Raw genomic sequence first — 134,497 nt, 5'->3', positions numbered from 1 at the left:
GAGACTTATTTTATCCACTCTCCCAAGTTATCGATAAAATCCTCATTTTTAGTGCAAATTGCAAAGAAAATCCATTTTCATTTCACATTTGGTGCTAAGCATTATGCTAGACACAAGTGAATAAAACAGGGCCCCGCTGTCAAGAAATTTAGTATGAAAAGCTAGTAAATATTGGCAGTTAATTTTTTCTGTGTCAGGCACTGTGACTAATGCTTTTTGCCCTCTTCATCTCCATAAGCATGCTTCCCAAAGCCACTCCAAATAAACCAAAAATCTAAGTGAAAGTGAATGTGCTTAGTTTTGCAAACATAGTTTCAGGACAAGTCCTGTAGCCTCATTTCCAGCTAGACTGCCATTATTAAGCCTAACAAGTATAGCGGCCCTGGGGCCACAGATGCATAGCATTATCCTGGTTTTCAGGTGAGAAACTAGATGCAAGTAATTTGCCCAGGTCTCACAACTAGTCACTGACAGAACTAGGATTCGAACCCAGCTTTGTATGATTCCAAAGCCCAAATGTTTAACATTGTAATTACACAAATTAGGAAGGAGCATGATGAAAGCCGTCAATTCTATTTGAGAAGGCCACGTCAGGCTTCATAAAGACACTCTGTAGAGAGGTGTTGAGGAATGAAGTTATTTGTCCAGACTAAAACATCACTTAAACTTCACAACAATTTTTACTTTCAAAGTGAAATGACAGTCTGAGCAAATTTTTACTTTCTTGCTTTTCAGAGGAGTTTGGATTTCCACAGTCTTCCACTATAGCATATTTAGCTTGGGCACCTGTGGCCAGGGCTGGCTTCTTGGACATCCAACTAGTGCAGTCACATAAGGCTGGCCCTTAGAGGTAGGATCCACACCCAATGTGGGGTTCAAACTCACAACCCTGAGATCGAGAGTCACATGTTCCACTGACTGAGCCAGCCAGGTGCCCCATTAAGAACCCATGCTTTCCTACAATTATATCTGTACTTGTGCATGTGGGTGTCTGCACACGTGCCTTCTGGTGTGTATGACCATGTGTGTACATAAGTGTACAGCCACCTGCATCTATCTGTGTGAATATGGGGAATGTGTACCACATGTGTGCCCAGAGCTGTGTGCTACGGAGAATGCTGGAGACTAACTCCTCTTTCTCTTCAGTTCTCTGTTCCAATGATAACCATTCACTTTCAGCAGGGCCCAAGTTAAAACCAGCTCTAGATCCAACTGTTCTGCTCTGACCTGGACCTCAATCTTGGGGCCAGCATCTCCCATTGCTTCCACATATCACGACTGAAGTGCCCAGAAGTTTCTGGGCCTACCACACAGCCCAGTCTCCCTCCTCTCCATCATGTAGCCTGTCTCCTTCCTGATGGGCCCTCCCAAGCCCTCTATCCCACCTCACAGTGCTCCCTGAGAGCAGCCAAGGCAGCCATGAGAGCAAGGACCCATGGTCCCCATGTCAGGATGGCATCTCCATGACGGAGGGGCCTAAAGCCATTGTGGGCAGACCTCCCCTGAGCCTGTCTGAAGAGCCAGACCTTAGTGCATTCAGGCTGCCCCTGGGCAGGGATGCCACCCCTGCTCTTCTGCAGGATGTGCCCTGTCCCGTCACCCTGACGTTAGACTCGCCCCTGTGTGCCCAGCAAAGGCCTTTCTGCAGAAAAAAATGAAAATAAACAAACAAATGAAAAAACAAAACATCTTTTCTTTAAGGAGCAGTAAGGGAATAAAGATGGAGAATAAACTAACATCTGTTTCCATCTTGCTCTTAAGGTTCTCCAGCTATGAGCATATTTTTACTTAATCTTTAGGGTGTGGGTCAGATCTCCTTGGGAGAGTCTCTCTCAGCTGATTGAAAAATTCCTGTCATGCTGAGGTCAAATAATTCTCCATCTATTAATAAACACAGATGGAAGCCCTTAGACCTTGAAATAGTTTAATTTACACACAATACTTTAAAGTCACTCTTTTCTCCTAATACTGCCCTAAGCTTTCTCGGAGAATTATAAATAGGAACAAATCTTAGCTCCCATGAAAACAAGTGCCAGACCAAAGGCAGTGCTTCCCACAGACAAGTGAAACTGACAGCATGTTCCAAAATGGAGAGAAAACGGTTTCCTTTGGTAAATAGTTAAGCCTAGCCACATTTGCATTTCCTCCTCTTGGAGTCACTTGAAGCAGCCTATTTGTGTGTGTTATTCACCTTTATCTGGTGCCAGGCATGTAGTAGGAACTCTACCAATATTTGCACCTGCGTGAGTGAAATATTATCAGATGAAAAGCATCCCGGGCAGCAATTGATTACTAAGTGGAGGAAGCAAGAGTTTGAACTTTGGCATCCAGATTAGAACCTCCACTTTTAAATCACTTAGATACTAGGCCAAATTTAAACTAGGGTCTGAATTTAAAATCAATAAATAATGTATGTATGTGTGTATATATATATATATAATATATATGTATATATATGATATGTTACATATGATGTATTACATGTAATGCGTTATACATGTAATATATGATATACATGTGACATGTAATATACATACGATTATATATGTTATATATGATATATTACATGTAGTATACTATATTAACATATGTTACATATATCATATGTAATATATATATATTCAAAGACTAAGATGCACATGTCATTTAATGACCACTTGCCAAATTTCAACTTTAGCAAATAGTCTGGATCTGAAGACTTACCCTCTTCTTTCACGGGAAAAAGAAAATTCTTTAGCCTCTTGCTGTAGCCAGGGCTCTTTCAACCTTCTTCTGAGGATGGTGAGTAATGGACCTGGATTAAGAAGCATTTGGGGGCACCTGGGTGGCTCAGGCGGTTGGGCGTCTGACTTTGACTCAGGTCATGATCTCGTAGTCTGTGAGTTCAAGCCCCACATCAGGCTCTGCGCTGACAGCTCAGAGCCTGGAGTCTGCTTTGGATTCTGTCTCCATCTCTCTCTGCCCCTCCCCTGCTCTGTGTCTCTCTCTCAAAAATAAAATCATAAAAAAAAATTTTTTTAAAGAAGGAAGCATTTGCATTGTTCTCTGGGGGTACCTGGGTGGCTCTGTTGGTTAAGCGTCCGACTTCGGCTCAGGTCATGATTTCATAGTTTGTGAGTTCGAGCCCCACATCAGACTCTGTGCTGACAGCTCAGAGCCTGGAGCCTGCTTTGGATTCTGTGTCTCCCTCTCTCTCTGCCCCTCCCTGGCTTGCACTCTGTCTCTCTCTCTCTCATAAATGAATAAACATTAAAAAAAAGAAGTTTTTTTAATATTTGGATTGTTCTCAATCTTGTGGTACTACAATATGACAGCCTGCTAGGCAGACTCAGAATTGTAAACAAAGACTTTTCTGGTAATTTTTTCCCCTATAAAACATCCAACTTAAGATGGTCACATGTTAGGGGTTCTTGATGAGCCTACTCTATGATCTATATTCTATCTTCTTCAAAACACAAGTTAATGGCCTGATTCGTTTTTCATTAAATAAAGATTTACTGATGGTTCACTGTGACTTGTCTCCCAGACTCTCCCAATAAGACCAGAAGTTCTCTAGAGTAGAGATAGACTCCTTTATAACTAGCTAATAACCATTAATCGGATGCCACAATATTAAGTGAGCCCTCAGTGAAGATAGGAAACAGAGATTCTCATCCATTACTGGTGGGGCGGGGAGGATGGGGTAATTGATGGGGCAAGAGGGAGGGCAACTTTGCAATATCTATCAAAAACTGTATCAATAATTTCACTTCTGAAAGATCCTACAGATACACTCATACATGTGTGAAATGCCATGTATCCAAGCCTACTCACTGTAGCAACTTTAAAACAACAGAAGTTTGGAAAAGTCTAATATTCATCAGTAGGGATTGTTTGAATAAATTATGGTACAGCCATAGAGCGGGATACTATGCAACTGTAATAAAGAATGAGAAAATTTTTAGGTAGAGGCTGTGAAGTTTAGTGGTTAAAAAGCGAATATTCTGGAGTTAGGCTGCTTGGGTTCAAGTCCTGGCTCCAACAATTATTATGTGTGTGACTTTTAACTAGCCATTTATCTTCTTAGTCTCAATTTTCTCACCTATAAAATGAGAGCTACTGGGGGCACCTGGCTGGCTAATCAGAAGAGCATGCAATTCTTGACCTCTGGGTCAGAAGTTTGAGCCCCATGTTGGGTTTAGAGATGACTAAGTAAACAAACAAACAAACTTTTAAAAATATTTAAAATGAGGGTTATGAGGATTCTAATGGCATCTACTTCATAGGATTGTTGTGAGGATTAAATAAGTTAATGAATATAAAGTGTTTAGAATGTTGGTACACAAGGTGTGATGGACACAGCACAGTCAGTGATTAAAGCGGGATGCACAACAGCAGGCAGAGTAGGCTACCATTTGTGTAAAACAGAGTGGAAATAAAGACTAGGATACATAGATCCTTATATTTTCATAGAACACCTTTGGATAGATACAAAGGGAAATATGACACTAGTTGCTTTTAGAGGGGGAACTAGGTGTTTGGAAGAAAGATAGAAAGAAAAGTTTCACTGTACTTTCTTTTATACCTCTGGATTTTAAACTATCAGAATTATTACCTGGCTCAACAACAAATTAATTTAAAATCACACACGCACAGAAACAGTTATCTCCCATAGACTTTTTTAAATTGAGATGAAAGTCAGATAACATAAAATTAGCCATTTTATTTTGTTATGTTTATTTATTTTGAGAGAGAGAGCAAGCACAAGCAGGGGAGGGGCAGGGAGAGAAACACAGAATCCGAAGCAGGCTCCAGGCTCTGACCTGAGCTGAAGTCGGATGCTTAACTGACTGAGCCACCCAGGCGCCCCAAAATTAGCTATTTTAAAGTGAACAATAGGGGCGCCTGCGTGGCTCAGTTGGTTGGGCATCTGACTTCAGCTCAGGTCATGGTCAGAGTTCAAGCCCTGAGTTGGGCTCTGTGCTGACAGCTCAGAGCGTGGAGCCTGCTTCGGATTCTGTGTCTCCCTCTCTGCTCCTTCCCCTCTCGTGCATGCTCTGTCTCTCAAAAATGAATAAACGTTAAAAAAAATTATAAATAAATAAATAATAAATAAATAAATAAATAAATAAACAAACAAATAAATAAAGTGAACAATTAAAATACATACGTTGGATTTTAACTTAAAAGCAAGAGACTTGGGGCACTTGGGTAGCTCAGTCGGTTAAGCATCCGACTCTTGATTTCAGTTCACGTCACAATCTCCCGGTTCGTGAGATTGAGCCCCAAGTAGGGCTCTGCACTGACAGCGAGCCTGATTGGGATTCTCTCTGTCTCTCCCTCTTTCTCTCTGTCTGTCTGTCCGTCTCTCTCTATCTTTCTGCCCCTTCCCCAGGTGCACGCACATACCCTATCTCTCTCAAAATAAATAAATAAACTTACAAAAAATAAAAGCAAGAGCTTTTTATAAGGCATTGCCATTTTCTGTCTCCATGGTAGTTCCCAAATCGATCCATCCATCATGGTCTGACCTCAATGTTACCACCTCTTTGACATCTTCCTTGGAGACTGTCGGAACCAGGGTAGAGCTCTTCTGAATCCCTAAACAACCAGGATCTGTATGCTGTATTGGTCCATGAACTTGCATATGTCTTGGAATCCCTGCAAAAGGGCCTCACCTTTGTCTTCTTTCCTACAGCTATGCCTGGAGCTTCTCACGGTCATAGGAGACCCTCCTGTGCTTCTAGATAGTTCCTAAAGCACTATCCTTGGTGCTTTGAAGAGATTATCAGATTGATGGAAAGCCTTCAGAACCTGCTGGAGTCACTGACATTCCTGAACCCTGGAAGCCTCTGGGACAAGGAAACTGTGCCCTCTACAGGACTATCTAAAAAGTGGTGAATGGAAGGTACAGATTTCCCCCACTATCCAAAAGTTTGTGTTACACTACTCCGCCTTTACGAAAGACCCACATTAGTACCTGTTTTTGCAAACGAAAATAAAAAAATAACCAAAGACAATTTTTTTCTTTTACAGATGGTAATTGCTTCTTTGCTTATGCCATTTAGGCTTAGAATAGGTTTCATAGACAAAACAGATAACACATGGGACAGGAGGGGTTGGGGGAAGAGGAGAGAAACAAACCACAAGAGACTCTTAAAGGTGGAGAACACAGTGAGGGTTGCTAGAGGGAGGTGTGTGGGGATGGGCTAGATGGGTGAAGGGTATTAAGGAGGACACTCATTATGATGAGCACTGGGTATCGTATGTAAGTGACAAATCACTGAATTTTACTCCTTTTTTTAATGTTTATTTTGAGGGCAGGGGAGAGAATGAGAGAGAGAGAGAGAGAGAGAGAGAGAGAGAGAGAGAGAATTCCAAGCAGACTCCTCAATGCCAGCACAGAGCTCTGGAATTTATAAACCATGAGATCATGACCTGAGCTGAAATCAAGGGTGTGACACTTAATTGACTAAGCCACCGAGGCTTCCCTGAATTCTACTCCTGAAACCAATGTTGCACTGTATGTTAACTAAGTAGAATTTAAATTTTAAAAATTATAATAAAAAAAGAATAGGCTTCATAGGAATGCTTCACTTCCTGTATTCTCAGCACGGGCTGGGGAATCTCCTCAGCTCCGCAGGCGATCAAGAAAGATGATAAAGGAGGAGGAGGCTGGGCCCATTCCTTCTCTGTCCTCTGGGCACACAAACGTCCTCTGGCGCCCTCTGTGCACACAGGCACAGGCAGCCTGCTGGAGAAAGCCTGCTTGAGTCAGCAGCTAGGCCACCCCCTTCGTTTTGAGGAGGGGGGGGGTGGGGATGTCACAAGGCGGACAGAAGTAAAATGACTGGCCAGAGATCACGCTGATCAGGGCCACCCTGAGACTTATTTCTGTAACACAATCTTCTTTCCGAACGTGAGTTCTAGGCCAGAGAGAGGGGTCTAATGCAGGCAACTAATTCTGGTTACTTCTGAGCTTTATCTTTGTCACTTCAAGTCTTCTAAGCCATTCACAATCCATTTCCCAGCTCCCTTCTCCTACTCTCTGGGTTGAATTAAAGGCTGTAAGGTACACAAAGCCCCAGCCAGGCCTGGGGTGGGGCAGGGGCAGGGGCCAGGACAGGTTGTTGGCCTCCCTGCCTCTGTCCCATTGCTGGTGCTGCGTGTTCCTGGGCAGGGAAGCTGCTGGGTTCAGAGGGTGCAGACTCGGCCTGCGATCTCTCCGTCCTGCCCCTGTGCAGCTGGCTGACATGGCGTGTCCCCGTTTCCTCTGTGAGGCACTCAGCCTTCTTTCCTAATTACTTTCTATGTCTCACTTGAGGGCCACTGAATACTGTGGATCATTTCCAAAGCCGTTGGGAGACACAGAAGCGTCAAGAGGCTTTGCAAGGTCTCCAGCACCTGGAAAGGCCACCACAGTTTCAACCATGCTCTGCCTGGAGGCAGGGGAGGAGAGACTGTCAGCAGGGCCACCACATACTCCAAGTCCCCTCTGGGGGTGCCAGGCTCAGGCTCGTACCCCCAGGCTCCCTCTTCCCCTCTCTCAGCTTTCCTAAGTGATGGAGTAACTGGGGAGCAGGGTTAGTGCACAGACACCACCTGCTTCTCACTCTGCTCTTTCTCTCCCAGGTTAGCTCTCTGCCCAGCTCAGAGCCCCAGGTAGGGGCGGGGGGCACAGGCATGGGGGGGGGGGGGGGCAGGAGGAAGCAGCAGGCAGAAAAAAACTGCTATTTTGGTTGGCTTTCCTTTTCAGATTTCTCTTGACTCGTCCCAGGATGATAGAAGTCAAGATCTGGCATCTGATTCAGAGATGATCTCCAGGAGAGGAATGAGAAAAGTTTGTTGATGTCTCAAATTATTATTATTTTAAAACATTTTTAATGTTTATTTATTTTTGAAAGAGAGAGACAGAGTGGTGGGGGGGGGGAGGGGCAGAGAGAGAAGGAGATATAGAATGAAGCAGGCTCCAGACTCTGAGCTGTTAGCACAGAGCCTGATTCGGGGCTGGAGCCCACGGAATGTGAGATCATGACCTAAGCTGACGTCGGACGCTTAACTGACCGAGTCACCCAGGTTCCCCGATATCTCAAATTATTAAAATTGACACAACTTCATGCTTCACATGTCATACAATCATGTGGAGAATGTGTATCACAAAATAAAAATAATGTATTATTCCTCCAAATTTTAATTGAAATCAAAACGTTATGTTCATTTGTTAAATTTTTTTTTTAAGAGAGAGAGAGAGAGAGCATGAGCAGGGGAGAAGGACAGATGGAGACAGAATATCAAGCAGGCTTGACATTCAGCATGGAGCCCGACACAGGGCTCGGCCCCACAATCCCGAACCCCACAATCCGGGGATCATGAACTGAGCCAACATCAAGAGAGGGGCGCTCAACCGACTGAGCCACTAGGGCACCCCAAAGCACCACGTTTAGATCTTAGAAGTCCTGGTACTCCAGAGGTGGTTGGGAAAAATTGAGGGACCTGACACCCAGGGTGTTTAGTCTCTAATTTGCAGGAAGACGGCACTGAAAGAATCTTCTCTTCCTTTCCAGTTTTGTTCAGGGCTGCACCTGGTTTGAAACTGGAAGAAGTGGGGTTGGGCACCTCTTCTCCATGGAGGAGGGCCACCGGTTTTTGCAGCCTAATCATCTTAGACGGCAGAAGGAAGCTGTTGGTGTCACAGGGGCCAGGAGAACCTTTTCAAATACAAACGGGCTGCCCCTCCCTCCCTGCCGGGGTATGTGATCTTTGTTGAAAGTGCAGTCAAGCCTGTTTTGAGCTTGGCTGACCCATTCCTACTCACTGAAAACCTGAAAGGCTCATTGTTCAGGTGGTTGTAAAAGAACACAGAGGTTGTGAAAGGCCCACTGTTTTATATCTGAAATAGTTATCTGTACCAAAGTGAAAATGTAATCAAAATTGTTTTTTAAATATCCTTTTTTGTCCAAAGGCAAAAAAAAAAAAAAAAAAGAGAGAGAATGCAAGGGATAGAAATGACTGCAAAGAAACATCTCAATATTTTTTACAGTCATTTTTCTGCTTGAGCACTGTTAATGGGTGGCCATTTCCCCATTTCCCTATTTCCCTGCAGGACACTGGGGTCTATTCACCATTCATTCACCTGGTCTCTGGAACAGAGTCTCGGGGCAGCCAAGCAAAGCACCAGGCAAGACAATTTCAGCCTTTGCAAATATCTTACACAGGTTTAAGAAATCCAAAAAGAAATTCTGTGGCTCAGCTGAAACTGGGGGCCCAGAGAGGTGGTGGGGGGAGGAGGGGGGAATCAGTGCGTTCTCCCACATCATGTGAGACAACATCAGCTGAAGAGAAAATACTAAGAGAAACTTAATCTGAAACCACACAAGATTAGAGAAATAAGCGATTCATTTTTTTCCTTTTATTTCTTTATTTCCTTTTTAAGTAACCTCTACACCCAGCTTGGGGCTCAGACGCACAACCCCAAGATCAAGAATCACAGGCTCCCCTGATTGAGCCAGCCAGGCACACCCCTTCCCCCGCCAAACCCTCACACCGATCCAGATTCATCTTTATTTTTCCTTTTTAATTTTTTAAGTTTATTTATTTATTTTGAGACAGACAGTGACAGCGTGAGTAGGGGAAGGGCAGAGAGAGAGAGGGAGGGAGGGAGAGAGAGAATCCCAAGCAGGCGCCACACCATCAGCACACAGCCCCATGCGGGGCTCAAATTCACCAAACCGTGAGATCATGACCTGAGCCCCAGAGTCAGACGCTTAACCAACTGAGTCACCCAGGCGCCCCTGGATTCATTTTAGAAGGCTTCTCTACTCTACTTTTTTCCTGGGCTCCTTGTGTGCCAGGGCCACACCCTCCCCATCCCCAAAGGAAAGGCTCTGTAAGAAAAGGAGCACCCACATTGGCCTATAAGGCTGACCTCAGAGGGGACAGGATGTGTGTGCACCAAGGGCAGAGGCAAGAGCTGGGGATTTGCCCTGGCATCACACTGCTGGTTCCAGTACAGGCAGTGGTGGGAGATGGCACTGGAAGGACAGGCTGGAGCTGTAGTTTAGGGGGCCCTGTATGCTAGGCTAAGGATTTTGTAATTTATCCTTAGGTATGTGGAGCTAGTGAAAACTTTTTACACCATTTTTTTTCTTTTTAAAGAATGATGTGGTAATTAAGAATTATCAGGTGATCACTTATTATTATGTAATAAAATTTATTATATAAACATAGAAACAAGAAAATCTCATAATCAGGTAGAAATAAAAGTCCCAAACTGAACAAACCATAATCATACTACACAAGAGGTAACCACTGTAAAGATTTGGAGAAAGAACGGTCTTTATATACGCTTATCTATTAAAATAAAAAGGGATAATACTTTGCACATGGCTTTGTGATCTGATTTTTTTCATTAAACATTATAAAGTAAATTTATTCGTGTATTATTATTATTATGCATAGTTCTTTTCTTTTCTTTTTTTTTTTAAGTTCATTTGAGAGAGAGAGAGGGAGCTCGAGAAGGGGAGGGCCAGAGGGAGGAGACAGAGAATCCCAAGCAGGCTCTGCACTGTCAGCACAGAGTCTGACACAGGGCTTGATCCCACAAACTATGAGACCACGACCTGAGTCAAAATCAAGACTTGGTTAACCGACCGAGCCATCCAGGCACCCCTGCATAGTTATTTTCAACTTTTTTCCTGAACTAAGATTCCTGAGGGAGCTAACACCAAGTCATGAGTAACAGGTTGAACAAGCAGTGATTTTTGAGGGGCACTCCTCTTTAGAATCTTTGGTCTATGATACCATTTAGATGTTGAGCTGTATTTCAATAAAATACTCGTGGACATTTTAATTGTTTTTAATCTTACACATTTGCTAAGAATGTTTCAGTCAATATATTTGAACTCACAGTTTGTAAACTTACTAATTAGATTTAATTTTTTAAGATAAATTCTTTGAAGTTCAGCTGTTTATTTGCATTAAAAAAAAAAGAGAGACAATTTAGATGTCAACTGAATGAGTGACCCTTGCCTTTGCCTTTGCAATTTTTGGTATTACTAGCTCAGACATTAATACTTTCAATCTTTATAATCTTTGTAAATCTGGCTGACAAAAAGTCTATGACCTTTTAAAAATAATTTGCATGTGTTTTCTTAGTAGTAAGGTTGAAATTTTGTTTTCATATGGTTATCAGCCATTTGTATCTTTTTTTGAGAATTGTCCACTCATGTATATTGTTCATTTACACTTTCAAACAAAGTATTCCATGTTCATTGTCAAATCATCTGCATCTCTTAAAAAAGTCATTGAGGATCTTGTAACCCAGAGATAACCAGTGCTAATAGTTTTGAGTTAGAACTTTTTCTATGATGTGTATACATATGTAGATGCTTGTACGGCAATAGTGGACTCTTACACAGATACTTGTTTTACATGTATTATTTGTGAACATCTCGGTATGCCAGTGAGTACATAGCTACAACATTATATGCAATGGTTCACTACATGTATGTTCCATTTGTTTAATTCTTGACCATTTAGGTAACAAATCTTTATGCCTGTGTCCAATTCTTTTCTTAGTGGAATCAGATACAAATGATTTGAATATCTTTATTAATACCAACTGTTATATTATGGTGTAATGGCTTCCCCAGTTATTTGACTTTATTTTTATTATTTTTTTAAACATTTTTAAAGTTTTATTTATTTTTGAAAGAGAATGCACATAAGCTGAGGAGGGATAGAGAGAGAGGGAGACACAGAATCCAAAGCAGGCTCCAGGCTCTGAGCTGTCAGCACAGAGCCCGATGTGGGGCTCAAACCCACGAACCGTAAGATCATGGCATGAGCCAAAGTCGGACACTCAACTGACTGAGCCACCCAGGTGCCCCTTGACTTTAAATTTTATTCTGGGATATGGTAGTTTCATACTTTCAGTAGTAAAATTTGTATGTTGATTGATTTTCATTTATTGAGTCCACTTTACATTCCTAAGATAAACTCCACTTGGTTGTAGTATATTATTCTTCACATATATTGCTGGATATGATTTGATAAATCTCTCATTAAGGGTTCTTCAATCTAATTTCATCAGGTACATTGGTCTGAACTTTTTTTTTTTAAATGCATTTTTTTTTATTTTGTTTTTTCAACGTTTTTTATTTATTTTTGGGACAGAGAGAGACAGAGCATGAACGGGGGAGGGGTAGAGAGAGAGGGAGACACAGAATCGGAAACAGGCTCCAGGCTCCGAGCCATCAGCCCAGAGCCCGACGCGGGGCTCGAACTCACGGACCGCGAGATCGTGACCTGGCTGAAGTCGGACGCTTAACCGACTGTGCCACCCAGGCGCCCCGGTCTGAACTTTTTTTTAAAGTAAGTTCTACACCCAATGTGGGGCTTGAACTCATAACCCTGAGATCCAGAGTCACGTGCTCTACCAACTGAGCCAGCCAGCCAGTCCTGAGCTTTCTTTGAACTGTGTTTATTTGGTTTTGATATCATGGTAATGTTGGCCTCATAAAATAAGTTGAGGTTGGGCACCAGAAAAAATCGTGAAGTTATTCATAGATAACTTTATGGGGTCACTTACCCTAGCTTCTCCCTCTCCCCAATCTGCCCAGTATGTTCTAGTTACCCAGGACTCCCCCTTTCAATCCTCTGGCCAGGAAAAGTCCCAGCTGGGTCTTTAGTTACTGCTGCCTGCCACACACTTCCATGGCTCTATTCAAATTCATGGCTAAGCAGTGATTTTACCTCTGGAAGGGGGAAATGTGGTCAACTGTTAAGTTTGATGGTATGTCAGTTCTTGTCTTCTCCAATCTGCCTGCCATTAGTTGTTTCAGAGTCCTCAAACTGCTGTTTTATGTATTTTAGCCACATTTTATAATTACATTCAGAGGGACAGACAGGATGAGGGTGCTTACTTCATTTTACTGCGAACTGGCACTCATAAATTGGTTTCAAGGGGCACCTGGGTGGCTCAATCAGTTGAGTATCCATCTTTGGCTCAGGTCATCATTTCACAGTTCATGAGGTTCGTGAGTTCAAGCCCTGAATTGAGCTCACTGTTATCAGTGCAGAGCCCACTTCAGATTCTCTGTCCCCTGGTCTCTCTGCCCCTTCCCCACTTCCTTTCTCTCTCAAAAATAAACATTAAAAATATCTAAATGTGGTTTCAATTAATAATTTAGGTGTAGCTGCCTTTCCACTTTACTGTAGACTAAGCCCTCTCCTTTTCATCTCCTTTGTTGTACACTAAATTTCATAAAAAAAAAAAAATTAGAAACTCATATAATTTTTTCTAAAATTTTCATTCAGTTTTGAGAGACAGAGAGAGACAGAGTGTGAACAGGGGAGGAGCAGAGAGAAAGGGAGACACAGAATCTGAACGAGGCTCCAAGCTGTCAGCTCAGAACCCGACACGGGGCTCGAACTCATGAACGGTGAGATCATGACCTGAGCTGAAGTTGGATGCTCAACCAACTGAGCCACCCAGGTGCCCCTAAAAACTCATACAATTAAGAATTTTGTCATCTAGAAAATCTTATTTTCCTTTGAGCCCATCTTTGCTCCTCATCAACTCCCACTGATTCTTCTACCTCTTTCATTAAGTCCAACCAAAGAGCAGACAGGAGGACAGACCGGCTGCTCCAACATTACCATGAGATTTCTGGGAGATTTTGGTCTCTGCTTTGAAATAAAGGATTCCCTGAATATGTAGTTTGCTTAAATTTTAGGTCTCCTTCCTGACATTTCTCTTGAAACAATCAATGAAGGAAGTGCATTGAGTGTTTATGACAGTCCTTGAGATTTTATTTATTTTTAATAAGTAATCTCTACACCCAACATGGGGCTTGAACTCACAACCCTGAGATCAAGTTACATGTTCCACCGATTGAGCCAACCAGGCGCCCCTATGACTGTCCTTTATACTAAGTGTGAGGGACATCAAGTATCCTAGTGTTTAAGAAGAGAAACATGTGATCACAGAATTGAAGAATTTGGGAACTGAAAGTAATTTTTGAGATTATGCCTCAATTTAAGAGATGTGTTTGCACACTAAATTTAGGAGTCCATAGGTAAAATGACTGGGGTCTCTAATGTCATAAAATCAAATGCACACAAGGCCAGCCTGGTAGACAAAATAGGGAATGGTAGAGGCTGTGATAAACTTTCCAGAGAAGATGGTCTTAAATTTGTCCACCAGAGGGAATAGCCATTCCTCTCAGCTTCAGTTAATTGTTACCACAGAGGAACACATGCCCTCTGTCATCAGATCTTCCATTTTTTCAAGAGAAGTCAAATTGGGATTTCCTGTGAAATTTTTCTTTTCTAAGTTTATTTATTTATTTTGAGAGAGAGAGAGAAAGAGCACCAGCAGGGGAGGGGCAGAGAGAGAGAGGGAAAGAATCACAAGCAGGCTCTGTACTGCCAGCACAGAGTCAGAGGTGGGGCTTGAACTCAAGAATTGTGAGATCATGACCTAAGCTGAAATCCAGTCAGATGCTTAACTGACTGAGCCACCCAAGTGCCCCTGTGAAATTGTTCTTTAACATTGGCTGTTTAAAAAAAATTTTGGGGGGGCGCCTGGGTGGCTCAGTCGGTTAAGCATCCGACTTTGGCTCAGGTCATGATCTCATGGTCCGTGAGTTCGAGCCCCACATCGGGCTCTGTGCTGACAGCTCAGAGCCTGGAGCCCGTTTCGGATTCTGTGTCTCCCTCTCTCTCTGCCCCTCCCCTGTTCATGCTCTGTCTCTGTCTCAAAAATAAATAAACGTTAAAAAAAAAATTAAAAAAAATTTTTTTTAGGCTGCTTTCCCTCTCCCACAATACCTCGTGGTCTTCCTTTCCAACCCGGGCCTGGCAGGATGGCTCCTGCCAAGAAGGGTGGCGAGAAGAAGGACCGTTCTGCCATCAACGAGGTAGTGACCAGAGAATACACCATCAACATTCACAAGCGCATCCATGGAGTGGGTTTCAAGAAGCGTGCCCCTCGGGCACTCAAACAGATCCGGAAATTTGCTATGCAGGAGATGGGAACCCCAGATGTGCACATTGACACCAGGCTCAACAAAGCTGTCTGGGCCAAAGGAATAAGGAATGTTCCGTACTGTATCCGTGTGCGGTTGTCCAGAAAAAGTAACGAGGATGAGGATTCACCAAACAAGCTCTATACGTTGGTTACCTATGTACCTGTCGCCACTTTCAAAAATCTACAGACTGTTAATGTGGATGAGAATTGCTGATTGTCAAATAAAGGTATAAAACTGCAGAAAAAAAAATTAATGTTTATTTTTGAGACAGACAGAGGCAGAGAATGAGCAGGGGAGGGGCAGAGAGAGAGGAAGACACAGAATCCGAAGCAGGATCCAGGCTCTGAGCTGTCAGCACAGAACCTGATGCGGGGCTCAAACCCACAAACTGTGCGATCATGACCTGAGCTGAAGTCGGACACTCAACCTACTGAACCACGCAGGCGCCCCTTGGCTGTTTTTAACAGTTTGGGCCAAATAAGATATAGCTATATCCTGGATATAGTACGTAAGATATGACTTCTGGCTCAGGTAAAGGTTAAAATGCAGAGCAATGGAGATGGCATTCCCTTTTCCTATTATTACTTAACCACTGACCTTTGAAAAAGAAGTAGTGTTGTGAATTCTTCAGAATCTGAAGACTGGAAAAGGGCTGATGGGTAGGCCTTTGGAGTAGAACAAAATTTGGGATACTTAAAATCCATGTCTTAAGCATTAAAATTGTACAGAAAGAGGCTTAGCTGCAGGATACATCTATGGGAAGTACATGGCATAAAGGTTAAATGCTCAGGCTTTGAAGTCAAAGAACTCTCCAAATATGTAGCTTTCTGATGATCTGACCCAATTCAAGAAACTCTATCATTCAAGTGACCTTTTATTACAGAAACAGCAAGTTACTTAATCTCAAATCCTCGTTTACTCGTGTGTAGCAAATACAATGTTGTGAGGATGAATACATACTGTTCAGTACATTGATGTAGAGTTGCTTGAAGGTATCTTGAGTAGCAGTGACATAATCAGATGCTTTAGGAGGAATAATCTGGGGGCTGTAGGCTGAATAGACTGGAGTTTGGAAAAAGGCAGGATTTGGAAATAATTTTAACAAAGGGGGTTATCTAAATCCTGAAAGGTGGATGAGATCATCAATAGCATGTACACATGCAGAAGATGTTGATGACAGAACCATGGAAAGTGCCACCTAGAAGCAGCAGCACAAAAGGAATGTTCGGAGAGGTAGGAGGAAATAAAACCAACGAACCAGGAATTTCAATGCCATGGAAAACAAGGGAAAATTTAACAAGGTATAGAGCAAAACAAGCCTCCACTTTGCCGAAATCTTATTCATGCCTGCATTTTGGCTGCCATGAAATAATTATCAACTTTGAGACAATGGCTATTTGAATTCTATTCAAATGATCTTTACTAGGCACATGGACTAACAGTATAAAGGCATACCTCATTTTATTGTACTTTGCTTTATTTCTGCCCTTCACAGATATTGAGGCTTTTTTTATTTTTTTATTTTTTTTTTTAATTTTTTTTTTTTCAACGTTTATTTTATTTTTGGGACAGAGACAGAGCATGAACGGGCGAGGGGCAGAGAGAGAGGGAGACACAGAATCGGAAACAGGCTCCAGGCTCTGAGCCATCAGCCCAGAGCCTGACACGGGGCTCGAACTCACGGACCGCGAGATCGTGACCTGGCTGAAGTCGGACGCTTAACCGACTGCGCCACCCAGGCGCCCCAAGGCTTTTTTTATTTTTAAAGATTTTTTTTTTTTTTTAGGGGTGCTTGGATGGCTTCGTCGGTTAAGCGTCTGATTCTTGACTTCAGCTCAGGTCCTGATCTCACGGTTCATGAGCCAGAGCCCACATTGGGCTCTGTGCTGACAGTGCAGAGTGTGCTTGGGATTCTCTCTCCCTCTCTGCCCCTCCCCTACTCATGTGCTCCCTTGTGCATGCTCTCTCTCAAAATAAATAAATTTGTAATTTTTTTAATGTTTATTTTTGACAGAGAGTGCGAGTACACACGAGCAGGGGAGGGGCAGGGAGAGAGGGGGACAGAGGATCCAAAGTGGGCTCTGCACCGACAGCATAGAGCCTGAGGTGAGGCTCAAAACATGAACCATGAGATCATGTCTTGAGCTGAGGTCCTACACTTAACTGAGAGCCAGACAGGTGCCCTGATACTGTGTGGTTTTTGTTTTTTTACAAATTGATGGTTTGTGGCAACTGTGCATCAAGCAAGTCTCTCAGTGCCATTTTTCTCATAGCACTTGCTCACATAGTGTCTCTGTGTCACATTTGCTAATTCTCAAAATATTTCAAACTTTTTCATTATTATTATAATTGTTATGGTGATCTGTCATCAGTGATTATGACTCACTGAAAGCATGGATGATGGTTAGCATTTTGCTTTAAAAATTGTTTTCTTAAAATTTTAATTTTTTTATTTTTTAGAGTTAAGGTATGTACATTTTTTTTTTTAAAGTTTATGTATTTATTTTGAAAGAGTACACATGCTCACCTCTCTCTCGACGCCAGGCTGGAACTCACAAACCGTGAGATGATGACCTCAGCCGAAATCAAGAGTCAGACGCTTAAATGACTCAACTGAGCCGCCCAAATGCCCCTGTACAATGTTTACTAAAGACATAATGGTATTGCACACTTAATAGATGAACATAACTTCTATCTATATATAGGAAAACCAAAAAATTCATTTGACTCACTTTATTGTGACATTTACTATGTTATGGTGGTCTGGAACTGAACCTCCAAGTATCTGAGGTATTCCTGGTAACAGCATCTTAAACTTTGAAAAGATCTGGTTAGCTTATATACTTTCATACTTAATGCCAGAACCTTTAACCAAAATGTTAAGCAGGTGGTTATATTTGAACACAGGCACCAACTTCTTTCCAGTGACATTCATCTATTTTATTGTTGCAGTTAACATTTTCAAAAACTATGCTTTCTATAGATATTCATATTTGAAGACACTTCTAATCCTTTCTCTCCCCCACATCTCTTGTCCCTCCTGTGCTGTGGTTCTAACTGTAGAGTTTAGTTTCAAATTTTCACTACCTTGGTCACTCCAAGTTATCACTCAACAACAAATGCTCAGACAGGCACCTGGCTGGCTCAGACAGTAGAGCAAATGACTCTTGATCTCAAGGTTGTGAGTTCAAGCCCCACATTGGGCTAAAGCTCAGTTAACAACAACAACATCAACAAGAAGCAGCCAGAACTGAACATCAAACTGAACATTGGTGTGAACCAATGCTAAGGATATGTTTCTCTCTCTTTGGATATCAGATAAGGGACACAGGGAGTTCCTTCCAGGTTAGAAGTTCCAATGCTATCTCACCAAAATTAGCTGTTATTGGTAATGTTGGTTTGAACTTCCCTCCAAACCCCTACCTTAAGCATTAACATTTTAAGATTTTTATTTTTTTTGAGAGAAGAGGGCAGAGGGAGAGAGAGAATCTCAAGCAGACTTCATGCTCAGTGTGGAGCCCAACACCGGGCTTGATCTCATGACTGTGAGATGAGATCATAACCTGAGCCAATGTATCAAGAGTCAAATACTTACCGGACTGAGCCATCCAGTCATATATATTGCCATATATGTGTGGCTGATAAAAAAAAAAAAAAATACTTAGAATACAAAATTTAAGATACAGTTTTGTAGGGATGCCTCAATGGCTTAGGCAGTAGAGCATGTGACTCTTGATCTCAGGGTTATGAGTTTAAGCCCCATGCTGGGCACAGAACTTATTTAAACAAATGTATACACAAAAACACACAAAATAGCTTTTGAACTCTAGAGTAAATGATGGTCACTGTTATAATGCACATTTATTCAAGAATGACCAATGTACCACTCAATCAGAACCACCTATACTTAAAGAAAAAAAATTCTAATTTGAATGATCTTATAGTGCTTGATAAAAATGCAATTTCCCTATGTGTACTGATATGGAATAATCTCTAGGACTCAGATATTTAAAGGAAAGGAAGGCAGGTGCAGAATAAGCCCAGTATGCAGCCATTTGTAAAAAAGCAAAGAGGTGTACACGTTCATGCCACATGCACAGACCATGTGTGGAAGGACATACAATGGATAACACTGACTGCCTCTGGGAAGGGGCAACACAAGAGGCAGACCTTTTAAGCCATATACTCCTTTACACCTTTAAAATTTTAAACGTGTGTGTAAACCATCCATTCAAGTAAATACCTACAAGAAAGCCATCTTAAAATGTACAGCCTTGGGGTGCCTGGTGGCTCAGTTGGTTAAGTGTCAGATTCTTGACCAGCTCAGGTCATGATCTCACAGTTCCTAGGTTTGAGCCCTACATTGGGTCTGCGCTGAGCAAGAAAACATGGAGCTTGCGTGGAATTCTCTCTTGGAGACAGGGGAGAGGGGAGAGGGGAGAGGGAGAGGGGGAGAGGGGGAGGGGGAGGGGGGAGGGGGAGAGGGGGAGAGGAGAGGGAGAGAGGAGAGGGAGAGGAGAGGGAGAGGGAGAGGGAGAGAGGGAGAGAGGGAGAGAGGGAGAGAGGGGAGAGGGGAGAGGGGAGAGGGGAGAGAGGGGAGAGAGGGGAGAGAGGGGAGAGAGGGGAGAGAGGGGAGAGAGGGGAGAGAGGGGAGAGAGGGGAGAGAGGGGAGAGAGGGGAGAGAGGGGAGAGAGGGGAGAGAGGGGAGAGAGGGGAGAGAGGGGAGAGAGGGGAGAGAGGGGAGAGAGGGGAGAGAGGGGAGAGAGGGGAGAGAGGGGAGAGAGGGGAGAGAGGGGAGAGAGGGGAGAGAGGGGAGAGAGGGGAGAGAGGGGAGAGAGGGGAGAGAGGGGAGAGAGGGGAGAGAGGGGAGAGAGGGGAGAGAGGGGAGAGAGGGGAGAGAGGGGAGAGAGGGGAGAGAGGGGAGAGAGGGGAGAGAGGGGAGAGAGGGGAGAGAGGGGAGAGAGGGGAGAGAGGGGAGAGAGGGGAGAGAGGGGAGAGAGGGGAGAGAGGGGAGAGAGGGGAGAGAGGGGAGAGAGGGGAGAGAGGGGAGAGAGGGGAGAGAGGGGAGAGAGGGGAGAGAGGGGAGAGAGGGGAGAGAGGGGAGAGAGGGGAGAGAGGGGAGAGAGGGGAGAGAGGGGAGAGAGGGGAGAGAGGGGAGAGAGGGGAGAGAGGGGAGAGAGGGGAGAGAGGGGAGAGAGGGGAGAGAGGGGAGAGAGGGGAGAGAGGGGAGAGAGGGGAGAGAGGGGAGAGAGGGGAGAGAGGGGAGAGGGGAGAGGGGAGAGGGGAGAGGGGAGAGGGGAGAGGGGAGAGAGGAGAGAGGAGAGAGGAGAGAGGAGAGAGGAGAGAGGAGAGAGGAGAGAGGAGAGGGAGAGGGAGAGGGAGAGGGAGAGGGGAGAGGGAGAGGGAGAGGGGAGAGGAGGAGAGAGGAGAGGAGAGAGAAGAGAGGAGAGGAGGAGAGAGGAGAGGAGAGAGGAGAGGAGAGAGGAGAGGAGAGAGGAGAGGAGAGGAGAGGAGAGAGAAGAGAAGGGAGAGGAGAGAGAAGAGCACATTCCTAATTAGGCTTATTCTGGCCCTCCTCAATCTTTTTAGAATGTTCTCCAGACAACTCTCATGGAGTAGTCAAATTTGAGACCAATGCTATGAACATTATCTTTCTAGGACACTATAAAATTTGCCCTTTATTGGGAAAAATCTTTATTCATGTTTTTGTTAACAAGCAGGAAAAAATTACTTAAAATACTCTTGACACCAGAGATCTGGGGGTGCCTGGGTGTCTCAGTTGGTTGAGCATCTGACTTTGGCTCAGGTCATGATCTCACCATTCAGGAGTTTGAGCCCTGCATCAGGCTCTGTGCTGACAGCTTGGAGCCTGGAGCTTGCTTCAGATTCTGTTTTTCCCTCTCTCCTGGTCCCTCCCCCAATCGCTCTCTTTCTCTCAAAAAATGAATAAACATTGAAAAAAAACAATAAAAACTAGAGATCTTTTGCTATGCTGTTCATGCAGTTCTGCATTTTCAATTCTAACTTATCCAAAGAAACAGAAGAAATAGTAGTGGTGAAGAAAAAGAAAATTCTAATTTGGAGTGTATCATTTAAATGGAGGTAGGTGAGAGGAATCAATTTGTTTTATTATGGTCATCATTAAATTACTGTAACAAAGTAACAGGGAAAGCCAGCCTGAGATGCAGAGAATAACTAATAATTAGTTACCAAAACAACTGATTCCAGAATGTATTATCAGGGTGATAACCAATGCCTCTTTTAACTAAAGTTTATAGTTTTCTTTAAAAAACTGTCAAAGCAGAAGATATTAACAAATCCAAGTTATTTCACACAAGATGGTTAATGTGGGTCTAGCCACAACTATGAAACTATTACATCATGCAAAAAATAAGTAGTACTGAAACATTTATTTTCATAAAAAATTTAAACGGCGCTAACTATAGCTCCTACTGAAACCTGACTCAATTTCAATCCTGTCACATAAGTGGATCTGTGATCTTTTGTTAGTTAGCCACTCTGGGCTTCAGTGTTCTCACCTGAAAAATAAGAAATACAGCACTGTCACTTATTCTTATCGTTATGATAGGTTAAAACGGGAAATGACCAAGCATGGTATGTTGTGTCATTAGTGCGTGACAAAATGTCAGTTCTTGCCTTCTCTCTCAAGAGAACTGTGAAAAACAAAATTCCAAAATTTTACTGGGCAACTAATTATTCAAAAGAGCAAAAGGAGACCCAGAAACATTAAAAAAAAAAAAAAAAGGCTTGCCAATGTTACACAGTATATGTGACAAAATTGGTAAAAAAGCCCAAGTTTCTTGTTCTAGTTCTCTGGTAGTCGTCTCCTACGGTTTCCTGGTTCTCTAAGGGTCCAGGGAAAGATTCTGACCAAATTAAGAAGTTAAGCCAATAGACTACTGAATTATAAATTCTTCTGAAATTATGTGTTCAGGTAGCATAACAAGATGTAAGTACCCAAAAAACTTGAATATGGTTTTACTGAAGTATAAGTCATTTCAAAGCAAAAGTAGTTTATGAGTCAATTCTAACATATAATACATTTAAGTCATTATATGAATTTAAGTTTTTATTTGTGTATTTCACTGTAGTGCTGTGACAACAAAATGACATCTGTGTACCAGAGCATACATACATCAACAGTAAGATGTAACTTCTCATTACACCACTGCTAGAATATTTAGCTTTTTGTAGGACACATAAGCATGTAAGATGGCCACACCAAATAATTTTCTGGTTTTTCTCCTTAGATAACCTTAATTTTTTATCAGTAATACTTTATCAACCTCACTGTTAAGAGAACTGTAAATTATGTGGGTGATGGGCAGGGGGAGGAATCATTCAACTGTGTTACACTGTAATAGTTTGCTAGAGTAATCTCACACACACCAATAAGGAACTGTCATCATAATTAAGGGCTAGTTACTGTTGTTAGTTGCACAATGATAAAGTTCTTTTGAAAATATTGGTTAGCCCACTTATATATGAAAAATGCCCTTTCCACTTATGCAGAAGAAAAAAATATTCAGAAAGTTATTTTTGGCCTTGCTATGTCAAAAAGTCAACTGTACAAAGATCTACGTGTCAAACCTAAAATTATAATTTTAAAAGTCTATTAAAAACAAAAATGTCATGCATTTTTATTATCAATTATGCAGAGGCTTTAAAACTGTTGCAAGACCATATAGTATATATTAGCTTTTATACTGCTAATGCACAACTAACAGCAAACTTGATTAGATTAACAGAAATCTGTCTTAATTACACCTTTATATATCACACTAGGGACAAATGCCACAAGATCTGCAGAAACATTCAGTTCTGAGCACTTAAATGGCAGGATAACTTTTTGTGTTGAAATCCGTCACATACAGAATAAAACAAAAAGAAAAAATTCTGCAGTTCCACGTTACAAAAAAACGTACTGCTGTAAAATATTAAGAAGGGCAAAGGATATCATCTATAACACAAAGTAACATCTAGTGTCAAAGAGCAAACAAAACTAAATAAAAATATCAAAATACACATAGCAACTGAAGCACAAATACTGCATTAAATACAGTAAAGATTTAATAAGACTAGTTAATAAAAGACACAAAAATAGGGGGAGCTAGGGCAACCAGTAAATAAAACCAAAATAATGGGGAAAAAATCTGAACCACTGTTTTTCCCCTAGTTGGAGCACAATTTTTTTTTTGGGTGTCTTTCCATTCAATATAATACCTAACACTGTACATTAAGATATTAATGTCACAGAAAAACTTGGTTCTTCCATGAAATTCTTTAAATTCTTGATAAACTTTTCAAAGTAGACATTATTATGAATGAAAAACAACCAACAAATGGGCACCTGTTGTTTTTAACACTGCAGATTTACAGAAACTTTTTAAAAGTTATCATAATCTTTTTTGTCTTTTTTCCCCTCAGCTTCAAATCCATCGACTCCATCGCTATCCCTTCTTCGTTTCCTGTTGTTGTGGATGTTAAAACGTTGGCTCATTTGGGGTAATGGATCCATGCCTAGAACTTTGTGTATCTGGCGGAATGCAAGGAGTCTCAATGCAAACTGCAACAAAAAGAGCCAAAATTCAGAGTTAATTTTAAAGACAAAAATATTCATTCTTAACTAGGTTTAGGTCTCCATGTAACAATATAAAAAAGCATATTTGGTGAAATAACTTCAATAATATTAGTTTCACAACTGAAATACTGTGAAATACTGTTCTTGTTTTATATGTTCAGACTTTTCTGTATACATGCTATTTTGCTTTTTAAAACCTAAATTAAAAAATAAATCTTAAAAAAAATTCAGTATTATGTTCATTTGAAAAAATCTTGAGGGGCACCTGGGTAGCTCAGTCAGGTGAGCACCTAACTTCAGCTTAGTTCATGACCTCAGGGTTTATGAGTTCAAACCCCATGTCAGGCTCTGGGCTGACACCTCGAGGCCTGGAACCTGCTTCAGATTCTGTGTCTCTCTCCCTCTCTGCCTCTCCCCTGATTGTGCCCTGTCTGTCTCTCTGTCTCTCAAAAATAAACAAACATTAAAAAAATTTTTTAAAGCCTTGAAACAATATACAGCAAAACACAGTGTCTCTCACTCATGCAGTAAATCCCTGTTTGGTTTATAGTCATGTATTTTCCCATTTTTTCTGTGGATGACCATGTGTATAGGCTGCACATATATACATATACACACTTCCTCAAGTTTACAAAAAGGCCATTTCTTTAACTTGTTACTTCATGAACTAAAAATAAAAATTTCATTACATGGTTATGTACGCACAGGCATACATATGTTAGGCATCAATGTCACAAGATTTCACAAAACATAATCTATTCCTCAAATTTCTGGGAATAAGCTAATTCAAGAAGATGTAATCATCTGATTATATGGCAAATTTTACTATACGGTTATAACCTTCAATGTAACTGTTTAGACTACTTCTTTAAAATGTTTACTTATTTTTGAGGTTGGGGAGGGAGAGAAGGAGGGAGACAGAGGATCTGAAGATGGCTCTGTGCTGACAGCAGAGAGTTTGATGCAGGGCTCAAACTCACAAACTATGAGATCATGACCTGAACTGAAGTCAGACACTTAACTGACGGTAAGCCACCCAGGCGTCTTTAGACTATTTTTTTTAATTTTACATTTATTTATTTATTTTTGAGAGAGACGGAGACAGAGAGAGAGAGAGAGAGAGAGAGAGAGAGAGAGAGAGAGAGAGAGAGAACGAACACACATGAATAGGGAAGGGGCAGAGAGAGAGGGAGACAGAGAATCTCAAGCAGATTCTGCGCTGTCAGTGCAGAACCTGATGACTTGGACCTTAAACTCACTACCGTGAGATCATGAGCTGAGCTGAAACCAAGAGTGGGAAGCTTAACTGACGGAGTCACCCAGGCACCCCAGACTATTTTTTTGAGATATAATTAACATATCCTAAGAATCACCCTTCTAAAATGTACAGTGTTTTTTAGTATACTTAACAAAGTTGTTCAACCATAACCACTGATTTCAGAACATTTTCACAAACTCCCCCCCCCCCCCCCCGCAAAACTATGACTCAATGGCAGTCATTCCTCAACCCCTTCACCCTTAGGTAGTGACAACCACTAATCCGCTTTTCTATGATTTGCAGACTGTGGACATTTCATATAAATGGACTCCTACATTATATAGCTTTGTGTCTGACTTCTTTCACTTAATAAGGTTTTTAAGGTTAATCCATGTTATAGCATGTATCAGTACTTCATTCCTTTAAATGACTAAATAATATTCCACTGTACAGAATATATACTGTATTTGTTTATTCATTTACCAGTTGATGGGCATTTGGGATGTCTCCACTTTTTAGCTATTATGCATAATGTTGCTACGAACATTCCTGTACAAGTTTTTGTGTGGACATGTTTTCAGTTGTCTTGGGAATATACCTCGGAGTCTGTTTTCCAAATGGCTGCTATTGAGAATATTTTTAATACCTGTTGATTTTCTTCAGCTGAGATACAGTTGTTGGTTATAGTCATCTGTGTGAGAATTTACTATTCTAAAACTTTCCCCAATTATACAATTTCAGTTCCTTAGAACTTTGTGCCACATTATATTGGCTTTTGAAATCCTAAAAGTCCCCAAATCATCTGTGTTCATAAGGACTTGATAAGGTATTCTATTTAGTTTGTAATTCTGGATTTTCACCAGTAGTGGGTGCTTCTCTATCTCCTTTAAGCTATAAGGCAACTTTCTGAAGCCAGAACTAGGAATATTTACCATAACAGAATACAAATTCTCTGAGAGAGACTTATGAAAGATAAACAGAGTAATTTTTTTCTGTATTAACAGAAAATATCCAAGATACCTGGTATACAATAATGAATATTAATACATTTCTACCATAGGGCGCCCAGGTGGCTCAGTCGATTAAGAGTCTGACTCTTGGTTTTGGCTCCAGTCATGGTTCTTGAGTTTGAGCCCTGCATCAGGCTCTGTGCTGTCAGTGTGGAGCCTGCTTGGATTGATTCTCTCTCTCCCTCAATCACTCTGTCCCTCCCCTGCTCACGTGCACAACTGTGCACGCTCTCTTTCAAAAAATAAACTTTAGGGGCGCCTGGGTGGCTCAGTCAGTTAAGTGTCGGACTCTTGGTTCTGGCTCAGGTCATGATCTCACGGTTCGTGAGTTCGAGCCCTGTGTCGGGCTCTGTGCCAACATCTCAGAGCCTGGAGCCTGCATCAGATTCTGTGTCTCCCTCTCTCTCTGCTCCTTCCCCACTCATGCTCTGTCTCTCTCTGTCTCTCAAAAATAAACAAACATTAAAAAAAAAAAAAGATATTAAACTGTGCCATCACTGTAAGACTCCCTTTCTTGTAACAATCCCTACCCCCATCCCAAACTCCTAGGAAACACTACTCTGTTCTCCATCTCTGTATTTATGTTACTTTATGAATGTTACAGAAATGGAATAATGCAATTAACTCCTTCACTATTAACAAGGACATCTGTCACTACCTCCTAAAGTCAGACCACTTTCTTCGAAGTCACGTTTAAACAAAAAAAGTGCCTTTCAAAAGTGAATTCTATTCGTTTTCGAATGCCCTGTTCCCAACCGTAAATTTCATTTCCCTTAGAATTTGTAAGTAATTCCTTCTTTAAGTACCAAGGAAGAAAGAAAGCCACTTAGGGTAACCATCTTCATCCCAAAAAAATTAAACCCAGAGAAATAAAAACAAAACTTGTCTAATACACACGAATTAGTAATCGTATAAAGTCTGTAAGATAATCATAAGGTTCTATTACTACCAATTACCCCTTAATATACTTTTGACACAATTTAATCTTAACATCTTTCAAATTCTAAATTACCCTTGCCAGAAGAGACCACAAATCAAGAACTTAAGCGCAACAACTTAATATCTTAGAGTGAAGTATTTCTGTTCATAGCTAGTTGCCTTTTCTCCCCTTAGTACAATTTTGGAATAAAAAAAAGGAAAGTTATAGGAGTTTTAGACTTTTTTTTTCCATTAGGTTCACACAGTTTTTCCTTTCCATAATTCTTCTAATAAAACTGTTAACTGATAATAGCTAACATTTATTATGATCCTTCCATATATCAGATACAGTTAATAGTTATACACATTAACTCATTTAATCCTCCCCCAAATCCTGCTTGAGACAGATACTGCTTTGGTCTTTGTTTTATAGATAAGATGGAAGAGCTTATATTCAAACCTAGAGAGTCTTGACTCCAGAGACTACATTTTTAATTAACTACATTAGACAGCCTTTCCAGTGGCAGGGGAGGCTAAATTATAGGAATAACTACCAAAAACCACACAGCACATCACTTCTTAAAACCAGAGGACATAAACAGTTCCTAAACTGATCATGATATATAACCTAATATTCAGATTTAATAAGACACTGAAAATACAGAGGTATTTTAGATTTATATAATATACTTACTTAGACATATAAATTATAGTTAAAATAATGCAGTTAAGATTATATTAGCGAAATCTAGTTTAAATTATATCTCCTCCAAGGGCTTACTAAAGAAGCACAAAAAAATACTATACATCCCAAAGAAGACATCCTATTGACTAACTGACACATGAAAAGATACTCAACATCACTCATCATCAGGGAAATACAAATCAAAGCCACAATAAGATAGCACCTCACACCTGTCAGAATGGCTAAAATTAACAACACAAGAAACAACAGGTGTTGGTGAGATGTGGAGAAAGGGGAACCCTCTTACACTGTTGGTGGGAATACAAACTTGTGCAGCCACTCGGAAAAACTATAGAGGTTCCCCAAAACTTAAAAATAGAACTACCTTATAACTCAGCAATTGTACTACTAAGTATTTACAGAAAGGATACAACAACCAAAAAACAATTCGAAGGGGTACAGGCACCCTGATGTTTACAGCATCATTATTAACCAAAAGCCAAACTATGGAGAAAGCTCAAATGTCCACTGACTGATAAATACCCACACATGCACATTATGTATATATAAACACTACACACACACACACACACACACACACACACACACACACACACACACACACAGAGAGAGAGAGCAATCAAAGAGAATGAAATCTTTGGGGACCCTGGGTGGCTCAGTCAGTTAAGCATCCGACACTTGTTTCAGCTCAGGTCATCTCACGGTTGCTGAGTTCGAACCTCAACTGGATGTGTGGAGCCTGCTTCGGATCCTGGCGCGTGCGCTCGCTCTCTCTCTCTCTCTCTCTCTGCCCCTCCCCTGCTCCTGTGTGTGAGCTTTCTCTCTCTCTCTCTCTCTCTCTCTCTCTCAAAAATAAACATTAAGGAAAAAGTTCTAAAGTATAAAAAAAAGAATGAAACCTTGCCATTTGCAACATGGATGGAGCTAGAGTCAGTCAGAGAAAGATAAATACCATATGATTTCATTTATATGTGGAATTTAAGAAACGAAGAAGACGAACATATGGGAGGAAAAAAAAAGAGAGAGGGAAACGAAACATAAAAAGACAAAGATAGACAACAAACTGAACGTTGATGGAGGAAGGTGGGTGGTAGATGGTGATGGGTACTAGGAAGGCACTTATGATGAGCACTGGGTGTCATATGTCAGTAATGAATCACTGAATTCTATTCCTGAAACCAATATTTTACTGTATGGTAACTAACTAGAATTTATCTGTGTGTGTTTATTTACTTATTTTTTAAATTTGAGAGAGAGAGAGAGAGAGAGAGAGAGCGAGCGAGCAGGGGACGGGGGCAGAGAGAGAGAGAGAGAGAGAGAGAGAGAGAGAGACTGACTCTTAAGCAGACTCTACACTCAGCATTAATACTGCCATGGGGCTCAATACCATGACTCTGGGATCATGACCTGAGCTGAAATGAAGAGCTGGGTACTAAAATGACTGAGCCACCCAGACGCCCCAACTAATTAGAATTTAAAAACTTGAAAAGAAAAAAAAATACTATACAATGATTTCTAAAGGACAATTACAAAAAAGATAAAACTTTGGGGCACCTGGGTGGCTCAGTCAGTTAAACATCGGACTCTGGTTTTGGCTCAGGTCATGATCTTATGGTTAGTTAGTTCAAGCTCCGCATAGGGCTCAGCACTAACAGTGCGAAGCCTACTTGGGATTTTCCCTCTCTGTCCCTCCTTCTCTCTCAAAAATAAAAATAAAATGAACATTAAAAACACACACACACACACACACACACACACACACACACACACACACACACACACACACACACACCACAAAAAACCTTAAGGGCAGTGACCCAACAAAACTTTGGGATTAGGAATACACTGGTACCTGTGCACTGGAAGTGATGTCTTCACGCTGTTGGTCAGTCATTGTTGCCAAGGTATCAAATGGATCCTTCTCACAAGGATCCAGAAGTCCAGGACTACCTACAATCACCATAGAGAAAAAAAGGCATTAGCATTATCCATTTGTAAAAGAAAGAGTTATTATTCAACTATCAAATGCACAAACATTAAAAATGAGCCAAAACTTACCTTTAAGAATAATCCCTGAAGAAATGCACTCAAAAACTCTTCTCAGTGCATCTCCAGGGCTCTGAGGACTAGAAGCACTACTGATCGCCTTCTCGACTAGTAACTCCATAGCCTAAAAATAAAAAAAATAAAAACTGTGTTTAATAACTTACAGACCAAAGGAATTACTCATTTTCAAACATCAGAATGAAAAATTACTTATTAAGTTGCTGTTAAAAGTTTTAAATACTGAAAACGTTACATAGAACAAATCACAAAAACAGAAAATTAAATATAAAAACAATCAAAATGAAATAAAACAAGTAATGAAAACAAAACTCATGAGGCAATATACAATTTACACTTTATCTATTTATTTTTTTTAATTTTTGAGACAGGGAGAGACAGAGCATGAACAGGGGAGGGTCAGAGAGAGGGAGACACTGAATCTGAAACAGGCTCCAGGCTCTGAGCTGTCAGCACAGAGCCCGACGCGGGGCTCGAACTCACGGACCGCGAGATCATGACCTGAGCCGAAGTCAGCCGCTTAACCGACTGAGCCACCCAGGTGCCCCTACACTTTAAAAAGATATTATAATTTATGCTTAATGAAGAAAAATGCAAAATAAATTAATAGAGTTTGGTTTGTTTTTAGTTTTAAGTATTGCTGGTCTTTCCTATTAAAATGACAGTCCTTAAAATTCTTTAGATATTTAGGGCTCACATGTTTGTTCCTTAATACCTACAGTTAGAGTAGATCAATATCTCAAGTAAAGAGGACTTGTTTTTTCTTTTAAAAACAATGTAGATTATCTAAATTTTCATTTAATGCACAACTGCACTTATATTATCCCTAAGGAAAATACAAATTATGCCTTCACTATAAATAAATTACATCTGAGAGACTCAAAATCTAAACCAATGAATAAAAGACAAAAGTAAAAGTATAGATTTAGAAAGAAACCACTTCAGAATATGGTTTGAATGGTCTATTAGAAAATTTGCTTTAATTTAGATTTTAAAACTTGAGATATAATTCACATAAGATCCATTCTTTTAAAGAGTATAATTCAGTGGTTTTCAGTATACTTACAAAGTTGTTCAACCATAATCACTGTCTAATTCCAGAATACTGCATCACCTCCACCCAACCCCCGCAAAAAACCTCCATATCCACCAGCTATCATTATCCATTTCCCTTTCCTCCAACCCCTGGCAACCAGTAAACCACTTTTTATTTCTACAGATTTGTCTTTCTGGACATTTCACACAAATGGAACAAATATAAAATATGGCCTTTTGCATTTTGTGATAGTTTTTACTGAAATTTAAAAAAGTATGACCACCAATACAATATTCAAAGAAACTAAACAGATTAAAACTACAATAAAATCCTTAAAATGATAATGAAGCTGGGGCACCTGGGTGGCTCAGTTGGTTGAACATCTGGCTCTTGATTTTGGCTCAGGGCATGATCTCAAGCTTCCTGAGATCAAGCGTGCGCTGGACTCTGTGCTGACAGCATGGAGCCTGCTTGAGATTCTCTCTCTCCACCCCTCTCCCACTTGCTGTCTCTCAAAACAAATAAACATTAAAAAAATGATAATGAATGAATTACTGGAACCTCATCAAAACAAAAAGCTTCTGCACAGCGAAGGAGACAATCAGCAAAACTAAAAGGCAACTGATGGAATGGGAGAAGATATTTGCAAACGACATAGCAGATAAAGGGTTAGTATCCAAAATCTATAAAGAACTTATCAAACTCAACACCCAAAAAACAAATAATCCAGTGAAGAAATGGGCAAAAGACATGAATAGACACTTCTCCAAAGAAGACATCTGGATGGCCAACTGACGCATGAAAAAATGCTCAACATCACTCACCATCAGGGAAATACAAATCAAAACCACAATGAGATACCACCTCACACCTGTCAGAATGGCTAACATTAACAACTCAGGCAACAACTGATGTTGGCTAGGATGCAGAGAAAGAGGATCTCTTTTGCATTGTTGGTAGCAATGCAAGCTGGTGCAGCCACTCTGGAAAACAGTATGGAGGTTCCTCAAAAAACTAAAAACAGAACTACCCTATGACCCAGCAACTGCACTACCAGGTATGTATCCAAGGGATACAGGTGTGCTGTTTCAAAGGGACACGTGCACCCCAATGTTTACAGCAGCACTATCAACAATAGCCAAAGTATGGAAAGAGCCCAACTGTCCATCGATGGATGAATGGATAAAGAAGACGTGGTATATATATATATACAATGAAGTATTACTCGGCAATCAAAAAGAATAAAGTCTTGCCATTTGCAACTACATAGATGGAACTAGAGGGTATTATGCTAAGCAAAATTTGTCAGTCAGAGAAGGACAAATATCATATGACTTCACTCATATGAGGACTTTAAGATACAAAACATATGAACATAAGGGAAGGGAAGCAAAAATAATATAAAAACAGGGAGGGGAACATAACAGAAGAGACTCTTAAATATGGAGAACATACAGAGGGTTGCTGGAGGGGTTGTGGGAGGGGGGATGGGCAAAATGGGCAAGGGGCACTAAGGAATCTACTCCTGAAATCACTGTTGCACTATATGCTAACTAATTTGGATGTAAATTAAAAAAAAATTAATAAAAAAAAGAAAAAAATCAAAACAAAACAAAAATAATGAAGCTGAAAATACCTTAGTCAGAATCTATTTTTGTGTACCTAAAATGCTTATGAAGTTATATAATCTGAGATTTACCATATCAACCTATTCACCCTAAGACCATTAGTCAGATTGTTTTTTTTTTTTATAATGTTTTTATTTATTTTTGAGAGAGACAGAGTGCAAAGAGGGGAAGGGCAAAGAGAGAGAGAGAGGGAGACACAGAATGTGAAGCAGGCTCCAGGATCTGAGCTATCAGCACAGAGCCCAAGAACTCGTGAACAGTGAGATCAGGACCTGAGCAGAGTCGGAGGCTTAACTGAGCCACCCAGGCGCTGCATTAGTCAGATTTTTTAAAAAAATTTTAAAAATGTTTTAATTTTATTTTTGAGAGACAGAGACACAGTGAGAGCAGGGGAGGGGCAGAGAGAGATGGAGACAGAATCTGAAGCAGGTTCCAGCCTCTGAGCTGTCAGCGCAGAGCCCGACGTGGGGCTTGAACTCAGACTGCAAGATCATGACCTGAGCTGAAGTCAGATGCCCAACCAACTGAGCTACCCAGGTGCCCCTGCATTAGTCAGATCTTTAAATAGCAATAACTAAAAAGTCTGGACATGTGGAGAAGTAGCCTCAAACAAATTAGGAATAAATTATAAGAGAGTTGGAAATTTAAAGAGACAGTACACAATTAACAGGTACAAAAATAATAGCCAGCAGCATGAGACACTGATTAACAGAAATGAAAATAATGAATGGTCATATGATAAATGCAAATCACAATGAAAAAAATTAAGATGGTTCAGTTTACTCAGAAGAATGCAGGAAGATGTTCAAGCATTTTGTTTAAAGATTGTCATTTAGAAATTTTTAGAATTTTAGGGGTGGCTGGGTGGCATGGCTCAGTCAGTTAAGAGCCTGACTTCAGCTCACGTCATGATCTCACGGTTTGGGAGTTCAAGCCCCACATTGGGCTCTGAGCTGAGAGCAAGGAGCCTGCTTGGGATTCTTTCTCTCCCTCTCTCTGTCCCTCCCCCACTTGCTCTCTATTCTCTCTCAAAATAAATAAAAATAAACCTAAAAAATTTTTGAGAATTCTAAGGAATCAGCTTCAGTTACTCAGACAACTCTATGAATGTGTAATAAATGGCTCTCCTTTTTTAGACAAATCAAGTACTATTTTAAGATGTTCAACAGACTGTGAAATCATTGAGAAGATCAATGTCATTTATTTTGAACTCCTGTGCCTAGCATAAGTAGCCAACATGTAGAAATTACTCAATAAATGTTTAGGAAACAAAATGCTTTTGAAAATAATGTGAGAACAGTCCTGGTCATAAGAGAAATTAAAGGTGGTAATTATCAAAATTCCTGATGCTGTGCTCAAAATACAACACTGAGTTACAAAATATGCAGCTTTCACAAATATAGGTGACCCTTGAATAACATGTGTTTGACTGGTGTGGGTTCACCAATACATGGATTTTGTAAAAATAAATATTTTAGACGGGTACCAGGCTGGCTCAGGCAGTAAAGCATGCTCTTGATCTCAGGGTTGTGAGTTTGAGTCCTACATTAAGTGTGGAGATCACTTAAAAATAAAAATCTTTAATAAATAAGTAGGACAATATTTTGGACATTTGTGTTAATTTGAAAAGACAGATGAGGGGCACCTCAGTGGCTCGGTCAGTTGAGCATCTGACTCTTGTTATCGGCTTGGGTCATGATCTCATGGTCATGGGATTGAGCCCTGTGTTGGGTTCCATGCTGGGTGGGGAGCCTGCCTGGGATTCTCTGCCCCTTCCCCGCTCGCTCTCTCAAAATAAATAACATCAACATTAATGACAACAACAAGATGAATGTAGCCTTGATATATCAAAAGAATTTAAGAAAAGTTAGGCATTACTATAAGAACAAAGAATGTAATATATACAACATACAAAATGTGTTAATGGACTGTGTTATTTGTGAAGCTTCCTATGAAGAGCAGGCTATTAGTAGTTAAGTTTTTGGGCAGTCAAAAGTTGTACACGAATTTTTAACTGTGTGGGGATTGGTGCCCCTAACCCCTACATTGTTCAAGGGTCAACTGTACCTCACACTTTTAATAAGTACTTTTAGAAAATGTTAAGAGAAAAAAAGTATTAAATAATCAGCTGTAGTCTTGGTATGTCAAGACACAGGGTGTGTTTCAAGTAATTCAAAGTTTTATCAAAATCTACTTATTAACCTTGAAAAGTGAGGATTTATGATTTATACTTGCAAATAAAGGTATAGACTAATTAAAAACCAAGAAGGAAATAAATTACTTGTGGAAAACCAAAGTCAATATATAAATACCCACAATAAAACTAGGTCAACGATCTGCCTTCTGACATCATTTGATATGAAGCAAGCAATTTAAAAATATTAATTTTCGGGGCGCCTGGGTGGCTCAGTCGGTTAAGCGGCCGACTTCGGTTCAGGTCATGATCTCGTGGTCTGTGAGTTCGAGCCCCGCGTCAGGCTCTGTGCTGACAGCTCAGAGCCTGGAGCCTGTTTCAGATTCTGTGTCTCCCTCTCGCTGACCCTCCCCTGTTCATGCTGTCTCTGTCTCAAAAATAAAATAAAAACGTTAAAAAAATAAAAAAAATAAAAAATAAAAAATATTAATTTTCTTCAGAACATGGTTATTTTCTAAGCAAATGTCTATAGTTGGGAAAGCAACAAAAATAGTATGCACGTGGTTTATAAACTCTGAGATGTATGCATTTGAAAGTAAAAAGTAAACATTAAAGATGAACAGAATCAAGAGAAATAATATTTAGATTATAATGAATCTTGGTAGCTGAAGCTATGGAGAGAGAAAAGCTCTCCATATTAAATGATTTGAGATCTACAATTTTAATATTTGCTTTAAAAGCCACTTGTGGGGGGAGGGGCTCCTGGGCAGCTTAGTCAGTTAAGTGTCTGACTCTTGGTTTCAAGTCAGGCCATGATCTCATGACTCATGAGTTCAAGCCCCGCATCAGGCTCTGTGCTGATATCGCAAAGCCTACATGGGATTCCCTCTCTCTGCCTCTCCCCTGCTTGCTTGTTCACTCCCTCTCTCAAAATAAATAAACAAACTTTTACACACATACACTCATGGGTTCCTTTCTGGCATTCAAGATGTTGAAGTGAGGATGTGGTGGGTCCTTCAGTGTGAAATTCTGGATTTCCCTAGGTCTTCTAGTAGGAGCCATGATCAACTGTGCTGACAACACAGGAACCAAAAAACCGTGTATCATCTCTGTGAAGGAGATCAAGCAACGACTGAACAGACTTTTCACTGCTGTTGTGGGTGACATGGTGATGGCCACAGTGAAGAAAGGCAAACCAGAGTTCAGAAAGAAGGTACAACCAGCACTGGTAATTTGTCAAGGAAGGTCATACCAGAGAAAAGATGGTGTGTTTTTCTATTTTGAAGATAACAGAAGGGTCACAGTAAACAATAAAGGTGAAATGATAGGTTCTGCTATCACAGGAGGAGCTGCCAAAGAGTGTGCAGACTTGTGGCCCAGGATTTCATCCAATGCTGGCAGTATTGCATGTTTCTTTGGTGTATTGTTTAAAAAAAAAAAAATTATTTGCCCCGTAACCCAAACCACTTATGAAGCCTATTTTTCCTTCTCATCTCTAGTTGTACTAATTAGGCTTACAATGTGGCAAGCACCATGCTAAGCACTTTATTTTTTATGCTAAGCACTTTATTTTTATTTTTCTAAATGTTTATTTAAAAATAATTTTTTTAAGTTTGTTTATTTTTGAGAGGGTGAGACAGAGCACAAGCGGGGGAGGGGCAGAGAGAGAAGGAGACACAGAATCTGAAGCAGGCTCCAGGCTCCGGTCAAGTGTTCAGCACAGAGCCCCACATGGGGCTTGAACCCACAAACTGTGAAATCATGACCTGAGACGAAGTCGGTCACTTAACCAACTGAGCCACCATACGCCCATATTTATTTTTGTGAGAGAGAGCGAGAGCGAGAGAGAGAGAGCGCGTGCACCCAAGTAGGGGAGGGGCAGAGGGAGAGGGAGACACAGAATGTGAAGCAGGCTCTAGGCTCTGAGCTGTTAGCACACAGCCAGATGCGGAACTTGAACCTACCAAAGGTGAGATCATGACCGGAGCCGAAGTTGGATGCTTAACCGACTGAACCACACAGGTGTCCCACGTGCTAATAAGCACTTTAAATGCATAATTTAATTTAATCCTCATAACTAGATGCTACTATACCTGAATTTTAAAGACTGGGGGGGAAATCTTAAAGACGTTAAATAACTTGTCCAAGGTTATGCAGCTAAAACTGTAAAAATTAGGTTGAGATTTGAACCCAGGTCTGATTTAAAATGTTTTTGTTTTTAAAAACCACAACTATATTGCAATGTATATCCTTTATCAATGGGTGATCCAGACCAGTTAACTAGTTTCCTTGGATATTAGTTTCTTTCCTTTTTAAAGATTTAATTAATTAAGCAGGCTTCATACCTAGTGTGGAGCCCAATATGGGGCTTGAACTCAGAACCTTGGGATCAAGACTTGAGATCAATAGTCAGATACCCAACCAACTGAGCCACCTAGGCCTCCCTAAAAGATTTTACGTAGTCTCTACACCCAATGTGGGGTCCAAACTCACAACCACAACTCTAAGTCACACATTCCACTGACTGAGCCAGCCAAGTGTTCCACTGACTTAAAAAAACATCTTCTGAGACTGTGAGAACACAGATACTTTCATTTGGTGGCAAAGTAAACGGGTAAACCCTTTTTTAGCATACAACTGACAAGCTCAAAGATTTACAATAGGGCTATTATATTTAATGTAAGCACAATCTAACACTAGGAAGTCTGGTTATATAACAGAAATAATAGTAGTTATCCTCTTTATTAAAACTAATGCTTACTGAGTGCTTATTATAAACTAAGCACTATTCTAAGCTCTTATGTACATTAACCAATGTAAATTCCCACAATCACCTTTTAGGGGCAGATAGGACTATTATTCCCATTTGACAGATGAAGATGTTAGTAATAATAAAATAGGACTTTATGAATATCATTTACAACAAGCAACTGTATACACAAAATCCATTTCTATATTCTAGTTGACACAGGTTAATATTGATACATGCATGACAGACTTTCATTCCCATGTCCATTTGCAGGATATTGTATTTTTGTATTACATTTATGCAGTAACACCTCATTTCAGACTCAACAATTCTTGGTAAAAATTGTCATGTCTTGTGAGAATAATTTTTTTACAGCTTTTGGTGATTAGGGGGTACATGTGTAGATGGTTTGAGTAGATGGTTTTTGTTGGGGGGTAGTAGCTAAGTGCTACATTATTATTTTTAAACTAAGGTGAATGAGACAATACCCTTCAAGTGTAATTTGCTGATTCTTTTACAAGCTAAGACAATGTTATTTCTTCGCCCTGAATGTCAGTGTCCTATCATTTAAAAACTCTTCACTGGTTCTAAAAGTTACAGGCAGGGGGCACCTGGCTGGCTCAGCCAGTAGAGGATTTGACTCTTGATTTTAGGATGGCGAGTTTGATCAAACCCCATGTCGGGTGTAAAGATTACTTAAAAAGAAAAAAGTGATAGGAACTCTCTTACTATAAGCCACCACCACTAAAATCTAAATTACTTATATTCTTGGGAAAAAACACAACAAAATATGTAGAAAGAAATAATCACATATTTCAACTGCTATTTGAGCACAAAGCAGAAGAATTACGGCAGTTCCCTCAGCCTCTTTGAGAACTGTCCTTTAACATTTGGCAGATCATTCTTTTAAAAAGTGAGGTAGGGGCACCTGGGTAGCTCAGTCGGTTAAGCATCAGACTTTGCCTTGGGTCATGATCTCATGGTTTGTGAGTTTGAGCCCCTCATCAGGCTCTGTGCTGACAGCTCAGAGCCTGGAACCCGCTTCATATTCTGTGTCTCCCTCTCTCTGCCTCACCCCCGTTTGTGTGCTCTGTTTCTCAAAAATGAATAAACGTTTAAAAAAAGAATTTTTTTTTTAAATAAAAAAAAGAAGTGAGGTAAAATTCAGGACGCCTGGGTGGTTCTGTCAGTTAAGCATCTAACTCTTGATCTTGGTTCCAGTCAATCTCATGGTTCATGAGTTTGAGCCTCGTGTTAGGCTCTGTGCCAACAGCACAGGGCCTGCTTGGGATTCTCTCTCTCCCTCTCTGCCCCTCACCCACTTGCTCTCAAAAATAAATACATACAAGTTTTTAAAAAGTAAGGTAAAAGTCACATAATATAAAATCAAGTACTTTAAAGTGAATAATTCACTATGTTGTGCAACTAACACCTCTAATTCAAAACATTGCCATAATTTCAGAGTAAAACTTCTTATCCATTAAGTAGTTTCTCCCATTTCCTCTTTCCCCCCATGTCTCTGGAAGCCCATCAATGTGCATTCTGTCTGTATGTATTTGTTTATTCTGGATATTTCACACAAATGTAATCACATAATGTGACCTTTTGTGTCTAAGGCTTCCTTCACTTAACACAGTATTTTGGAGGTTCATCTATGTTGTGACAGGTTATTCTTTTTATAAAATATTCCTTAACTTCATATATACTGTTCATAAATATAATATATAATAAACATTAAAAAAATAATCATATGTCCTTTGTAAATTATACCATAGTATACCATTATAGAGGTATACCATTCTAAAAGAGGTTGAGATACCACATAGCAACACTGATGCCAGGCCAACCTGACAACAGCTGTCTTTTCTTTACTTCATCACCATGGGTTTAGGACAAAAGAACTACTCTGAAGGCAAAGTACCATTTCAGTACTCACTGTAGTGGTAAATGAAAGCCTAAAAGCAGGCACTGTTACTTAAAGATTTACTCAAATAATCTGAATGCTAAATAAAACTAAAGATAATAAAGTTCATAAAAAATTTCAAATTTCTTTTATGAAATCAAGAAAAGTTACTCTTTGCTTAAGGTGACAGCACAAACCCAAACTTCACCATCTCTGGCCCAAAACATGATTAAGAAATATGTTACAACACATACCACCCAAGCAAAAATGTAACAGCTTCAACCAAAAACAGAGGAAAAGGTCAGTGAAAGAACTTTCCAAGAAATTGCAGGCCTTGGGCAACTCTCCATGTAGCTCCCAACTTGGTTCTCTAGACAGAAGATGGGGGTGGGGGTGGCAGTTGAGTGAGAAAACTCCAAAAAATTTTAGCAATAACTCTCCAACCAGAGAGGTTGGAAAGATATAACAAGTCATATTGAAGGTAATTCCAGAAGAAATTTTCCTAAATGTAAAAACCCCTTTTCCTTCTACCTCCCCTTCCATCTTAACAGAGAAAGGAAAAGAGTAGAATTCACCATCCTGAAGACTCTTGCAGAAAGGAGGAAGGAAAGAACAAGAAGAATCCTAATTATCCACATCTAATTATCTCTAAATAGACATTTGGCTAACATGTAGATAAAAAAGAAAAAAAAAGATCTTTCAAAGGAGTAAGGGTAGGAAAAATGTATTACCAAGGATGGCTGTAAACTCTCAAGTGTCCCAAAGTGGCATCACATACCCAAATACTCTGTTGGTTCAGGGAAATGGAAGTAGTTTCTACAAGGAGAAGGTAGTAAATAGGCTTGGAGCGGGGGTGGGGATAGGGGTGGGGAAGAGAGCAGATTCTGCATAGGCAAAAAAGCTCTAGGTGTCCACCCTGGGTTTGAACACTAAAGCCTGAAATGTGTCAATGGAATCTACCTCACACAATAGCACAGCACATTCAACCAAGATATAATAGAGAGCACAGCCTATGTCTGGAATAAGGCTGGATACAGCAAATCCATATACCTTTCCAATAAACAATCCTCAAAGCAGAGCTCACAGGAGAAGAAAAAGAAACAGATTTTAAAAGGCAAAGACAGATTCAAAGACAATTCTTGTTTGGATGTCTCAGCACAAAAATAATTTTGTAACCGAACTGACAACTAAGGAGAAGAAAAAACAAAAACAAACTAGACATGACATCTCTGTATTTGGGTGGAATGTACCATGAAAAACAGAGATGAAAAATCTATTCTCAGAACTGAGTGATGTTGATGTGTCGATACAGGTTCACTGCTTGTAACTAATGTACCCCTCTGGTGAGGAATATTGACAGGGAGGGAGTGAACATGTGAGAGCAGAAGATCCAAAAACTACTCTAAAAAATTAATGTCTATTAAAAAAAAAAAATTTAAAAACCTGCTGTGGAAGCGCTTGGTTGGCTCAGTCAGTTCAGCGTCCGATCTCACACTATGTGGGTTTGAGGCCTGCATCAACTCTGTGCTGACAGTGTGGGGCCTGCTTGGGATTCTCTGTCTCCTTTTCTCTCTCTGCCCTGCCTGCTCTTTCTCTCAAAAATAAATAAACTTAACAACAACAACAAAAAACCTGTTCTGAAAGAATCTCTCTGCTAACATTCTGAGTTGTAAGAGAGAACCTCATCAGCAAAAAGCCAATAAAATTAAGAACTCAAAGTTGAGATGAAAAGCAAGATTAGAGCTAATAAAGCACACTGAAACATAAAATAACATTATTACAGAATAAATGAATTATAAATAGTAAAGAAAAATACAACATAACTAAAAACCAAGGTACTGCCAAAGAGATAATCATAGGGATACAAGAGGAAAGAGAACAAGACTTAAGATAATTACGAAGATAAAAGATATGCAAGACAAAGGCAATCCAACGTAAGGAAACCTGGTTTCCCTAAAATAGAGAATCCTATTAATCAGAGGGGAGCCTGGATGGCTCAGTTAGTTAAGTGTCTGACTCATCATTTCAGCTCAGGTCACAATCTCAGGGTTCGAGAGTTTGAGTCCTGGTCAGGCTCTGTGCTGACAGCAAGGAGCCTGCTTCTCTTCCTGGCCTGCTCCCTCTTAAAAGAAATAAACTTTAAAAAAAATTAAAAAAAAAAAATTAGACATAATGGAAGATTATTTCTCCCCTAACTGAAAGAAAAACCAAATCTCCAGGACAAAAGGACATAAAGATTAAAAAAAAAAAAAAAATGCTGATATTAAACAATAGATTCCAAGACATAATTTGGTTAAGGTAATGATATGGAAGAATAAAGAAACAATTCTTTCAATAGCCTGTAAAAAAAACATCAGGGCAAAAAAATTAGGCTGAATTTAGATTTACCAATACACAATGCTGGAAAACAGTGGAGCAAAACTAAAAATGGAGAGAGGAAAAACTGTGACCTAACAATGAATTTCTCATTAAAGTAATGGCGATTGGCAGAGATTCTCAAATGTGAGAAATTTTTAAAAACTTACACATCTTTTGATAAAAACTATTTGATGATAAAATGCAGTCAATCAGGAAATGAAAAGGCAAAGCCCCAGTAAAAAGACCTAGTGGTTGGCATTGAACCATTAAAATATAGAACATTAAACAATCATACAGAATATGGCTACAGAAGGTAAATGTAGTTATTTTTACACTTTTAAAATTTAAAACGCGTAACTGTGTAAATTGACCTGTTTTCTAAATGGAATCAGTATATATTAAGATAAGTTAATCAAGAAACAGGTGTAAATACATTAAAGAAATAAATGGAATGAACAAAAGAAATAACAAACCCAAGAAGGAAGGGGTAAGGGGAGGATGTATAAGTGATCATTTTCTCAGCTTTTATAGGTGAGAGGTTGGCAGATATTATCTAAAACTGTTAAAAGAGATAGATGAATAAGAATAGTATATAAAATAGAAGGGCAACAATAGTCAAAAAGAAAAAAATCCACACATAAAAAGGACAAGAAAAGAATAAGAATTATGGTAAAGCACAGAAGAAAACAAAGGAAACACGAAATACACTCCTACTAGACAAATGCTGACGAAAAGAAAACTAGAGTTTCAATATTAATCAATGAACAAGGCTTATTAACTCTCGGCAGAAAATGTTAAAACGGGGGGCCCTTTATAATGGGAAAGGGTTCATATTCACAATGACAAAACTATATTAAGTGTTTATGTCCAAAATTATTACTGCAACAAACAGTAAAGCACAAACTATAGGAAACAGAAACACAATAGAAATAGTGGATTTTAATTCTTTCATCAATCCATGGATAAACAAAGTAGACAAAATATATGTAAGGAAAAATATAGAAAGATGATTAAACTGAACTAAGGAGTGAATGTTGTTTGCTGTAACTTTTTTTTTTAATTTTTTTTTTTTAACGTTTATTTATTTTTTTGAGACAGAGAGAGACAGAGCATGAACAGGGGAGGGCCAGAGAGAGGGAGACACAGAATCTGAAACAGGCTCCAGGCTCTGAGCTGTCAGCACAGAGCCTGACGCGGGGCTTGAACTCACGGACCGTGAGATCATGACCTGAGCCGAAGTCAGCCGCTTAACCGACTGAGCCACCCAGGCGCCCCGCTGTAACTTTTTAAAAAATACTGATTTATTTTGAGAGGGAGGGATAGAGAGAGAGGAGAACAGGGGGAGAGGCAGAGAAAAGAGAATTCCAAGCAGGCTCAATGCTGTCAGCACAGAGCTGGGCGCAGGGCTCAATCTCATGAACTGTAAGATCATGACCTGAGCCGAAATCAAGAGTTGTCCCCTTAACTGGCTGAGCCACCCAGGTGCCCCAATATCTTACTGAGAACACCTCTTTAACGTGCCCATATAGATTATAAAAATGGTATATATCAGACTGCAAAGCAAAACTTTAAATTCTAAAAACTGTAAATAGAATACCTTTATCAGATTACAATGCTATAAAAACTAGAGCTTATTTACAGAAATAAAAGCAACCGTCCTTCAATCACAATGAATTCAAAAATTCCCTCAAAACTACTCTTTGCTTAAAGACCACGTGAAGACAAATTTCAGATTACATAGAAAATAAAAAGAAAATATTACATATATAGCCAAAATCTGTGTTAAAACCTCTACATAATTAAAGAGTGAATGAGAGTGGGGGGATGGGTGAAATAGGTGATAGGGATTAAGGAGTGTACCTGTCTTGATGAGCACTGGGTGATGTATAGAATTGTTAAATCACTCCATTGTACACCTGAAACTAATATTACACTGTATGTTAACTATACTGGAATTAGAATTAAAGAGAGTGAATGAAACAAGTACCCATCTCAAAAAGTTTGTAAAAGAACAATAAAATAACCCCCCACCCAAAAAATATAAAGAGATGAAATTAGAAATAAATAGGAAAATGGTAGATCTGGCAAATAAACCCAAGGAGCTGATTCTTTGGGGACAGGAAAAAATAATATGAAAAGTAAACCACTGCCTAAATAAGACATTTTTAAATGTCAAAATACTGACATTCTGGTGTGTTATAAATAATCAAAAAATTGGTGTATTTTTGTTATATGTACACGATTTCAAAAGATCAGCCATCAGGTGAAATAACCTCAAGGGCACCTGGGTGGAGAGGACTGAAGTTAAAGGAAGCAGAAAGCAAAATGATGATGTACAGGGCATATATTTTTATACACTAAAAACCTGAGGGGCACCTGGGTGGCTCACTTGGTTGGGATTTCGATATCAACTTAGGTCATAATCTCGTAGTTCATAAGTTTGAGCCTTGCACTGGGCTCTGCACTGACAGCTCAGAGCCTAGAGCCTGCTTCGGATTCTGTGTTTCCCTTTCTCTTTGCCCCTCCCCTGCTCTCTCTCTGTCTCAAACTAAATAAGTAACCATTTTGGGGGCGCCTAGGTGGCTCAGTCAGTTAAGCTTCCCACTTCTGCTCAGGTCATGATCTCAGGGTTTGTGAGTTCAAGCCCCCCACCGTGCTCTGTGCTGACAGCTCACAGCCTGGAGCCTGCTTCGGATTCTGTGTTTCCCTCTCTCTCTACCCCTCCCCTGCTCTTTCTCTCAACAATAATAAACGTTAAAAAAATATGAAGTTAGGTAATGCTTAATACAATTTTATATTAAAATATATTAAGAATTTTGTGAATTCTGACCACATATAAATACTGAAACACTCATTCATTTTGCTCTTATATGCTAACTACAATTGTTGGCTAGTGTGATCAATCAAAAGGAGAATTACAAAGAAACAAAATAATAAAGATGCTGCAAGTACTTAAACCCTGAGACAGCAAAATTCTATCATGTAAAAATCTGAATATCTAGCTGAATTGGTCAATTTTTCTAGGAAAATGGAAGTTGCCAAAATGAAGCTCAGGAGACAGAAAAATTAGACTAATTAATCAACAGAAAAAAATGAGAAAATGCTACCCCATTTCTTGAAAGACACTGGGAAATAGGTGGCTGCTGCTCTTTGAGCTTCACAATGTCACCCAAGGACAAAAAGAAAGATGGCAGAAAGTTGGCCAAAAAAGACAAAGTTGGCCAATGAACGAATCGGGCCCAAAAAGAAGTGGCCCAAAGGCCAAATTTGGGACAAGCTCAATAGATAACCTGGTTTTGTTCGACAAAGCAACATATGACACTCTGTAAGGAAGTTCCCAACCATAAGGTTTTAACTCCAGCTGTTGTCTCAGACTGAAGATTTGAGTTTTCTTGGCCAGGAAAGCCCTTTAGGAGCTGGTTAGTAAAGAACTTACTAACTGGTTTCAAATCACAGAGCTCAAGTAATTTACACCAGAAGCACCAAGGGTGGAGATGTCTCAGCTGCTGGTGAACATGCATGTAGAGATCTCACCAAATGAACATTTTGGAAAATAAAAATTTATTAAATTAAAAAGAGAGAGAGATTGGAAAACAGTATCATCAAATGACAGTAGTAGTTTGATTCTATTAAAACTGTTTCAGAGTTCAGAGAAAGAATAAAAGGTTCCAGATTGTTTTTATACCATTAGTGCATTCTTTATTCTAAATCTGAAAACAAGGATAAAAATAAAACTAGAAAAAAATTTTATCACCAAAAAAAAATCCTAAACAGACCATCAGCAAACAGAATTTAATAGTTCATTAATATTCTCATATATATGAGAATCACCCCTGGAATGCAAAGCTAGCTCAGTATGAGATAATTTATTTGTATTATATACAATATTGAACAGACTGAAAGGAGAAAAACTATACATTTAGGTCAATAAACCCTGAAAAATTATCTGGTAAAGTTCAATTTCCATTCCTGCTTCTTCTTTTTTTTACTTTTTGTTTTTAAGTAGGCTTCATGCCCAGTGGGGAGCCCAATGTGAGGCCTGAACTAACAACCCAGAACTGAGATCAAGAGTCAGACGCTTAACCTACTGAGCCACCCAGGTGCCCCTCTTTACTTTTTTTTTTTTCATCTAAGTTCCATGCCCAATGTGGGGCTTGAACTTATAACCCCAAGATCAATAGTCGCATGCTCTACAATAAAAGGCTAATCATCATGTTAATTAGTACATTTCACACCTAGAAGCACTTTTTTTCCTTTTTCCAAGAAGCATTTTCAATGCATGTATGAACATAGCATGCATGTAAAGTATTATTATATTCCCTATTTATTCTACAAGTATCAATTAAATTAGAAAAGAGAAAGAAGGCAAAATATCATTTATAGTTATGTTTCTAAGATTAGAAAACCCAAGAATATCATATGAAAAAAAATATTACAAATAAAGGAATGCAGTCAAGTGGCAGGTTGCAAAATTAATACCGAAAGTTAATAGCTTTCATATACACAACAACCGGAAAATAAAATGTGAAGGGGGGAAGGAAAAAAAAAACCTCTAAAAGATTAAATATGTAGGTACAAACAAACAACCCAAACCAAAATTTAACATGCATACAACCTATTCAAATCTGAGCAGGTATGTAAAATTAACTTCAGCAAGCAGGATATCACATACTCTCGGCCAAGAAGAGTCAGTATTATAAAAGGGATATTCCCCAAACTAATTTATTAATTCAGTGAAGTACTACTTAAAAAACATCATGAGAACTTTGGAGAAACTGAACAAAGCTGTAGTAAAGTTCATTTGGAAAAACAAACATATAAGAAAAGCCAGAGAAATTCTTCTGTGCAAGATGATGTTTACAATGAGGGGCAGAAATAAAACGGGGGCAGAGAATAGCCTGGGTGCTCAGTCCCTTGAGTGTCTGATTTCAGCTCAGTTTATGATCTCACGGTTTGTGGGTTAGAGCCTATAAGGGATCACCGCTGTCAGCACAGAGCCTGCTTTGGATCCTCTGCACCCCCCTTTCCTGCTCATGTTCTCTCTCATAAACAGGTAAACATTAAAAAAAAATTTTTTAGGGGCGCCTGGGTGGCGCAGTCAGTTGGGTGTCCGACTTCAGCCAGGTCACGATCTCACGGTCCATGAGTTCGAGCCCCGCGTCGGGCTCTGGGCTGATGGCTCGGAGCCTGGAGCCTGTTTCCGATTCTGTGTCTCCCTCTCTCTCTGCCCCTCCCCCGTTCATGCTCTGTCTCTCTCTGTCCCAAAAATAAATAAACGTTGAAAAAAAAAAATTAAAAAAAAATTTTTTTTTAAACATACTCTGAAGCTTTAATAGTTAAGAGTTTAGTACTATAGAAGAAAACAAAACAGTCAGACTGAGTAATAAAAGACAACTGCCAAAATGGACCCACAAAAAAAGGAACTCTGGTTTAGGACAGTTTCTCAACCTCAGTACTACTGATAAAGGAAAATGTCTCCTGGAGGGCAAAACTGCCCCTGCATGAGAACCACTGGTTTATGAATAATGGTGGTATTTCAAACTGGGGGTTGGGATAACAGATTTCACTGTTAAATTGTTAAATCATACTGGAATAATTGGCAATTGGTCTGTAAAAGCATTTAGCTAAATCCACTTATGATTTTAAATGATTATTTATTTAAAATTATTTTTAATTGTGTTAAGTCATATATGTATATTTTGTCTTGGTAAAATTAAACATTACAGATCTCTATTATAATCATCCCTTTCTCTTACTCCTCAGAGATAAGTGCTTTAATTTTAAGTTGATATATAGCTTTCTCAAAGCTTTTGTTATGTATTAAAAAAATATGTAATACACACTTGTGGAAAACATAATTTTTTAGAAATTTATTTGAGAGAGCAAGCGTGAGTGGGGGAGGGACAGAGAGAATCCCAAGCAGGTTCTATACCTGCCAATGGGAGCCCGATGGGGGCTCAAACCCATGAACCGTGAGAACAGACCTGAGCTGAAATCGAGCTGGATGCTCAACCGACTGAGCCACCAGGTGCCCCAAAATATAATTTGATTGTGGGGAGGACGGCGGGAGGCTTCAGAGGAAAGCATGTGTGAACTTTTTTTTAAGTTTATTTATTTCGAGGGGAGCCTGGGTGGCTCAGTCGGTTGAGCATCCGACTTCGGTTCAGGTCATGATCTTGCAGTTTGCTTAGGTTTCTGTGTTTCCCTCTCTTTGCCCCTGCCCTGCACATGCTCTATCTCTCAAAAATAAATGTTAAAAAAAAATTAAAGTTTATTTATTTTGATGGGGGGGGAGAGGCAGAGAGCGAGAAAGAAAGAGAATCTCAAGCAGGCTCCACCCTGTCAGCGTGCAGCCCGACCTTGGGCTAGATCTCGACTTTGGGCTTGACTTCGAGAACTGTGAGATCATGACCTAAGATAAAATCAAGAGTCTGACGCTTAACTGACTGAGCTACCTAGGTGCCCTATAATATATAACCTAAAATACAAGAGGATTTTATAAATAGAATAAGCAAAACCCAGAAGTCATAAAAGATCAATGGATTAGAATTTACAAAAATTTTAAAACTCTGATACAGCAAAAATGATCATATAGTTAAAAAATAGATAAAAAACTGGAAAAAATAATTTTTGTTACAGATAAGGGCTATTTTCTTATAAAAAAGAGTTGATATAAATTATTAAGAAATGTTGAGTAACAATGGAACTGCAAATTAAGAAAAAAATAATTACAAGTGCCAGCAATCACTCAACTCACTTAAAGAAATGTAAATAACCACATGTGAAGTAACCAGTTGAGCTGAAGCTGACCCTAAAAAACGTAAATAAAAAATGAGACACCATTTTGTATTTATTATATTGTTAAGAAATGTGATGATATCCCAGAGTTAGTGAGGGTGTGAAGGAAATGATCAATCCAACAGTTTTTGGATGTTTTCAATGATCCAACTTTCTGATAAATGATTGGCACATTTCTTTGACCTTGGAATTCTAGCCCTAACAATTTATCACATGAACATAGTACTCAACAAAAGCTTGATAGCAATATAATGAAGATTTAATGGGAAAACACTGCAAACAACCAAAATGTCTATCAAATGCATGCAGGTTAAATAAAATTTGGCATATCCATACAAAGGGAATACCGTGTAGTCAATGCAGAGAATAAGGTAGATTTGACTGTGACCTTCTCAAAGAGTTTCAAGATGCATTTTGTTAAGAAAAATCCGAATAATGTAAATAGCATAAACACCCCTGTGTTTATTTAAAAAATTACAGAAGTAAAGTAACCCAGGGGCACCTGGGTCAGTTGAACATCTGACTCTTGATCTTGGCTCAGGTCATGATTTCACGGTTCATGGGATCAGGCCCCACGTTGGGCTCTGCACTGTTGGTGCGGACCCTGCTTAGGATTCCCCCTCTCCCTCTCCCTTTCTGCCCCCCCCCCCCCCGCGCATGCACTCTCTCTCTCTCAAAATAAATAAATAAACTTTAAAAAAAAAAAAAAAAGTTCGGGCGCCTGGGTGGCTCAGTTGGTTGGGCATCCTACTTTGGCTCAGGTCATGATCTGGCAGTTTGTGAGCCCACATCGGGCTCTGTGCAGACAGCTTGGAGCCTGGAGCCTGTTTCAGATTCTGTTGTCTCCCTCTCTCTCTGCTTCTCTTCCACTCACACTCTGTCTCTCTCCCTCTCTCAAAAATAAACAAACATTAAAAAAATTAAAAAAAAAAAAAAAAAAAAGAAAAAGTAAAGTACCCTGGCTATTTAATTCTCACTAACCAACTCTGGAATCAATAGGTCCAGTCATATTTTTGGATGAACCCCTCTCTATCTGAATTCTTGCTACTGAGGAACCAAAAAAGCTCCAACATCAAAGGGATACTAGTATTACATATATAAAAACAGGAATATATATGATGCATACGCATGCATTTTTTTTTTTCCTGGAAGAACCCACAACAAAGTGTTAGACTTTCACTTTTTGGTGCCTCTCTGCATTATTTGAATTTCCTAACTCTACACATTTTTGAAAAGCCCAGATTTCTGAATTCTTAAAATTTTAAATTTTTGCACATTATTTTAAAACAACTGTCAACAGTTGTCAACAGAACACGGCATAGGGAGATAAATACCTTATTTTTAAACTTTGTACCTTTATGTAAGTAAATGCCAATTAATAATTGCTGTTATTTTAAAAAATAAACATTGTGAGAAGGGCAAAAAGGGGGGGGGGGCGCGATACAAAAAGAAACATCAAGTCCAATTCTTCAAATAGTAAAATCTCAGAAAATTAGATATTCTATGACCCCTAGGATTTCTCACTAGAGAAGGAAAGAAATATTTAGCAAGTGAACATAAAGTTGATGACTAAATATAAAAGATTATAAAAACTGCAGAAATATTTCCTAAATGTTTATTTTTCACACCATGAAGTTACATAGTACTCACCCAGCTTGGAAAATCAGACCAAGTTGGAACTCGCTGACAGAGGTCCCGGAGAATACGTATGATAATCACACAGGACTGCAGACCATTAGCTCTAGCCTTAAGAGCAACACAAAAACCAGGTGAATTAATCTTAGAAATATTGAAAATATCCCTTGATGAAAAAAAGTTAAAATACCACTGTTCAATGGAAGCTCAGGTAAAAATAAAACAAAAATAATCACACTTAAAATTGGATTCAATGAGCTGCCATTTACAGCAGTATTTTATGCCAGGGTTAGTATTTAAGAGCTGGTATTTTAGGTCAAAGTAAACAGATTATACAAGAATAATATTTCTTGATCCCCTGTGAACCTTGACCTGTGTCATTTAAAACAGTAAACTTAAAAAAAATCTGCCTACATTAGAAATAAAAGAAAAAGTAAAGAGCTAAAAAGTTTGTCTAGGGACTGAAAGGTTAAGGAAATCTGTTTGGTTTCCCTTCTGTGCCTTTGCATGACTGCAAAGTCACTAAACCAAACAGTTTCTTCCTCACCTTTCACTCCCTACACTTATTAACTTAGAGAAAGAGGGGGAAAAAATCTTAAAACTATACACAAAGCTTTAAACACATATTCCATTATTTAAAGCAAAAGTTAATCTGCAGCCTTATGGAATATAATATATATACACAAACATGTGATGTTCCTAAACAAGTAAACTTTAAATATAGCTACTAAAAATGAAAATAAAAAAACCCAAACTACAAAACACCCCCAAAACCTAAGGTTATTGTCAAATTAATAGTAACTGCAATATGCAGATCTTCATACCCAGCTATGTTAACATATTTTCTGAGATTTAATTTAAAATAGTATTGCTTGGGCAATCTTTTGAAATGTTTAAGCACAGTTAAACATGTTGTACTGAACTACTCTCTCATAAGGCTACAAGAAAAAAGTAAAATGATGTTCCGAACCTGGAACCACTTAGCGTGGCGTAGAGCAGCCAGAGCGTCAAGGCATTTTTGCCTGTCCAAGACGTCCGGTGGGTCTTTCACCATACCCGAGGTTACATCTAAAATGGATTGAATTGGCAAAATGCAGTGAGGAATGGGTGTTTGACCAGGTGAGCAAGACACTTCCTTATAGTAGCATCAGTGTCACATGAGCCATTTGAGAGTTTACCGGCACATTAATGTACCCAGAGAATTATTTTCAACAAATTTACATAATCCAATGTGAAGATCAAAAGGAGAATTTAAACTCTTATAATAAATAGTTTCTCCAAATATAAACCCTACCCACCAAAATAAAAAGGGAGGATTACTGGACACAGCGCACCAGCACAAAGACAAGACAAGAGGGAACACAAAAATCCACCTTAATAAATGAAGAGTGTATGATAAACTATGAAGTTTGTTCAATATTCTAAATGGTCATGTCATTCTGGGGCTCATATAGCAAAGAACTAATAATAAAGATGGATTTATCAATATAGTAATAATCAGAGAAAAATGAAGAGTCAAAGATAAGCATTTCTAAGAGATCAATACTTTCTCTCCTGCAAGGAAAATTTTAGCTTCAAGGGAATATGAAATGCTCTTTTAAAAGGTTACCATAAAATATTCCAAAGAATAAATGTAGAGGAACAATGGGTAAAGTGGAAAAGGGCGATAGGAACCAGCATGATTAAACAGAATACGTACAGAAAGGAAGAGATGCAGTAAAGTAAGCAGAATGCTTTGATGATAAACAATACGTATGGTCTAAAATTGTAATAACTGATTTTAATTAGATTATTGTATTAAAACATAAATGAGCTATCTAAAAACTTGAGGAGAAAACTAGAGACAAGAAGGTAATTTTATATTCATGATAGCTGAAGGGCCAGCTATGTATCCATCTATACATATCTGTAAAGTGTGTATAAAAATAACAGCTTATCTGCTAATCAAACTAGCCAAAATAGCAACTAAGTCAATCTAATTCATAGCTCTTGGGTAGTTTTAATAGTATAAATATTTTCTAAATACAGTATAATCATATACCAGGAAAGTAGTCTCTGGAATTTAACAGTCTTCTGGCTAAGTGCATCAGATGTATGCAGTACTTAAGATATAATTTAGGGGCACGTGGGTGGCTCAGTTGGTTGAGCGTCTGACTTCGGCTCAGGTCATGATCTTGGGGTTCATGGGTTTGAGCCCCGCATTGGGCTCTGTGCCAACAGCTCAAAGCCTGAAGCCTGCTTTGGATTCTGTGTCTCCCTTGTCACTGCCCCTCCCCCGCTCACACTCTGTCTCTGTCTCTCTCTCTCAAAAAATAAACGATAAAAAAAATTTTTTTTTAAGATATAATTTAATAAATCATTGAAGGTACCAAAGGAGTAGGAGGGTCAAAAGAAATATATGATAAAAGAAGTTAAAGTTGGTTTTAAGAGTACAGGGCCACTTTAGGTAAGTTATTTAATTGTATATTTTGTATGAGCATTCAGTTATCTTAAAAGACACTTGTCCTGGGTTGCCTGGGTGGCTAAGTCGGTTAAGCATCCAACTCTCGATTTCAGCTCAGGTCATGATCTCATGGCTTGATTTGTGTCGGGCTCTGCACTGACAACATGCAGTCTGTTTGGGATTCTCTCTGCCCTTCCCCCACTCTCTCCCTCATAAATAAACATAAAAAAAAAAGACACTTGCTCTTATTCTGAATAGGTAACACATAAAAAACCTTATTTTAGAAATGGTATTGAAGTCTCTCCACTGCATGGGCTTTCTGTTCTTAATTCTTGCTCTTCAAATAATCAGATGATACAGATTTTTTTAGAAGACATGTTAGAAGGGCGATTTACAGATAATCCAAGAACACTACGTCACACTACGCCACATTCTGAGAATTAACACTAAAAGAGGAATCTGAGTGCTAAAAAGAAACTGTCAAGACAAAATATTAGTGTTAAAAAAAAAAACAGTGAACGGGGTGGGGCGCCTGGGTGGCTCAGTTGGTTAAACGTCTTAGACTTTGGCTTAGATCATGATCTCGTAGTTAGTGAGTTCGAGCCCTGTGTCGGGCTCTGTGCTGACAGCTGAGAGTCTGTAGCCTGCTTTGGATTCTGTGTTTCCTCTCTCTGCCCCTCCCCTACGTGCACTCAGTCTCTCTCTCAAAAATAAGCAAACATTAAAAAATGTTTTAATATTTTAAAAAAACAGTAAATAATCCTAAAACCTGTAAGACCTACTACTAACGTCAGAAACATACTGACCATTAGAAATGGGGCTATTCTGAGATAAGGAAAAGGGACACAGGAAAGCACAGCTAACTAAAGAAAAAGAAAGAAAAAAGAAACAAGAAACCACTCCTCAAAGCAAGATTACAGAACTGCTGAAGGATCCTCTTTCCATGTCCCCTTATTTACATTATTTGTTAAAGCTAGAATGCAAATAGGTGACAATGTGCAATCTCTTTCTAAAAAGTTTCTGAATTTCTAAATGTTATTTTTACAATGTTATAATTTCCTCCAAAATGTAAGAAAATTTCTCTTTTAGCACACATTCATAACTTTGAAAATTTTAATGACAATTTCAAAGATGCCAAGACACCTATTGCAATTTAAAAACAAATTAAGAGCTGTAAGTAGGAAGTTTCTGTTAAATTTAGAGTGTGGATTTTTGCACCCATTTTATATTTCAAGTGGATTAACCCCTTAGGTATACTGTACTAAAAACAAAACAAAACAAAAATCATACTTGTTGCTTAATACCCAGTTAACAAAAACTCAGTTAATTTAAAAAAAAAAAAAGGCAAATTCTTACCCTACATAAATGTATTTCATAAATTTTAAGGGGTTAATCACCAGTTAGAAGACATGCTGTGTCCACACTACTTTATGATTAAAAGTTAATGGGAATGTATTAATTTAAATTAACATGGTTATATAAAATATATAATCCACCCACAACCATTTAAAAACTAGTGTGAACACTGCTCAATTCTAAATTAGACAAAGACAAAACAAACAAAACAGCCACACAAAGGACACTAAATGCCAGACTCTGCATCCAAAAATCCCTCCTTAATCAAATGGCAGGTGTGACACTGAGCTTTTGAAAACCTTGGTCAAAAATCCTTCCGATGTCTTGGCAGCAACCCCTGACAGGAATCAATCCCCTCTGCTAGAAGGCTTTGGACCGGGCCTGATAAGCTACAGGTGGAAAAAAACACACACAATACTTGTCTTGCTGCAGAAAAGACTCTGTAGCAAGGGTTAGAGCATTTCGAACATTTCAAGCTTCAAGTCAATTAACTGTTAACTTAATGTTTAACTGCCAAACACAGTACCATAAAATAGATCTGTCATGCGTTTAACAGTTATTTGGGCAATTTAATAATTTCTTTTAAGTAATTTAAAGATAATTTTTGGTATTAACCAGGACCGTTAAAGAGGCTACCACACTGCGCAAGTCTTGAGATTTATAATTGCTCTTCCGGCAAAGCCTTCCTTACCCTCTGGACTAACTCCCCAAAGCAAGCTATAGGCTTTACGTGATTTTAAGACACAGAGCATTGGGAGCTGCAGTGAGAGAGAATACATACCGTTATTCTGCAGCAAGAAAGAAGCAATCTTCATAATGAAGCTAAAGACATAGTTTACTGCAGTTATCTGCAGCAAGGAACACTCTATCAATGTTTCTACAGTTTTTGCACATCCAACTTTTCAGCTCAGTGTCTTGAAGTAAAATCTTCCAATTTTGGACTGATCATTTCTCTCACCAAAGTATTTATGAAATCCAGAACAGTAATTCTAACTCAAGTCTGGGTCAGACAAAAATATAATTTTGTTTCCTTTAGAAGGGATAGGTTATCAAAGACTACCACAAATGCGATATGAACTTTAGACTTTTGCAACATAATAAAATGACTTGATATTGCACAAATTTAACTACAGTTAAATATAATTAGATAAAATGTGCTCTGAAATAGTTAAATGGTCATATGAATATAATTTCATCCTAAATATAGCAACTTTTATTTATATCATATTAGATTTTTTCCCCCAAATCCTAAGGGTCATATGTTGCATATGAATTGACCAGATTGACTCAGGAACTGTTTTTCTAGCAATATCCATAGCTAGACCTTGAGTGGAAACTCATGTTCATAGAAAAGATCCTTTTCACAAAACCCATTTATTTTTAAGACGCAAAGCTTTTACAACATACAAGCCCTGATATGGTATACATATGAAGTATATGAGACATGTCTCCCAATGACTACATTTTAAATAAAGTGTTCTCTTCCTGGGTTGTGGAAAGCCCAGTGCCTTAAAAAAATTGTTTTGCTGTAAAAAAAAAAAAACCAAAAAAAACAAAAAACAAATTTAAAGGGACTACAACTAAGAGCCTAATCATGCTATTTTAGATAAGTTAATTTTAATATTCAATATATAGTATTTTCTCTTCTCCTTTATCACAAAGAAATATTAGTGTAGACTAACTCCATACTCAACAAGTTAAGATGTACAAAAACAACATGAAAGGAAACAAAGTAAATTTTATCTGACCCATAAAACAACAGAACCAACATAAGGCAGACACTGACCATGCTTTTTGGCTTAAAAGCTTTCGAAGCTTTGAAAATGTTATAGAACAGTCCCTAAAGCAACATTGCTGGCACCAGCAGGATTTCATATTCTACAATTGTAAAGTAAGTTTAAAAACCCTGAATTGTACTAGAACTTACTAACTACACCTACACCATTTATTTTTCAATATATCTAGTATAATAATATTGGGATCAAACGCCCAAATCTATGTGCATTAGGATGCTCTGCATTTATTAAAACTCTCCAAACCAAAGAGCAACCTCAGAGAACTAGAAGTATTTACCTGAGGACAAGCCAAATCCATGATTACACTTATAACAATGCGTCTTAAAGTATAAGCATTACAAGTATTAAACCAATTTTATTTATGAAACTCTCTTGTCTTTTTTGTAAGACAAGGCAAGAACAAGAACTTCTTAATAGAAGTTAAATTTGTGGCCCCTTACTACCAACATTTCTTTAATTTTTTTCATGTGTCCACTATGTCAGCAAGAATAATTTTGAACTTTTTTTTTTCCAGAAATCTGAGGTTAGCAAGAAAAGAAAAAAATTAGAAAATCAACAATACCATGAATGTTTTATGTAAAAGTACATTACTAAAAACATTTACTTTCTGGGAAGTGATCTTAAGCAAAACTGGTTGCTATAAGTCAAATCTATCAAATTCATATTTAATGCCAGCATGTTGCCTTCTAGGGCTTAATGCCATCTTAAAAGAGTAGATAAATGAAAAAAAAAAGTTAATAGAAAAGTAGAATGCTTAATGGCTTTCCAACCTCCTTCCCTCATGTTCTCCTCTCGAATAATTGGAGATGTCAGGGTGATAGTGACTTGCATTTTGGGTTCCACACATGAATTCAAAATTATTGCCGCTTCAGACACAGCACATTTTATGTCATACTTCTCAGGACTTATAACCTATGTAATGAAAAGTACAAACAAATTAGTTGGACCTCTTACGTTATCAGACAAAGCAATTTCATTATGGATCTTTCATTTTCTCGGTACCTCAAGCATTTTACTTTAAAAAATTTTATTTTTAAGTAATCGTTACACCCAACATGGGCCTTGAACTTATAACCCCAAGTTCAAGAGTTGCATGCTCCACTGACTGAGCCAGCCAGCTGCCCCTCCCTACCTCAAGCATTTTAAAAGTTGATAATATACTACTTCCTCCAAGAAGCCTTGCAATAATGCAAATATCATTAGTTTCTTACTATACTTTCCTTTTAGAATTACCATTATCTGTATCATGAGTTATGTGGATATGTCCCTCTTAGATTATGAATTCTTGGGTAACAGAAACACTGCTGTATTTATTATTGTACCTTCCAAATAGCACCTGGGTAGCTAAGTACTTGTACATTTGCAGAATTTGACTGAAACTTAAATAGATATTTGAACCTAACAGAAGCATAATTCAACCTTTCCCATTGTAAATTGTGAAATCAACAGATCTATATTTCATCAGAGAGCAAAAAGTCTTTATTAACATCCACAAAACCAGGAATCACTGCAATTTGGAAGATATTTAATAAGCCCCAGTTTACATTAATGAATGAAGACTACAGAAATTATACTGTTTATATTTATAACACAGTATCTAAATTCAAATTCTAGCTGTTACTTTACTAGTGATGTGAACATGGGCAAATTATTTAACTCCTCTGTTTCTGTAAAATGGGGACTGTAATTTTACCTAACCTATAGAACCGTTGGAGGACAAAATGAATTAACTACATAAAGCACTTAAAACAGTGCCTAGTACATACTAAGTATTATATAAATGTCAACTCTGACAATGATAATGATGAATTAATTCTGTTTCTTTTGTTTATCCACCTGTATAAAGTACAGACTGATTTGGAAAGAGTATTCTGCTTTTAGCCTAAGTGCCTGATTATTTCCCTAGGATGTATTTCCTGTGTTGTAGTTTTACTAAGCATCACAATTAATATCAAGATGTTTCTTGCAAGTTACATAATTCTCTCAAGGTCCTCAAACCTTTTTCTCTCCCCCCGTTGTGCACCCCACTGCCCTTGCAGCCTCAACAGTGGGGGAAGAAGTAGATGCACAATGCTAACTCTGCTGGTTCCTAATACTTAAAAGTATTAGTTGCTTTGCTGTGGTCAGGCAGTATTTATTCTGACTCACTGCTGTAGAATACATATTATCAATGAAATGTCAATCCTTGATTTAGAATGCCTAATTAAATTGCAAGGTTTTGAAATAAATTTTATACATTGAATTATTCAAGGATATTTATTTTAAATCTTAATCTGAGATTCTGACAAACTAATGTATAAAACTTGAAACAAAAAAAGTTTGCTTTTGTAAGACCAGAAGGGGGTATGCTACTAATTGTGCATTGCCATAACTTAGTGGACACAGATAGGAGAAGTAATTCCTACCATCATTAACACAGAAAACCAAAACAAACAACAAAAAAATATATCAAACACAATAAAACGGAGGAAATTCAAACTGGAAAGACTATTTCTTATTATATTTTATTAAAAACATGCATTCAGTTAAATAGGCAAAAGATTCATGAATTTTCAAAACTTAAGCTTGCAATACAGGGTCTTTATTTAAAAAAGAAAGAAAAACCATTTTCTGTCCTATAACAACTGCCTTCTCTCCTATGCTTCAAATCTTGGAAAAAGAACAGGAAGAAGACATGTGCTAAAATTTAACATTTTTAAATAAATTAGCAGGATGGCTTCATGTCAAATACAAGCACTATAAAACCTAAAAAGACAAAGTAGAAAATAGTTCTGCCAGTTTGCACAACCAAGCAAAAAACTCAATATGGAAAGTCAAGCCAATAATTTAAAGGCTGGCTTAGGTTTAGGCTAAAGCACAGTTAGTCCTGCCAAAAACTTCTGAACTAGACAAGGGGTAAAAATGAACATTTCCATAATACTTACAGCAAGCTGTTTGGGTAGGTTTTCTGCAATACGGCTTAATAATGTCTTTGAAGGTTTCTCAGAGCACAGCAAAACAAGGTTGACATTTCTATCTCCTCGGAGAAGTAATCCTTTTGCCAATACTCCCACTCGCAAAACTCCTTTTAAAGCTCTGCAGTGAAATCAAATTATATTATGACATTTCTCTTCTCAACCAGAGCCATCATAATATCTACACAATAGTAAATCAAATATTTTTTACACTATTAAAAGTTTCATCAACTACAGTATAAAGATGAATTCAATATTATTAAGAAGTATACTTCATTTAGACAAGAAATATGGATAAATAAATGAAGAGCTAAGTTCTCACAGGGACAATTTCAAAGAACATTAACATTTCTGTCTCACTTTATAAATTAGAGTCATGTTTAATATAAAAATATTTCCAAATGGTAAAAGGAAAATGAGAGGTTATTGAGAGGTTATATGCAAAACTGATATGAAAGATACTCCTAAAGCTTAAGCTTCTTTATGCTTTATGGTCAATGCATTAAGGAAAAAAAGTTGCTAAAACAAAGACTGAAAATGGGACAGATGCAACACATAAAAACTGAAGAGCAGCTGAATCCAATTACCAAGGCTGCTTTGAAAACACTCAAAATAGTTTTATACAAATTTCAATAAAATGAGTAAAATCACAAGGTTGGAGATTCTAAGGAACTGTGCATTTCTCATTTTAGCAAACAGCAGCTGAATACATTAAATATCTGACCAAGCAAGGTAAGACATGTACACTCACACCAGAGAGTTTTTCAGTCTTTGTAACTTTTTATTTCAGGTGTAAGAAGCCCATGTAAAGAAAACAAAAATATGCAAAGTAAATAACTCTGAAAACACACCTGTCTTTACCTCCCTCTTTTTTATCATCTCCCTCTTTGCTCTTACTCTTCTCATGTTCAGACAAACTGTCTGAAACAAGTTTTAAAGCACGTTCAGTGATAGAAACAATTTTCTGAACTGCTTGTAATTCTTCTTCAGTTGGATAAATGGTTGCGTGTTTTGTCATTACATAACGGTCATCAGATGAGTCAGGACGACGTAAAGGCTAGAGAAAAAAAAGTTACTTCATTTAAAAACGATGTTTCCTGGGCAAAAATAAACTATTTTTCAACTCTACATGTTTTTCGTATCTTTTTAATAAGAAAAGACAATGATGCCAAGTGTCTATTTAAAATTATCTTCTCTTTTTCCATTTCAGTAAAAACAAAAATGCAAACAATGGAAAGTTATACTATCAAGAGTATGTATCTCTGTATGTATATATGCTTTGCCTAAACACCAGATCTAAGGTTATGAAAATATTTTTTACTCAATTTTAAAGACCAGTGGTTGTGACACTTTTTTTTTTTCTGGCTTTGATAAAACAGGTCTTACAAATGCTTGTTCTGTGTAAAGACAAATGAGAAAGAGAATCGGTTAAATAAAGAGGAGGAATTTGCTGTGCTCTCTGGACAACAGAACAAAACAAAATCCTCTTGTTTTTTGTAATCTAAACTTCTATGAAATGTTCTTCATAACCCAGGTGTCTCTTCTTTTACAGCTTCCATGGAACACAAACTCTCAAGATGCATATCTTTCCTATAGTTTCCCTAATACATCAAGTGTGATGCTCATGTGGAACCATGTACCTACCCCTTATCCTGTACTCAATTCAGAAGTAGTAGTAGGTTTTAGATGGTCAGGATTCAAAGAAGGAAAAAAAAGATTCTTAACTGGTAATGGGAAGGTAATAATTTTGAAGGCAAAGCAGCTGCCTTCAAAATTGGTTGCTCTTGCTGATCTCAAGAAAAACAAAGGATAGAAAATCTCTAATGTTAAAGAATAGTTGATAAAACAAGTTCAGGGCGCCTAGGTGGCTCAGTTGTTTAATGTCTGACTCTTGATTTTGGCTCAGGTCATGATCTCATGGTTTGTACGATCAAACCCTGTGTTGGGCTCTATGCTGACATTATGGAGCCTGCTTGGGATTCCCTCCCTCTCTCTCTCTCTGTCCCTAGCTTGCCTGGGTGTGCTCATTCGCTGTCAAAATAAACCTTAAAAAAGAAAAAGAAAAAAAACAAGCTCTTCTCCTGTATAGCTTATACTGAAAGTAAGAAAGACTCATGGAAACTCTATCAACTCCTTATATATAAAGCATGAGTTGGGAACCTGTTAACAAAAAAAAAAAAAAAAAAAAAAGGAGGGAAAATTCTGTATCAGATGAAAAACTTACATTGAGATTATGAGACTATTAAATCTAAGCATTAGCCCCCCAAAGTGTTATCCTGTAATACTGAACCAATCTTACACGTTCACCCCCTATGTAGACAAAGTGGATACTCACTGCAGGCCCCTGTGGCTGAGGAGGCATGCCTGGTCGGACTCCCAGAAGGCCTAATGGGCCTGGGGGACCGTGAGGATAGCCTCCATCAGGCATTCGGCGGCGATCATCCCAATGGTGTTGTTCTTCCTCCATTCTTCTCCAGTACATGTCCTCTTCGTAACGTCTGAAAATACAGAATAATGCTACAAGCCTCAGAGAAATACACCCCAATAACTTACATCAATAATGACAAAAAGCACAATTAAAAAAAACCTTCCCAAATCAGCCTACCTAATGCCTTTTTTCCACTACTGTATCTAATGTCCTTCATTTGCTTCCATCTATAAGTAAGGAGGCAAATATGAGTGAAGAGGTGAGAAAACAAAGAGAAAAGCAACACAAAATTTCATAGCCTGATGTCAAGGTTGAGGAAGCAAACACCAGAAACCTCAGAGTTCCTTCCAATCTCTCCCTCTTTAAGGGGAAGATGGTAAACTTAAATGGCTACCTCAAATGGCCAGACCAGTAACATGTGTGAAAGACTTGAAGCACACATTCAAGAATTTTCTCTCTCTTATTTTCTCCTTAGAATCTCTTTTATTAATGTTTGTTTATTTATTTATTTTTAAGAGAGACAGAGCACGAATGGGAGAGGGACGGAGAGAGAGGGAAACACAGAATCTGAAGCAGGCTCCAGGCTCTGAGCTGTCAGCATGGAGACCAATGTGAGGCTTGAACTCAAGAACTGTGAGATGATGACCTCAGCCGAAGTCGGATGCTTACCTACTGAGCCACCCAGGTGCCCCTGGAGAGAATCTCTCAAGACTATTTTTAATCTCCCCATTTATGACACAGGCAGAGACAAAGACATCTGTACACTATGAGGAAAAACAACAGTGCAAGACAGTGATAAATGGCAACTCACATTCTGTCTCATTTTGGGGGATATATTAACAGTGGAGAGGACTCCGGTAAAGTAGAAAGCACATGTTCTGGCTAGACAGAACAGCTGCCACCCAGCCTCTATTAATTATTGCTATAAGGGAATAAAGATTGCAATCCCCAAACCATCAAGATTTTATTAACAGCTTTCAGTATCTTTAATGTTGGTTCAGATTAAAAATACCATGTATACCAAATAAAACACCCATGGGCTGAACTTGGGACTGCAGGCAGCTAGTGTATAACCTCTGCTTTAATGGTCCTCTTCAGAATCTAACTTCTTTTTTATTATCTCACTTTCTCCGAGTTCTATCTTCACTTTTAGCTTCATACTATGATATCAATAACTCCCAAGGGAAATCATGTCTCTAAAGTAAATTTTGAGAGGCAACTGGGTGGCTCAGTTGGTTAAGCAACCAACTCTGGCTCAGGTCATGATCTCACAGTTTTGTGAGTTGGAGCCCCACATCGGACTCTATGCTTGTCAGCGCACAGCCTCTATTCTTCTTACTCTCTACCTCTCCCCAGTTCTCTCTCACAAAAATAAACATTAAAAAAAAAAAAAAGAAAATCCTGATACAATAAGGTTTTGGTAGATAAATTTATTTAATATAAAACATTAAGAAAGAAGTATGCTTTTCAAGTAGCTCTGCAAAAATTACCAATTTCCTCAGGTGGGGAATAAGCTGTGCTTTTTTTAGGTCATCTGACTTAGAAGTATAGAAACATACTTCTCTATTATTTAGGTCTTGGAAGAAAAATGAATCACAACAAGCTGAAGGCTCTGGAAAACCACATACATACCAATTTTGAATAGTTTTTTTGTTATTACTGAAGAGAAACATTTAAGTTATATAAGGGCAGGGATTTTTTATCCACTGTTTACCAATCCATACTCAGTGCCTAACACACTATGTGCAATTTCCTAGCATATCGTAGGTGCTTAATAAATATTTATATGCAAAGGAGGAAAAGCTGCGTAATCTAAGTACAAAGAATTTCTAATACATTACAAAGGCAGATTATTCATTAAAAAATGAGAATGATATATTTAAATACATTTAAAAGCCTGGGTGGCTCAGTTGGTTAAGCCTCTGACTTAAGCTCAGGTCATGATCTCACAGTTCATGGAGTTCGAGCCCCTGGTAGGGCTCTATGCTGACAGCTCAGAGCCTGGAGCCTCCTTCGGATTCAAAGTCTCCCTCTCTCTCTGCCCCTTCCCTGCTCGCGCATGCTCATGCTCTCTCTCTCAAAAAATAAACATTAAAAAAAAACAACAACACTTTTTTAAAATAAAAAATAAAAACACATAACAGCAAAAACTAAAGGTCACATGCTAATAATAGGCTATTACAATATAGTAATCTATAGAAATCAACAACAGGTAAATAAAAAAATAAAAAGTGAATAGGCAATTACCACAGAAAAAATACAAGTCCTCGAGCAGGAAATAAAATTCAATTTGTGGGGTGCCTGGGTGGCTCAGTTGGTTAAGAGTCAGACTTCAGCTCAGGTCATGATCTCAAGGTTCATGAATTCAGGCCCCACTGTCGGGCTCTGTGCTGACAGGAGCCTGTTTTGGATTCTGTTTCCCTCTCTCTCTGCCCCTACCCCAGCCCCGCTTGTGCTCAGTCTCTCACTCTCTCAAAAATGAACAAATATTAAAAAAAATTTTTTTTAATTCAATTTGTGAAATAACAAGTGTTGGCAAGGATGTAGAGAAAGGATGTAGAGAAAAGGAAACCCTTGTATACTGTTGGTGGGAATGTAAATTGGTATAGCCACTGTGGAAAAGGTATGCAGGTTCCTCAAAAAGTTAAAACAGAAATACCTTATGATCCAATAATTCCACTACTTGGTATCTACCCAAAGAAAATAAAAACACTAATTTGAAAAGATAATGCATCCCTATGCTTATTGCAGCATTATTTTTAACAGCCAAGATATGGAAGCAACCTACGTGTCCACTGATACACAAATAGGTAAGGGAGGTTTGGCACACACATGCAAAATATTATGCAGCCATAAAAAAGGATAAGATAGTGCTGTTGCAACATGGATGGATCTAGAAGGTTTATACTAAGTGAAAAAAGTCAGACTGAAAAAGACAAAATACCCTACGATTTCACTCATGTGGAATCTAAAAAAGACAAATGAAAAAACAGACAAAAAGCTAATTCAGACGTATAAATATAGAGAACTGATTTTTGCCAGAGGGGAAGGGAATGGGGAAATAGGCAAAATGGGTATAGGGAGGTGGGAGATACAGGCTTCCAGTTATGAAATGAGTTAAGTCACAGGAATAAAAGGCATAGCTTAAACCACTGAAATTATACTACTCAGTATAGGCAAAAACTACAGGTCTCCTTCAAACAAGTATTTCTGTTTCTGGGATTTTATTATTAGCAACCAATCATGTTTTATGCAATAATACAACCTCAAAGATTGTCAATGTAATGATTAAAGACACAATGGAAACAATGTAAATATCTAACAACATGAGAAAAGTTATAAAGAAAATTACACATCTATATGAGAATACTATGCTGCCCCGAAAATAAAGATATAGCTTCATTTTTTAAAAAGTTGACATATAAATGAAACAAGTAGGTTATAAAAGTGATACACTGTGGTTCTGTTCCTGTTTTCTGAAACTGTATTTTAAAACTTGTACACAAAAACTCCTAGCAACAGTATTCATGATAGCCCCAAAGCAGAAACAACACAAATGTCTATCAACTGATAAATGTTACACCTCCATATAATGGAATATTATTCAGCCATGAAAGGAACAAAGTACTGACACATGCTATAACATGTATGAACCTTGAAAACATTGTGCTAACCAAAAGTAGGCAGACAAAACAGTCCACATATTGTATGATTCCATTTATATGAAATCTCCAGAGTAAGTCTATAGACAAAGTATATTGTGGTTGCCTGGGGGTAAAGGCTGGAATTCCGGGGAAAATAGGCAGTGACTGCTAATGGGTTTTGTGGTTTCTTTTGGGGGTGATAAAAATGTTCTAAAATTGATTGTGGTGATGGTTACACAACTCTGTGAACATTACTTAAAAAACACTGAATTGTACTATTTAATTTTTTCGAGTAAACTCTACACCCAATGTGCGGCTTGACCTCATGACCCCAAAATCAAGAGTCACATGCTCTACTAACTAACTGAGCCAGCCAGGCGCCCCTGAACTGCATTATTTAAAGATATGTCAGTTATACTAATAAAACCAAACATTTATATATCTCCAGAAGATGAATTTTCTCCTTTCTCCTTCCCTGTAGCCTCTAAAGCTTTTTAATAGAAATTTCTTTGAAACAAACAAACCCACACTTTATTTATGTCTAGAATCTACCAAATCTTACACTCAGGATATTTTTATTATGTAACCAAATGTTCTGTTTTGTTTTAAACAGAGGCCATTTACTTATAATATGATAATATTAAATATAATATTAAACTTATAATATTAAATATAATAATTAAACTTATAATATTACTTATAATATTAAACTACTTTGGGGCACCTGGTTGGCTCAATCAGTAAAGCATGTGACTCTTGATTGTGGGGTTGTGAGTTTAAACCCCATGCTGGGTGTAGAGTTTATTTTAAAAAAGAAATCTATAAATCTATATATATATAATATTAAACTATTTCTTCACATATTTAATATATATAAGGTACCACTTACCACATAATTCCTAATACCAAGGCCACGGTCAAATACTAGAATAGTCAATAAGTTAATTTTAATGCATTTCTTTCCTAGACCTAGGATCTTCCTGAAAAGTGAAAATTAAAAGTGCATTAAACAAATCTGGATTGCTTTGAATGGGAGTCACATACTCAGAATAGCTGTTTTTTAGAAAGGCTGAACCACTCACTATCATGTTACTAGAAGTTAAAGATATTACCTCATTTCCATTCTCCAACGTTCTTCTTCTTCTCGTCTTCGCCAATACTCCTCTTTCTGCATTTGCTTCCTCATTTTCTCTTCTTGAATCTTCCTGGCTCGAATACTGGGCTTTACTTCTACTTGTAAATCTGGATTTACTTTTTTCTGTTAAAAAAAACATTTAAAAAATTAGCAGCCCCTCTAACAATCTACACATATTATTGAATCATACAATCCTACATATTCTTTCATCATAGAGGCTTTCAGTTTCAAATTTCCTATTATAAGAGTAAGATCAGTAAATAAGTTGTATTAGAGAAAAGATTCAGAATACATTAATAAACATTCGTTTTCCCCTCCCACACCCCCAAATTCTTACTTGTCCAAACTTATGACAACATACTTCTTACATAAAAAGTACATAACTTAGTGCTAACCAATTGAAGAAATCTTTAGGGAACTAATGGCTATTTAATTTTCCTTTACTTGTTTGTGAGTAGATGATTCTAAACGTTTGAGTGTTGGGGTTAAAAAAACAACTATTTTAATTTTCACCACCTCTGTGTTTAGAAGGGAAAACATGAATCTAGTGCATCAGTCTAGCCTAATTAAAAACTTTAGGGGGCGCCTCAGTGGCTCAATCAGTTGAACATCTGACTTTGACTCAGGTCATGATCTCACAGTTCGGTTGATGAGTTCGAGCCTGCGTCATGCGTGCTACTGTCAGCTTGGAGCCCGTTTTGGATCCTCTGATCCCCTCTCTGTCTGCCCCTCACCTACTCATGCTCTCTCTCAAAAATAAATAAAAATATTAAGCAAAACTTTAAATAGATGATTTGTATTTAACTTAACACTTAACAAGTTTTCAATGCAGAATTTCTCATCTCAAAATTCATCTTAATGAGAATTCTACCAAGACAGAGAAGGTAAATGAAGACCTGATACTTCTTTCAAAACACTTTATGTGAAGCAATTATCTGTATTTACATATTACTGGATCCAAGCAACGTTACAAGTCACTAAAAGTGATGAAATATGGTTATACTGTTCTTACTTAAGTATAACAAACTAATCAGTAAAAACAAACATCTGAATCTAACTGAGACATGATATGCTGTTAAAATCGAAGTTCACAAACTGTGTGCATTATGTTTAGATGCTTTGTTTTCCACATAGAATGTTCCAAGCTGTGTTTAAAAAAAAAAAAAAAAAAGTTGAAATCTTACTCACTTTATATTGAAGTCTGTGTCTTCGCCCTTTTAAGTGCATCTCCTTAGCATTGGGATCATTAAAACTGCACTCACATAATTTACAATGGAATCGAATTACTTTTCCTTCATCATTTCGTACCTTGACACAGGGAGAAAAAAAAATAACAAAAACCCAAGAATCATAACAGGTATGCTACAGTTGAAGATTTCATTCACGAACCTTCACAGATTCTGTGATAAGAAAATGTTGTAAACAATTAAGAGTTTGAAGTAGGGGAAAAAATAAGAGACAATGTCTATAATTTTTTGAAAGGATAACCTATAGAAATGAATTGTTAAAATTCTTAACTGTAAGATGCAAGATGTGTTAGCATGTATTTGCTTTTGATATTAATTTTAATTTCAGCACTTTTATCCATGTGCAAACATTTAGATTTAAATGCAATTGGCTAGGGGTGCCTGGGTGGCTCAGTCAGTTAAGCGTCCAACTCCGATTTCGGCTCAGGTCATGCTCACAGTTGTGAGATCAAGCCCTGCCTTGGGCTCTGCACTGGGCATGGAGTCTGATTATGACTCCCTCTCTTCCTCCCCCACTTGCACTTTCTCTCTCTCATGAAAATAATGAGTAAATTTAAAAAAGGAAAAAAGTGTCATTGGATAATATTTCTCTAAGGTGTCCTGGCCATGTATATTTCTTTAGATAACCAAATCTTACTCTCTTAAGATCTGTACTTTTAAAATTGTGATCTACTTATAAACTACACATTCTAGTTTTCTATCTGGTGAACAAAGAAGACAACAGAACACATAATTTTTTTTGATGGGAGAAAAAAATGAACAAATATTTACCAAAAACCTACTACATGCTAGGCGCTATTCTAGGTACTTTATTTAATCTTCACAACTTTGGAAATATCCAAGTTTTACTGATGTGGACACTGAAGCTCAGAGAACTTACATATGTTCTACAACACAGTGAAAGTAAAGAGTAGTGCTATACCACTCTATGTTGGGCCTTTTGCTAACAGCAAATATTTATTAGACCCTCTGACTTTCCCTCTTTCCTCAATTTCCTGAGTTTAGCTATAAAACCAGAAGCTTTCTTACCAGCTTGAGAAACCAAATAAACATGATCTGTTAAATCAGCACCTTTAATTTTACACGTGAAACTACGTGACTGTTCAGAAATAAATACTGGCTCTCTCTGTCAATATTTTCACTGCTCACAATTTTTTTTTTTTTACTCTTATTTGCAGGACACTTGGAAGGATACAAGAATGCCTACCAAACAAATGGAACGTTACCTTCTATCACAGTGATGGTGTTGGAAGGGAAAGAGAGAAGTTAAAAAAATCATGGTATCACTTAGGGAAGCTTCAAAGGCATGTTTTTTAAAAACCTTTAACAATAATACCTACCATATTATATTCCTTCATAAGTAACCTAAATCTAATTTTAGACTTAAAGCATGCCTGCAACAAAGTCACACACTTCTCTCCTATATCTAATCTCACAGGAACGGTATTCTCAAATCAATACCTCTTCCACATAGTCATGCCCTACTGGCTGCACATCGCTCTGCAAAGCAGCAAGAGATGCAGGTGTGACTGGTTCTGACACGGTGTCTGGCTTTACTTCTGGAATCTGTACAGAGGTGACAGGAGTGCTTTTAACACATTCAGTTCCTTTTAAGTCTTCTGTTTTATTTCCTGTTGATTGCAACTTATTCCCACCTGGAAGAACATAAAAGAATTACAGTAATTTTAACTTTCTTTTTGTGTAAATGTATAATGATACAGGAAAAATTTCAGATAAAGTTCTTATTTTTTCTACCGATAGTCAAACTCCTGGTGACATCCATCAGAATTTTGAAGAACATATAAACCATTTGGCCTTTTTATCCTATTAATGAAATAAATACACGTCTGGATTTTGCCCTTCTCCACCACCCAAGGATCCTCTCCATCCCCACCAGGACTCTACTAACATCAAGTACCTAAAAGTGAACAGCAAGTACCTAAAAAGGTAGGGTCTAAACTTAATTTACATTTGTAACCCCAGTTCCCTCCCAACTGGGCAATGCCCTAAGTTCTGGTGATATAAGAGTAAGACTGTGTAGCTGCCTTTGAGGTGCCAACAATTTAACAGAAGACACAAATAATTACAATACAATGTGGTAACTGCTATAGTAAGTAGAAATACATTATGGGAATGCTTTAAAAAAAAAAAAAAAAAAGAGCCACTCCCCTCTAACATGATTCAGTTAGGAAAGGCTTCACCAAGGGTGTGTCCCTTGAGCTGGGCTTTGAAAGAAGAGTAACAAGCATGAACTTGGCCAGGTAGAAAGTAGAGAATGATGTTTAAATAGAACACCACATACAACAACAACACAAAGTTTAAAAGACTATGGTAAACTCAAGGAAGACATCAGCATCAATTACTAGACAGACAGAGGTGATGACCTATGAGGCAGGGGTCAGACTGTGAAGACTGTGGGATGACATAAATAAGGAATATAACTTTTTCTGATATGCCAGAAGGTCAGTGAAAATTTTTAAGCAGGAAACTAACACAACTTGACACATATTTTAACAAAATAACTTTGACAAGCATTGGAGACTGGACGCAATCAGAGACAAAGCTCTGAGGAATAGACTTTGAAGGCCTAAAAACAAGGCAGTAGCTATGAAGAAAAACTGACATTTTTTGTAGAGATACTGTGGTGACAGAAATAAAAGAACTATGTACACAACTGAAGGAGGCAATAAACAAGCGGAAATAACGTCAGTGAAGTTTTCCATGTGAAAAAAGCAGCACACTGAACAGATTATTTCATGGTATTCTTGTGACAGAATGAGACACTGGTTGGCCATAGAGAGCCACACAGATAATGACCAGGTAATTCCTACAAATAGCTCTAAAAGGTGGCAGTTTTGAGTTTGCCCGAAAGATTTCAAAGTTCCTGTACAATGGAGTGAATGAGACAACTTGAGAACACTGGGTGACTAGAGAGGAGAGCCAGAATCACAATCTTAGGAGCACCGCCATTTAATGAACTTAAAGGCAGGAGAACCGATAGAGACACCTGAGAAAGAGGTGGGTGGACATAGGAGAGACTTTAATGCTCTAAGATATAGCAGTCAACTGAGCAAATATTACAGAGGTCAACAAGTTGAGACTGAAAACTAGCCACTAGATTTGGCAATTAGGTCTTTAGTGACTTCTGAAAGTGGTTTTAGAAGAATAGAGTGGAAACACTAAAACAGACTAAGGACTAGAAAAAAAGCATAGAAGTAGAGAAAGTAAGAATTAGGTTGCAGCTTGAGAAGATTATAGTAATAAGACAATATATATATTTTTTTAAGACTACAGAAGACACAGGGAAACCTGTACGACTATAAGGAAGAAACTATTAGAAGATTGAGGACTGCTTAAAAATTCAAGAGAAAAGAACAGGTATGTGATTAAAGAAGGTCCCAGAGAAGAAAGGAGGAGATGGATACAAGAGCATAAAGCAGATGGGTTAGTTCTGGAATGGAGAAGAAACATCACTTTGACAGAGTTAGGAGGAACACAGAGAATCTTCAGTACTTGCCAACAAAGTTTATTTTGGGTGTAGAGGTTTTCTTGGCAGCCATATTTGTAGGCACTGCTGATACTTTAGTGTTGGATGTGCTATTAAGAGACGAGTTTCCTGTAGTTGTAAGACCTTTCACTGAAGAAGTTGCAATTGATGAAGTATTCACAGTACAATTGCTTGCTGCAATGCTTGAGGGAGAGGCAGTTGGTTTTGAAGCAGACACAGCTGTTGAAGAAGTAGCTTGGCTAACAACGTTTGGTTCTGTTGAAGGAATGGGTTTACCAAGTTTTGTGTGTAATTTAACCACCTACAAAATAAAAGCACATTTGTCAGGAAACTCAAAAAGTGTAGATTTTTGAGTTTGTCTAAAAGATTTTATACAATGAAAATCTGAACTATATTTTTGTATTTTTATATTTTTATACACAAAACTCATTACTTTCAAAACAATCTCTGTGATGCAGATTTCGATACATATTCCATCTAGCACTAGGTGAGGAAACCAAGGCAGAGGAAGATGAAATCAACTTGGCTACATGCACACCAACCTAGATTTAAGTATGACAAGAGGAGGCAAATAATCATACAACAAATTTCCAATTGGCAGAATAAATGATCGAGTTCAATTTAAAGAAAAAAGGTCTACAGTCTTTCTCTCGTTAAGCAATGACTATCTGATATTACTTTTATATATATTAACATACAAACAAGGCATGTAATCCACTCAGTTTTTAAGTTTTGAAGTCACCTATACTTAAACCCTCCATTGAAAAAGTAAAAGAAAAGAGAGTAAGACATAAGGGTGTGTGGGGAAAAAACACCTACTTTCTGATGCTTAGCACCACGAATGTGGGCAGCATATGCATCTGCTCCTGTACAAGACACATCGCAGAGCTCACAACGTAGCTGATTTTGAGTCCCACGAGTAGAGTTGTTGCTGCTGCTGGTATTTTGTGAGGCTTTCAATGCGGCTTCTTTTTTTTTATGTTTCTGTCCTTCTAAATGTTCTTTATAAGTCTGTTTCAAACAAAAAGGATAAATTTTGCTTTGCTAATTTTCTATCTATAACCATTTAAAATATTCAATTCTCAAATCTCTAATACTCATTTAAGAATGAGTACTAAACAACTGTAAAAGCAATTACAGCATGTGGGATTCCCTATCTATTTATCTATCCATATTTATCTGTGGTTCTCTGCACTTTGTTTACCAAGAATACATTTATCTAACACTGATTTACAAAGGCCTTTCATACTTAGCCACATTATCAATAGAAGGTACATCACTTTCAGTTTTAAGAATCTGCATCTTTTACTGCTTATGTATAGTCATGGACAGAGTGATGATTCCACAAATTATTTTCATTATAGAATTAAGATGGGGGGCTGTATCTACATCATGAAAAAAAAATTATGGAACGGTAACAAGACTCTTTACAAACAGGTATGTCTATTTATAAAACTGACTTTTCTACTTAGAATGCATTTTCACATAGAATCCATGCCATCCCGAGCAAAAGCCTATTTAAAATAGGTAACAGCCAAAATTGTATGTATTTGCAAGGAAAAAATTATTGTACTTCTAACCAACAAAATAGTGAAATTGTGTATAAAAAACTGTCTGGAATCAGATGATCAAAGAAGGCAGATTTGTGAAGAAGGCAGAAGTGAAGAGGCTACTAAGGACTACTGTTTGCTTTGTCTTGAGTGGGGCCAAAAGTTCCTCTTTCATGTTTTATTTTTAAAATTGTTAAGACAGATGTATAATTAGCAAAAAATTGTATTTTCATCATAGAATCTCAGAGGTGGATGGGACTTTAAAGATAACCTAAAACAGTGATTTTCTAATTTTTAAAAAAGAGAATCCTTTCTCCAAGTGAAATCTTATACAGAAGTAGAGAAAGTTGTTCTGTTTTTGAAACAGAAGAGGGAGACCTAAGACTCAGCCATTTGATTCTTCTCGTTATCTGCAGTGGCCTGAACTGGCTCCATGAAGCACTCTGAGGCTCAATTATTTAGGGCACGTCCTTATCACAGAAGTGAGGAAACAAAAGCCCAAAGAAGTAAAGGCCTTCAACTTGCCCAAAGCCACACAATGGTGGAGCCAGGACTGGGAACCATGGCCCCTTAAATCTGAACCCACTTATTCTCCCTCCTTATGTCTACACCTAGACTCTAACTTACAATATCAGTGATATTTTTCCCTAAGGCTCATCAGCCCCTTAAGGCACTGCCCTCTGACCTGCTTGGCCTGTTCTTCCAGAACAATCTAGACAATGGTCAGCCTTATATATACTCATTAAAATGCTGCTTTTCACCTGTCATCCTACAGCTATGTTCTATCCTTTTATATGTATATCACATATTCAAAACATCTCTTAGGCCACTCATAGCATCATCTCCTCTAAACAGCCCATCGTGGAGTAGGATATCCTCCTTCCATGTTTAATCCTGGGCCAACACCAACATTCCCACCTGTTCCCTCTCCCCTAGCCATGTAATCACAATGAAACTGTTTCCTATCACACTCAAAATAGAGAGAAAAAAGGTTTTACATAACTAGTCACATATATTAAATATTCCACAATTATTTCCTAATTTGGTGTAACACAGGAAATACTGACAATTTAAAATAATCTTTAAAAATAGGTATTTAAAAGTAGAACTTATCTAGTAAATTAACAAGAATGTACACAGGTGGGGCAGGAGTGGAAAACAATGTAACTGAAAGAAACTACTACAAAGTTTGTTCCTTTCCAATAAGCCTTTTATCTGCCAAACTGCTTATCAAATTTTTATATAAAAACACTCTTAAATATTAACAAATTATGTTGGGATAAGAGTTGAACATATTAGATTTTATAAACACTCATGCCTAAATCACACATTTTAAACTGCAGCAATCAGGAAAAAAACAAAATGGGGGTGGGGGGGGGGCATAAAGATTTTACTTTATGCTTTACTTTATGCTTCTTTAGTTGATATTTCTGAAAAAGACACTTCCCCACATCTTTCTTGTTTCCAAAGTTCCTATTCCCTCATGGAAGATATTATATAGCAATAGTAATATTCTACAAAGCATATACAAAAATCAGTCTTATTAGAAATGTTACCCTGCAAACTACAGATTAGAAAAAAATTTATTTTAAGAATTTTTAAAATTCAGAAAGACAATTTTCTTCTGCTATTTATATGCTCCAAAAAAGTAGCACACTTGACAAAGTCCTCTCATCTTTAATGCAAGTATGTAAAGCTGAATTCTCTCTATGGTCATCCTTTTTCAGGTATAAAATTCTATCCATACACTCAAAATGGACCTCAAAGAAAAGCTAAGGAAATCAAGAGCCAACTGTGTTAAGCAAGCTGTGGATGCTAAAAGAGAAATAAAAATTCAATCTTACCCCCAACCCCAATTAATCTGAATGTAAGGCTTCTAAGTTAAATTTAAGTTTTACTTTAAAGAGCAAAGTATCTTTACGGAAAAAAGTACAATTTGCCCATTTTTCATTAACATTCATAATCATTTTTAAAGTTTCTTCTTAATAGAATTCTTATGTGTCAGTACAAATACTTCCTTGAAAATGACTGTTTAGGAAAATATGTATGTGTTAGCTAAAAGCTAACAGGAAAGAAAATGTAAACCTTCTCTGTAAGCATAAGAGTTAGAATATCAACCATACTTAACTATCAAAAATAACCATTGAAGACTCATGGTAAAACATACAACGTTAAGTACCTGTGGTCCAGCACAGCTGATCTTACAAACATCACAATAGTGAATCTGGGGTGGTTTGGGAGGCTGTTTTGGTTTCAGTTGTTTATTTTGGAATGGTGCTTTTTTAGTAAAGGTGGTCCCTGTCCAGGCAGCTGTTGCAGCAGCAGCTGCTGCTGCGGCCGCCGCCTGCTTCTGTTGCTGCTGCTGCTGTTGGTAGTAGGAGGATGCAGCTGAATACACTGCTGCTTCATAACCTGAATAAGACGTACCTTACAAATAAAATCAAACAAAGATTATGTTAAATAATTACAAAAGGCCAAGTTAAATGTCATGAATTTAAATTCAATAAATTCCGCCAATATAGGTAGGTTTACGTGTGCATATTTACAAATATGTATCTCACAAAACCTGGAAAAATCTTTATCTTCCTTTTATAGAAGTCAATCAAGTTTTTAAGTCAACACATGCCAGGTGTTACAGAGGCATAGAAAAAGTTTAAGATTTGGTTTTTGCCTTCAAAAAACATACAGTTCAGTTGGTGGGCTACAACAGAGTGATAAAGTTACATGGTCACAGAATCTGTTAATATTTCTCCCAAAAGAATTCCTCTGAATACAATTTGGGAAGGGTTGAATTTGAGGAAGAGTCTGAACTAAGATACTAGTAGGAAAAAAAGAAACTCATGAAAGTAAGATTTTTATATACTTGATGGCTAAGAGAATAGAAGAAATAAAAGAACAGAAAACACACCAAGATTTTGAAACCCACTGATTGACTGATGGACTGTGCAACTGATAAAAGCAAGTGGCTGACAGAAGCTGGTTTGCAGAAGTAAGGTGAATAAACCCTAGCAGAAGTTTGTGATATGGAACCAGAGTTTAGATGAATATACAGGACAAGACGGAAGATTTTGGACTTAAGGACCAAATACACTGTTTTTCATCCTCCAAAAGAGACAAAAGCACTATATTTTCTGGTTGAATGTATGGATTCTATCCATGTCCATTGTTCAAAGTGTAATGAGTAAGCACATGAAGCTTGTTACTGACATAAACATAATACATATACACATGTTGTTTATGTTCAGTGATTTATAGACCTAAAAATCTATAAAAGTTTTAAATTTGACAAAGTTGCTGTATAAAATGACCTCAAAACTAGAAAACTTACCCCCTTTCTAAACTAAGATCTCTGGAAATTTGGTGGACTCCCTATTTGCCCCATTACAGTAAGACTTCTTTTTTCTCTGAAGTGGAAATGAGTGGAAAAAGAGTCATGTAAGGCTCAAAAAAAAGATTCCTGGTTGCCAGGATGGCAAAGAAGAACTACTTGAGGAAAACTGAACTTTTGATGTCTCAAATGCAGACTGCTTATTGGGGAGGAAAAACAAAAAAAAAACAAAAAAACAAAAAAACAAAAAAAAACAAAAAACTTCTGACCCACTAGCTCCAAGGCATCTACACGCAGGGAAGAAAACATTAATTAGAAAGGTGAGGATTTTAAGATGCATGGGAAATCAGAATCACGGCATCCGAAACTGGAAATATCTACAAAAGAGACCAAATAACTTGCATGAAAAGGCTTCCTAGAGTTTTATGTCAGGTTATTAAATTACATAAATGCTTCTAAAGATAGAAAGTGTAGTAGGGGTGCCTGGGTGGCTTTAGTCAGTTGAGCATCTGACTTCGGCTCAGGTCATGATCTCACAGCTTGTGAGTTCGAGCCCCGCGTCGGGCTCTGTGCTGACAGCTTGGAGCCTGGAGCCTTCTTTGGATTCTGCGTCTCCCTCTCTCTCTCTGCACCTAACCCACTCGCATTCTGTCTCTGTCAAAAATAAATGAACATTAAAAAAAAAAGAAAGAAAGTGTAATAAGAGAAGAAAACATCTAAAAATAAAAGTAGGGAGAAGTAGGTAGGCATATCAATACTAAGAATATGATCAGATAAAAAAACAATTAGAAAACAACTGATGTAGGGGCACATGGGCAGCTTCGTCAGTTAAGTGTGTGACTCTTGATTTCGGTTCAGGTCATGATCTCATAGTTCATGAGATCGAGCCCCGCGTTGGGCTTTGTGCTGACAGCTTGGAGCCTACTTGGGTCGGTCGGTCTCTCTCTCTCTGCCCCTCCCCAGCTAACATGCTCTTTCTCTCTCTCTCTCCCTCAAACATTTTTTAAAAAGACAGAAAAAAGAGAACAACTGATGTAAATGATCAAGGGAAAACCTATATAGATCAATAAACTCTTTTCTGGTCAGTTTTACCAATGTCCTTTGTTATTTAAAAATGGGATAGAAGAGGGGCACCTGGGTGGCTCAGTTGGTTAAGTGTCTGACATCAGCTCAGGTCATGATCTCACAGTTAGTGAGTTTGAGACTCACGTCGGGCTCTGTACTAACAGCTCAGAATCTGGAACCTACTTCAGATTCTGTATCTCACCCTCTCTCTACCCCTCCCCAGCTTGCTCTCTATCTCTCTCTCAAAAAATAAATAAAAAACAATAAAAAAAGTTTTTAGGAATGTGATAGAAAAATATAATTAAGTTCACAGCCAAGTATCTTCAAAATAATAGTTTAAATATCACTCTTAAAATCCATTAAGTTGTCTAGTTAAAGCTACCTTTAGATTAAAACTGGCTAGGACCATGATTTTTGTATGAATCTTTATAATAGATATTTTCTAAATAACTAGCTGTTATATACAGAAACTGTAAAAATGCCACTTAAATGTAAACTCATGAATTATGTATCATAAAGTAAAAAAAACAGGGTAACAGCAACAGCATACTACAATGCTGGATGACCAGGACTTGCAGTTTTTTGCTTTTTTTTTTTTTTTAATTGAGAATCCACAGTATATGACAGACAGTTTTCCAGACACAGTGAAGTCTCAAAACAGGTGTGTTAAGGCAAGTATCTCCTTATTTGACAGATGAGAAAACTGAGGCTAAGAGATTGTGAAGTACTTTAAACACTGAGTTATCTAAACCACAAAAATAACCAGGTTAAGCTTACTGTTTACAAAATAATCTCCATCTGTACACATGTAGTCTAAAACTAATAAAAGGCAAGCTTAACTATAGCTTACTACTTAATCTCCTATGAACATTTGCAAACAATCGTACATTTCTTATAAAAGCACTGTAGAAAACAAATATAAGGCTGCATCTTTAAGTAAAAGCTCAATTTTTGAGGGCTGAAACAGTTTCAATTAAAAAGTACTCTTATTTAAAATGCTTATCAATTAGTAAGTTAAATAAGCTGAAATTTTAAGTGTAAGATATCACAAACAAAACCATACCACCTCAGTAGAAAACTCAGCACGCTACAAGTCACCATTTAGTACATACCAATATTCTAGAACTCATCTTAATGACACCAAAAAAATAGCTAACCTAAATTGTAGCTGATATAAAACTGCATATACAGAACTCAGACACCCTAATAATGACTCTTCTGGATGACAATTTCACACTGTGTATTGCATTTTTTTCAAGTGCATACCCTTCGACACAACAGGAATTTCTAGGAATTTATCTTAGGAAAACAACGGACAACTACACAAATCTTTTCATACAAGGATTATTTAACTCAATGTCGTTCTTAGCTTTTCCCTAATACGAAACCAGGCATCCAAAGACACAAACTCTAAAATCTATATAGTACATCCATACAATAAAATATCACGCACCCGTTAAAAACTACGTACTTCTAAACGTAGATTTTGATTTCTAAATACTATATTAGAAATCACAGCTCCTTTGTGAAATGGCTGATTGTGAGACTCGGGCAGGAAATGCTTTAAGTGTATGTATCAGCAATATCTTACTGTGCCAAAAACGAAATAGGGGCTCAAAGAATAACGATGCCAAGTCCAAAAGGCTCAGGAACTAGTTTGAAATGGATCCCATTGGCCAAATTTGGGAAAATGTGTGCCTCAAAAAGAAAAAAGAGAATAATGGATTATACTACAATGAATAAAAAAGAATGAGTCCACAGTAATACTAAAAAAGAAGGAATAGGGGACTCTTCCTTAGAGAAGAGTGCTAAGAATCAATGTAAAAGGATTTTACATCCACCATCATTGAACTTGATTCAGTTAAGAGATTTTCAAAGGATCTAACACCGTAGAGTGAAGAGTAGTTGGGTAATAGGCCCATAGATTACTCGGTTACTTACAAAGTGAAAAAGGTATCCTTAAAATGGAGAGATCTGATAGTCATTATACCTGGCTGGCATCACCAACACAGAATTTATAACATTACTTATGTGCTCTTGATGTGATGAGATACAAAAGTTCACTTAGGTAGTTTTATTGACTAAAAAGCTGTCATAATCTAAGCATAAAGAAAGAAAAATCCAGATTGTGGGATATTCTATAGGACAACTGGCCTGAACTCTTCAAAAAGGTCAAGGTCATGAGAGACAAGATAAAAATAGGAGATTATTCTACATTAAAGAAAACTGAAACTAACAAGGTATAACAACCAAGTATAATCCATGCTCCTTGATTAGAATCTGAATTTAAAACGAAGCACATGGGTGCCTGGGTGGCTCAGTTGGTTAAATGTCCAACTTCGGTTCAGGTCATGATCTCATGACTTCTGAGTTTGAGACCTGCGTCAGACTCTGTGCTGACAGTTCAGAGCCAGGAGCTTGTTTCGGATACGGTGTCTCCCTCTCTCCCTCCCCCTCCCCACCCAAATAAATAAACATTAAAACATTAATGTTAATTAAAACATTAAAGAAAAAAAGAAAGAAAGAATAACTTAAAAAAAAAAAATGGGGAGGCTGGGTGACTCAGTCACTAAAGCACCTGACTCTTGGTTTCGGCTCAAGTCATGATCTCCTAGTTCTTGAGCAGGAAACCTGCATCAGACTCTGGCTAACACCACATAACCTGCTTGGGATCCTCTGTCTCCTTCTCTCTGCCCCTCCCCTGCTTGTGCACATTCTCTCAAAATAAACAAACAAACATTAGATAGATAAGTAAATAAATAAATAAAACAAAGTGCAAACACACCAAACACCTAGAAAGCCCAGCCATAAAAGACACTTGAGGACAATTAAAGAAATTAGATAATATCCATGTTCAATTTCGTTTTATGATATTTGCATTTGGTTATGTAAAAGAATGCCCTTATTCTTAGGAAATACATGCTGAAAAATTCTAGGCAAAGCACCAGGTCATCTGCAACTTGTAAATATACTGCTGAACCATTTGAAAATGTGTCTTGATAAAGCAAATATGATAAAATATTAATTGATAAATCTAGTTAAATGGTATATAGTACACTTGTACTATTTTTTCAACTTTTCTGCAAAATTAAAATTTTCTAAAATAAAAAGTTGGGGAAAAACAAATCAAAAGGATGATATATTTTAATTTAATGACATGAAAGAACATTCATAATGAGAAAAAAGCCAATTAACAAAATAATATGCATTAGACAAATTCCTTTTTATGAAAAAAAAGGTATATACTGTATATGTATATTCCCATGAAGAAAAGACAGACATGCACCAAAATGTTAATGGCAGGAAGTATCTAGGAGTAGATGTCCAATGATTTAATTTTTTCTCCTTTTTTATCTATAGTTTCTAGTTTTAAATGTATTTACATGTATTATTCATGTAATATAGCAGTAAATAAAAACAATTAACTTCATCCTTTGTAAGACTTATTCAAGCAACTGAGACAATGGAAGAGAGAAAAGAGAGGGAGGAGAACATGTAAGAGAGAAGCAACAATAGGAAAGAATACTATTGTAATCCTTATTTTGCTGAAGTTAATGTGGACATTTTTAAAATATGTGCCCAGGGCACCTGGGTGGCTGGGTCGATTAAGTGTCCAACTCATGATTTCAGCTCAGGTCATGATCTCACAGTTGTGAGAGTGAGCCCTGCTTATTGGTCTCTGTGCTAGGCATGGAGCCTGCTTAAGATTCTCTCCACCCCCCCACTGCCCCTCCCCCACCATACACACACACCTTCTCTCTCAAAAAGAGAAAAACAAAACTTTAAAATGTGTCTAGTCAGATTCCACTGAAATAATTCCATATGCAGTTATAACTTATTAATCAGAGATAAAGAGAGGCAGAAAAGTATCTTGGCAATCCTAGGAATCACAGACCTAGGAATAACAACATTTCCTCACTCCTAATTCATTCCTGCATGGTTGCCACAGTTAACTTAAAACCTGCTCCTACTGCTCCTGTTCTGCAGATTTCCTCTTTGGCACCCTTTTGGCCCATAAGACTATAACAGAGCCTACAACGCTTTTCACAATGACATTTCTAGCCTCATATCTTGAGATTTACCCCGTGTATCCTGTATTCCAGCCAGAAAAAAAAGGTTTTCCTAAATACTCCATGTCTGCCTAACTCACCATTATATACCTAGCGCCCAGCATAAGCATTTAATTTTGCATAGGGTAAGAGATTAAAAAAAAAAACAAAAAAAAACTCTGAAAAAAAAATATATTTTTTTAAATTCTGTAGTTAGTCTTCTAACACCAAGCTACAACAAAGTATCAAGAAGAACTAAAATTGCCCATATTGTTTTAAATCCTCCATGGAACAAGATGGGGTATTAAGAAATAAACTGCAGAACAAAACAAACCATACAGTAATGCAAGGTTACAGATCTAATAAAAAGCAACATGTCATTTTTTTTTCCCAATCCAAAAAGGTGGTTTTATTAAAGCACGGGGACAGGACCTGTGGGCAGAAAGAGCTGCCACAACATATGATTTTAATCACTGAAACACTGCAAAGTACCTCAGCTAGAAATGAGAAAAGCAGTGGACATAAGTAAGATTTTAGTGATTATATTTCTCTCACTGTAATGATTACTTAAGGAAATACATACTTTCCTTAATAAGATAATAAAAAAAATATACGATTATTTAAGGAAAATAAAGCTACTCTGTCCTTCTAAGAGACATGTGTTACAGAACAATCTTATGGATGTTTACAAAAGCTACCTAATATTTTCAAGATTACTTATTCCTGATAATAAAGATAAAGAAACAGCTCCCTGACAGAGCTGAAATAAATACAATTTGTCAGTGGTAGTCCCTGAATGTCAACCTTAAGTTTTCAAATTCATCTGGAAAAGTCAGGAAAAAAAAAATGACCATGTAAAATACTAGGTGTTATTTTCTCTAACTGCAATGCTAGGCCCAGGACTCATGACTACCTTTCAAATGCCCAAAGAGCATTTTACATTGTTAAAATCTCCTAGCTTAAAAAAATAAAAATAAAAAAACAAACAAACAGTAACACCACCACCAACAAAAACACAACCTAGGGTACGGTCTATTTGTTACACTATGCACATATAACAACAACTGTCAATTAATTCAATTCTGGCTACTGGGAGGAAGATCATTCCATAAAACAAGGTAGTTTCTAGTAACTTGTTTACTCATTTAAACACAGCTTATCCATCTTACCAGAATAAGTAACTGCCGTGGTACTGTAAGTAGCACTCTGGGTATAAGATGGCACCACAGTAGCTGCAGCTGCTACTGGCTGTACGGTGGAAGATACAGGATAAATGGAGAAAGTAGTGGTAGCTGGACTTGGTGTGGCTGGTTTTATGGCTGTCACTTGTCGAGTCTGCTGGGCTTGTGTATACTGAGTTGCACCTTGGCTATAACCTGCTTTGGGGGCTAAAATGGGAAAGAGACATCAGAAAATTAGAAGGGTGTACCTTGATATTTTTTCTAACTTTCAAGGATATTGATAAACTAAGTATAAACATCAACTGTAAATTTGATGCCAGAAGTTTTTTCTTAGCACAAGGGTTGAAATTCTTACTACCAATTAAATAACACATCTATATAAATTCATCTAATATCCCATTCTCAGATGCTTTCTATGTATTTCCAAAATGGCATTTTGTCCAAATTTACAACTAACTGAATAGCAGTACTATTTAAATAACGTTTTTAGAAAAGGTGTGTGTGTGTGTGTGTATTTAGGCTAGTCAGTCTAATTTGAGCATTATGCTTAATATTAGGAATAGCGAGCCTCAAATATGTATTTCAATTCAAAATAAAAATTTCATTGTTTAATTACGTCAACTTGTTCAAATATACTTCATCACATTTTTATTAATTCATCCATAGTGAACTTCAGTCTAATTTCAACTCATAAGGTGACACTGACTTAAATCTTCAAATGTCCAATGGCTTCAGTGCAATTGTTCTCAAATGGCTAATATTCAGGTTTCTGCTGCCTTTGACCATGTTCAAAATATTTATTTTAAGAATCTTAGGAACCTTATTATTAAGCCCTAAATTAATAATTAATCATTTATTAACAATCATTAAGGCATACAAGTCTAATTCCTGATAAAGGCCCAAATATCAGAGGGCCAGTACCTTATGCTTAGTTTAGTAAAGGTACCTTAAGTAAACAGCAGTTCAGTTTATAAAACTGTTATCTACATGTAGTATGAAACTTGATCCACACAACACACAGATCAGGGCATTTTACAAAAGGAAATTAATGTCCAAGAGCTAAATGACTTACAAGTCACATAGTCAATATCAGACCCAAGACTAAACCAAGGCTCTTCTGACTCTTAAATACAATCTAACTTTGATAATTAACTATGAAGTTCACTACAGATCAGTGTACTCACAAATCATTAGAGAACAAACTATAAGAAAAATCAGTCATAACTATAAAAATATTTGTATACCACTTTTAAGAGACTCATAAAAATCTGAGAACTAGAAGTACCCTAGAGAGATCTGGATCAACTACCTCAGTTACTAATAAGAGAACAGAGACGAAAAGAAGTAAAAATCACTACCCACATTAGTGGTAAAGTCAGTACTAGAGGCTAGTCCTACTTTTTCCTAATCCAAGGTTCTACCCACACTCTCACAGTCCTTCAAAAATAATTAAAATAAATGAACTGTCTACTTTTCTGAACTCAGCTGTTTTTAAAAGTTTTCAATTCAATCTCTATTAAAAAAATCCATCTTCAGGGTGCCTGGGTGACTCCGTTAAGTGTCCGACTCTCCATTTCAGCTCAGGCCATGAGGTCACAGTTCTTGAGATCCAGCCCTGTGTGGGGCTCTGCACTGACAGCACAGAGGCTGCTTGGGATTCTCTCTCTCCCTCCCTCTCTGCCGTTCCCCCCAGTTGCACTCTCTCTCTCAAAATAAATTTAAAAACTTAAAAAGGTGGGGGGCCTCAAAGGGTCTCCACTGGTTACACAAAGGCAGGCAGCAATATGTTCTGAGCATCTCTAGTGAAGATAAGAATGTGGCCAGAAATTATCACCATAACTCCTTTTGTATAGCTTATTTCACAGCAGGAAGAGAACTGTAAGAAAAGGGCATTATTAGGATTTGTCCCCATGGCCTTCTCTCTTTGGTACTCAAAGGCATTACAACAGCAGAACAGAGAACAAGGCTAAAACCTGCTTCTTTTTAAGTAATGTAACACAATGACCTTAGATGAACTCAAAAGGGTACCTTCATTAAACACAGTGAACAATTTATTTTAGTAGTTTTCAATGAAACTATATGCTAATAAAACCCACCTGTCTGATAGTAGGTTTCAGCAACAGAAGGCTGAGGCTGGGCAGCAGCTGCTACGGCAGCAGCCGTTGCTGTTGGCTGTTGGTAGTACTGCTTACTATCATAAGCTACAGCAGGAGCGGTGGATCTTACATACGAGTACGAGTCCTAAAGAAAGGCAATAAAAGAAAGTCTTCCTGTAAGTGAAGTGGCAGGAAAAAAAACCCAACTCTACTATATAAAAGTGTAATAAAGGAAAACAACTAACTACAGACCTATGTATAAGAATCAAATTCAAAACAAAGGGCAATCATTTTGGACTTCAAATAAGGTCAAAACCATTTCAAGCAGCATGTTTAACTTTCACATCAGAAAAAAATCACTGAAGCATTTAAAAATAATGCCTATCTTTAAAAATGGATCTCATAGTAAAGACCACCTGTGTGTTCTAAGCTTTGACTGCTCTGGCTTTCTTTTCATTCTTTACCACTATTAACAACATGATGAGTAGCAGCTTCTGGGTGGAGAGGAAAGGGGAACTCAGGTTCCAGGAAGAAAGAACACCGTATATAAGTCTCCAAAGCAGTGAAGATCAAGGTGAGCTGGGTGAACTCTGGCACTGCATAAAGTGAGGAGGGGGACATGCAGGTGGAAAGGCTGAAAAAATAGGCAAGGCCCAGAAAATGATGGGTTGCATACACCCTATTAAAAACAATGGATTTATTATATTGTGTCTCTGGACATAATAAAAACAATCACACATGGCAAAAGGAGTTTAGTAACTTGCCCAATAGTAACAGAAAATACTAATGTTATGATTCACATGTCAATTCATTACTGAACAAAATAAATTTATATACTTTAGAAAGAATATAGGAAAACTAGGCAAAGTCCAGAAGGATCTGAGTTTAAAAACAGATCCTAGGGGAGCTGGGGTGGCTTAGTCAGTTAAGCATTCAACTCAATTTTGGCTCAGGACATGATCTTGCATGAGTTTGAGCCCTGTGTAAGTCTCTGTGCTGACCCTGCTTGGGATTCTCTCTCTCTGTCCCTCCCCCACCCCCTCCCTCAAAACAAACATTTAAATCAATCAATCAATCAATCAATCAATCAATAAATACAGATCCTAAAAGCAAACAAACAGAAAATGGGTTACTAAAACATGAGGACCAAATTTAGTAAGTAGTAATTTAGTGTCATAACAAACATAGTACTACTATAAAAGGGAATTAGATCTTTGGGTCCCCAAAAGACTGAACCAAAAGCAACTAAATGAATAAGAGCAGTCATCAATTTGTTACATACCAAGAAAGAATACCTTGAGCGGAAGAATGTACAGGCAACAGTTTTCTGTCCTTGTTAAATTTCAAGAGAACACTATGTAACTTGTTTGGCCTATATAGCTTAGGCTCATGGTTCTCAAAAGAGGAGACACAGCCTGTGTTCCAAATGGATGAATAATGCCATAATACAAACAAGGAGCATCTTCACTATGTCTTCATTTTTCTGAAAACCTTGGTTAATATTTAACCAGTAATTAATGGAAAATATTTTTAATTAAAGCAGACACAGATACAAAATGGAGTTGAATGGACTCAGGGGAATTACTAACATAAAACTCACTGCAAGGATGCCCCTAAATTACCTATGAACACACACTCACTTCATCATTACAGGTAGATTTCCGAAGACCCAAGTTTGAAAGCACTGGCTTGGACACTGTATCACACACTATGGCCATTGAAGCATGTATGTCAAGACTAGTGGAACCAGTAGTTTTCTTACCTGGTAGTTCTGTGTAGTAGCTGGGGGTGGTGGTGGTGGTGCTTCTTGTTGTCTCTGGGTATAACCGTAGTCAGTTGCTGTATGTGCAGTGGGGTAGCCTCCATAAGCAGCAGCTGTTGCAGCAGCTGCAACAGCTACTGGAGCAGGCCTGGCAACTGCAACTGTGGCGGCCGCTGGTGCATAGGCAGCAGTAACTGTGTGAGCAGCTACTGGAGCCTGATGGACAGTGTAGCTAGCAACTGTAGTTGGATGAGAGTAGGCTACACCCGAAGCTGGCTGCTGGCTATATTGTGGAGTAGAAGAATAAAGATAATACAATTTAGTTGTAAAATCTAAGCATTTAATAAAATACAAAGCACATTTTCAAGAAATTTAATCACGGGCTACAAAACACCAAGTATTTGAACTCAATAAACCTCCTAGTCAATACCGTATTTGTTACTGTTGTATAGTTTTTATTCCTTAATTTTAAAACATTGGACAGTCACACATACTACGCTTAAGATCATGGACCATATCACAAAGCAGGGATGACAAACTGGGATAAAAAGCAGTACTAGGAAGAAAAGAAAAACTGATGAAACTAGGAATTTTAAAAAATATTTGTTTGTAAAGTTCTTTATTCTTGTTCTATAGTTAAAAAAAACTCTACAAAGAAATCATGTTAAAAATATTGAGTTCTAACTCCAATTATAGAAAACATTTAAGGGAGAAACTATTACTTATTTGACATAAGAAATACTTCTGATACCCTAGGGCAGTACTTATCAACTGGAGGAGATTGTGTCCTCCAGGAACATTTGGCTATGTCTGGAGATAATTTCTGATGGTCAAATTGCAGAGGAGGTGGTGGTGATTGATGTGTGCTACTGGCATCTAGTGGGTAGAGACCATTGATGCTGTTACTTATCCTACAATAAACAGGACAACTACCCACAACAAAGAATTATCCAAAGAATGTCAATAGTGCTGAGGTTGAGAAATCTTGCTCTAGGGCACAAAACCTACAATGGACTATCTATGATTTTAGATAAATTACCCAAGTTACAGGCAGCATTTCATTACATACATTTATTTTTCTCTTAAAAATGTAGCACATGTTGCAAAAGAAGACCTAAGTCAGATGCTTTTCAATCATAACCATTTAAAACATAAAGAGGCAAAAACATTTTTCAAAACTGTAGATCAAATAAATTTCCAGCTAAAGTTCTCAGAAAAATGTTTAATTTTTAAATTGAGAGTCTATGTCATATAAAACCAAGGCTTACAGATGTTAGCACATGAAAGTGTATTTGTTATTCTAATACACTTAGAATTACACTTAAGTTTTATTATCAAGGCAGAAATGCCTTCTAAAAAAAGGAAAGCCCCAACAGTTATTTTAGCTGACAGGTTTTAGATGACCGTAAGTTTTAATATGAGCCAACAAGTTAAGAATAGCTAAGAAAAAAAATACCCGACGTAAGCTGAAGCTGCACTAATAGAGTGTCTGATTCATGGGTTATAGTACAGGATATTCTTCACTGGTGTGCACAATACCATACAAATATGGCATACAATTAAAATTTGGGGCCATCACATTTTAACCATATTAGGGAAAACACTGATAATTATAATGTATTCAAAGGGAATCAATATGAAACTTATAAGTATGGGTATTATTTCACATAAAAAGTAGAGGACCTGGGAACATTCAGTCTAGAAGAGATGACTGGGGAAGATATGAGAGCTGCCTTCTAATAGAAGAGACTTACTCCATGCTGCTCCAGAGAACAGAACTAGAACCAATGGATGGAAGGGTGGCAGATTTCAGCCCAATATGAAAAAGAAAAAAAAACAAAAACTTAGAACAAAGTCCAAAGAAACTCTTATAATTTATATTTGGAAGAGGTTTTCCACATTTTGATATTAAAAATAGCTAATAATTTCTACATATATGACAACTGAAAGACAGGAGAAGGGAAATTTAAATAGTGGAAAATTGGTTTGGGATTGACATTTTCTATGGATAATTCCACAGCCTTAAGAAAAAAATGCCAATAACATATTATACTTCTTCAAAATTCCTAGAACTGAGAAAAAGAATTATATTTAAAATATAAATACACCAGTTCTGTGAAACTTATATTTAACATTTACTTATAAAATTTCACACATTCAGACTACACTGCATAAAAGGGGTTTGTTTATATAAAAATTTAGATAGTCTTGGACTCCTATACAGTTTCCATTCACCCCACGCTATTTATCAAAATATTTGCTCACACTTCTTGATCCCCAAAACTTGTCCTACAGGACAAAAAAGAGAGTGGGAATAGAATAGGAACGTTAAGTCAATTTGACTTATACTGCCTCTGATCCTTAAAAGACCCTGTGACTGAGAAAGGGAGGACAATATGCTCTGGTTTAAGCCCACTGTCCCCTCATAATTATTAACAGTACTCTCTCACACCCATGTGTCTTGGCTTGAACAATAAATCTTATAATCATCCTTCCCAGTAACCATATAAAAAGTATGTCAATACCTTTAGCAATTATCATAAAGTACATGCCTAGGGCTGCCTAACCCAACTGCTCTTAGCCAGATACCTACCCATCATCTGGGCTGAAACTATATCCTCTACCAAAAGCATCATGATGAACGATGATCTAGTCCCAATTCCCAGGGGTTTAAGGGCTAGGGCAACTGTCTGCTGTTCAAAATAAAGACTCTCTGGTTATCTTAAACCCATCTGGGAAATTCTTTTTCAACTTGAAATATGCTTAGAAAAACTGCCTTTAATGTGATGTATATGACCAGCCTGGACCATACCAATTCAATTAAATATCTACTGGCTAAGTCTAAATAAGTAAGTAAATTTTTAAAAATTCAAGTTCAAATTAGTTTAAGCAAAATTAGTCTTAGGTCGAAATATTTTAAACCAAGGATTGTGCCTACTTTGGAGTGTTAGAATAAAAGTCTTAAATTATATCCCTACATAAAATTTAAGGCTTAATGGCCATTAATTTTTTAAAATAAAACTGGACAAGTAATTAAGAACCCAAGTCTTGTAATAAAAATTTATTTGTGAAATGAGAAGACTTTCATTTTCATTCAGAAGAAGCTTCCATTTAGATAATATCCTTTGTGAATAAATTAAGTCTAATAAACTTCAGTCAGTTTTAAACCAGGACAAACTAAATAATTAACCACAAAACAAACATATAAAAATATGTGTAAGTAAGGTTATGAAATACTTGAAGAATCAGACATAAAATGGAAAGGTATTTCTCTTCGGGGTTGAAAAATAAAATATTTAGGGAATTATTAATATTAAAGAGTAATGACACTTTTTATATTCTTGGACTTAAACTGGAGGTTAATGGCCAGCTTTCTCCCCTTCCTTACCAGAAAGTGAAACCAACCAGAGACCTTACCACAACAGATAGCTGACCAAAATCACCAGACAGTTGGAAGAAAGCCTACTATAAACTGCAAAAGAAACAGGATTGATCCAAAGAAAATGAATATCTCAAGGCAACAAACAAGAATTTAAAAAACTCTGATTTATCCATAAAATAAAAACTTTACACTCTGGTAGAAGATAAAGTTGAGGGATACAGACAAGATCAGAATATGAAAACTAGAAAAGAGAAGATAATCTAGGAAGTCCAATATCCAATTGGAAAGAATTCTGAAAAGAAAAGAAAAAACCAAATGAAAGAAATTAAGAAATAGTATTTCCCATTCTGGAAGGGAAGCATATATTTTCAAATTTAAAGGGACTACAGAGTGCAAAATTGAATGAAAGAACTACATCTAGAGACATAGCATTTTACAACACTTCAAGGTTTAAAAAAAAAAAAAAAATCTTTCAAGTCTCCAGAAAGAAAAAAAATAAGTCAGCTGTATACAAATAAATGAAAATCAGACTTTTACTGATAACACTAGTGGCTAGAAGACAGCAGACTGTCTTAAAAATTCAAGGAAAGATGATTATTAATACAGAGTTCTGTACCCAGCTAAACCATCAAGACAGAATTATTTTTTTTTTTGACATTCGAGAACTGAAAGAGTTTACTACCTATACACCACCCCCCTTTCTGAAGTAACTAACATGAGGATGTACTTCAATAAAAAATAAACCAAGAAAAAAAAAATGAGATCCTATAAACACTGGATCTAAATCCAGGAGAGAGGAGAGGCCAGGTCAGCAGCTGTGCAGCAGACCGACACAGGCAATGAGCTTAGACTGTAAGTAAAAACAGTATAGAGGCCTCCAGGAGAGAAATGTCCAGGAAAACAGGATTGGACAAGGGACAGTATACCAGGAGCCTGGAAAAATCTTAAGATACAATCAAGGCACCAAAAAGATGGGGGGGGGGGGGGGTGGTAATGAAAGGCTTCAGCAAATATGAAATTGCTCAAGAAAGGCATGATCCTGGTAAAAGACACCACAGTTAAGCAATCAGTAGGATGTAAAAAACAAACATCCATTTGAACTTGAACCTAGGAAGATTGTTCTATTAAGTGGCACAGGGTTGTAAAAATGGAACAAACATATTAGAAATGATAATCGTACACCACCACCACTTGGCTCCACAGTAAGTACTACTATTTACAATCATAAAAGAATAAAAGTTTTTGCATTAAAGTTTCAGAATCAACCTAAATTACAGAAGACAAACTACGATTACAGAATATAACATAAATGTTAATCACAAGTACAACCACAGCTAAGTTGGGGGATGGGGTGGGGAAAGAGGGAAAGTAAAGCACCAGAGTTCCAAGATTCTTTTCCTAAAATAGAGAGTACTGAGAAACTGACTACCTTTGATGGAAATGGAGTGTTGAAGAGAAATAGGCATATCAGTGAATTTGGAAGAAGAAATGAGAAGCATGAGAAAGTATGTACTAACTCCTGACTGTAGGAAGTCAAAATATAATGCATAAAAAAGTTGATAAATTAAGATACAGAGAAGCATATGATTTCATGATATGCAGGTTAGAAATAAAACCAGAATGCACTAAAAGTAAGGGTCTCTACAAAGTGGAACTGGGAAGAAGGGAGAAGGAAAATAAGGGAATTTTTTCATTAAAAGCCCTTCTATACTATTTTATTTTTGATTACAGTATTATTACTCTAGGGGGGAGCATGAAAGTACTGGAATAGAATTCTCAAACTGGCAACTTGAATAACCGACGAACCACCCACCACAAATTTAAGATACTCCTAATTTCTACATTTCTGGACTAACCTATATCCAACCCTGAGCCCATTTTTAGCATTTGCAAGTTCCATTAGTATGAGTTGGCTATTATACTAAAGTTATAGTCACTACTGACATTAAAACAACTATGTGTACCAATGACTTGTCCATATAAGTGGCATCTGGTAACAGGGAAAACATTTTTATACCTCTTTTTTTTTTAAGTTTATTTATTTAAGTAATCTCTACACCCCACATGGGACTCAAACTCACAACCCTGAAATCAAAAGTCGTATGCTCTTCAGATTGAGCCTGCCATGCTACTCTCTATATTTTTTAATCTTTATACGAGTGATTTTCAAAATGTGATCCAAGGACTACTAGGATCCAGGAGGTTATCCCTTTTTCAGTTACAGATTGCTTTCATATAATTTAATCCAAATAATTTATTGCTTTCACATAATTTAATCTAAACAATTTAATAAAAATCTCTGTAAAAGTGTGAGGTAAGGCCTCTTGTCTCACTATTTTGGGGGGATAGTAATCTAGTTATTTTTCATAAAGAAATTTGGGGTTAACATATGGTAATTTTATTCTTATTTTAAAATGACTTAATAATTTTAAGTTTTTACTTATTTTGAGAGACAGAGCAAGCAAGGGAGGGGCAGAGAGAGAGGGACAACAGAACCCCAAGTAGGCTCCACTCTGTCAGCACAAAGCCCGATGCAGGGCTAGAACTCTCAAACTGTGGGATCATGACCTGAGCCAAAAACCAAGAGTCGGATGCTTAACCAACTGAGCCACCCAGGTGTCCCAATAAATATTTTTTTAAATTCTAAGACAGTAAATATAACCCACATAAACAAAAGCTCTTTGGGGTCTTCAATAATTGTAACTGCTTGAGGGGTCCCAAAACTGTAAGCTTCAAGAACCACCATTTTACCATAGAGCATTAACTTAGAGTCTATAATGGTATTCATCATTCATTTCCCCACTCTTTAAATTATATCTTTAAACAAAAACATTTCCTTCTATTCTGTAACAGGGAAACAGTTCTCCAGGAAAATAAGCAGTGCACATGGTCAGAGCCCTATATCTGCTGCCTACAGCTGCAATAACCCTATCCAGGGCTCCAAATCTCCCACTTTGCCTGCTGTGCTGCTCAACAAATATCATTTTCTGTGTTAGCAGACATGAAAGGCATTGGGAAGCAATGGCCTAGAACTCTGGGACTCCCACGAGAACCAGCACAGAAGGTGAATTAGGAAAAAATCCATTCCCCCCACTTCTTTTAAAGATTTTTAAAAAATGTTTATTTATTTTGAGGCATATGTGGGTGGAGGGACAGAGAGAAGGAGAGAGAGAATCCCAACAAGCAGGCCCTGCCCTGTCACCACAGAGGCCACACATCAGGGCTCTTGGGGCTGGTTCCTACAAACCATGAGATCACAACCTCAGCAGAAATCAAGAGTTGGACACCCAACCAACAAAGCCACCCAGGGACCCCCATTTCCCCTTTTAAGGGAAAATTGTAAAAGAAACTTTACTATCTCAGCCTTGGCTCTGGGGAAAGGGGAAAGAAGTCTCCCCTGACAATCAATCACAAGCCAGCCTTCCCCTAGTTTGGGCTCTGGAATGCACATTCTCTAACTAGGAACACTCCCAGCTAAGAAGTTCGTTTAATGTATCTCTGGGCTGATAGTGCTTCCAGATGCCACAAAACACATTTTCCTCTCTAAATGCTACAATGTTCCAAGAAACAGGAGCTCTCAATAAAAACACAACAAAACCCACAAGGAAACAAGTTACTATGAGCAAGAGTTTGCAGAATAAAAAAAAAAATTTGAAAAGACTAGAAGCATTAGAATTATTAGATACAAAATATAAAATAAGTACACTAAAAAAAGTAAAAGAGACTATCAAAACTAAGACCAAGGACCAAGAAATTGATCAAACACAACCAGATGAATTTTTAAAAGAACAAAACTTCCAGAAACAAAATACACTATATATAAAAATTATAATCAGGAATTTAGAAAGGCATTACATAACTGATTAGACATGGCTGACAAAAAAAAAAAAATTAAACTTAAAATTGTCTCCAAAATTACTTAGAATGGACAGAGACAATGAGGTGAAAAATATTAGAGGTTAAAAAATCAGGAGGAAAGAAAAAAAGTGGTAAGTTACATCTAAGTAGAGTTGCAAATGGAGAAAAAGGAAACACACCTAAAATGAATGTCTGAGATTTCCTAAAATTAATAAAAAAATAACAATCCTGAGATTCAAGAGCCCCAACAAAGCACTGAGGGAAAACAATTTGCCTACAGAGCCTAAGTGATGACTTCTCAATAATGAGAAACATGAGATTAAAAACACACACAACACACACACAAAATCTTACCAGTAGACCCATATTTAAGGACATTCTTAAAGATTTCCTTTAGGAAAAATGAAAATGATCTCAGAATGAATAAACTTATGTTTAAAAAGTGGTAAATATAGGGTGCCTGGGTGGCTCAGTCAGTTAAGCAACCAACTTGTGGTTTCAGCTCAGGTCATGATCTATGATCTCATGATTCTTCAGTTCAAACCCCACATTGGGCTCCATACTGACAGTGCCGAGCCTGGTTGGGATTCTCTCTCTCTACCCCTCCCTGCTCGTGTTCTCCTCTCTCTCTCTCTCAAAATATATAAACTTTAAAAAAAAAAAAAGCGATAGAGGTGCCTGGGTTGTCCAGTTAGTTAAGCTGCGACTTTGGCTCAGGTCATGATCTCTCTGTGAGTTCGAGCCCCTCATCGGGCTCTGTGCTGAAAGTTCAGAGCCTGGAGCCTGCTTCGGATTCTGTGTCTCCCTCTCTCTCTGCCCCTCCCCCTACTCGCACTCCCTTTCTCTCTCTCTCAAAAACAAACATTAAAAAAAATTTTTTTAAATGGTAAATATGAAAGTAAGTTTAAATAATCACTAATATGGGGCACCTGGGTGGCTCAGTTGGTTGAGCCTCTGACTCTTGATTTTGGCTCAAGGTCATGATCTCATGGATCATGGGTTCAAGCCCTCCACCCCCCTCTGCCCCTCCCCGACTTGTGTGTGCCCTCTCTCAAAATAAATACATAACTTAAAAAAAAAAATCACTGACTATATAATTTTGTTCAACAATGACTAGTTGTGGGGTTAAAAAAAATCTAAAATATTGTATAATAATGGCACAAAATCAGGAGAGGATTAAGATTAAAGCATTTTATAGGGAAGCAAAAATAACAAAAACAGGGAGGGGCACAAAACAGAAGAGACTCTTAAATATGGAGAACAGAAGGTTGCTGGAGGGGTTGTGGGAAGGGGGATGGACTAAATGGGTAAGGGGCTTAAGGAATCTACTCCTGAAATCATTGTTGCACCATGTGCTAACTTGGATGTAAGTTATAAAAAATAAATTATAAAGTTTAAAAAAAAAGGCAAGAAAGAAAAAAAAATAAAGCATTTTAAGTCCTTATATTGTTTAGGAGAGTAAAGATAATGATTAACTTTGGACAGTGTGAAATATCCATATTAAATTTCTAGAGCAACCACTGTAAAACAGAAACAATGTTTAATACCTAATGTTGTAAAAGGAATGAGAAAAAGTCTCAATCAAGAAAATGTAGACTGCTTCTGTCACTCACATTATTAAAGGTGTTTTTTTTTTCTCCTCTGGAAAACATACTCTGTGTGTGTACATTATTTTTAATTTTGGATAAAATGTCAAATTGATTGATAGACAAAATGTTTTTTTTCTTTTTCATGGCATTCAAAACACAATTCGATCTTTTCATGAGTCCAAATTTAATGCTCAACATTGTTGGACTTCTCTAAATTTTCCAGGTCAAATTATGGCATTTTATGTATCTACCAAAGCACTGAGAGACTTTTTTTCTTTTTTTTCTAACGTTTTAATTTATTTTTGAAGGAGAGAGAGACAGAGCATGAGCAGGGGAGGAGCAGAGAGGGAGACAAAATTTGAAGCAGGCTCCAGGCTCTAAGCTGTCAGCACGGAGCCCAACATGGGGCTCGAACTCACAAACTGTGAGATCATAACCTGAGCTGAAACCAAGAACTGGACACTTAAATGACTGAGCCACCCAGGTGCCCCTGGCACTTTTTATATTTTTGAAGTCATTTAACAAATTATTTACAGAAGATTAAGGGATAATAAAAACCTATTAGAAACCCAAATTTTTATTCCGTATGTTCTTGGTTTTAAAACAAACCACGTTCCCTGAGCCTAACTGCTCATCAACTTTTATGCACAAACCACAACGTTTCTATCTTGTAAATGTGGAATCCAGATTTCAAATGTATCTCCAATGAGTTCTAATTTATTACTTCTGGCTCTTCTTCCTGCACCTGAACTGTCAAAATACAATGCTTAAAAAGTTTTTTAGAACATTTGATGGCTCCATTTTTATTTTATTTATTTATTTTTTTTGAGAGACAGTCATCTTCTTTGCTCCATACAAACATTTTCAATTTTAAGTCTGGAATGATCAATCTAATCAATCTTTTCCTTTCTACACCATCAACTTCCTTCCGATTATCTTTGAATACATACGTACCTTCAGTATCTGTCCACTGATGAATCCTATCCAGTAAATTGTGATGCATAAACATTACAAAAAGATGAAAGAATTCTGCCACATACACTTCTAGCAAATTGAGATGTTGAAGATCTTGTCACAGAATATTATGTAAGAAGTCCTTCCTACTGACTGATTAGATGAGAATACCATATTTACTTTTTTTTGAGAGAGAGAGACAGGAGAGGAGAGAGAGCAGGGGAGGGGCAGAGAGAGAGAGAGAGAGAGAGAGAGAGAGAGAGAGAGAGAGAGAGAGAGAGAGAGACACACACACACACACACACACACACACACACACACACACAAACAGGCTCTTCACTCTTGGTGCAGAGGCCAACGAGGGGCTCAAACTCACCAACCATGAGATCATGACCTGAGCGGAAATCAAGAGTCATATACTTAACAGACTGAGCCATGCAGGTGCCCTTACCATACTTACCTTTTAATCCTTAGAAAAACTTGATTTTTTCACTCACTGATTCCTGACTTAAAAAAAAATGTCATCTAGGATATTGTATCTAAAGATTCTTAGTCTGAGATTTTGCTTTTACAATCAATGTCACTATCATTAGTCTATAGTGATCCTGTTTTTTTGGCATTCATGCTATTTATCTAATAATTGTCAAATATTTTCCTGTTAATTTTCTTTTCTTTGCCAATATGGACAAAGTATGAACAGCTTGGAATCCTCAACTGTGCTGAAGGACAAAACTAAAAGCCAACTATAATGGTAGTGTCTCTTTCATATTTCTTCAAAGATGCAAAGATGAGGACAATGCAATCAATGTCCTCCAGTTATTTCACTATTGTACTACCCTTCTAGGTGATTCCAACATTCCTCCATTTTTCTATCGTATTAATCTTTCTTAGTGTAGTTGGGAATAAGTGACAAGAGGAAATAATTCCTAGGATGATGAAACAGCAAAATGTTTCAAGACATAGAACAGTAAAATCACTAAAATCCCATATGGTAAATCTTAAGACTTATAAAAAGGACCCAATGGATCCATACAGTAATTGCAAGATAAAAATGAATTTTACTCCACTTTTAAAAATTAAGCAGATTTTCTTTGAAGACCTCTAAAAAGGAACAAGTCATGAAATGTCAATCCTTTTAACTGTTTATAAATAGAACTGCTCAAAAAAGAAATTCACCAACTATTAGGTACAATAAAAGCTGATGGATACTCTAAGGTAATTAAACCAAAGTGCCTTGTAACTTTCCAAACTCAAGAAAAAATACATTCTTCATTATTTCACAAACACATTAACATTTCTTCAGTTAAAGATATGAATATTCACAGTAAGTAAAATGAAAAACAAAACAAAACTAGGGTGCCTTGGTGGCTCAGTCAGTTAAGTGACTGACTCCTCTGATTTCAGTTCAGGTCATCTCCTCACAGTCCGTGGGTTCAAGCCCCATGTGGGGCTCTGTGCTGACAGTGTGAAGCCTGCTTGGGATTCTCTGTCTCCCTTTCTCTCCCCTTCCCTGCTCGCTCTCTCTCAAACATAAACAAACATTAAAAACAAAAAACACACAAACTAAAAATAGGCTCCTGATATTTCAGATCAATTTTTTATTGTCAAGTGTTTTACAAACTTACCAGGAGTATTTTCAGTAGTTTTTTGATTTCATAAATGTAGATAAGGAATTATAAATGTGTACAATAAGATACTGAAGTCCTTAATAAAGCTAGGATAACCAGATATTCTCAAAGTAATAGCCAGTGAAGATTTTAAGCAGAAAAGTGGTGTGACTGAATTTACATTTTATGATGAGTATTCTGTTTACAATAAAAAAAAATGGTTTGGGATGTGTAGGACTGGGAGAGTGAGAGAAGCTATAAAGCCATTTTTATAAATAACAGCACTTTGCCCTCATCTAGATGATTATCGTTTAAAAGGTTTTTGTGTTGTTTCCTATCAAAAAAGTATTAGATCTCTTCAAATCTTTTTAAGAACATTCTTTCCCATTTAAAACTGATTACCATATCAATGTTAATGCATTTTATACAGCATATATTTTCCCAGAAATAAAAAATATATTAAAATTTTTATTTTCACTTAATTGATCTTCCCAATACTTTAAGCCCCTTTGATCTCTAGGGCCCTCAAGAACTTATTTGAATACTAAATTAGACCATAAAACTTTTTCAGTTTGTTTTTGTTTTTGAGCCCCCAGGACCAAGGTCCAAGGTGTGTGGACAGAAATGCAGGTTTCTAGCAAGGACTCAGGACACAGGGAGTGAAGTTACCCCATCCACCCTGCAGTGAGGCTGAGAAGCTGGGAGAAGGCCTTCCCCCCTCCAGGAACTCTGTGCATGCCCTACTTATTTCTTTCTCTGGCCTTACCTTAAACACAGATGTTTCCCAAGTTTGTAACCATGGCTTTATTTTTTCTATTTTTCTCTCATTCGTTCAAAATTTTTTACTAAATGACGTATGCCAGCCATTGTACTTTCTCTGGTTTCATCCATGCTCAACAACTAAACGGGGCATCACTACCATATGAATGATATCCAGATTTACACTACCAACCCTTATCCCTTTCTTAAGCTCCATTCCAAATGTCTACTGAATATAATAGCTAACGCTGATGGGGATGTAATATATGCCAGGGACTGTACCCAGCATTTTGCAAATACTATGTCACTGAATTATCAAAACAACACAATGGAGAATGTAGAAGCCTTCCAGGATGCTGATAATGTTTTTGTTTTTAATCTGGATGCTGTTTATACAGGTAAAGTTTAGTATATGACAGTTCATCAAGCTATACTGTGCAGTTTTTCTCTATGTTGTACTTCAACATAGAACTTTCTAAAAATCTCAATCCTATGAAGAAAGGAACAATATTTTCTCCAGTTTAAAGATGAAGCTTAAATATCAAGAGACTGCCCATGGTCACACGGCAAGTAGTACAGGGAACCAGGATTCACCTCAGGTAGTCTGACTTCAAAGTCATTCCACTCTCAATCATATCAAGCATCATACATTGCCTTCCTGGCTCAACATATTTCCTTTGTCTAAAATGATCTTCCCTCAATTTTCAGAATGGAAGACCATGGAAGTGCATCTCAAACTCCACAGTGAGAATCCTCCAATTCCCCATTTTAGTATTTCATTTAAACTCAAGTATGATCATCATCATGGCATGGTTATTTGCACGTATATTTGTCCTCCCACAGGACATCCCACGAAAGCATAAACTCCTTGAGTACAGAGACTGCACATATATATTGTAGATATTCATTAAATATTACATGTTACTCCCTAAAAATGTATTTTAATATACATATTATATAGGAAATATCTTTTAAAGCCCAATGTAATCTTTATTTTATTAGTATGTCCTCTACAAGCCTGAATTAAAGAGCTGCACTGCACATAGCTTTCACACAGCACTAAGGAATACTATACTCTGAACAGTGACCCTAATTCTGAGGAAGGCGTGCCAAGGGCAATTTATGGCCAAGCATAGTGGGTGCACTGCACACCTTCAATCATTTAGCTAAGTAATTCTAACATACTTTGTCAATTACTACACTTATAAGCCCAAGGCCTGTCTTCTGATTAACATGATGGTGTACTTGTGAAAACTAATTTGGCTGATTTAACGTATATGTCTATTTAAACAGCTATACATTAATAATCCAACTGCTCATAAGCATAATTCTATCTCTGGGATCTCTATTTTATTCCGGTTATCTATTTGTCTATCCCTGTAACTGATTAATATGACATTCTCCTGTTTAATAAAGTTTGGGTATGTGATAATACAAGACCTTCCTTGTCATATCTTACAAGACTGTTATGACTACTTTTGGACAAACACTATTTTCATTACCAACATTAGAATCTCTTTATCAAGTTAACCCCTGTCCCCCCAGACTGTTGATTTTTATTGGAATTGCATTACATAGATTACATAGAAGAAAGTTGATAACTTGATGGTATTTTTTCACTCCACAGACCCAGTCCATCCTCATTTATTTATGTATTCTTTTATGGCCTTTATATCCTAATGTATTTTTTCCTTAAGTGTTTTGTAGATCTCATTAGTTCTATTTCTACTTAATAGGTTTTGTGGCTATATAAAAAAAGATTTATTTTGAAATTTAATAATCTAACACAATATTGCTGAAACAGGAATGTTACCAATTCCTGCCTGATTATAGATTCAGAAAATTTGCTAAGTACTTACTATTTCTCTTATTTTTGTCTGTTGGCTGCAAATAAAATAATCATGTTGCTTGCAAATAAAAAATTTCCGGGGTGCCTGGGTGGCTTGGTTAAGTGTCTGTCTGATTCTTGATTTCTGCTCAGGTCATGATCTCAAGGTTGGTCATGAAATTGTGCCCCTGGTCAGGCTTAGCATGGAGCTTGCTTGGGATCTTTCTCTCTCTCTCTGCCCCTCCCCTGCTCATTCTCTCTCAAAATAAATAAACTTAAAAAAAAATCTCCTTCCTTCCCCATTAAAATGACACGGTGGCAGGGGGAGTGGGGGAGTGGGAAGCACCTGGGTGGTTCAGTAGGTTGAGCATCTGACTCTTGATTTTGGCTCAGGTAGTGATCTCACATTTGGAGAGACTCCCACTGACAGCACAGAACTTGCCTGGGATTCTCTCCCTTGCACTCTCGCGCTCTCTCTCTCTCTCTCTCTCTGTCCCTCCCCTCAAGTGTCCTCGCTCTTAAACATTTAAAAATAAGTAAAATAAAAAAAACAAAATGACACAAATTGAGGCCCATCAATTGATACTCAATTACCTACTTTTAAAACATTTTACCTTGAGATTATGAAACTCTATACATTAAATATATGAAAGACATCAACTAATGAATTCCTTTAAAACCCTTATAGTATTATTCAAATATCTATACTTCATAGAAAACTAATATTGGTAAAATGCCTACTGAAAATCAGGACCAGGGTAGGAAGTTTTTATATTTAATCTTCACCTCAAGGTAAGTCAGGTGAGAGAACAGTTTCAGAAAGATGAAGGGATTTGGCCAAATGACTGATGGGATAGAGCTGAGATTCAAATCTGAAGTCTCACAAGCTCCAAATTCATGCTCTTCCCATTAGAGTATACTGTAAAGCAGTTTACAAAAGCACAGTCAAGCATACACCTTAAACATTCTCTACAGGAATATTTTGGCTCACACTACCCTTAAGGCTACTAATAACATAGGCAAGAAATATCATCAATGTAACAGTAGTAATCCTTTTGGAAAGAAAATTTTCATTATTTCAAACTCATTCAAGCATTATGAATCCTAAGATCTCTGATTCAACAATGAAAGAGCTGATATAATTAGCAGTTGAATTTTTTTTATAGAGCCAGTAAATTTCCATCACCGTGATTGGTTTCAAAAACCTGTTCACCTGGTTTTTCACCTTCTCAGTTAGGGATTACTCCTTTTTTACCCTACTAATGTTACTCTCATTCTTTCCTCAAGAGAGTATTCTTAACACTATATTCAAAATAAACTAAAAAGGAAAGAAAAAAAAAATTCACCAGCTATCAACCTACCCAAGTTATCTTAGTGATGTGAGGAGATACTTAACCTTTAGGGACATACTAACCAGATCTTAAGAATCACTGATGAGATGCCTTCTTTTGAATTAGCAGATGCTGAATTTAAACTAATGTCCAGATGATAGTCAAAATCCACTTAAACATTTATCCTTAAACAACATTTGCTAAGATTCTAAGAATATGGGGGTAAAGTAATTATTTTATATTTTTATAAAATCTCTACCCAAAAGCCTTTAAATTCAATAAATATTAGATATAAAAAGGGTAAAAAAGAAAGTTACCAAATGATTTTTTCAAATAGCTAACTTTAAATTATTCAATGATACATTATGAATTATATATAGGACAAAGAAAATTAGTTTAAGCAAAAGCTAAAGATTTAGGTTATCCAGGTAACAAATAGCTTGATTAGATAGAAAGAGGACAAGGAACTTGTATGTCCAAGGCTTGTCTAAATAATAAAGGGAGGGGCGCCTAAGTGGCTCAGTCAGTCAAGCTCTGATTTTGGCTCAGGTTTGTGAGTTCCAGCCCCTTGTAGGGCTCTGTGCTGACAGCTCAGAGCCTGAAGTCTGCTTCAGATTCTAGGTCTCCCTCTCTCTGCCCCTCCCCTGTTCATGCTCGCTCTCTCTCTCTCTCTCTCTCTCTCTCTCAAAAATAAATATTGGGGCGCCTGGGTGGCGCAGTCGGTTAAGCGTCCGACTTCAGCCAGGTCACGATCTCGCGGTCCGTGAGTTCGAGCCCCGCGTCGGGCTCTGGGCTGATGGCTTGGAGCCTGGAGCCTGTTTCCGATTCTGTGTCTCCCTCTCTCTCTGCCCCTCCCCTGTTCATGCTCTGTCTCTCTCCGTCCCAAAAAATAAAAAAAAATAAAAAAAAAAAAACGTTGAAAAAAAAAATATTAAAATAAAACAAAATTATAAATAAATAAGGGAAATTGGCTATTTAAAACTCTCAAAGAAATGTTTATGTCCTATTAATAGTAAAATATAATGGAATTATATTACTATTTTATTATATATATAATACACATAATATATATTATTTTACACATTTATTACGTATACATGTATCTGTATATGCCACAACCCTTTCAAAAAGTAAAAACTATGAGAACTTCTCTATCACTGCCAATGAATGAATTAAAAAATTGATTTTGAGCCTATGTAACTATCAGAAAACTTTTTTTTCTATTGGGAACTATCTTTCCCCACATTCTTTGCTACACTAAGTCTTCATAACTGTTGAAATACTTTTTCCAAGATTGCAAAATTAAATTTATCTGAAAGTCTTTCTTCTCAAACAAAAAAAGGTTAGCTCTACTAAAGTAGGTTACCTACCCAACCAAGTCCCCCCCTTTCTGCCATGAAGCCATCCTATTTTCTCACCATACTTCTTATCCGCTTCATCCTGTGCCCCACAAATACTACCAGAAACACATACATATAAACACACAAACTAATACTTAAAAGTATTTTGAGGGGCGCCTGGGTGGCGCAGTTGGTTAAGCGTCTGACTTCAGCCAGGTCACGATCTCACGGTCTGTGAGTTCGAGCCCCACGTCAGGCTCTGGGCTGATGGCTCAGAGCCTGGAGCCTGTTTCCGATTCTGTGTCTCCCTCTCTCTCTGCCCCTCCCCCGTTCATGCTCTGTCTCTCTCTGTCCCCAAAAAAATAAATAAACGTTGAAAAAAAAATTTTTTTAAGTATTTTGATTTCTTCATTTCTAAGGAGGAAAAAAGGTCAAAAAAATGAAAAGATTTTATCTGCAACAGTGGCTAATAGGCATAGGTTTATTTACTTGCCTTAAAAAAATACAAAAAGAAAAACAGTAGCTGATGGAACATGTAGCACAAGGACTGAGTGCTTATCATGAAAATATTTAATATGCATTATACAAATAAAAAACTTAATTTAGAAGTTAGCAGTGAGAAGAACTTACAGCCTTACACAAACAGCTATAACCAAGAAAACTAAGAACTAGAATGAAATGTAGACTTAGGTTACTTTGTTACTTGTATTCAATGAGTTATTTGTATTTGATTCAACACATTATCCACAAGTAAATGCTTAAAATTTCCAAGTTTGCATCCTTTAAATTAAAATAAAAAACAAAAACTAACAACAAAAACTTGCAAAGTAAGCCCTTGGTCTTCCATGTCTACAAGTTACATTATAGTGATTTCTAGACAGGAAGAAAAATAAGCATCATCACCGCATTTTTTGTATATGCTTTTATTATTAATGCTATTTATCTTCCTTGAGCTGCAGGATTAGCATTATTGGGCCTGATTTCTTTCCATAAAAGCAAACAATTTGCCATGTACTATATCTATATACAAGGACAGAACATATTAACAATTAGTTTTGCTGGCATATGCATAAATAAGTATAGTTAAAAGACTAGTATTTCCTTATTAGACATATAGATAAAATTTAGTAATTTGGATGGTTGTTACAGTTTACTGAAACTTGAGATTCAAAGCCAATAGAAAAAGTAGGTACAGAAATTCTGTACTACTTTTCTATACTGGGATGAAACACATACATACAACTATTTTATCAAAAAAATGATTAAGTGGGGCGCCTGGGTGGCTCAGTAGGGTTAGGCATCCAACCCTTGTTTTTGGCTCAAGTCATGATCTCATAGATGGTGGGATAGAGCCCTACATCGGAACTCTGTGCTGACAGTGCAGAGCCTGCTTGGGATTCTCTCTCTCCTCTCTCCCTGCCCTTCCTTTCCCCCACCTCTCAAAATATAAATGAACTTTAAAAAAAAAAAAAAAAAAAGGTTAAGCATCTTTAAGTTAGCATTTCCTCTCCCATTTTTTTTTTTAAACATTTTATTTATTTTTGGGAGACAGAGACAGAGTGTGAGTGGGGGAAGGGCAGAGAGAGAGAGAGAGGGGGAGACCCAGAATCTGAAGCAGGTTCCAGGCTCTGAGCTGTCAGCAGAGACCAATGCAGGGCTTGAACCCATGAACTGTGAGATCATTACTTGAGCCAAAGTGGGATGCTTAACAGACTGAGCCACCTAGGCACCCCTCCTCCCCCATTTCTATCTGTAGGTCTGGACTAGAAAACAATTATTTCAAAACTGCCAAAGAACCCATTCTATTTTCATCAAATAATCCCAAAATCTATCACTCTGCCCATAGTAACAACAAAAATACTGTGTGAAACAAGTAAAATTTTTAATGGTTAAATACAGCTTTGTCTAGAACACATAGTACTTGGTAGCACAGGATTTATGGCACAGATGCTGATTAGCTAGCTTGTTTTCCAGGAAAAGAAAATGGTTTTTTTCCCCTCTCTCCATGAAAATTATTAGCTCTAAAAGATTTTTATCAAAGTAACTGATGCTTTGTTAGTAGCAAAGAATTTGTTAGTGTTTGAAAAGCCCCAAGATCTTGCCCCCAATATTTTCTGGAATGTCTTAAGATAAAACAGATTTGTAAAAATTGCCACATGCGTTTAAGAAATTCAACGATTAACAGGGGCACCTGAGTGGCTCAGTCGGTTAAGTGTCCGACTTTGGTTCAAGTCATTATCTCAGGGCTTGTGAGTTCAAGTGCCGGGATTCCGGCTCTGCGCTGACAGCTCAGAGCCTGCAGCCTGCTTTGGATTCTGTCTCCATCTCCCTCTGCCCCTACCCACCTCCGGCATACTCTCTCAAATATAAACAAACATTAAAAAAAAAAAAAAAAAAAAAAGGAATTCAACAATTATAAAAATTTAATACCAATTTTTAAATAAAATGTACATTTACACATTTTAACATCTCTTAAAACCAATGGGGTCTTAAGCACTGTATACTTTAATTGGCAACAACTTTCTTTGGTGATATATAAAATAAAGCATACATAAGCGGTATCTTAGAATTCCATGAAATATAGCAACCTTTTCAGAATTACAAGCTTTTACTCAAGAAGACAGCCGAATATCTCATTTTACAGATGAGGAAAATGAAAGACCAAACAAGTGATGCCCCCAACGACATAAAATCAAGAGGAAAAAAGACATGGAAGCCAGGTCTTCTGATTCCCAGTGATGCCCTTTGCATTACACAACCTAACACCTCAAGTTAAGGAGATAAAAAAATTCCCTGGGTTTAACCAAATAGTTAACACACATATCTAATATATCTCTTTCTATAAAAAGCTGGTCGCTTAGGAGCCCTGTAGGTTTATGGCCTGAATCTGAACACAATGTCTCAGACTGACTCAAAAGCAACAACGACCACAAAAAAAAAAAAAAAAAATCTAGCGCGTTTTTCTCTTTTGATAAGATGTATAATGAACTACTCACACTTCAGAAATTAGAGCTTCCCTTAAGGTACAGATTTCATTGGATGCATCACAATGTCAGTACAATCTCACTCGAACTCCCCCCCCCCCAACCCGCCCCCATACTCGAGGAAAAAGACCCGCCAAGGGGAATTATTACCACCTCCCACCCCCCGGCCTAAACTCAAGAGCTAGAATAAGGCCATGGATTCATTTATCAGTACTAGAAACTTCGCACATCTTTACCAGTCTACCAACTACAAATTCACAGGTGGTTGGTATGTTTACATCTCTCCCTAGAGGAAAAACTAAAGGAACCCAATGTAGTTGACACCCGCGGTTTGTTTGCAGGTTTCGAGAGGAGGGACAGGAGGAGCCGAAGGAGAAGGTACCCGAGAAAACGACACGTTATCTGGCTCAAGGGGCCTCGGCACTGGGCGAAGACTGGCGCACGGGAGGCGTCGCGGAACAGGCGGGTGGGCAGTGCGACTCGGCGCTCCCCTGCGCCCACCCTCTCCATTCCCCAAGTGGGAGGGGGTTCAGAGGTGGGAACTGGACCGGCGGGGCGGAGACTGGGGGGGAGATCCGAGCCCCGGCCTCGCTTCCCTCCCTCAGCCGGCCGGGCGGGGGTGGCGGCTGGGCTCCGAGGCCGCGGGAGGCCATTTTAGCTGCGGGGCCGCCGAAAGCCCCGGCGGCCCTCCACGTCCCAACACCTCGGCGGTCTCTCGCTCCCGCCCCCACCGAGGGGGCCCCTCCCCGTCGCGGGCCGAGCGGGGCGGGAGAGGCCGCCGGGCCGGGCCCGTCTCGGGCCGGGACCCGGGGGCGCCGGGCGGGGGCCGGCGCGGGGGCGTTGTGTCGGCGGGATGTGGGCGGAAGAGCGAGCAGGGGGAAAGAAGGGAGAGGGCGGGGAGCCGTTACCTATACTGGGCCGCAGCCGCCGCCGCCGCCGCCCCGCTGTGGGTGAATCCAAAGTAGTTGCCGGTCGCCATTTTGGCATCTTCCCCCAGCCGGCTGGGCACTGCGGCGGGCACGGAGAGTCGGGTCCCATGGCGGGAGGAGAGGCGCAGAGGGGCAGAGACGCCGAGGGAGGGAAAGGGAGAGAGAGAGGCGCTGTGAGAAGCCGCCCTCGCCGGGCCGGGGCCAGGGCCGCGGCCGCGCCGCCTCCCCCTCCCGCCTCGCACTCCCTCACTCACTCGCACGCCCCGGTGGCGGCCGCCGCCTCCTCCCTGGAGCCAGCCCCAACCCCCGCGCCTCCCCGCGGCCCCGGGCCGGGGAAGGGGCCGGGCAGGGACCTCGGCGGGGCACATTATACTCACCATAGGTGAAAGAAACTACAGGGCATATGGGAATCATGGGCTCGGGCTGCTGCTGCTGAACTCTGAACTCTCACCCACTGCCTCCCTCCTCTGCCCCGCTCCTCCTCAGCGGAGAACAGACCGCCGCCTCCCGCCGCACTGCGCAGGCGCCCCCGCGCTCGGCACCCTGGGAGGTGTAGTCCCGGTCGCCTTAGCGGCTCTGGCGGGCGCGTGCCAGGGCCTTGGCCGAGGCGGGCGGGGGAAGCTGACGGGCGAAGGCGGGCCTGGTCTCCCCCAAAGTGATGGTGACTGCGAAACGCAACAGGAGCGATAGAGGAGCGTGCGAGCAGCGCCTCGCCCCAACGTGGGGGTGGAGGGGGGGGGATCAGGGAGAGATTGGAAAGAGTGACGCCTGTTAGCCTTCTCTTACTTTTCACTCTCACTTTTGCGTGTATGCAGTATTCTTTACCTTTCAGTCCTTCTCGCTTTTGCACTTTTAATTAGAATTTGAGCTGGACTAATTTGGATGCTTCCTTAATTCTCTCATTCCTGCTTCTGATTCCTAGCTTCCTAGGGGAGGAAATGCCTGGGGAGGAGAGAAAAATTGCTGTTGTGTTGAGCTGTAAGCACACCCCCAAACACCCCTTCGGATCACCGTCTCCGCCCATCTACACCCACTCCTTGAGTCCTTCGACTTATGTTGAGCCCCGCCCCCACCTCAAAGTGTCAGGCTAGGTCCTGGAGATGTATCAGTGAAGAAAATGAAGACTCGGGGCTCCTGGGTGGCGCAGTCGGTTAAGCGTCCGACTTCAGCCAGGTCACGATCTCGCGGTCCGGGAGTTCGAGCCCCGCGTCGGGCTCTGGGCTGATGGCTCAGAGCCTGGAGCCTGTTTCCGATTCTGTGTCTCCCTCTCTCTCTGCCCCTCCCCCGTTCATGCTCTGTCTCTCTCTGTCCCAAAAAATAAATAAACGTTGAAAAAAAAATTATAATAAAAAAAAAAAAAAAGAAAATGAAGACCCTTGCGCACATAGAAGTTACCTTCTGGGGAGGGAGGTGGAGAGTGTCAGACAATCGCAAATCGTGTGGTGGATGGTGATTGCGGCTTTAAGAATAAAGTCGGATAAAAAGGAGGGAGGTGTTATTTTACGTAGGGTGTGGATAGAGCGACCACTTGGGTAGAGCCTTGAAGGAAATGAGGGAAGAGCCCGGTAAATACCTGAAGGACAGCAAATGGAGGGTCCTAAAGCCAAGTGCTCAAGAGCAGCAAGGAAGTTAGTCTGACTGGAGTTGAGTGGTAAGGATACAGGATCTTCTGAAAGGTCCTTGGTAGGGATGCCAGGTCTTTCATGGTAAGGACAGAATACTCTCTCCCATGCAAGCATCTCTTTCTTCCTCTGCTTTCTCACTGTTTTCTCTTTGCTTTCCCAGTTCATTTCCAACCATTCTCTTTCCTCTTACAGTCCCTCCTTCTTGCCTGCCATTAATGCATAAGTGCTCCATTTCACCTCTTGCTCATCTTCTCCATGCCCGTGCCCCAGACCCTTTGCTACTGGCCTCTCTTCAATGTTTATTATTTATTAAAATCATTTATTAAAAAAATAACGATTTTTTAAAGTAAAAAAAAATTTTTTTAACATTTATTTATTATTGAGAGACAGAGAGGCACTGAGGATGAGCAAGGAAGGGGCAGAGAGAGGGGGAGACACAGAATGTGAAGCAGGCTCCAGGCTCTGAGCTGTCAGCACAAGGCCCGATACGGGGCTCAAACTCACAAACTGAGATCATGACCTGAGCCGAAGTCGGACGCTCAACCAACCGAGCCACCCAAGTGCCCCCCATTTTTAAAAGTTTATTTAAGTCATCTCTACAGCCCAATGTGGGGCTCAATCTCACAACCTAGAGATCAAGAGTCACATGCTCCTCCATCTGAGCCAGGCAGGTGCCCCTCCTCAGTGTTTAATATGAGCACTAAAAAGAAATGCAGGGGTGCCTGGGTGGCTCAGTCAGTTGAGTGTCAACTCTTGATTTCAGCTCAGGTCACAGTAAGGGGATCAAGACCCAAATCCAGCTCCACAGTGCGTGTGAAGCCTGCTTGGGATTTTCTTTCTCCCTCTCCCTCTGCCCCTTACTTGCTTGTGCTTTCTGTCTCTCTCTCTGTCTCTCTCAAATAATAATAATAATAAGAATAAGAAGAAGAAGAAGAAGAAGAAGAAGAAGAAACAATAATTTTTTGAAAAGAGAAATGCAAAGGGTGAATCAGAACTCATCATGAAGTTTAGGGCTTTATCCCACCTTCCTATGCCAGGGCAGAAACAATACCTCAGTTCCTATTTGTGCCAACCTGGCTCCCCCACACCTCCTACAAAGGTGCAAGTTCTAAGAACCTGTCTGATTTATCCTATTACTCATTTCAAAAAAGAGAAAATGTAGAACATTGGGGGGAAAAAATCAATGTCATTGTTTTTGACAATACTGGTGTTTCCCTAGGCAGAAGTTCTTTGCAGTCCAAGTGTGTTGCTAGGAAAAAATATCTCCTACACAAAGGGTATTAGAACTGCATTTTCAACGTAATTTGTCTTGAACTTCATGGAGCAATAAAGCTTTTAAGGCACTGACTATCACTGCTTTGATAAACTTGCACTATTAGTTCCTAGGCTACTTGAATAAAACTGGAGGAGAAAAGACAGGTGTTAATCACCTAAGATTATTTTTAGGCCAATTTTATGCTTGGCAGGCCTTTAGGGGATGGAAGAGGGCTGCTGGCACACCCCAATGAGCAAGCAAGTAACTAGAAAGAGGAAGGCGTGCCTCTTGTCTTTGGTAACTGTTCCTAGAGTTCAGAGTAGGTGTGGCAGTAGTGAAAATTATTTACCACAGTGTACTCCTTAAAGAGGGAATCTGTAGGAAGGGCTCCACCAACTAGCATGGATTTATTTAAGGAAGGAATTTGGGGGAGGGGGCGCCTGGGCAGCTCAGTTGGTTAAGCGTCCAACTTTGGCTCAGGTCATCTCAGGGTTTGTGAGTTCAGGCCTCACATTGGGGTCTTTGCTAACAGCGCAAAGCCTGCTTAGAATTCTCTTTCTCTTTCTGCCCCTCCCCTGCTCCTGCTCCCCACCCCCACCCCGCCCTGCCTTTCAGAATAAATAAATAAGCCTTTAAAAAAATAAAAAAGAAAGGGGTTTTGGGATGTTTGGGATGGACTTGGAATCAAGAAGCAATGGGTCCTGGGGCACCTGGGTGACTCAGTCGGTTAAGCATCCGACTTCAGCTCAGGTCATGATCTCATGGTTTGTGAGTTTGAGCACCACATCAGGCTCTGTGCTGACAGCTCAGAGCCTGGAGCCTGCTGCAGATTCTGTGTCTCCCTCTCTCTCTGCCCCTACCCTGCTCACGCTCTGTCTCTCTCTCTCCAAACTGAATAAACAGTAAAAAAAAAAAAAAAAAAAAAAAAAAAAAGAAGAAGAAGCAATGGGTCCTTTTCCTGGGCTTTAAGTAGTGGAATGACCTGAACACATTATTGAACCTTTCTGAACCTCTGTGACAGGAATGATACTAATGTCTCCCAGGACTGTGGTGGGGGTTAAATAAGGTAGCATTTCTATAGAACAACTCCAAGCACAGGGTATTTATGTAAAAAGAAGTAGGCTGGATGATTGTGAATCTTTTTAAAATCTTCCTTCCAAAAAGTGAATGCACTGCCCAAGTCACTCACCTAAAACCAAAAAGTAGGTGGCTCTGCCTTAGAGGGTTTATGTCCCAGAGTGTACCCAGTCCAGCCAACAGAGCAATCTGCAGTCCTCTGGGCCAGGTGGGAGACTTGACAGGAGGAAGTCACTTATAACATCTGTCATGCTTCATGTCCAGAAATGCTTGGCATTGGAATACAAAAAATTACACTTACCAGTCATTCTCCACACTTTCACTCCAGTGACGTGTTCAAAATGCAAATCTGATCAAACGCTTCTGCGCTTCCCCTCACTCTTAGGACAAAGCAAAACTTTCACTTGGCTTACGCTGTGCAGTCAGGCCTACCAGCCAATTTCAGCTTCTTCCTCCTCTTCATTCCAGCTACCTTGGCCTCCCATCTAGCATGCTATTACCACAGGGCTTTGCATGTTCTATCTGACTAGAATGTTCTTCCTTCCTCTCCTTACCTAGTTAATCCTCATGCTTCAAAATCTCCACTCAGTCAATCCCTCCTCAGCCTTCCCTGCCCCCCCCCCCCCCATCAGACTCTTATCATGCTCTCAGAGCACGGGGCATCTCTCCTTAAGGTGCCTTTGTGACAGCTGCAATCTTACACTTACTGCGCGATTGTTTGACTGACATTGTGTCTCCCATCAAACTACAGCTTGATGAAGGCAGGATGCCAATATTAGGTGCCTGGTGATGGGCACTCAGTAAGTCCTTATTTAATAAATGAACCAGGCAGTGAACAGCTTAATCTTTGATGATTCAGAAGACAGTTTCAGGAAACTGTAATGCCTCGGGGTCATCATTAAGAACCTCAATTAACATCTAAGGGCAAATGAGGAAACATTAATTGGCAGACCGATTAACCACAAGGTGGAGCTAGCCTGAAAAGGCCTGCCCCTAAACTCACCCCAAATATTTGTAGTCACCTTTAGTCACACCTTTGAGTCAGGCCCAGTTTCCTGAAAGGTCTTGTTAAAATACAAATGTGTTAGGGACATCTGGGTGGCTCAGTCAGTTAAGCGTCTGACTTCGGCTCAGGTCATGATCTCACAGTTTGTGAGTTCCAGCCTTGCATCGGGCTCTGTGCTGACAGCTCAGAGCCTGGAGCTGGCTTCGGATTCTATATCTCCCTCCCCCCATCATACCCAGTCTCTCTCTCTCTCTCTCTCTCTCTCTCTCTCTCTCTCTCTCACTCTCTCTCAAACATAAATAAACATTAAAATACAAATGTGTCAGCCAGAGAGGATGACATATGAGCTACTCTATAAACCAAGAGAGTATGGCATGGTGAATGAGGGCTTGGTCTCTGAAGCTGGACCCATATGGCTTCAAATCTCAGCTGTCACTAACTGTTGTGTGACTTCAACCACAATCTCTCTGTGCTTCATTTTTCTCCTAAGTAAAAAGAGGTTATAAAAGTAGTGTCTACAGCAGGGTTTTGTTGGCAGGGCTTTAACAACTTCCAGAGGTAAAGGTCCTAGATCAATGCTGGGTTCTTTGCAAGTGCTATGAGTATTGGCTGGTCCTTCTAACTACCACCCATTCTTTTTTTTTTTTTTTTTAAGTTTATTTATTTTGAGAGAGGGAGAGAGAGAGAATCCCAAGCAGGATTCTGTCAGTGGGGCACAAACTCACAAACCTTGAGATCATGACCTGAGCTGAAATCACAAGTCTGATGCTTAACTGACTGAGCCACCCAGGTGCCACTAACCACCACCCACCCAGTTTTATCACAATCAGAGATAAAGCCAAAGGATGAGGTCATTCTTTTTGTAGTGGAAGGGGGAAGATGGAGTCCACAAGGGCATAGAATGGGCGGGACCTGGATAGGGAAAGGGGCATAGAGGGTCATAGGGAGGAATGCACAGAGAGGCAAGGGACAAACTTGCTGTTGCATCGTTGTTTCCTTGAGAACCCAGGGAAGGAGCAAGAAGGCCAGGAAGCTCACTTGGAACCTGTGATGCTTTCTCAAGATAACTACAGTCATTGCATTTGGGGTTAATAAAGAAAGAATGGGAAATGAAGCTCTAGCTCTGGGTGTGACTCGAACAGGCTGAGGCTCCAGGCATTCTGGGACCTTCCCAACACAGACAGGTGGTGGTGGGACAGGAGAGAATGTGGAGAGCAACAGAGTCAGTCTGGGGAGCTGACCCAACTATCAGACTGGCTCTTAAGGGCCAAGTGGGGTAGGACAGTGTTGATTCAAAGGGAAAGCTCTGATTTAAAAAAACCAAAAAATTGTTTTAATGTTTGTTTTTCAGAGAGACAGTGAGAGAAAGAGAGAGAGAGAGAGAGAGAGAGAGACAGAGAGACAGAGAGACAGAGAGACAGAGAGACAGAGAGAGAAGGAGACACAGAATCCAAAGCAGGCTCCAGGCTCTGAGCTGTCAGCACAGAGCCCGACATGGGGCTCGAACTCACGAACCGCGAAATCATGACCTGAGCCGAAGTCAACCGACTGAGTCACCCAGGCACCCTGAGAAAGCTCTGATTTTAATCAAGAAAACCGTAACTGAGAGATGCACTCCAGGTGGTGGATATGACAGTGACACATCAGGAAGTGTTCCCCTCTAAATTCTTCCATACTCTCTCCTCCTCTCCCTCCTATCTCCTTCTCTTCCTTCCCCTCTAGTCTCTTTCCTTCCCTCTGAGGAATAACTGTGTGGTCTAGGAGATGTCAGACACTAGGGTAATCCACAGAGATGGAATGCATCCTTGATAAACACAGTGACACCTACTGGTGCAAAAGGGGGTTTAGTGCAATGATGATGTATTTAATCTCAGTAAGAGAGTTTATGATACAGTGGTTTCTTCTAGGGCTAAATTTTGTGGGTTCAAATCCTACCTGCACCACATACTAGTTGTGTAGACCTAGGACAAGTTATATAACCTCACTGAGCCTCAGTTTCTTCAGTTCAGGTGGTTGTTGTGGACATTAAAGGAAATACACATAAAGTTCTTGGAACATTGCTTGGCACATAGCAAGTTCTCAATACAATCCTTGCGGTTACCACAAAGACTGAATAGATATTAGCAATGTCTTTGGGAATAAAGGATCTCTTGGCATAGGTAATCTCTAATCTCTTTCACCCTGTTATACTATTTTTTTAATTAAAAATTAAAAAAATTAATTTATTAATGTATTCTGAGAGAGAGAAAGCATGGGGAGAGGGGCAGAGACAGAGAGAGAAGGGGAGAGAGGATCCCAAGCAGGCTCTGTGCTTGAGCCTGATGTGGGGCTCGATCCCACAAACTCTGAGATTATGACCTGAGCCAAAACCAAGAGTCTGATGCCCAACTGACTGAGCCACCCAGACACCCCTCAACTAAATTTTTAAATTAAAATATAATTCACCTACTATAAGACTCATGCTTTCAAAGTGTTCAATTCAGTGGTTTTTAGTATATACATAAAATTGTGCAATTCTCACTGCTATCTAATTTCAGGACATTTTCCATGACTGCATTAATAAGTCCTGAACCCATTAGCAGTCATGCCCTATGTCCTATTCCTCCGAGGTCCTGGCAACCACTAACCTACTTTCTGTCTTTATGGATCTGTCTACACTGGACATTTAATGTAAATGCAATCATACAGGGGCACCTGGGTAGCTCAGTCGGTTAAGTGGCCAACTTCCACTCAGATCATAATCTCATGGTTCATGGGTTTGAGACCCATGTTGATCGCTGTCTGAGCTGTCAGCATAGAACCCGGAGTCTGCTTCAGATTCTGTGTCTCCCTTGTTCTCTGCCCCACCCCCACTCATTCTCTGTCTGTCTGTCTGTCTGTCTCTCTCTCTCAAAAAATGAATGAACATTAAAAAAATTAAATGCAATCATACAATATGTAGCTTTTTGTATCTGGCTTCTTTCACTTAGTCTAATGTTTTCAAGTTTCTTTTATGTTGTAGCATGTTTTGGTACTTCATTCCTTTTTATGATTGAATAATATTCTACCATTTGAATATACCTCATCTTGTTTATCATTCATAAATTGATGGACATTTGGGTTGTTTCCACTATTTGGCTATTAAGAATAATGGTACTAAAAATCTCTTTGACCTTGGCCGCAGCGACTTCTTACTCAACACGTCTCAGGAGGCAAGGGAAACAAAGGCAAAAATGAACTATTGGGAACCTCATCAAAATAAAAAGCTTCTGCACAGCGAAGGAAACAAACAGCAAAACTAAAAGGCAACCAATGGAGTGGGAGAGGATATCTGCAAATGACATATCAGATAAAAGATTAGTATCCAAAATCTATAAAGAACTTTTCAAACTCAACACCCAGAAAACAAATAATCCAGTGAAGAAATGGGCAAAAGACATGAATAGACACTTCTCCAAAGAAGACATCTAGATGGCCAACTGACACATGAAAAAATGCTCAACATCGCTCACCATCAGGGAAATACAAATCAAAACCATAATGAGATACCACCTCACACCTGTCAGAATGGCTAACATTAACAACTCAGGCAACAACTGATGTTGGCTAGGATGCAGAGAAAGAGGATCTCTTTTGCACTGCTGGTGGGATTGCAAACTGGTGCAGCCACTCTGGAAAACAGTATGGAGGTTCCTCAAAAAACTAAAAACAGAACTACCCTATGACCCAGCAATTGCACTACTAGGTATTTATCCAAGGGATACATGTATGCTGTTTCGAAGGGGCACATGCACCCCAATGTTTATAGCAACACTATCTACAATAGCCAAAGTATGGAAAGAGTCCAAATGTCCATCGATGGATGAATGGATACAGAAGATGTGGTATATATAAACAATGGAGTATTACTCGGCAATCAGAAAGAATGAAATCTTGCCATTTGCGACTATGTGGATGGAACTGGAGGGTATTATGCTAAGTGAAATTAGTCAGTCAGAAAGACAAATATCATTTGACTTCACTCATATGAGGACTTTAAGAGACAAAACAGATGAACATAAGGGAAGGGAAGCAAAAATAATATAAAAACAGGAAGGGAGACAAAACATAAGAGACTCTTAAATATGGAGAACAAACAGAGGGTTGCTGGAGGGGTTGTGGGAGAGGGGATGGGCTAAATGGGTAAGGGGCATTAAGGAATCTACTCCTGAAATCATTGTTGCACTATAAGCTAACTAACTTGGATGTAAATTTAAAAATTTTACCTTTTTTTATTACTTTTTTTTTAATATATGAAATTTATTGTCAAATTGGTTTCCATACAACACCCAGTGCTCATCCCAAAAGGTGCCCTCCTCAATACCCATCACCCACCCTCCCCTCCCTCCCACCCCCCATCAACCCTCAGTTTGTTCTCAGTTTTTAAGAGTCTCTTATGCTTTGGCTCTCTCCCACTCTAACCTCTTTTTTTTCCCCTTCCCCTCCCCCATGGGTTCCTGTTAAGTTTCTCAGGATCCACATAAGAGTGAAACCATATGGTATCTGTCTTTCTCTGTATGGCTTATTTCACTTAGCATCACACTCTCCAGTTCCATCCATGTTGCTACAAAAGGCATATTTCATTTTTTCTCATTGCCACATAGTATTCCATTGTGTATATAAACCACAATTTCTTTATCCATTCATCAGTTGATGGACATTTAGGCTCTTTCCATAATTTGGCTATTGTTGAGAGTGCTGCTATAAACATTGGGGTACAAGTGCCCCTATGCATCAGTACTCCTGTATCCCTTGGGTAAATTCCTAGCAGTGCTATTGCTGGGTCATAGGGTAGGTCTATTTTTAATTTTCTGAGGAACCTCCACACTGCTTTCCAGAGCGGCTGCACCAATTTGCATTCCCACCAACAGTGCAAGAGGGTTCCCGTTTCTCCACATCCTCTCCAGCATCTATAGTCTCCTGATTTGTTCATTTTGGCCACTCTGACTGGCGTGAGGTGATACCTGAGTGTGGTTTTGATTTGTATTTCCCTGATAAGGAGCAACATTGAACATCTTTTCATGTGCCTGTTTGCCATCCAGATGTCTTCTTTAGAGAAGTGTCTATTCATGTTTTCTGCCCATTTCTTCACTGGGTTATTTGTTCTTCGGGTGTGGAGTTTGGTGAGATCTTTACAGATTTTGGATACTAGCCCTTTGTCCGATATGTCATTTGCGAATATCTTTTCCCATTCCGTTGGTTGCCTTTTAGTTTTGTTGGTTGTTTCCTTTGCTGTGCAGAAGCTTTTTATCTTCATAAGGTCCCAGTAATTCACTTTTGGTTTTAATTCCCTTGCCTTTGGGGATGTGTCGAGTAAGAGATTGCTACGGCTGAGGTCAGAGAGGTCTTTTCCTGCTTTCTCCTCTAAGGTTTTGATGGTTTCCTGTCTCACATTCAGGTCCTTTATCCATTTTGAGTTTATTTTTGTGAATGGTGTGAGAAAGTGGTCTAGTTTCAACCTTCTGCATATTGCTGTCCAGTTCTCCCAGCACCATTTGTTAAAGAGACTGTCTTTTTTCCATTGGATGTTCTTTCCTGCTTTGTCAAAGATGAGTTGGCCATACGTTTGTGGGTCTAGTTCTGGGGTTTCTATTCTATTCCATTGGTCTATGTGTCTGTCTGTTTTTGTGCCAAAAAATTTACCATTTTTTAAGAAAACTAAGAAACTACGAAAAAATATTAAAGAAAATAATGCTGCTATGAACATTTGTGGTGGCTAATTTTATGTGATGAGTTGACTGAGCTGAAGAATGCCTAGATAGCTGGTAAAACATCATTTCTGAGTGTGTCTGTGAGGGTGTCTTTGGAAGAGATTAGCACATGAATCAGTAGGCTGAGTAAAGATGCCCTCACCTGTATGAATGGGCATCATCCAATCTGCCAAGGCCCAGAATACATCAAAAAAGGCAGAGATCTGGAGAATTTGCTCTCTCTGCCTGAGCTGAGACATTCATCTTCTCTTGTCCTCCAACTTGGAGTTTCTGGTTCTTGGACCTTTCAACTCCAACAGGGACTTAACACAAATGACATATCAGATAAAAGATTAGTATCAAAAATATGTAAAGAATATATTGGTTCTCATTCTCAGGCCTTTCAACTTGGACTTTCATCACCAGCTTTCCGGGTTCTCTAGCCTGCGGATAGCTGATCAAGGGACTTCGTGGCCTCCATAACAGTGTGAGTCAATTCTTATAACAGATATCCTTTTATATATATCACTATATATCCTATTGGTTCTGTTTTTCTGGAAAGCCCTGCTAATACAAAATTTTGCATCGACATGTTTTCATTTCTCCTGAGTGGAATTGCTGGTATAAACTTTTAAAAAACTTTCCAAATATCTCAAATTCTCTTCCTCTGCATAGTCACTGCCCTAGTTTGTCTCTTGCTAAGGCCACTTCAACAGCCTACCAATTGGTCTTTCTAAGGATCCCATTCTCTACATAATTATCAAAGGACCTAAGTTTGAAAAACTAGTGGTAATAATAGAAAGAACAGCTATGTACTTTACAATAATTCATTCTTTAATAAAATATGAGGTAGAGACTATTATGTTTATCCCATTTAGAGATGATGAAGCTGAGTTCGCAAAGCTAATAAGTGGCAGAGAAGGATTTAAATCTAACACCAACCTGACTCCAGAATGCCTAATTTCTATGACATACCACCTTCCTGAAACACCTCTGACCAGCATGTAACTACCCTGCCGAAAACCTTATGAAGATTCCTATTGCCTAAAGTAAAAATCCTGGCCAGTTATTGTACCTGGCTATATATCATTTATAAACTCCTAGAGCATTTATGTTGTCAACTGTCCAATTATTCTATTCTGAAGCATCCCATACTTTACATTTCCTAACATACATTAGATTTGTTATTTCTTGTTCAATGTCTTTCTTTCCCCCAGAAAAGGATGTAAGCTTCACTGAGTCAGGAGCTATGTTTTATCCACTTTAAAATTCCCAGTGCCTAGGAAAATGGCAAGAACATGGTAGACACATCCCACATATTTGTGGAGTGAATGAGAGTAGTTCTGTGTTCTTCGTCTCTTGAGGGCAATGGTTTTATTATGTATTTTTGGTATCTCCCTCTACCCTCCTCCAGCTACCACCTGGCACAATCCTAAGCACACAAGAAAATTCCAACCTGTTTTAGTCCTCCAGGTTCCTTGACACGTGAACATGGGTTATCTGTTGCCAAGTCTCAACACTCAACACCTGTGTTGTAAGGGTTTCTTTGTGTCAGTAACACATTTTGAGGTATCTGAAGAACATGCAGAACTCAAGGCAGCCATAAAGAATAGCTATTTAGGGGCTTGGAGAAGAGTCTAAGCCATGCTGTGATCATTTAGAGATTGATATCAAATTAATGAGAGATGCTGAAGGGCGTATTGTGACAGAAACTAAATTTTAATTTTGTTTTTTTTAAATTTTATTTATTTATTCTGAGAGAGAAGTGTGCGTGTGCACAAGCAGGGAAGAGGCGGAGAGAGAAGGGGGGGGGGTGTAGAGAGAGAGGCAGAAAGAGAGAGAGATAATCCCAAGTAGGCTCCATTAGAGTCTGATGTGGGGCTTGAACCCATGAACCATGAAATTATAAACTGAGCTGAAATCAAGAGTCAGATGCTTCACCAACTGAGCCACCCAGGCTCTCCTAATTTTGTTTAATTTAAATACCCATATATGGCTAGTGGCTACCATATTGGATAGTACAGTACTAGAATCAGATGACCTAGGTTCAAATCCTGGCTCCACTACTTACTGACTATATGATTGACTGATTTACTCAACCTCCTTGTGCCCTGCTCTCCTCATCTATAAAATGGGGACAATAATAACAGTACTAATGTCATAAATTTGGTGTGAGGATTAAGTAACTAAATATATACTTTAAGCTAGCACTGGGGTAGCTAGGGAAAGAGGCTGACTGACATTCAAAAATGGGTCATCTGGTCCACCTGATTAATCGAGTGCCTTCTCTGCTGGGAATACCCTCTCATGGGCATTAACATGGTGTATTAGTTTCCTATTGCTGCTATAACAAATTACCACAAACTTCTTGAGCTGAAACTACACATTTTATCTTACAATTCTTTAGTTCAGAAATCTCACTGGGCTAAAGTGAAAGTGTCAATAGGGCTGCATGCCCTTAGAAGGCTCTAGAGGAGAATCCATTCCCTTGCCTTTTCCAGCTTCTAGAGGTTACCTATATTACTTGGCTCATGGCCCCTTCCTCATGTTCAAAGCCAGCAGCAGGGCATCTTCAAATCTCCCTCTGACTTAGACATGCCTGTATTCCTCTCACAAGGACCCTTGCGGTTATATTAGGTCCACCCGGGAAATCCAGGATAATCTCCTCATCTCAAAATCCTTAACATAATCGTATTTGTAAATTCCTTTGGCCATGTAAGGGAACGTAGATATGGGGACCATGATTCTGCCTACCACACATGGGATATAGACATTTCACATTCAGTGACCCTTCTGAAAGGTCCATCCATGTAACCTCTCCCCTGGATTATCTTGTCACCATTTCCTTGGCCTGTTCTTTCTGAAGTCTCTGATCAGCTAGCCAACCTACTAGCCAGTGCTCGTTAATAAATACAGGTCCATGCTCAGTCTATCTTTATTTACACACGAAGTAGACAATAAGGTGGACACTCTAAATCTTGCCCTCTGGGAAGATTTTCCTTTATCATTATATGTCAGGGCCACCCTGAGTCGGGCAGTAGGACAATCATCCAATTCCAGCTGGAACCAGTATGGCATACAGATTGATCAATGATTCTTCCAAATTTGCCTCTTTCATTAACTGATCACAGGGAATTCCCCGAGAAGCTACAGGGATGCCTGGAGGAAGAGAGTGCAAAGTAATAGGAGCAGGTAACAGGGGATTCTGGACACTGGTTGTGATAGTGTGTTTGTGCCTTCTGGATTGCTCCAGCCCGGTTATATATATATATATACATATATACATATGTATATACATATATATATATACATATGTATATATGTATATATATATATACGTGTGTGTGTGTGTATACACATATATATGTACCACTTCTATTTTGGAATGCTGCTGTGTACATGTTAAAGTTTGGTAGATAAGATAATAACTCAGTTTGGGGCACCTAGGTGGCTCAGTCGGTTAAGCAACCGACTTCGGTTCAGATCATGGTCTCATTGTGAGTCTGAGTCCCGCATCAGGCTCTGCGCTGACAGTGCAGACCCTGCTTGAGATTCTCACTCTTTCCCTCTTCTCCTGTCCCTCCTCCCCCTCTCAAAATAAATAAATAAACTTAAAAACAAAAAGATAATACCCAGTTCATGTTGGACAGTTCTCATAGGCACCTGGTGTCTCACAGTCCGGTCCCTCCTAGGGCCCAGAAGCCTCCCCAGGCTAGAAGTAAATTTTTAGTAAACTTCAATTATTTCACTTGTTCTAATCTGCTATAGATTATAAGAGCGGCAAAGAAAAAAAAACTCTGCCAATAATAATTGTAATACAACATTGATTGTAATGATTATATATGCGTTCCAAATTCAGAGATATTAAAATGTGAAAAAAAAAAAAACAACCCACAAACCATGCACCTTACAGTCAGTAAAATAAGATACCACGCAATCCATTCTTCCATTGTATACACAAGGAAATGGGTCTAGAGAGGTAAGTGACTTGCCCAAGATCACAACTCCTTTGCCACAGTGGCGCATCCAGACACACCTGACTTCTACTCCAAAGCCAGTTTCATTTCAACTTAGAGATTTATTATTAATGATTTAAATGAAAAATAGCAACCCCAACTTTGCAAAATAAACTTATATTAAGTGTCCTTATTCTCCCTTATGTCAGAAATACCAGGAAAAGTAGAGGCTGGGTCTTTCAGGACTGTGCCTCTTACACTCTGCCCTTTGTGTCTATCCTTGCATAACCACAGGCTGCTTCTAGAGGGACTTTGGGGAAGGGGCCTGGAAGACCAGAATTTCTAAGAAGCAAAAGAGACTATTTGCCTTTTTGTGGTGGTTCAGAAAAAAAAAAAAAAAGTTTTCCTTGTATAATGAATGACTTTTTAATTAAAAATCTAGTTCTAAGTTCATCTGATTTGCATCCATCTTGGAAATACAGTCATTTGTACTCTGGCTCCCCCACTCCAACGTACCTTGCTTGAGTCTGCTTCGTAGCTGTCACACTGCTCCTTCCTCTCCCGTTCCTCTGCCCACTCCACACTCCACCTGTGCGGTCAGCCCTGCCTTACTGCTGCAGCGCAGCTATGCTGGGGGCCAGGAGCATCTGAAAGGCCCATTCTCTGCTGGGAAGGCCTTGGAGTTGTTATCTTCCCGCTGAGACACAGTGAGAGCCCCAGAGTCTCATAGCCTCTAGGCTTGGCTGTGACTCTTCTGCACTTGCCAGCAAGGACCTGAAGCAGCAGTTGGCTTCCTGGACTCCCAGAGAGGACTCCAAGCCTAAGTCGTCACACTCCCACCTTTCTGGTTTCTCCCAGCCACATCTCAAAGCCCCACCGTCAAGGTTCTATGTAAGGTAGGGATAGAAGAATATATTTAAATGTCTAAATACCTGAGTGCGGGCCAAGTGGATCTGTGTTAACTCTATTGGAAATGCCACTGCTTCAACCTCTCAGAAACTGGCAGTATCTATTAAAGCTCAACAAGCACATATGCCCTGCCCAGCGATACTGCTCCTAGGCATGCCTGCGGAAATGTATATTTACAAGTTTACTAAAAGATATGTTCAAGAATATTCATAGAAGGGGGCACCTGGCTAGCTCAGTTGGTTTAGTGTCCTACTTTGGCTTAGGTCCTGATCTCACAGTTCATGAGTTCGAGCCCCACATTGGGCTCACTGCTGTCAGTGCAGAGCCAGCTTTGGATCCTCTATCTGCCTTTCTCTCTGCCCCTCCCCCACTCTCTCAAAAATAAATAAAAACATTAAAAAAAAAGAATATTCACGGCAGCAACTACTTACATTGTTTAAAGTTGGATACTGTCCAAATATTCATCGATAGTCAAATGGGTAAAATAAATTCTATTACATTCATACAATAGAATATTATCAACAATGAGAATGAATGAATGATACATGCAGCAGCATAGATGGCACTCACAAATATAACACTGAGGGGGAAAAAAGCCAGACATAAGTAAGTACAGGTTATATATCATTTTCATGAAATTTTCTCCCCCCCCCCCAGTTTTATTGAGATGTAATTGACATAATATGTAAGTTTAAGGTGTACAATGTGATGATTTGACACACATATATATTGTGAAATGGTTACCACAACAAAGTTAGTTAACACATCCATCACCTCACGTAATTATAATTTTTTATGTGAAGTTTTAACCAAAAACACTCAAAGTTAATCCCTGGTGTTTTAAGTCAGGATAGTGGGTAGGAAGTGACTAGGAGAGAATATTAGGGCAAATTCTATGGAACTGGTAATATTAGAGTCCATCAGAGGTGATGGGTAATTTATAAAACTTTAATTTATAGATGTATAAGTTCTGTAATACTTGGGTAATTTATAAAAATTCATTGAGTGGTCCACTCATGATTTGTGATTTTTCTGTATGTGTGTTTACTTCAATATAAAATTTCCATTAAGGGGCGCCTGGGTGGCACAGTCGGTTAAGCTTCCGACTTCAGCCAGGTCACGATCTCGCGGTCCGGGAGTTCGAGCCCCGTGTCGGGCTCTGGGCTGATGGCTCAGAGCCTGGAGCCTGTTTCTGATTCTGTGTCTCCCTCTCTCTCTGCCCCTCCCCCGTTCATGCTCTGTCTCTCTGTCCCAAAAATAAATAAACGTTGAAAAAAAAATTAAAAAAAAAAAAAAAGTCACCACAGATCAGTAGTTATCCACTTTATCAAACCCAAACACCCCCTTTTCATAACAAGGGTTTTGTGACATTCTCTGTATCTCTTGAAATTAAAATTGTACATACTACATGTATAATTAATTTTTTTCCTTTTAAAATAAAATTTTAATTTTATAATTTAAAAAATCTATAATGCATTAGCTGAAGTATAAAGAAAAAAGGAGAGGGGGAAACTTTATAGTAGAATATACTGTGTATGATAAAATACAATGTGTAATTAATAGACTGTGTATTTCAACGTATAAATGTTTGGTCATGACTACTCTGGAAGACATTAAGTGAGTACATCAGGTTCCTGCACCCAGTGTGAAAATCTCTAGGAATGCAGCGGTTGCAGGTTCAGATGGCATCAGGTAACGTAATTGGCTAATTACTCGGGCACTGGTGATGTGCTTTTCTGAAATGGTAAAAAACTCTGTGCTAGAGTTTTAAATAGAACACAATACAACCATCCTTCTATTTACACAATAATGACATCTCTTTCAAATCTAGAGCATGTTAAAACTATGCAAAAATATTTTGTATTTGTCAAAGCCAACTTAGATTATAGGCTTAAATCATTACAAACTTGCTTTACACGTACATGAACGTCCAACTTGATATTATAAAGTCATGCAGGAGGTAAGACAATCCACTGTGGTCCAGGACTGCCCTGTGTATTGCAGGGTATCTAACATCTGTGGCCCCTGACCATTATATGCTAATGGTGTCATTGCAATAACCACAGTTTTCCGATATTCCCCCAGGCAACAGCAATACTTTGGTCAAGAATCATCTGTGTATCAATGTAATTTGTTGGGCATAATAGCAATTTGAATAAGCTCTCTCAGGTCTTCAGAGCTTCTCCACTCACTGCACTGTAGACCTGTCTCAAATTAGCCTCCCTGAAATCTTAATGAAGATTTGGGTTGTTTTGTGGTTGGTGCCTGAGGTTGAGGGTCTATCAGAGGAGATGAGTAATGTTCTTGGACAAACAAGTGAAAATTATGCCTGCAATTTCAAGCTATGTCCCTACCTCTGCCCTGAGAGCCCGCTTTGTTTTGTTTTTATGTGTATGTATTTATTTTTTAGAGACAGAGAGATAGAGAGCAAGTGGGCGAGGGGCAGAGAGAGAGGCAGACAGAATCCCAAGCAGTCTGCACACTGTCAGTGCAGAGCCTGACATTGGGCTTGAACTCACGAGCCATGAGATCATGACCTAAGCTGAAAGCAGGAATTGGTGGCTTAACCAATTGAGTCACCCAGGTGCCACCTGCCTACTTTGTTTTCATAAATAAGACTCCAGATGTTCCAGAAAAGAGGGCCCCATTAATTTGTCAGTGTGTATGATCAAGAGTTGCACAAATCCATGCAGGACATTCTTGCAGTGAATGCTGGAGACCTTCTACCTCATCTTCTGCCATGGAATATAACTAACATTTGAAAAATTATTATATGCCAGGCTATACACCAACCCTGTGCAAAGCAATTTACAGGCGTTATTTTATTCTTTTAACAGCCCAATGAGGTAGGTACTATTATTATTCCCAGGTTTTGATGGAGAAGGAAACTAAGACACAGAGAGGTTAAATAACATTCCCAGGGTCACACAGTTAATAAGCTTAAAAGCCAGGATTTGAACCCAGGCATCTTATTCCAAATTTATATCTCTTAATGATTATGGCGTCTTGCTCCATAATCCAAAAGGAGAACACCCTTTTGCCAAAAACCTGTATCACAGGCATAGAGACATGATGCCTGTTAGCTAAATGGCTGTTGGAATTCAGCCTGCCTGGGGAGAAGTCTGGTAGCCTCCAGTATTAGTGAGATTACATTCAGCTTCAAATAACACGAAGCTGACCAGTAAGTATGAACAATAAGGACATTTATTGCTTACTTAACACAAAGTCTCAGGATTGGTTAAATGGCTTAGTATCATTAAACACCCTTGGCTTCACCATCATCAGGGTGAAAGCCCATTAGCTTTTCTTCCTCATATATGTTTTCTCCTGGTCACAAGATGGCGGCTGATGTTCCAACTCTGCCAGAGGAAACAAGGGGCAGAGGAAAAAGGATTTTTTTTAATGGTTTTTTATCTGTAGCCAATTTTCTTTCCCATCTCATTGACCATAACTGATTGATGTGCCTACCCCTAAACCCATTATTGAAAACGGGGAATAGTAGCACAATGATTATCTTACACAAATCATTGTTGATCCCCTGGGCTTCTTTTTCCAGAGGTTTCCACCCATTACAAAATAAGGTTCTGTTAGGAAAGAAAGAGAATGGCTGTTGTATTAGTCTGCGAGGGCTACCATAACAATACTGTAGACTGGGTGGCTTAAGCAACAGCAAATTGGAGGCCATAAAGTCCAATGTCAAGGTGCAGCAGGGTTCAGTTTCTGTTAAGTGTTTTCTTCTTGTTTGGAAACAGGCATGCTGTGCTCTCACATGCTTTCCCTTTCCTAGGCATGTGTGATGGGAGAGAGGGGCAGAGAGAGAAAGAGAGCAACTTTTCCAAAGTCTCTTCTTGTAAAGGCATTGATTCCATCATGAGGGCACCACTCTCGTGACCTCTTCTAACCCTAATTACTTCCCAAAGGCTTCATCTTCAAACATTATCACATTGGGGGTTAAGTCTTCAACATATGAATGGGAAGCATTGGGGGTGTGGGGGACACAAACATTCTATTCATAACAGCTGCCAAGTAGGCTATAAATAGTGTCTGCCATTCCTTCTCTGTGGGATGATTAGGTGGTCCCAGCTTGGTAGTAGCCTGGGGAATATGTCGGTTGCAGGAGATACCAAAGATGTGATTATGGTACTCTCAGCCATAGTGAAATCACGTTTCTCTAGCCAGTCAGGCCTGACATTCTCTCACATTCTCCTTCATGGACCTCCAGAGCTTGGGACTCCTAGTGAATGGGCTCTACGCACAGACAATGTCCTTGATTATCTTAGCCATCGTAGGATAGGCTGAGTGTGGGTGGGCCTTGCTTCTGCCATAAAAAGACCTGCTGGATCCCAAAAAAGTCTACAACTTATGACCATGTACAGTAGCCTATTGGAAATTTCCTGAGTTCCCCGTGCATGCATTCTTTGTTCACCAATGCCTACTGTCTCCATCACAAACAACTTCACAGTTATCTATGTTGCCCAATTCCTAGGCAAGTCCTGGGGATAGGTATTTCTAGTCCCCTGAATAAAGAAAGTAAATGTGATAGATTAGAATTTCACCAATAGTAATCTACATACTTTTTCACTTGATATCTTCAAATGTTTTCATTTCTACCACCTTCACCCCAGATAGCTGGACCTCAGTCATTCACTTCTCTGGAGGTATAAAAATTAAGGATCTTTGATCACAAGCAGTAGAAACAAACTCTGGCTGATGAAATCCACAGGGAACTTTGGAAGAGTTTATAGAAAGCTCACATGCATAACAGGAAAGCTGGAGGATCAGGCTCGGAACTGGATGGAAACAAACTCAGCTCTGGAAGGTAAAGAAGCAGGAAGTGCGGGAATAGTCTGGACAGACACCATTGTCTCATGAAGGAAATCCAACCATTTTCAATTCAGTTCTAGGCAGAACGCTTGAACTAAGGCAGGATCAATTTCAGCTGGATTGCAAATTTAAATGTGAAAGGAAAAGTCAATAAAGCCTTTAGAGGAAAACAGGGGAGAGCCCTTTTGGGCCAGAGAGGGCAGGGTGTCACATACACGCCTGGCTTGTCTAGGGGACAACTCTTACTCCAGCCCAAGAATGGGAGGTAGAGGCAGAGCCCCTAGGCTTGAAGGGGCATGCTTGTGGCTTAGGGGTTTGAGAAGTTCAAGCACAGCAGATGCTAGGCCTGTGGCAGCCTGATGGATTCCAGATCCCTTCCGTGGTGGCTTGGGTATTCCCAGTACCCTTCCATTCTCGGTCAGGGTCAGCTCAGCCTGCTGGAAAAAGGCCTCAAGGCCCACAGCTGAGCAGTGACAGGGACAGATACCATGCATCTCTTCTCCCATTGCAGGTGCTCAGTTAGCTGGGGGCGAGGGATGGAAAACCAGCTTAGCAAGTGCAGAAATCCAGCATTCCCAGGGAAGCTCTCTGAGTGAGTGCAGCACACAGCTCTGGATAGGAAAGGCAGACATTCAGGGCCACGGGTTACTTCAGCAGCGGAATAGAGCAGTGGTGGCAGAGACCACATGTTTTGCATATGTTTTAATAAAAAATAACTCTTACTGTTGTGTTAAGCCTGTTCTAAGCACTGCACATGTGCCATATTGTCTTTAAATTTTTTTTCTTTTTTTCTTTTCTTTTTTTAATTTACACCCAAGTTAGTTAGCATATAGTGCAACAATGATTTCAGGAGTAGATTCCTTAATGCCCCTTACCCATTTAGCCCATCCTCCCTAAATTTTTTTTTAATGTTTATTTATTTTTCAGAGAGAGAGAGAGAGACAGAGTGAGAGCAGGGGAAGGGGCAGAGAGACAGGAGAACATGTGTCATCTTTTTAATCCTGTCATGTAAGTTGCTAGTACTCTCCCCTCTTTACAGATGAGGAAACTGAGGCTCAGGAAGTTTAAGACACTTTCCTCAGATCACACTCTGTGTCACCTTGACTTGGTTGTAGGGTACACAGACATTTGGTCAGACCTTATTCCGGGTATGCTGTGAGGGTGTTTTTGGATGAGGTCAACATCTTTGAATCATCCGACTGAGGAAAGCAGTCTACTGACTGAGTGACGAGGCAGAGCTGGGATTTACATGCCGACAATATGGCTCCAGAGATACTTAACCACTGTACCCAATTTTGCCTCTCATGTAAGCCAAGCAGATAAGCACAGACACAAAGCAAACTCTTGAGCAAGGACTGGCAACCAGAATGCACCAGAAGTCAAGGAGACACAGATACAGGTGCATTCTAAGGATGAGAACCAGAGAGCCGAAAGAGGTGGAAAGCAGGAGAGTCCCAGAACCAAGGTGTGAGTGTGTGTCTGTGCTGAGGTACAGCTCTGGACAGCCCTCATTTACCTTGTAGCTCCCTTTCGGAGGGTTCCCAAATGTATCTCTTTCTTTCTTCCTTTTTTTTTTTAAGTTTGTTTTATTTAGAAACAAAGAAAGAGAGAAAGAGAGAGAGCACGCGTGTGCATGTGAGCACGAGGGAGGGGCAGAGGGAGACAGGAGAGAATCCCAAGCAGGCTCCGTGTACAGAGACTGACTCGGGGCTCCATCTCACAGTTCGTGAGATCATGACCTGAGCTGAAATTGAGAGTCGGACGCTTAACCGAGGGAGCCACCTGGGCGCCCCGCAAATGCATTTCTTAACGTGTATGTGACCCTTCTGACACCCGGTTGATAATGAGAATCTTGGGTTCCTTCAGAATTCCACAGTGGAACTTGCCCAGCAAATCCTACTGCTTTGAGCTGTTTTGCATACACATTGGACTTCTTCAATACCTGCCTCTTTATCTTGTTTAGAGTAGACAATGATTCTTGTTTGCCTGTGGGACAGTGTACTTATTCCTTACCCTGGCCTCCAAAACTCTGCATAACTCAACAATCCCAAATCTTAGCTGCAGTCTGCCCAACCTCCCCTCTGAACCCCACGTAACATATTCATATTCCAGACACTTCCACTTTGCTTTCCTTGCATACTATCTCCCCTTGTCTTTAACCATTTAAATGCCACCCAGCCTTCAGGGTTAGCTCAAGTTCCATTCTCTCTGCTTAGTCTTCTGTATTGGGTTTTCCAGAGGAACAGAACCAATAGGAGATATGTATGTATATCATATATGGATGATATATGACATATATACTTATTATAAGGAATTGGCTCATGCAATTATGGAGGATAAGAGGTCTCAAGATCTTCAGCTGGCAAGTTGGAGGGCCAGGAGAGGTGATATGTAATTCCACACAAGGTCCAAAGGCCTAAGAACCAGAAGAGTTGATGGTGTAAGTTTCAGTGCAAAAGCCCAGAGGCTCAAAAACCAATGTTTCAGTTTGAGTCCAAAGGCTGGAAAAAGACCAGTCCCAGCTCAAGCAATCAGGCAAGAGAAATTCCTTTTTACCTGAAAGAGGGTCAGTGTGTTTTGTTCTATTGTTGATTGGATGAAGGGCATCTACATGCGGGAGGGCAATCTGCTTTACCCAGTCTACTGATTCAAATGCTAATCTTATCCAAAAACACCGCACAGACTTACCCAGAATAAGCTTAGACCAAAAGTCTGGGCACCCCATGACCCAGTCAAGTTGACACATAAAATTAACCATCACTACTTCCTTCATTTTTGAATTGGAACTATATACTCCAAGTCCCAAATTGTTACCTGTGGTTACTCCTGAAAGGTGTGATTCCAGGACGGGAAGGGAGAACTTCCATTTCTATTCTCTACTCTTCAAAAGGATGGTGGAACTTTGAGTAAATGGTGCTTTTCTATATTTTTTGGTGCTTTTTCAAAATATTTAGATTAAAAAATGTTATATTAAAAATAATGATCCAATTCCAACTACCAGTTATAGAAAATGCAGAGGACAAAGGAACATGTTTAATAAACCATGTGATACTATAAGCAAAATCCATGACTATTGGAAACTATTCAGCATAAACAACCTAGTTTCTTCAACAGATAAATTGGAAGTTTTATAAAAAGAAGTAGAAGAAAATCCTATGATTAAAAGAGATTTTTAAAAACATAGCAACCATTTGCAATGTGTGGACATTATTTGGATCCCATTTAAAAAAAAAAAATCCAAGAAGTGAAAAAAGAAAAATCCATAGTATTTATGAGACAATTGGAAATTTAAGCACTGACGGGACATTTGACATTATTAAGACACTTTTTAAAAGTGTAATGGTTGTGTTGTGGTTATGTTTTAAGAGCTTATCTTTTAGGGGCACCAGGGTGGCTCAGTTGGTTAAGCATCAGACTCAGCTCAAATCATGATCTGGTGTGGTTCGTGGGTTCGAGCCCCAGGTCGGGCTCTGTGCTGACAGCTCAGAGCCTGGAGCCTTCTTCAGATTCTGTGTCTTGTTCTCTCTCTGCCATTCCCCTGCTTGTGCTCTCTCTCTCTGTCTCAAAAATAAGTGAAGATTAAAAACATTTTTTAATAAAATAAATCAATAAAAGCTTAGCTTTTTATTTACTTAATTAAAGTTTATGTATTTATTTTGAGAAAGAGAAGGAGATTGTGAGTGGTGGGGGAACGGAGAGAGAATCTGAGGGAGAGAGAGAATCTCAAGCAGCCTCTGTACTGGCAGCACAGAGCCTGATGCAGGGCTTAGACTGACACCAGGAGATCATGACCTGAGCCGAAATCAAGAGTCAGGTGCTTAAACAACTGAGCCACCCAGGGGCCCCTAAAAACTTATCTTAAAAAATTTTTTTTTAAATATTTATTTATTTTTAAGAGAGAGAGAGAGAGACTGAGATAGAGCACGAGCAGGGGAGGGGCAGATAGAGAGGGAGACACAGAATCCAAAGCAGGCTCCAGGCTCTGAGCTGTCAGCACAGAGCCTGACCTGGGGCTCGAACCCACGAACCACACAAGATCATGACTTGAGCTGAGTCTGATGCTTAACTGACTGAGCCACCCAGGTGCCCCTAAAAACTATCTTTTAAAGAAATGTACTCAAAATTTTAAGAATGAAATAATGTTATGTCTGAGATTTACTTCAAAATAATTTGGCAAGAGAGAAAGTGGATGAAGATGTGGATGGGGCAGGATTGTCATGGGTTGATAATTTTGGGGATTAAGTGATACAGAGAGGGCTCATTATACTATTTGATCTACTTTTGTGTGAGTTGGAAAGTCTCCACAAATAAAAATATTTTAAAAATTATAATATGTCCAGCAAAATTTCATTGTAGGTAATTATTTCTACCCTATCAACTATGAAAGACTTATTTAAAAACTCAGAGGTTCACTCAAAAGATAGTTGAAAATTTCAAATGCTAAGAAATTTTCATCTCCATTTTCCTCCTCCCACACAACATACTTGTCATTCTGGTCACAGAACCAAACTCGTACCACGTATGACACAAAGTAAATTATCAGCTCACCTCTGGTTTCTGGCTGCAACTCAGTCCTGAGTTGGTTTTGTTCCTTCAGGTTCCCAGCTGAAACCTCAGTTGAGACTCTCCCTGCTTAGAGACAGGGGCCAGACACCAGGACTTACGCAAAACCTGGAAGGGTCACCAAGATGATTAAGACAGGGCTCCTGCCCTCGAGAACATGAATCCATCATTACGTCCAAATGGAGAACTATCTACATTTTTTAGGACGTCTTCCAGATTGTGAGACTCCAGATACATCAGACTCTCCTCAACTACCTTCTCTTACTACATTTTCTCCCTCGAGAGTTCGCCCTGCTTCACAGCTTCACACTCATCTAAAAGGTGATGATTCCCGGGTTCACACCTCCAGCCGAGGCCTCTCTCCTGATTGCCAACTGAAATATTCAGCTGTTTTCGTGACATTCTCATCTCAATAAAGAAAGGGATTCTTCAGCTACCGTGCAACAGGGCTTGAGTTGTTTCCTCAAGACACACCCCACCACACCCTGCCCTTCCCAAGAAGTCATCCCTGATGCTTCTCTTTTCTTTACTCTCCACATCCAGGTGCTTACTAAGTCCTATGGACCCTACCTTGAAACTATTCCCCAAATCTGAGTCCTGCTCATCTTTGTACCACTACCACTTGGTCCAAGCCACTAATATCTCTCATCTGGGCTACTGCAGTAAGCTTCCAACTTGTCTTTTGTATTGATGAAGATTAGGTTTTAAAGATATTAATCAGATTATAAGCCACCTCCCTATTTCCCTCTCAACTCTCTCTAGTGGCTTCCTCTCCTACTTGTAATAAAATTCAAATTCCTCACATGGCTGACAAGCTCCTCTAGGACCTGAACCCCTGTCTACCCTCTGTTTCCCGCTCCTCTTGGCTCATTCTCCTCTAGCCACTGGCTTTTATGATGTTCTTTGAATGTTTGCTCAAGCCTCAGGTCCTAGTATTTGCTCTTCTTATTCTAGATGGTTCTTTCTTAAAACTTTATGGCTTGTTCCCTCCCTTGATTCCAGTGCCTACCTAGACGTTAGGTTCTCAGAGATACTTTCTCTCTGCCCTATGTGAAAGAGCCCTAACTCTTCTTATCATTTACCCTCCTTCTTTTGTATAGCACTTATCACCACTTAAAATGATATGTTTATGTGTTTATTTCTTTGTTTTCCATTTCCTTCCCCTCCTCCTCCCAGGAGTATAAGCTTCACAGGGGCAAGGACTTTATGCCTTTCACTGTTCTATCTCTAGGGCTTAACTCAATAGGTGAATAAGTATTTGTTGAGCGAATGAATGAATGAATCTTCCAAGATTAATCTGATACAGACTTATCTTCTCTAAGAATGGGAAAATGAAAATGTCAGCCCGGGGGCACCTGGGTGGATCAGTCAGTTAAACCTATGATTCTTTCTTTTTTTTTTTAATGTTTATTTATTTTTGAGAGAGAGAGAGAGAGAGAGACAGAGACAGAGACAGAGAGAGACAGAGCATGAACAGGGGAGGGGCAGAGAGAGAGGGAAACAAAATGTGAAGCAGGCTTCAGGCTCTGAGCCATCAGCACAAAGCCCAATGCAGGGCTCAAACCCACGAACAGTGAAATCATGACCCGAACTGAAATCAGATGCTTAACTGACTGAGCTGCCCAGGCGCTCCTAAGCCTCCAACTCTTGATTTCAGCTCAGGTCATGATCTCACAGTTGTGAGATCTAGTTCCGTGTCAGGCTATGTGATGACAGCTCAGAGCCTGCTTGGGATTCTCTCTCTCCCTGTCTCTCTGTCCCTCCCCTGATGAAGTGCTCTCTCTCTCTCTCTCTGTCTCAAAATAAATAAACTTAAGATAAAGAAAAGAAAAGAAAAGTAAAGAAAAAAGGAAATACCAGTCTGTTATTCTGCTTCGAATGTCAGAGTGCAGGCGTGTGCTATGGAGTTCACGTGAATTTCCACATGTGTTACCAGGGATTGTTCTCTCACAAGAGCCTGGTGCCTGGTAAATGGGGACTGACACCCCAGGGCTGTACCACATTCAATCAGAGATCATTAACTTTGCCTTAACCTTCCTGATGGTATTCTGAAAGGAAAGCAGCCCACCCCAACAGGAGCACTCCTAACTTGCCCTGGGACACTGTTGAGGTTGCTGAGGAGAGAGGGTTTGAATGCAGCCCAGAGTCTCAAATGATCTTTAGGTCCAGCTATCTTGTAACTATCTCCTGGGGCGAGGAGTCTTGTGCTAAAAAGGAAAAAATTAGTTAAGCTTCAGAGCTGCAGACAGCAGCATAGGGTGGCTCTATTTTGTGACCTTGTACAATTTAACCCAGGTGGGAAGAAAGTAAGCGTTTCACTTCAGTGGGAGCTGAGCGGAGTTGTACCTTAACTGTGACCACAGAGACATGGGAGATGTTACAGGGGGTGGTGGGGACACCAGCCATGGTGGGGAGAGTGAAGACCCGTGCAGCAAGAGTCACAGCATGTGTCTGGTGAGTAGGGACTATTGGAATGACACGCCAGCTGCATGGTAAACACCAGGGATGTGCCCAACAAGGGGCTGGATTGAATTACGTTGAAGACCCTTCAATTTTTAAGACAGGTAATACATTATATATTTTAGAGCAATTCTACTTCTAAAAAGTAGGGGCTGGATCAGTCAGGTTTTATTGCAATGGTTTTGCATAAACAAATAAACTCAAATTTCAGAGGCTTATATCAACATCAACACCACATTTATGTTTCTCACTATAGGTCCCAATATAGGCTTCAGGCTGAGTCTGGTTCAAGTTAACTCCCCATGTCTCTTAAGCCGGGATCAGCAACTTCTCACAGCGGATGGCTGAGGTCCAAGAAGCCAAACCAAGTCCAGCCAGACCTTGTAAGCACATTTAAAGCCTCTGCGTAGGTGATGTTCATTAACATTCTGTTGACAAACAAACTAGAGTCAAGCCCGACATCAGTGGGGCATGAAAAGGTACTGCACTGGGAGACCCTATAAGGTCTCGAGGCAAAGGCTGTGGATGTTTCCTTTTTTGCTGGGAGGAAGTAAAGGAGCAGTAACCCAATCTCCTACAGGGCCCATCAAGGCTGTTTGGAGGCACAAGTGAGTTACCATGGAAACATCTTGAATGAGAAGCTTAAAATCTCAAAGGTAGGGGCACGCAGCCAGAATCGTTCCTTTGTTACTGTTACTTTGATACATATTCCTTGATTTTTACCCTCTAGGCTAAAATTCGAGCCTCCTTGATTTTTGCCCCCAGGCTAAAATATGAGCCTGTGGAAGCTCAAATTACAGGGTCAGGAATTTCTGTCTCTGGCAGGAAGCACCAAGGCTGAGAACTTGAGCACGTAGAGTTTGCAAATTGTAATGTAAAGGGGGCTGTGTGCTCAGGCAGTGAATGTAGCAACTAGGCCTGGCATGGAAAAATAAAGCTCCTAGGTCTTTTTCAGGTTTGTTTAAAATTGCAGGTAAGATCTTCCTTGCTCTGCATTTATGAGGTTGGTTCCACCGTGGCTTCTTTTCATATCCAAGAATTACAGCAACACTCAGTGTACCCACATAGTATGTGAATCAAGGTCCCATGCAGCTGATAATTCCATGTGATGGAAACTTGCCCCTTCAAGTGCCAAAACAGTGTTTATTTTGACCACTTTAAAAAAATAGATATTGTTTTAAAATATGTAATTTGTTAACTG

The 134,497-nt window shown here is 38.9% G+C and overlaps 2 protein-coding genes and 2 pseudogenes across 6 annotated transcripts; 3 read left to right on the top strand and 1 right to left on the bottom strand.

Annotated features, from left to right (window-relative positions):
- Positions 1 to 14,807: 14,807 nt before the first annotated feature.
- Positions 14,808 to 15,254, top strand: LOC101100109 (60S ribosomal protein L31-like). Its single transcript, XM_045038369.1, has one exon. The coding sequence runs from the start codon at positions 14,847 to 14,849 to the stop codon at positions 15,222 to 15,224; it is 378 nt and encodes a 125-aa protein (XP_044894304.1). The 5' UTR covers positions 14,808 to 14,846; the 3' UTR covers positions 15,225 to 15,254.
- A 6,834-nt stretch (positions 15,255 to 22,088) lies between these two features.
- Positions 22,089 to 106,700, bottom strand: ZFR (zinc finger RNA binding protein). 5 transcript variants are annotated; one of them, XM_023239182.2, is made up of 21 exons: positions 106,291 to 106,449; positions 105,893 to 105,992; positions 87,107 to 87,130; positions 85,353 to 85,635; positions 83,591 to 83,735; positions 81,483 to 81,701; positions 74,051 to 74,298; positions 71,141 to 71,332; positions 70,331 to 70,622; positions 68,275 to 68,468; positions 66,755 to 66,874; positions 65,544 to 65,689; positions 60,695 to 60,857; positions 59,211 to 59,416; positions 58,330 to 58,480; positions 56,176 to 56,317; positions 50,781 to 50,878; positions 49,826 to 49,921; positions 29,564 to 29,675; positions 29,358 to 29,455; positions 22,089 to 23,598 (listed from the first exon to the last, which is right to left on the bottom strand). In XM_023239182.2, the coding sequence occupies exons 1-21, from the start codon at positions 106,325 to 106,327 to the stop codon at positions 23,419 to 23,421; spliced, it is 3,246 nt and encodes a 1,081-aa protein (XP_023094950.1). In that variant the 5' UTR covers positions 106,328 to 106,449; the 3' UTR covers positions 22,089 to 23,418. The 5 variants fall into 5 exon arrangements, with proteins under 5 accessions (XP_023094950.1, XP_023094952.1, XP_044894295.1 ...); XM_023239184.2 differs by lacking the exon at positions 87,107 to 87,130; XM_045038360.1 differs by lacking the exons at positions 87,107 to 87,130; positions 105,893 to 105,992 and having other exon boundaries at positions 106,291 to 106,700.
- Positions 35,356 to 35,875, top strand: LOC102901189 (annotated as a pseudogene).
- LOC123380686 lies at positions 44,540 to 44,918 on the top strand (annotated as a pseudogene).
- Positions 106,701 to 134,497: the final 27,797 nt, after the last annotated feature.

The sequence above is a fragment of the Felis catus genome, chromosome A1 (genome assembly GCF_018350175.1).
Source record: "Felis catus isolate Fca126 chromosome A1, F.catus_Fca126_mat1.0, whole genome shotgun sequence".
Taxonomy (NCBI): Eukaryota; Metazoa; Chordata; class Mammalia; order Carnivora; family Felidae; genus Felis; species Felis catus.
Note: the sequence above shows the minus strand (reverse complement) of the source record. Positions and strands in the feature narration are given on the sequence as shown.

Coding starts and splice junctions, on each gene's coding strand:
- LOC101100109 (XM_045038369.1), top strand. CDS start 14,847: ATGGCTCCTGCCAAGAAGGGTGGCGAGAAGAAGGACCGTTCTGCCATC.
- ZFR (XM_023239182.2), bottom strand. CDS start 106,327: ATGATTCCCATATGCCCTGTAGTTTCTTTCACCTATG. Junction 83,736..85,352: donor CTACTACACAGAACTACCAG/GTAAGAAAACTA, acceptor GCCTTTCTTTAG/GACTCGTACTCGTATGTAAG. Junction 74,299..81,482: donor CACGGCAGTTACTTATTCTG/GTAAGATGGATA, acceptor TTTATTTGTAAG/GTACGTCTTATTCAGGTTAT.